The 144,179-nt window shown below is 39.4% G+C and overlaps 1 protein-coding gene across 1 annotated transcript; it reads right to left on the reverse strand.

The window, feature by feature from the left end:
- Nucleotides 1–15,057: 15,057 nt before the first annotated feature.
- LOC134527869 (probable peptidoglycan muropeptide transporter SLC46) lies at nucleotides 15,058–119,305 on the reverse strand. Its single transcript, XM_063360850.1, has 9 exons — nucleotides 119,224–119,305; nucleotides 60,731–61,283; nucleotides 59,691–59,894; nucleotides 57,141–57,597; nucleotides 38,454–38,555; nucleotides 37,850–37,987; nucleotides 35,197–35,280; nucleotides 22,080–22,236; nucleotides 15,058–18,154 (listed from the first exon to the last, which is right to left on the reverse strand). The coding sequence occupies exons 2-9, from the start codon at nucleotides 61,037–61,039 to the stop codon at nucleotides 18,007–18,009; spliced, it is 1,599 nt and encodes a 532-aa protein (XP_063216920.1). The 5' UTR covers nucleotides 61,040–61,283; nucleotides 119,224–119,305; the 3' UTR covers nucleotides 15,058–18,006.
- Nucleotides 119,306–144,179: the final 24,874 nt, after the last annotated feature.

Below are 144,179 nucleotides of genomic sequence, written 5' to 3' on the forward strand. Positions count from 1 at the left end.
ACGCACCTCACATTCATCTTCACTGCTGGGTCACTCCCTGGATGAATGGTCTCGAGGTTAGCACGGTTCCTGGCCGAGACACCTTGACACCCCGGACAGCATCACCTCGCCATGACACCACGAGAGCTGCAGTTTCAACCATTCGGGGTCGAGCACGAAGCACTGGTCATTAAGAACCTGCACGTTCCACACTACTATCTGTTTACCGGCAAGGGCTTGTTATAAGTCAGTCTTTACGATAAAATGTGTCGTTACTTATGGACACTCGTTTATTTTCGACAGTTTAGTATTTTATGATTTTTCGTGAAATCTCTTTGTTGAAAATCATAAAAGCTATTTTTTTTTCTGAATGAGTGGCATGAAGTTCAGAAATAAATAAAGTATTAAATGTTTATTTTCAAAGGTAGGAGGCAAATTGCATTTCTCGTACGAGATGTTTTCACTATGAAATTAAGCTGGTCCTAGAAACACGAGGGAGGATAAGAAATCGAATATGTAGTTTGAATTTCCCAAGCAACCCTGGGGTGCATATGAAGGACTTCTTACATGTTCATCCTTACAATAATATAGTCGTCTAGCAATCGAGTTCTATGGATGTCGTGATGGCTCTATGAATGTAATAATAAACTTAGAATAACCTCTCATACTGCGATATTATGACTAGAGGAAATATTATAGGGAGAATAGCGATAAAAGCGAAATAACAGCGAAATTGAAGTCAATACACTACCAAACACTGAAGTCCTTGTCAATACACCACATAAAAGCGAAATGCAAGGCAAAACAAAAAATAACGAAAAATTCGCCTCAATTACCTCATTTTTTCTAATAAAATATATAATTATTTTGATGTATCTTTAGTTTAAGCTTTTATTAAAAAAATTTAAAAATTATTTTCTAAGTACAAATATTAATTTACTTTTTGTTTATGGTTTTTTCAAAGCAAATAAAATCTGTCCTTAGTTGATACTATACAGACATGACTAAAGGCGTACAGAGAAACATCACAAGTGTAACATGTACAAGTGTAATGAGTTTGGGTTTTTGACATTGCATATTAAATTTTTGATTCATATTAACAGTAATACAAATTTGGCTTTAGACATTGCAGTTTAAAAACAAATGCTTATATGTAGGTACTTTTAATTTTAATATTTATAACTGTATCATAAATTACGGTAATTTTTGAATGTTTTAATTTCAGTTTTTTGTTGAACTTTCATCAATATATGTATAATTGTTTTTATGTATACATTTTAAGTATCCTACCATGAAATGTTGAAGCAATTGATCGGTGTAATTGGGTTTGATATTTACTTATTATTAGCCTACTTGTGTTTTAAAATTTAATGACGATGAAGACGAAGTCCACTATTGTTGACGACGAAATTTGCTTTTTTATAACACCATAAAATCTCGGCTCTACTTATAACTTCTATGGCTGGGTCACGGGCCCACTGCAGCAGGGGAAGAGGGGAACGACGCGGTGTGCAGGACAGAAGCACAGCACGGCAGCAGACAACCATCGAACGGCAATGCCCCAACTGTCCACAACACTCCTGGCTGCAGAGAGCAATGTGAATGTGGCTAGAGGCACCAGCGCCCAGATGCCAACCTCTGATTTATTGCATGGGAAAAAAATTCATTTCCGCTGTTTTGTTTTACCGCACAAATCCTTGATACAGATAGTCGACTGTTCATGCGTTTGTTTTAAAGGGGCCGTCGAGTGTTAGTTTGGTAAGGAGGGGGGGTTTGTCAAAACCCTGGGGCCCGACCAGCAGAGGGTCCGGTTACATTACAAGACTTTTTAATGTGTGGATTTTCCCTGATAGCATGACGAAAATGACAAGTGTGGAAACATTAAGTCATGCGATATGCTCATATCACGTTTACAGTCAAGGGCCATGGTAACTTAGTACAAGCAAATCTGCCTGGAAGAAAGTTACGATAACAGACTACGAGGACAGACAAAAAAAATCTTTAATAGGTATATTTTGTTTCATGTTATATACCGTCTCACTCTTAGATTGCAATAAATGGCTTATGGCGCGCGCTGTTGCCAAATTTAGTACACATTACAAATTTCAGGAGAAAGATTTTTTTTTTTTTAATTCTGATTGAACAAGAAGTATTTTGAGAACTCATTTCGTAATTTTTAATACTTTATGCTATAACGCATATCAAATTGTAATAAATATACACTTTTGTTTATTTTAACTTACAAAAAGAATCCGTTCATACACAAACATTGGTACGAATTCATACGATAACTGTAAAGTGAACTTGGTAAAGAAATCAATAATAACACATACCTTTTAATCACTATTGCTACCGCTGGCCAAAGTTGACCAAAGCTTCCTTAATTGCTTTGTTCACTCATGTTTTTCGGAAAATACTCAAAAACTTTTAACACAATCTTACGCTCTCTCCCTCGTAACCTATCCATATAGTTTGTTTTCGGTGTTCAACCTTCCATAGTTTACACTTTTGTAATCCACATAAAGGCAGAAAATACAAACAGATATATGTGAATAAATAAACCCGTCAAACTGGCAGGCTTGTCTTCAGAAATGTGCGAACCATTTAATATATATGGAACCATACTTCTACAAGCACACGGTCGTGTTTAATCTTATGACAGCAGTTTGGGAGTGAGACATTATTACAGCGCGCTCTTGCGCTGATATCACTCGTCTGCACAGCTATAGACACGAAAACTGTAGGAGAAATTGAGATGGCGTTGCTTTTAGAAACAAATTCCTTTCATTGTGAACATCTTTCATGCTTTCGACCTCCATCCAACTTTAATAGCAAATAACTTTGCCGCCGATAAACTTTCAGATGTGTTTGTTTCTGAGGAAATTCATTTTAGGATTTTAAAATATTATATATAACTGAAACATCGAGCCTGTTTTTCTTGAGATTTATCTGGTGGCGACCTAAAAGATAAATTCTTAACAAAAATAACCGATTTAAATACACCTGTAAGTTAACTTTTCTTGATGGGTTACATTTTGGAATATTTCAAAACAGTTCCCAGTGTGAAAGTTACTTTTTTAATTTTTTCGATCCCTTAAAATGCAATTAAGTATGCAAAATATATATCGCCTGATGCGTATTTCGATGATATACAATATGCAAAAACGCTTTGTCCAAAAAATACAATTTTAAATTCGTATGATGTGTGGCAACAGTGCATACAGGAACAAGGACAGCGCTATGGCAGTCGGCGTGCGAAGAAAGAGACAGAAAGCGCCCGTCTACTTCCACACTGCAATCTAAGTGGGATGCTCTATTAATGAGGAGAAGATTTTATCTCTTGGCGGCGGAATGTTAAAAACCTTATAAGGCAATGAGAGATGTCGGCCACGACAGGTGGATGTTGTGTGAGGGAGGATGTTATTTCAAGATAATGAGCGGGACAGCTTCTGTTTCAGCCAGTAACAAAGATTTATTTATGCTCCTTCATTTGTCTATCATGTTCATTCAGTTTTAGCAAAGTAATACGGCCACATGTCAAAAGTAGAAACTTTTAACACAATTAAACAAGAGGCTATATTATTGCAATAACATGGTTAAATTTCAGACTTGCGTCCATCGCAACATCGTGTTTTGAACGTTATTTTTCAAAATTCAGGTATTGCCTTATTACATTGGTAAGATTGGCAGATGTTGTTTCCATTGGCGATCTTAACTCAATTTCACATTTTTTGAGATATGGCTCTATTACTTTGACAGTGCGATATATATTTAATGGTTTTAGCGTGTTACAGTGGGCAAACGCACACATAGTTGACGAAGCACAATCGTGTTTTATATAAATATACACACACATATTCACACACACACATATATACACACACACTAGTGGACCCGACAGACGTTGTCCTGCCCGAATGTACTTTCCGTTAAATTGGTGGTAAGTACTTCTATGCTGTGGATCCACTGAACCATGTGTACCTACACCAAAGATGGACTGCGAGTAATAGAGGAATGTGATCATTGGGATCCATGGCAGGAGAACAACTTCACCTTGAATCTTGCCGTTCAAAATGGTAGCTTCAAGAACACTGATCATGATTTTCGCGTGCCATTGCATAGCTTAGGTACATTTAAATTCCGAAGCAAAATGATTGGTGAACCAATTTTTAATCGCAAGTTAAGTTGTGGCATCCCCGGTAAATCCAGCGAATTCAAGAATTCAACAGGATAGTTGACTGCTTCGTCAGAATCGACAACAGTATCGATCGAATTAAACAAAATATAATTGCCAGGCAATGACGTTATATTTTGAAATTAATAGCGCCAACATCGATATTTGTTGCGGCCCAAAATAACTCGTTCACGTAGCCATGCATGATTAACGTAATTATCCCGCAAATCTGGGAAAATGCTTTCAATCAAAGCATCTTTCTTGGCTATCATGTTGCAAAAATTTGTCTGGCAATTTGATGCATTGCATATTTCCATGCAACATGCCAATGTTGAGCAATTGTTCGGAGAATGACAGCGCCAATGGATCGTGTTGCAGTTGTACACGCTTATTTATGTTAAGGCGTTATGTATTGACATCTCGACATAGGTAAGATTGTTTCAAACATGCGTTAATTTCTTCCGCATGTGTAGCGCGTGGAATGACCGGCAATGTCTGTCTAAAATCACCGGACTGCAGCAGTGGAGCGCCACCGAAAAGTCTGGTATTATCGTTGAGATCTGTCATCGTTCTATATAGAGCTTCAAGTGAATGCTTGTGGGCCATAGTGCATTCATCCCAGATAATAATTTTGCAATTTTAGCAAAACTTTAGCTATGCCGAAATGCTTATTTATTTTTTGTTGCACATTGCATCTGGGTTTGTGTGAACGTCCAATGGCAACTTGAGTGTTGAATGTGCAGTTCGTCCATCATCAAGCAAAGTCACTGCAATGCCTGATGAAGCAATTTCCAACACAATATGATTTTATGGATCGAATGCGCGCAAGTATCAGTGAAATGAAGAATGTTTTGCGTCCAAAAAAAAATCCGCCTTGTTGTGCTGCAATTTACCTCTTAATTTGATCGTATGTGTTCTTTTGTTCAGCAGTGAGCAGTTGCTCACTATTTGCAACGAAGGTAGTCAAAGAGGCCGCATCGAACTGTTATTCGCGCTGAACATCGCTGTTACTGATTTCTGTTGCTGGGCGGTTAGGCGATGTCATACCGAAATGAATGAGTGGCATATTCGAAATGAGAATGCAAATATCCTCAATCTTTATTAACGCCTCGTTATATATTTCAGCAGAAAAATCGATATTGGGATCTTGATCAGCGGTCCGAATGCGATGAAGATTGTCGTCGCTCATGGAACCTTTATATTTGTCCCAGAGAACAGAAGCTTGCGACGGAAAACATGTCAACAATATGGCAAATAATTGGCGAATTTGATGAGGAGAGGAACTCAGTACTGCATCTGCAAGTGTGAGATCCCAATGGTTGTCATCTTTCAGCAAATGCAATTCGCGACACGCATCGTGGCATGTGTCGTGCAAAATACCATTGACTGTTCGCAAGTATTGGAAGGACGTCGGTCCAAGAACTTTAACAAACAACAACGCAAGAAGAAGCATTCGCGTTGATTTGGATGGACTGTGTATAATCGGCCTAATGTATTTCCCATAAATATGCCATCCCAACCTTGGACTGGAACGCCTCGCTTTCATGGGTGCCACTTATAGACTGTTTGTTTCACGTGAAAAATCGTAGCACATCAGTATGCATTAATGACTGCGAATTAACAGAAAATACCTGTTCGGTTGCATAGTTCGAAAAACTCAGTTAGTGTGGTTTTTGGGGCAGTTAATGCTCGTTGTGAAATAACCACGCTGTCCATTTTCAATGTGCACGGCCAAGTGAAAAACAGCTGGATCTCTTTCGTGTAGGGGAAAACTCAAAATACGCCAAACTGCTTCATGCTGCTATTGTATCAGCCCATTTGATAACGTATTATTTCGTCGATATCATTTACATTTTGAAGCAAATTTAGCCATACCGCTGCCCTTTTGAATGTATTTGCAAATGCATCTGATGGAATTCACTGAACTGCAGAACTCAATGTTTGTGTGTGCTTTGTAGATTTTGCACAGGCACAGCAGTAGCGAATACGGAACCACCCAGGGATTGTCAATGTCAACCGTTCCACCATTTTACGTGCGCAATTGATATGATTGGCCACCATTGTCTGTGTCTCTACAACGATGCAATTGATAAACATCGATATTAGTGATAGTATAGTTTATACACTCTTTTGGGAAACGTTTCGTACATTTTACATTGTCCATGCAAGGTGACATCATGTTTAGAGCACCGCGTGGACCATGGATTATGTTAGCAGTAACAATGTGAAACAACTCTTGATCGATATTCCGATCCGGAATTTCTGCTGAAATAATTAAATCAATTTCTTCTGCTCGTACTTTATCGATCGACCAAATCAAAATAGGTATATGCATGTGGAAAACCTCGTTTTTGCCATTCAACAGAATAAAGCCATAAACATGTTTCGCCGAAAACAGAGATGTGTAATAACGTTCATCAACGATTTTGATTTTTGTTTGAAGATACGTGCAGTGATATCATGATAATGCATTGCTGTTTGACCTGGCAATAATGAAATTATAATTTTATCCCAGTTTCGATTGCACGTAAATGTAATGAACAAATCTGGTCTGCCATACGCGCGCACGAAAGTCATGGCGTCTTGAGTGTATTCTTGCATATGATGTGAACTATCAAAATATGTTGATGGAAGAATAGATGCGGTATCGATGTCGTTGATATTAGTTGTTTCCTCTACGTTACCGACAATAGCATCACGCAAATAAATGTACTCCTCTGAACCAGCTTCGCTTGATTATACTACTTGATGTAACTTAATCGTTCGCTTTCAATTTTTGCATAAATATCAACGATGTATTGATGAAACAGCTGGCGGCATCAGAGAATGTTGTTGTCTTCATTGGCACGAATCATCAACCGATATGCGTAGAAGTTTATCGCACTCACTTTCTTGTCGGTTTCTGCAACTGCAAAGTAAACATATAAATAATAAGACAAAAAGAAAATATTTGTTCAGAATAAAAGTAAATAATGTGTAGATTGTAACTGTCGCTGGATCTATTTGTTTGATATTGAAATGATATCCATCTTATTCTTCCAAAAATATCAATGGATATTGCAAAGCTTTGTAAGAACGATGACTATCTTGAATTGTCTGCACCGTGTTGTCTCTGCGTTGGATACGTATATCTCGACGTTCATATGCGTCGTCAACCATAACAACTGCAACTTCATTAACGGTTGGTGTATTGTATCGGCCCGCGTGCTCTCCAGATGGTACTTTGTCTGCTTTGATGACGATCATTTAGTTGTCGTTTTGCAGTCTGTTTGAAACAGTCTTGAACAACTGGACCAACTGGTTATGATTTCGCCAAAATGGTTCCAATGTGTCACAATTTCTCGCTCCTTCATCTGCTCGATGTGGTTGTAGTGGCAGCGTGTGTTTATTTGTTGTTCCTCATCACCAATTAAGTAGATTTGCTAGAATTTTGGATCGGCATCAGGTATTGAGATTAAAGAACCAATTTGATGATACACTTGGCTCTGAATCTTAAACATTGATTCAAAATTGCGACCATCCTCATTCTAAACGATTTTTGTTGTTCCAAAAGATGTCATTTGGAAGCAAGAATTTAATTTACAAATTTTACGCAAAAAGATTTTGATTAAGGTGTGGCTCCAGCCGCAATGGTTCTGGCGGCCAATTCAATGGTGGCAGTACAACTTTTACAGACGCGCAGCAGAAACCGGCCGATTCACCTTTGTAATTGAATGCATGGCAGGTTTGGCATTCTTTGTCCAAAGTGCCGATGAAAAGTTGTGAATGTATCGAATAGTCGATGTTCGACTCTATGTTCTAACGCAAGGCGGAGAAGTGATGGAATGCGCGATGTACGGTACTTGCAGGCGCTGTCGTTCATGTGCTCTGTGTGCGTCGGTGGTTCGTTGACGCGCCTGTCTTTGTCTCAATGCATTAGCTCGAAGGCGTTCGTTGCGTTGCTCTTGACTTTCATTTGCACGTGTGTTTGCAACCTGGTCTCTTAAATTTGCATTGTCCGTCAATTGATCTTCTGCCGTTCTGTTTAACCGACGGAAGTGGACTATTTGTGAATTCCGTGAACTTCGACCAATATTTCCTCTTCGTCCATGAAGACGTGACATTGTTCTTTAATAGACACACAACACAAAAATATAAGTAATTTATATTTGTATTTTATGAATGTTATAAGTTGTTGAACAAACTTTCATGTTGTTTATTTTCGATGAGCGGTTTTATACTCCGTCAATTTAGTAAAATATTCGACACAAACAAGCACTAAAAATAAAAAGTTGACTGTCATTGAATGCACATGTATATAATTGAAATTCATGGAAGATCATTTAAGATATTCACTTCAAATTTGCACCTTACACATTTGCACAATGTATGTGTTTAAGTACACTTCATTTATGATTTAATACGTTATTTCAATATGTTTTGTCGAAGAATAATACACTCCACATGCACGCAATTGTGATACATGAAATATCAAAACACAGCAAACATAAATTGATATGTTAAAACAACAATGACAAATAACACATAATTCGACATCATCTCCACCTATGGTACACAAACATTACTATGAATTATGCTCAGATGGTCAATTATTCATGAAATTCTCAGAAGGGTTTAACGGTCAATTATTCATACAGAAGAATTATATATAAATATATTGCATATAAAATAATTAGTAAAATTTAAAAGTTTAAAACTTTTGAAAATTATTAAGTGTGCGAAAGTTTGCAAATTAGTGAATAAAAGTGTGCTTTAGTATGAAGGATAGTTTATGTTTTGCTGTAGAAATATTGTTTTGCAGGTCTTTAGTAGTGCTGTAGTATTAATGTGCTGGAGTAATTAAATTTAATGATAAAAGTAAACAATAAATCACAAAATTGGTTATGATTATTGTCCCAAACATGGCGACGAAAAACGGTTAAGAGCTTTAGTTTTTCTTACTCTATTTTATTCGTTACAATAGCTTCGCGGCTATTGCTTGGCGGACATAGAGAAATGACACTAACAGTTTGTACGTCTGTAATTTCGTATGTCTATGGCGAACCTCCCATTATATATAGATATACAAACACTTATGATTTTTTCATTTAAAAAAAATATTAGGTGGATATGGGGTAGGAGGGGTGGGTTGGAGGGGGGGGGGGGGGTTAAATTTTGGTGTTATATGCTCTGATGTGCTAAAAAAATTAATTTTTTTTTCTCGCAATAAATAAAAAAAAAATCCTATAACCCGATTGCAGCGCTACCTACTGGGTCTAAACCATCCAGGGATCCACTCAAACACACACAAATATTTTATCAAAATCGGTCTAGTCGTTTAGGAGTTTAGTGACATAAACACGTACAGAAGAATTATACATGTTTATATGTATGTTTTTTCGATCCAGTTGGAATATTGATTAAATGACCTGTAATTACAAAGATCCGAAATCTTACGCAAGAAACAGTGGTGTGTAACGGTGAACATGCAGCTAAAAAATAGGGTAGCTTAAAAAATATTTGTTACGCGACATATTAAATATACATGAGTTTAATTTTGTTCGAAGTTAAAAATATGAGAGCAGATTTGTTAAGCTAATCGATATTTGCCACTTTTTAATGTTATATATTTATTTTAAAATTCAAGTCACATAAATTGCATTGTGCTAAATTTTTCTTGGAAATAATGAAGTACCGACATAAATTAAGTGCGGAAAGAAAAGCATCAAAAAGAAGAAAAAAACTATCAAAGTTGTGACAGAAATCTATTTAATATTGCATTTGTATCATCTAATCGCCGATGAAAAACAAAATAAGGGTTTAAATAATTCGTTCGGAATTCCTCATTGTTCTCAAGATTCACAAGACAAACATTCTGCAGCCACTTGTTACCGGTACACCCGTGTCACCGGTAACACGAGTGTTTGCCCCTAACCGCGCGACGGCTATCACCCGACGCACTTGTGACGTAAGTGCCTGTGCTCGGCCTTTACCCCTGATACTGCCACCACCCGCGGTACTGCTGCCCACTGCGCTTCGAACTGCGCAGGGTGTTTTGACCGTTGGTCACAGAACTTCCGGCCACGTGGAAGCCACTACAGCGTGGAAGCTTCTATCCCCGGAAGTACGCCCTCCAACTGGGCGTGTAAACCCCGGCCTCGAGCTGGAAGAGAGAGAGAGAGAGAGAGAGAGAGAGGTGCTGCCTCGCTGCCCACCGCCGCGCCGTCGCCGCCGACCGCCACCCGCCTCCGTGACGTCACTCAGCCCGACCGCCCGCCGCCTTATGCCTCGCTAGTGTTGGTAAGCCCGCTTCGCCGCAGACAGTTTGGGAACTTAATTTTTTTTTTTTTTTCGGTATTGGACTTTGAATCTAAGTTGAAGTCATAGTTGATGGTTGGTGTGAAACACAGTTTGGACTTGCGTTTACGTCGAAGGAACAAGCTGGTTACTGATACGCGCTCGGCGTTTTACCTGGACGAATGAAGAATGGTAACTTTTTTTTTTTTTCGTTATTTACTGTCTGTTTGTCTTTGGGGCTGCTAAGAGGCAAGGCGCGTGCACAACGAATGTACTCGAACGTCCAAAAATATCCACACACTCGAAGTTGACTGTTATCATCTCCCTCTTCTACGTGACGGGCGTTGCTGACAGAAAACATTGCGCGCTGTGTTAAATTTCCGTTGGCTGCTGAATGAATGTAATGGAAGCTTGAACTTATCGCTGAACTGCAGTTTGTTACTTGGTCGCCGAGCTGTGAAACTGACTGCGGGGAGTAAAGACGTCTCGGCGTGGTGACTCGCGCCACGTGTTCACGGCCTGGTGTAGAGGCAGCGAGTCCCGAACTGATGTAAGAATTCGCCGTGCAGCGCCGCTCGCTTTCGCTGTTGCACCCGAGTAACTACACTCGCTGCAGCCATTACGCGAGGCGAGTAACTTTGTAATTTGTCGCTGCATATTTCGGCGGTGTTTCGTCGTTTACAACACCTTTTTATTAATATTTTTGTGAGTTGAGAACTTTATGAACATTAATATCCATTTAATATTTATGACGGTGATATTCTTTCAATTTGTATTAAGGTTCCCTTTAAAATTATTGTTGCTGAGAGGTTATTTTGAAATGTTAAATATTTTATGGGAGAGCTTAGATTTGTTACGACCTTTCGCGTTTGATGTTTTTACGTAATTTCTATTCAATAAATATCTCAGAACCAAAAATATTTAAATGTAATTTTATATGCTATTTGGAATAGTTTCTCTTTTGTGACTGGCCGCGATACAATAATTTTAAATAGCTGCCCCTGGTTTTGTCTTTTTGTGAAATAATTACATTTGCATGTGTTTTTATCAGTACATATTTTATGTTTTCTCAGATGACCAGCGTAGTGTCTTTATAAGATAATTACATAATTTCAGTATCGTAATTTCTTTGAATACTTATTCTCAAAGTTAAAATCATACCTTAGTGCCAAATAAACATGTAAGTTATTCTTTAAGGACTTGGTCACTCATCGTTTAACCGGAGTTTGTATCACTAAAATTGCTCAAAAAATTAACAGAACTCAATATTACTAATTTATTTCAGCATGTGTTTGTTTAACTTCGCATATTCTGCGAACTTCCTGTTTTTGATGCTCCAGCAGAAAGATCTTTCAGGGTGCTTAGCAGAATAAAAATTTGCCTGAGATCAACAAAGGGCCAACCAAGACTTACTGATCCAGGAACATTACACATCCTGTAGAATCAAGACTTGCACGGACATTTAATTTTGATTCTATCATTGAAAAGTTAGATGATATGCAAGCACAATTTTTTTAAGGAGTATTAATATTTAATTTGTTCGGTATTACTTAAATATTATATTTTAAGTTAAGTATTACGTAAATATTTAGGTTTAAAAAATTGATATATTTTTGAAAAAATGAATAAAGAAATGAAAATTATGTTAAATTAAGAGAAACATTAAAAAAAAACTTTTCTTAAAATGCTTAGTGTTGTCATACATCATTATCATCTCTGAGAGCTTTGCAATCTTTTGATTTTTTTTAATAGCATGTATTAAGTAATAGGGAGGGGCCCGACCTAATTGTTTGCCTCGGCCCCTTATTCCTCCCGTCAAATCTGAGTTTGTAGGCAGCGATGCTGGTCACAGTTGTTTGGCGCTGTCTTGCACGCATTCTACTCTTATATGTATTATCTCTGCGGGATTTATCAATGGAGGAAGTAGAGGTTGGTGTCACCTGTCAGACGTCTGTGCTCATATTTGTGAAGTCAAAGGGTCGCGGTGCTCATACAGGCCACGCGCCACCTCGTGCACCAGCCAAGGTCGCCCTTAAGGACCACAAACACTCTGGTGTAAACTACGTTTTGAGTCTGACTGTACACAAGGCAAACCACATTATCGTTGTCTGTTCTGAATTAGAAGTCAACTGGTTAGCAATTGGATAACAAAACAGATCGTAGCCGTATAAAGGCTAATATTCTAGAAGTTTGTTTAATAGCTTGACATGAATTCGCTAGAAAGAATCGCAAGAATACCATCATGTTGTGAGCAATGTTAAACAAGAATGACAGCAACACGTCTGCAAAAAAATAGCGGTAAACTTAATTATAACCACACATAGTTTTTCTATCTAGGTAGGAAAGGTGGTGGGGGAATATTTCTGATTTTTACTTCAAGTATTGTTATCATGCCAAAACCTTGACGCACCAACTCCCTTACTTATTACCTCCATAGGGTAAACACACACGTGTGAAGAATAAGAATGTATTTACTGCGTTTTAACAAGTTGTTGAAGATTTTTGCATCACTCAGGGCAGTAACCAGGATATTGTGAAGGAGTGGTTCCAGTATATCCATTATATTATTTTTATAAGTAATTTTTCTTAATAATTGAGTTTTAAAAGAAAATTTTCACACTAAAATGTCAAGGAACAATAAACTTTTAGAAGTCCAATGTTTACATATAGAAATTTTAAGTAATGATTTGGCTTGAAATAAAAATGAAAAATAATATATATTTTAGTTCTCATTAAGTAATTTCTTATACTTGTTTTTAAAAACAAATGCTTGATGATGCTGTTAAAATAAGTCGTAAACTCATATACATTAATCTTCATTAATACATGAAACAAAAATGTCAAGTGTGTATGAAATTCATGCTTACATGTAACGCGCGTGAAAAACGGCTTTAAATGTATAGACTTCTTGGACACACAATTCCTGCCGCTTCTGTGTATGAGGCATTGGGGAGGAAATGCATTCTTGTAGCCCAGTATTAGAATTACAATGGTATACTTCCAAATAAATCTCTGTGTAATCTTAGGTAGCTAAGTTAGTCTATTTTTCTTATTCTGTATTAACTAGTTTCCCCCTCCCCCAGATGCTGAAAGAGAGGGATCTGGACCCGGGGCTAGGTCCCTGCAACCCTCCGAGGTAATTCTTGTGAGTCAATATTCCAAGTATGTCGACTGAGAGTCCGGCTGATTCGCGCGACGGCAGCCGTCGAGAGTGCAGCCTTGAGGAGGCCGGCCACATCCCGCCGCGACCTAACAGCGCGGATCAGCGGGAATTGGAGTAGACACTGTGCAGCCATCAACTGCAAAGTGGCGTGCGCGGCGTCTCCTGGCCGGGGCGTGACCGGACTGCGCAAGGCCCGCGCGCCCCGCGAGACGCTCGCTGTCGCGCGGTCGGTTCACGAGCTCCACGGAACTGACAACCGTGAAAGTGTTTTCATCGTGCTTTTATAACACGATAAACTCAATTTTAAATCAATAAATTATATAGGTAAGCTAATAACAAAAATTATGTGTTTTTAGGTAGTCAACAAAAATATCAGAAAGTATGTGAAAACAGGATTTTCGTTAGCATTTGTAGTAAAAGCCTTAAACTATTATTTTAATTTTTTGGGCTTCATCACATTTAATTCAGCTAATATAGCGAACAAAGACTCATGAAAAGCAAATCAATGTCTTTTTAGTCATCTATTCTCGTGGAATTTCACGCAGCACATGACAAATCCACGCATATCTCTTAAAATATGACCACTGAATGAGACTATTTGCCGCCATCACCATACCACGTAGTGTTCTTCGTTTTGCCAATAATCAACATGTGAAACAGGTAATAAAAAGTAAAGCTAATACTTTTCTAATATTTGAAAGTAAAATAATTTTAAGTGCTTCATAAAATTGAAAATAATTAGAATAAAACCCTTTATGTAAAACTATAAATAACATACAGAGGCTTGCTAGGTTTAATTTATTTTTACAACGTTATATTTAGCGTAGAGCGACTAGAATAATTAGCACACTACGCTCTAATTGTGTCCAGTATAAATCGCTATAATGCTGAAAATTTGAGAATCGCCTGAGAACTTTTCCGCTGACAGCTGTCAGCTGTCAGCTGCTCCTCACTCACGGGAGGACTGATCCTTCAGTACATATGCAGTTACGACTGCACCGCCGATTATTTAGAGCTGCGCAGTTGCAAGACATTCTGCTCGACCTCGGGTTCTAACACAGGCTCGGCCAGTCCTCACTGCTGCCATTTGATGGCCTGCTGAGACCACTCTGGCGCTCTGATGGCCTCCTGAGAATACCCTAGTGCAATGCAGGGATGGGTCCTTGCAAAATGTAATGGTGAATCTTTCCCCCCGATGTTGTTAGTGATCCCGTCTCTGAAATTATGGCTGTCGACGAAACATCAAGATTAATAAAGGTATCCTGTGTCAATCTTATCCGACAAAGAGCCACCAGTAACAGGGGTACATTGTTGGAAGAGCACTGGAATTTTTTCCAGAATGTGTGCCTACATACTTGTTTGTATCTTTGCTCACTTACTTAATGTTTTTTATTTTATTTTAAATATAGCACTAATTTCGTCGTATTCATATTACCATAGAAAGGTTTGACATATAATACCATCACAAAATATTCTATGAAACATTTACTTTAATTTTCACCTCAGTTACATATATTTTGCAATTTACAAAACAACTACACTTATTTCAAGTGATTAAAACAGTTTATAAATAATAAGCAATCAACAAGTGAAATACAAGCATTGAATACAAATACTTAACAATAAGTATTTATATTTAACGATACAAGCTTAGGGAGTTTAAGAAATATATACAAAATTCATAAATTTTTTCCCTCTATGGAGACTATTGAAAAACACGTCCTTGTGTGTGAATTTTGTTCTGCGTGAAGCCAGCTCAGCAGGAAGTCAGGTCCGATACTGCGCACTCGCTCTCTCGTCTCTACTGAGCCAGCTCTGGATCATAAACAGTCGTTTAATATATATATATAAATACTTTCTCAGGAACTCATTACCTCTCCAACCACGGCTTGACACGCTACTTATAAATGTTTGTATGAACCACAGTGCCTTGGTGCGAAACACCGAATCGAACATGTCCCAGCAAGAAGAATGCACTTCTTTTTTTAGCGCCCCGGAAATGTCCACAGATGCTCGGTACATGAATCTATGTACATAAAGATGAGATTCTGTTCGTTTTTGTTTTGTTTTTATACTAATCTACAGTTTTATTCCGAGCTTGATGAAATTCTGCACACTCGACCTTCAAGACAAGAGGAAGGTTAACAATTTCGAGAAACCACCCATCATTCCCAATTCCCACCTCTTTTAGAAGAATTTCGGTACTTCTCGATAAAATTTTGTACACTTTACGATAAAAATATTAAAAAAAAAAAAAATACTATATCTCTGAAATTTCGAAAAACTAGCAAATAGAACCTATTTATTCTGTATAAAGCCTTGGCAATGCCTGGTACTTCAGCAAGTGTTATATGGTCAGGAATCGGGCAGTTGCACATAAAAAGGCATGTCAAGTACCAGTTTACAATTAGAGACAATTTACTAGTTTAGTTGGGAATCAAAAATAAATGAACACAAAATATATTTAGAAAATACACATAAACTATAGACCGAGCTCTTCGATAAATAGTTAAAAATCAGAATCTGTATAATGTTTTTTTTTGTTTCTAAATAAGAGCTAATACCATGCAACAGAAAAGTAAAATAAGTAATGGTTTTGGGTTTATACAAACTGTAAATTAACTACAGAAGAAGCCCGATATAACACAGTTCGCTATATCGTGGATTACCATGTATCACTAGACAAATTGCGCCCCTATCTGGCAAATACAAGAATTAATAACGTTTTCAGTAATTGCAACACAAATGGGTGCACGCAGCCAGACTTTGCTTTTCTTTTTCTTTGAGCGTAAACCTATGTCTCAAGTGTGAATCATGGTAGTCCTACATCAACATAGGATTCATGAGCGAGTCTCAGAGACGAATGAGCAACCGAGTGTGCAAGAACTTTTCCGAACTGGGCAGTTCCTCGCACGCACCGCACATCAGGAACACTCACTTCCACTCTTGTCAGTTCGTCACCCGTCTGCGCGACTCTCCGCAGTGATACTGTCCCGTCGGCAGGCTCTCGCAATAGGACGGTTTCTTCTTCATCAGGCGAGGGACCAGAGACCAAGAGTTGTCAGAGGAGGACTTGGGGATCAAGAGGAGTCAGGCGAGGGACCAGAGACCAAGATGGATGACGCAGTCTGCCGCAATGCCCTCTCCCAATGACAGGCTGAGGTGGATAGCTGTTACTAATCGTACTTAAAAGCGTTCACCGCTTTACTTTTAGCGCACATTTCCGATACTGACATTTTACGAATATGTGATATTTAATATTGAAATCAAATAGGCCTTAATTGGACCAGGTACGAAAGTTTAAAACTAGGTTTTCGTGAAGGAGTCCAAATAACGTAGTGCAAGTACTCTTCATTAGTGGAAAATGTTAATATGATTTATTTCTGCAAATCATTATTGGCCTTTTCTTCTAGTAAACTAGTAAACAATCACAGCGAAATGTTTATGCTAATATTGGTGATTTTTTACATAATAACTCTCCTGAATCAACATGTACTGTCAGATTGTACTATGTGTGGTATCATTATTATAGATGTATGTAGCTGTTACAACCTAATCATACACATTTGATGTAACTAGAGCTAACAAGTGTTCCATACTTATTGAGAATCAGCACAATAATGCAACAATTATTCTCTTGGTGTTTTGGACATAAACTGGATTAAAATGAGCTAAATGTGAGGCCACTAAAATAGAACCACGATCAAAATATACACACCCCCTTCATTGTGTAGTTGTCCCTCAAGTGTTACTGCGACAGTTGGTAGATTCCTAATAATGCTCTGTGTGTGCATAGGCGCAGTCGCTGAGATACGACCTGCCGTGTTACTAGAATTGTATTGACGCGTGTTGTGTTATAGAAGTTGGGCTTGACAATTTTGTTTATATCCCCAAGAGTTTATATTTGGTAGAACAACATTGCGAGTGTAATATGTTTAAAAGTGGCACATACATTCCTCCCTGGTATTAGCAGAAGAACACAGGATGCCTCAACACATGTGCCAGAATCAAGCAAGATGCAGATGTGTACATTGTTGTATGTGATGAATGGTATGAATTTTATCTGCTAGGCCACGCTGGCCTTTCTGCAGTGGTCGAGTACCCCGATGTGTATAAGACTTGAAGATTACATTAATTGACCAACCCTGCATTAACACGGACAATATCTAAGAGAATATACATCATTGATGTCAATTTTTTCCCCCAAGTAGAATTTACCTCGTGTTGACGTCCGCATGCGTTAGTATTTGAAATCGGCGCGTCTTTAATTTCGGCGAAGAAAGGGTTTTCGGCAAGTTTGGTGGAAACTAGCCTGCAGGCAAGTGGCCCTAACCCACTCTGGTGGCCCTCGCCGGGTGTCGGTCCCCGGGACCGTGTCTGCACCCGCGGTCTCCTCTCGGGGGCCAGCGCCGCCTCACTCGTCGCCGTCCTTGACGAAGCTGCGGTTCTCGACGCCGCCGTTCTGCTCGGGCGCGCGCTCCCTCATGGTGACGCCGTCCTCCAGCGTCTTGGCGCGCGCCTGCTCGGCCGCCTCCAGCTGGTTGTGCACCTTGTACATCCACCTGCACAGCCACCGCCGCACCGCCTCTACACGCGCCCCATCGCCGGCAGCTACCACTCGGCACCCGCGCTCCATCCTACAGTCGCGAGGCATTATTCACCCAAATATTTTAGCTCAACAACCCCCGTGTTCCCAACGTCTCGAAATTGGCACAAATTAAGTATGAATGACTCCTCGTCATAGAACAAGGAGGGAGTTATATAGAAGGGCGTCTCCTACAGTGGAAACTGAAATCATGTTTCGCGCGACTTTTGACGCTATCTGTTGGTTGGGCCCATAATTACTAGGAAATAAAAACACGGGCTGGAGGTAAAAAAACCAAGGTTTTAGGTTTATAAGGTTAATTTAATTATTTAACGACTAATTTCTTAGACAAAAATGGATTCAAACTGTGCGAAAAACACTTAGTGTTGTTTTGTAACTAAAAAGTATGTTCTAAATAAATGAGTAGGAGATGTAAAACTTTCTGGCATGCACACCACAAAATATGCGGCTGCCACAATATAGTGAATTAATTTTCGCTGGTTTATTTGCCTGATAATGGCTAATGCATTACTTCTCACACTCAGTGTAGCTATGCGAGCTACTATCTAGTGGGCGGGCCCAAAACTACTTCACTTAACTAAGTCCCAGTCTCGGTAATTAGAGTTTCTTCCCCACGCTCCTCGTTACTTCCGCAGAAAGTAAAACTGAGATTTGCAGATAAACGCAACATGTGCAAGCTCCTTCTCAAAGCGATGTTGCCACCGTGCCCAGCAATCACGCTAAGCTCTGAGCCGCGAGGCAAGGTCGGCTTGGAGGATGGCAATCAGGGGTGACCATTACTACATGGATACTGTGCGAAGCCGCATTTTGTGCAGCTGATGGTATGCGCCAATGGTGCCAAGTGTGTGGGTCACCCAGAACATCGGATTTTTAAGTGCAGTGTTTGCATTGCTGAAGCAGGTTCAAAGGACTGTATTTTGTTACAGTCGCTGTGTTTTACGATAGAAATTAGACTCCTTACTTTTTATCAATGAACAGGCATGGTCAAGCACCATTTCCTCAATGTTTTATGTGTTGCAACATGGCGATGGTGAGTTAAAAAAAAAAAAAAAAAACACCTGGCTAATCTAAACACTTGGACACTTGGAAACACGTCCACAGAATTCCCTCACTCAAGAATGCCAAGGGTTTTACCCGTTTTTATGGTAGGCACACCACACTATTTTGGTTAGAACTTTCTGTACAAGCATGTTTCACACTTTATTTAAATGATAAAGACACAGACTTTTTACTGCAACCTTAATTAAAACTGACATGCTTATCGCGACAGGTTGTCTCCAAGTTGATTATACTCTTAAAGAAGGTTAGGATTTCTAAAATTCATCCTAAACTGAGCCCTATTGTGACACAATAATTTACTTAAAATTACAGGCATGATTTTACTACATTTAACAACGTTTGTTCCCATTTTTATCTAATTTTTAGGAAAAACTATCACCCAAGACAACTGTTCGTACTTTATCATAGATTAGGCCCTACAATAATTTATAAAGTCAATTCACATTTCAGCATTTTATTAACTTAATTTTATGAAAATATATTCAGGAAAAGGAAAGGTAGGAAACACGTATTTTATTCTCACCTTAAAACCGATGCCACACGGAAAGCTACGCTATGTTCGCGATGTTCGGTATGTTCGCTATTTCGCTGCGCCAGGTGGCCAGACAGATCAGTCTAGTTCGCGATATGGGAGAGACGCATGCCGTGGGATTCGATTATGATTCTGACAGTGATAATATTCTGATGGCTCTCACAGTATGTAAACGTAAAAAGAAATGGGTTCATGAAGTTAATATAGAAACAAAAGAATGTGAACAATTTCATCATCTGATGAAGCAGTTGTTTGTGAGGACGAAACCAAGTTTATGGATCATTTCAGAATTAATACAACTCAGTTTGATATAATTCCTTGGAAATCAAATTCCAGGAATTGTACTGAATATCCTGCCTTATATATTATTTAATCGATTTATTCCATAAACATGGACATTTTCGTAATCTTTCAATGAAATTTGTCGTTGACATGACTACTTAAATCACAATACTGAGAAAATTTAAACTTCAATAAAAGCAACTGCAGAAGTATAGTCTAATTCGCGCAAAAACAGATGTTTTTGCTTATCTGCGCATGCGCGAAGTCAGTGACGTTTAGAAAAATAGCCGAGAACCAAACACCCGGTGACGTCGCCAGAATCGCCAACAAGCTAACATAGAGAACATAGCTTGTGTGGCCAGTGACACCTGAGATGCAGCTCGCTATATTTTGCTCACTTAGCGAACATCGCGAACATAGTGAGCTTAGCTCTCTGTGTGGCCGTAGCTTGAGTTTTTGACCAGCAACTAAGAGCAGAGTTTCCAGAGATAACATAAGACAATAATGAAGACAACTTGTTGAATGGAGAAAGTTGGGGTCGTGGTCATGCCATCTACAGTCGGTTTATTGTTTATCGAAGTTATTAAAAATTAAAATATTAATAGTAATTAATCAATAATGATTGATTAATAGTAATACTAATTATAATAATTAATACTATTGATTAATATTAATACTAGTAAGCGTTTTAAATTTCACATGGTAGAAGGAGAAGACAGCCGACTAACTGAAGTAATAAACACCGTGCTTAGCATCACCAGAAGTTGCTTACTGCATGTTGAAACGAAACATTGGTGAAATTCAACACCGAGATGCAACTTCACCTCCAAACCCAAGGCTGCCAATAAATTAGCCAGAAAAGACCGAGTTCATCTTAAACCAAAGTCATGCTTAATCAAGCTGTTCTACGATTACTCACTAGAAGGCGAGGACAGCAAAAGGGTGGATTATTCTCAGAACTATGAGGACAAAGTTTAGGTGGGAAGATAAGGACAGTACAGGTGGTATATTAACAGGAAGATAAAGACAGTGCAGTAGGAGTTCTCACGAGAAGGCGTGGACACGGACAGGTGAAGGGCTCAGAGGAGGGCGAGGAAAGCAAGCAGGTGGCGTATTCACAGGAAGATCATAACAGTGCAGTTGGTGTTCTCACAAGATGGTTAGGACAGCGAGCAAGTGAAGGACTCAGAGGAAGATGAAAGCAAACAGGTGGGATTCTCACAGGAAGATGAGGACAGCGAGCAAGTGAAGGACTCAGAGGAAGATGAAAGCAAACAGGTGAGATTCTCACAGGAAGATGAGGACAGCAAGCAAATGAAGGACTCAGAGCAAGGTGAGGAAAGCAAGAAGTAGGGCTACTCACAGGAAGATGAGGACAGCGGGCAAGTGAAGGACTCCGAGCAAGGTGAGGAAAGCAAGAAGTAGGACTACTCACAGGAAGATGAGGACAGCGGGCAAGTAAAGGACTCCGAGCAAGGTGAGGAAAGCAAGAAGTAGGACTACTCACAGGAAGATGAGGACAGCGGGCAAGTAAAGGACTCCGAGCAAGGTGAGGAAAGCAAGAAGTAAGACTACTCACAGGAAGATGAGGACAGCGGGCAAGTGAAGGACTCAGAGCAAGGTGAGGAAAGCAAGAAGTAGGGCTACTCACAGGAAGATGAGGACAGCGGGCAAGTGAAGGACTCAGAGCAAGGTGAGGAAAGCAAGAAGTAGGGCTACTCACAGGAAGATGAGGACAGCGGGCAAGTGAAGGACTCAGAGCAAGGTGAGGAAAGCAAGAAGTAGGGCTACTCACAGGAAGATGACAGCGGGCAAGTGAAGGACTCAGAGCAAGGTGAGGAAAACAAGAAGTAGGGCTACTCACAGGAAGATGAGGACAGCGGGTAAGTGAAGGACTCAGAGCAAGGTGAGGAAAACAAGAAGTAGGACTACTCACAGGAAGATGAGGACGGCGGGCAAGTGAAGGACTCAGAGCAAGGTGAGGATAGCAAGAAGTAGGGCTACTCACAGGAAGATGAGGACGGCGGGCGCCGTGAGAGCCCCACCCAGTAGGAAGAACGCGCCTGGCACGGTTTTCATGGTGGAAGCGTACACGAGGCTGTACATGGGCCCGTACGCCAGCGGCATGAGGGCCTCGCACACGCCGAACAGGGAGTTGATCTTCCCTGCAACGACAACACACCTCTCTGTGAGTACACCGCCAGTTATTGTGGACTGCTTGCATTGGGAAAAACAGTGTGGTGTACTACTAATGAATAGACAACACACTGGAAAATTAAATTTTTACATATTTATACCGACACTCACAATTTTATTAAACTGGAATAATATCATTTTACGATTGCTTGAAATCTCAAATGTCCAATTGAAGGTGGTTTATTTCAAACTGTTGCCACCTTTGTTTTACGTTTGTTTATTTATGTTGTTAATGTTTCATCACATTGCCGAATTCTTTGGTCCCTTTGTTTTGTTGTGTTTTTTTTAGGTTGATATTAAATTTCACTTTTACTAAAACTCTATTATTAATGTAACTGTTTTGGTTATTAGTTTATCTAAGAAAATTATTATTTTATTCTGTCTTCTGGGCAGGTGGCTGAATTAGGTCGTATTCTTTATTATTATTTTTAATTAATACTCTGTGTTGCTTTTTCGACCACTGGACTGTAGCGGAGGGGCAATCCTCCGCCTATCCCGCGGCAGTGGGACGCGACTAGACGCTGGCCGCTCGGGCGAGAGTGCGAGGCTGTCCAGGGAGCACCGGTGCTCCGCTCACTGTGGCAGCTGGTTCTACTCCAGCGACCGGCGAGCCTCATGTCGGCTCATGAGCACTGGGTCGGCACCCGGTTCGCAGTTCGATTCTAATGCAATCATTTTAGCCGATCAAGTTTAACCATATACCTATTTGACATACATTGTTTGTTTTTGTAAATAAATGTTTATGCATGCATTTGGTGATTACTCCACGGCAGCCTACCAGCATTCTGCAAGCATATATTTATTTTAAAATTTAAAATTGAGTTAGTTTTATTTAAACCTTTTAGTAAAAAAAATCCTTGATACATTTTGTTAGGGTATCGGTTTTTTTACACTTATCGCTAGGGACATTTTCCAGACGATTGGGATGATTAATTTTCAAAGCAATTTTATATATTTTATGTATAGTTTGATATTTACTTGACACTATGAAATATTAGTATAAACAAATTCCAAAGTTAAAACTCCCTCCGAAATTCAACCCAGTTCTGCTTTCATTGGTTGTTGCGACAAGCGTCCGTAGCGGAAATAAAATATATCTATTTACTTCCAATGCGCACGACTTCTCTCCCATGCACACGAACTTAGTAGACGTGGTTGCGAGTCAGTTGATCAGTTGGTTCGAATCCAACTGTGAATACGCCTTAAGAAGATCGAGGCTGAGTAGGTCATGACGAGGACTTTCCCCGCCCGAGGCCACCCCCCCCCCCCCTACTCTTCCTTGTCGGGCAATGTAGCGTGCGCCGCGGTTAGCGGCCGGCTGAGGATCACACCTCGGCACACTGGACCCGTGGTCGTGGCTGTGACTTCTGTTTTACGTTAACTGCACCGATTATTGGCATGACCGAGCACACATTTTATACAAGCTGTGGTGCCCTGCTTCGCACGGGCAGCATCTTTTCTTCTTCTTTGAAGTAAAGATCTGTTTAAAAGTATTATAGATGGACCTCTATGGATAACAAAAGTATCGGCAATTTAATTTTCACACTCACTTTTAATACAGAGCTAAGGAAGGATAAAGAATGGACCATTAGCTGTCAGACGTGAAGCCGTTCACAACCCCCCCTTTTTTTCCTGATTTTCACATACCAATATGAATTACGTGTGTTTATATTTGTATCAGCTGTTATAACCTGCTTTTATAAACGACTGTAGTTAAGCTGTTCGGAAGAAAATTAGAGAAAACTATTATTGGTTAATCTATACTAATACCTATAATAAAGCTGGAGAGTTCGTTTGTTTGAACGTGCTAATCTCTGGAACTACCGGTCGGATTAAAAAAAAAACCTTTTCGCATTTGATAGCGGCTATTAACATCACGCTACGACTCTTAGGAGCCAAACAAAAATAATGTCAGAAAGAACGCTAAGTGAAAACGACGTCATAGCGTGGTGCGGTGGGACGTGGGAAACAATACTGGTAGTTCCATAGATATATTAGTATAAATAATTTTCTTTACAAAAAGAAAGCTGATATTGCTATCATAATTTTTTCCTTCAAATTGTGTTGACAAACGTTAATATTCTTCTGCAAGAAAACAGTTCTTTAAGTAAAATAAATAGCTGATTTTTTTCTGTTTTAATTATATGGTTATTACATAAAAGAGTTTGAGACTTTAGCGTGAAAATGAAACGGAAGACGAGCGTATGAATAGGTTATCGAGTCTTGAACGTTCGTAGCGTTTGATTGTGTTGATAAATTTAATATTAATCTGCCAAGAAAACAGTTCAAGTGAAATATATAGTTGATTTTTTATATTTTTGGTTATTTTGTTTAATTCAAAATGCCTCCACGAAAATCTCAGCTTTCTCGGCAGTTTGCAACATCAAAGCATCTGAGACTTTTGCGTGATTATGAATAGGTTGGACAGTCAAAGTAACATTACCAAACAAAACCGGCTTAGGAAATCGAGTGCTGAACGTTCTCAGCATTTGACTGAACAGAATGTACGAACTTCCGCAAACTGTGTTCGAATCAAGCGTTAAACGTTCACAACGTTTAACCCAACGAGTGAGGTCAAATGTTATTAGAGCACGTATCGAAACAAATTACAAAACTTGGCCTTTGTTTATGACTCTAATGTAGATTATTCTGAGATAAACGACGTTGAAATTGGGAGAATGAATAATATTTGCAACAATTGCCAAGCATATAATTGGAAAAATGAAGCGCCCTGTTTATTTTGCAGCAGCGGTAAATTAAATTTCCCTAAAAATCCGGAACCAACACCAGTTTTGAAAGAATGATTATTAGTTATACATTCAGGCTCAAACCAGTTTTTAAGTCATACAAGACAATATAATACTCTATTTCAAATGACTTATTTGGTGCCAAAGAAACTCGCGTGGGGAATTTTATGCCAACATTAAAGATAAATGGACAAGTTTACCACTTGATAGGAAATTTACTTCCTGCTCAATGTGCGCAACCCGAATATTCGCACATATATTTTGTTTCTCAAACTGTATCAGTTATCTTTGCGTTCAAATTTAAATATTTGTTTAAAGCTGCATTTTAGTAATTCATTTTAAAATATTAAAATTTTTTAAAAATAAATTGTAGCCTGTTCATACCTGAAGCAATGTATATTTATAATTTATTTGAAAGAGGTGCTAAAAAAAGCCTCATACCAGTAGTATAGGATAGCCGGAGCTGCGCCAGGCTTCAGGCTGTGGTGACTGTGGTGACACCCGCCATCTTGGATTGTGACGTCACGGCGGCCATCTTGGACTCAAAAATTCCTCGAAATTCCTCAAAAATGACTCAAAATGACTCAAAAAATCCCTTTTTAAGAAAAAATTTCCTGTTTTCGAGGGGAAAAATTCCCGTTTCGAGGAAAAATTAGGATTTCGAAAAACCACAAAAGTCGTTTTACATTAAAAACCACGAAATTCCTGATAGAGGCTTAAGCATCCTTAACTCAAGCCTCAGTTAAGCCTCTATCAGGATGTGACCTTGACCTTGACCTTGACCCCGACGGCCATTTTGGATCCGCCATCTTGGATGACGTAATTTTGTTTTCTCGAACATTACGGCAATGTGTTTTCCGTCATATTGGATGATGACGTCACCGTTGCAATTTTCGTTACGTCCGCCATCTTGAAAATCCATAATATTTATGTTAGAAAATCGGGAAAAATTTTAAAAATCATTAAAAAATTTAAATAATCGAATTAAATAATAATCTTAAAAACCACTGTTGCAGTTATCGTTACGGTAGCCATCTTGGATTATATAAATGTTGCATATTTCGTTACACCCGCCATCTTGGTTGAGTACCATGTCATTCTTACACTTTATGTTACGACCGCCATATTGGATCCTATTAATGTTGCAATTATCGTTATGGTCGCCATCTTGAAATTTAGACGCCATCTTGGAAATCCGTAATTTTTATGTTAGAAAATCGGGAAAAATTCCAAAATTCATCAAAAAATTAACTTTATATAATTCTTATTGATTATATCGATTCCCGTCAGTGGCGTCTCGTCAGGGCAAGCAAGGCAAGCAGTGCTTGCCCAGGCAGTTTCCAGACATTGTATTTTTTAAATAAATATTTTATTCAGAATAGTATTTTACTTTGGATCGTGCAGTTAGGTGTATGTATTTTTTACACTATCTTCTTGGGACCCAATACTGTGCGCTGTGCGCTATAAAAAAAGAACTCGTTGACACAAAAACATGCTGTTTTAGAAGCGTTGCTAGGTTTAGAAGCGCTGGTAGGATCGCTTTCAGCAGGAAGGCTGCCGCAGTAGTTTCCTTTCGGAAGGAGGGTGGCATGGTACAAAGGTTCAGGGAGGGGATTGGCTGGAAAAATACGCGGTAGAAGCTACGAAGGTAACGCTTTCTTGCCGAACTGGAGCGAACATGGCCGAAGCAGACGGAATTTTTCCGCCGACTGCTTCGGCTATGTCCGGTACAGTTCGGCACGGCAGGTGGCGATGTCGCGTTTCAGTCGGCGGTCGTCTCTCGGGGCGCGCGCATCTCTCCCGCGGGCTGTTGGCTGGCAGTGCGTGGGGGATTTGTGGGCGTACGATGATACTACACTCCCACTTAGTATATAAGTAATGTAAAGTAGGTATTTTACTATCAGAATAATGTAAGTCAATCATTATTTTTCAAAAATAATGTATTTAAAAAAAATGTCAATTTTTCTACCTGTGGAATAGTCAATGTTCAGTTAAGAAAACTACTTAAATAGCACCACTTTTTACCTTGAAATCCATATTTTCCCGGCGGAGGGCCCCCAGACCCCCCCCCCCAACCTCATCATGTTTTGGTGTGAACGGAGTTATTGCTTCCCCTCATGTAAACCTCACGCCTCGCCACTGATTCCCGTCCTTGGTTCGAAACCGGTGAAGGCAAAAAAAAAATAACATCAGATCCTTCCTCCACAGAAGCCACCTACAGTCTGACCTACCACCACCAATAACAAGGTATTTACCATCAGCTGGTATGACGTCATGTCAGTCATCTTGTCTTTGTCCGCTGGAGGCCGTCATCTTGTTTTCGTCTGCTAGAGTGTGCTGACGACATGTTAGTATAATGTTCTGTTCACCATAACTTTGATCTCTTATATTGACATTGAACTTTGTCATTGACCTTGAACTTTGACCTTGACCTTGAAATTTGACCTTGACCTTGAACTTCGACCTTGACCTTGAACTTTGACCTTTACCTTGAAATTTGACCTTGACATTGATCTTTGACCTTGACCTTGATCTTTGACTTTGACCTTGACGCCCATCATGGATTCGTCATTTTATGTTCAGTACATGTTACCAGGAGCTACCACATGCTAGTGGTCATTGCCAACATCTTGTTTTCGTCTGCTGGAGGGGTAACCATATTGTGTGTACTCATCTTACCATCATGTTAGTTTTATTCTAACCTGTTACAGTGCAGTAATCATTTATTATTACCGTGGTGCCCGCCATCTTGAAATTTGGCCGCCATATTGAAATCATGTAATTATTTAGCTAGAAATGCGGGAAAAATTCCAAAATTCATCAAAAATATCACTCATTAATTTACATATTGAATCGATGGATCCCTGTCCACGGTTCGATTCTTGACCAGTGACAGTTGTAACTAAATATTAAATAAATTTTAGATTCTGTTTTCCATTATCTTTCACAGAGTTTATTAATCATTCGCTCTACGAAAATCAACTCAAGTCAATATTCTTCACCAACGAATTAATACAGTACCGCTATGCATTACATGAAAGTCTAATTTTTCAATAATCGGAATAACCTATAAGCCGTTCATGTACAAAGCCACACATATAGATCAATTGTCTTCAGTCCATGAGACCAAGTCATGTCATTATCAGACGTATAGGCTAGAAATTTCAGGACCGCATAACCTTCGTCGTTATCTAATTATATACAATTAATCCATCTTGACATTTTTTATACATACTAAGGGACTAAGTGACCTTGAAAAATATTTTAGTAACACCAAGAGGTTTTAAACTAGTAAATATTCAATCACTACATTTTGTACTACGCGCAATCAACAAAAGGGAAGCACCGACAACGTAAAGGCAGCACAAACAACGAAAAGACAGCAGCGACAACGAAAAGACAGAACATTTGGAACCACCGACAAGTAAAAGGCAGCACCGCCATCGAAAAGGCAACTCAATTGGAAGCACCGACAACGAAAAGGTAGCACCGCCAACGAAAAGGCAGCTCATTTATCATTGGCTCCAATATTCATCGGCTCCAATATTCATCGGCTCCAATATTCATCACCTCCAATATTCATTGGCTCCAATATTCATCGGCTCCAATATTCATCGAATCCAATATTCATTGGCTCCAATATTCATGGGCTCTAATTGCTCCAAATGCTCCAATATTCATTGGTTCCAATACTCATCGGCTCCAATATTCATTGGCTCCAATATTCATGGGCTCCAATATTCATTGGTTCCAATTGCTCCAAATGCTCCAATATTCAACGGCTCCAATATTCAACGGTTCCAATATTCATCGGCTCCAATATTCATTGGCTCCAATATTCATCGGCTCCAATATTCATCGGCTTCAATATTCATCGGCTCCAATATTCATCGGCTCCAATATTCATCGGCTCCAATATACATAGGCTCCAATATTCATCGACTCCAATATTCATTGGCTCCAATATTCATTGGCTCCAATATTCATTGGCTCCAATATTCATTGGCTCCAATATTCATTGTCTCCAATACTCATCGGCTCCAATATTCATTGGCTCCAATATTCATTGGCTCCAATATTCATGGGCTCCAATATCAATTGGCTCCAATTGCTCCAAATGCCCTAATATTCATTGACTCCAATATTCATTGGTTCCAATAATTATCGGCTCCAATATTCATTGGCTCCATTATTCATTGGCTCCAATATTCATTGGCTCCAATATTCATCGGCTCCAATATTCATCGGCTCCAATATTCATCGGCTCCAATATTCATCGGCTCCAATATTCATCGACTCCAATATTCATTGGCTCCAATATTCATGGGCTCCAATATCAATTGGCTCCAATTGCTCCAAATGCTTCAATATTTATTGGCTCCATTAATTTGCTCACTCCAATATTCATTGGCTGCAAAAGGCTCCACCAGTCTTTTGACTCCAACAGTCTTTTTGCTCCTATATTCATTGGCTTCATTATTAATTGTCTCCAATATTCGTTGGCTCCAATATTCATTGGATACAATATTCATTGTCTTCATCAGTCATTGACACTAACAGTCTTTTGGTTCCAAAAGTCTTTTGACTCCAAATATATTTGGCTAGAATTCTTCGAGTCTAAGAGACTATGAGGCCACATGGCTACGAGTCTAAAATGATCTAGCTGGTTACAAGTTATACATGGCTCGTGAGGCTACAGAGCTACGAAACCTCTAGAAACGAGTTTACGTGACTGTGTGGATACAGGAATACAAGTCTACATGACTACTTGACTACGAAGCTACGTAGCTTCAAGTCTACGAGGCTCCAATGCATCATGACTACGAGACTACGACTCATGAGGTTACGAGACTATGCGATTGCAAGTCTTCAAGGTTACATGATCGCGAGGCTATAGGACTACGAAGCTTCCAGAACGCATGGTTACGAGACTGCATGTCTAATTGGCCGCGCGGCTACGAAACTTCATGTCTCTAACTGTCTACAATAGCACTATTCAGTGGCGAGAGTTAATTTATCTCATGCAAAATATCCTGTTTAAAGTAGTGTCGATTATTATCATCTGATGACATCACGTGTTGCTTGCAGGTAAATAATATTTATTTCTTTTATGCGGGATGCGGGATGCTCACTATCGATCGCAATAGAACGATGGCTTCGATAGGCTCTATGGAAAAGGAATTTTGTTCTTCCAGTAAGTGTTTCACAGATTTCCCAAAGCATATTATTAATTTGACTGAGTAATGATATTTTTTTAAATTCCACCTGATAAAAATATTGCAAGTTTTGATTTAGTAGCAGAAAGTAACGAATTAAATGTAACTCCAAATAAAATGTCATGTCTCATTAGACAAAAAAAAAAAGCCATGCAGAGAGCGGTTTCTCAGAATAGTCAGAAGCACTTGAAGAAACCACAGGAATGATCGCAAAAACACGGGGAAAATTATCAAAATATTGACAAGAATAATCAGGAGCACACAGAGAAAACCATCATAATATTGGCAAGAAATATCAGGACCTCACGGAGATAACCACCATAATATTAACCAGATTAATCAGAAGCACTCAGAGAAAACCGCCACACGTTTTCTTTGTTATCATAAAATAAAAAAATTAAAAATTAAAAATAAAATAAATTAAAAATTTATAACAAAAAAAAATTACAAAAAAAACATAAATAGATTCTGCGAGCTTGTAAACTTATCATTGATGAGCAAAGATAGAGTTCTAGTACAAGCCAGAATTTTATGTATTTTTTGTAATTTTTTTTTGTTATAAATTTTTAATTTATTTTATTTTTAATTTTTAATTTTTTTATTTTATGATAACAAAGAAAACGTGTGGCGGTTTTCTCTGAGTGCTTCTGATTAATCTGGTTAATATTATGGTGGTTATCTCCGTGAGGTCCTGATATTTCTTGCCAATATTATGATGGTTTTCTCTGTGTGCTCCTGATTATTCTTGTCAATATTTTGATAATTTTCCCCGTGTTTTTGCGATCATTCCTGTGGTTTCTTCAAGTGCTTCTGACTATTCTGAGAAACCGCTCTCTGCATGGCTTTTTTTTTTTGTCTAATGAGACATGACATTTTATTTGGAGTTACATTTAATTCGTTACTTTCTGCTACTAAATCAAAACTTGCAATATTTTTATCAGGTGGAATTTAAAAAAATATCATTACTCAGTCAAATTAATAATATGCTTTGGGAAATCTGTGAAACACTTACTGGAAGAACAAAATTCCTTTTCCATAGAGCCTATCGAAGCCATCGTTCTATTGCGATCGATAGTGAGCATCCCGCATCCCGCATAAAAGAAATAAATATTATTTACCTGCAAGCAACACGTGATGTCATCAGATGATAATAATCGACACTACTTTAAACAGGATATTTTGCATGAGATAAATTAACTCTCGCCACTGAATAGTGCTATTGTAGACAGTTAGAGACATGAAGTTTCGTAGCCGCGCGGCCAATTAGACATGCAGTCTCGTAACCATGCGTTCTGGAAGCTTCGTAGTCCTATAGCCTCGCGATCATGTAACCTTGAAGACTTGCAATCGCATAGTCTCGTAACCTCATGAGTCGTAGTCTCGTAGTCATGATGCATTGGAGCCTCGTAGACTTGAAGCTACGTAGCTTCGTAGTCAAGTAGTCATGTAGACTTGTATTCCTGTATCCACACAGTCACGTAAACTCGTTTTCTAGAGGTTTCGTAGCTCTGTAGCCTCACGAGCCATGTATAACTTGTAACCAGCTAGATCATTTAAGACTCGTAGCCATGTGGCCTCATAGTCTCTTAGACTCGAAGAATTCTAGCCAAATATATTTGGAGTCAAAAGACTTTTGGAACCAAAATACTGTTAGTGTCAATGACTGATGAAGACAATGAATATTGTATCCAATGAATATTGGAGCCAACGAATATTGGAGACAATTAATAATGAAGCCAATGAATATAGGAGCAAAAAGACTGTTGGAGTCAAAAGACTGGTGGAGCCTTTTGGAGCCAATGAATATTGGAGTGAGCAAATTAATGGAGCCAATGAATATTGAAGCATTTGGAGCAATTGGAGCCAATTGATATTGGAGCCCATGAATATTGGAGCCAATGAATATTGGAGTCGATGAATATTGGAGCCGATGAATATTGGAGCCGATGAATATTGGAGCCGATGAATATTGGAGCCGATGAATATTGAAGCCGATGAATATTGGAGCCGATGAATATTGGAGCCGATGAATATTGGAGCCAATGAATATTGGAGCCAATGAATAATGGAGCCAATGAATATTGGAGCCGATTAATATTGGAACCAATGAATATTGGAGTCAATGAATATTAGGGCATTTGGAGCAATTGGAGCCAATTGATATTGGAGCCCATGAATATTGGAGCCAATGAATATTGGAGCCGATGAGTATTGGAGACAATGAATATTGGAGTCAATGAATATTGGAGCCAATGAATATTGGAGCCAATGAATATTGGAGTCGATGAATATTGGAGCCGATGTATATTGGAGCCGATGAATATTGGAGCCGATGAATATTGGAGCCGATGAATATTGAAGCCGATGAATATTGGAGCCGATGAATATTGGAGCCAATGAATATTGGAGCCGATGAATATTGGAACCGTTGAATATTGGAGCCGTTGAATATTGGAGCATTTGGAGCAATTGGAGCCAATGAATATTGGAGCCCATGAATATTGGAGCCAATGAATATTGGAGCCGATGAGTATTGGAAGCAATGAATATTGGAGCCAATGAATATTGGAGCATTTGGAGCAATTGGAGCCCATGAATATTGGAGCCAATGAATATTGGAGTCGATGAATATTGGAGCCGATGAATATTGGAGCCAATGAATATTGGAGGTGATGAATATTGGAGCCGATGAATATTGGAGCCAATGATAAATGAGCTGCCTTTTCGTTGGCGGTGCTACCTTTTCGTTGTCGGTGCTTCCAATTGAGTTGCCTTTTCGATGGCGGTGCTGCCTTTTACTTGTCGGTGGTTCCAAATGTTCTGTCTTTTCGTTGTCGCTGCTGTCTTTTCGTTGTTTGTGCTGCCTTTACGTTGTCGGTGCTTCCCTTTTGTTGATTGCGCGTAGTACAAAATGTAGTGATTGAATATTTACTAGTTTAAAACCTCTTGGTGTTACTAAAATATTTTTCAAGGTCACTTAGTCCCTTAGTATGTATAAAAAATGTCAAGATGGATTAATTGTATATAATTAGATAACGACGAAGGTTATGCGGTCCTGAAATTTCTAGCCTATACGTCTGATAATGACATGACTTGGTCTCATGGACTGAAGACAATTGATCTATATGTGTGGCTTTGTACATGAACGGCTTATAGGTTATTCCGATTATTGAAAAATTAGACTTTCATGTAATGCATAGCGGTACTGTATTAATTCGTTGGTGAGGAATATTGACTTGAGTTGATTTTCGTAGAGCGAATGATTAATAAACTCTGTGAAAGATAATGGAAAACAGAATCTAAAATTTATTTAATATTTAGTTACAACTGTCACTGGTCAAGAATCGAACCGTGGACAGGGATCCATCGATTCAATATGTAAATTAATGAGTGATATTTTTGATGAATTTTGGAATTTTTCCCGCATTTCTAGCTAAATAATTACATGATTTCAATATGGCGGCCAAATTTCAAGATGGCGGGCACCACGGTAATAATAAATGATTATTGCACTGTAACAGGTTAGAATAAAACTAACATGATGGTAAGACGAGTACACACAATATGGTTACCCCTCCAGCAGACGAAAACAAGATGTTGGCAATGACCACTAGCATGTGGTAGCTCCTGGTAACATGTACTGAACATAAAATGACGAATCCATGATGGGCGTCAAGGTCAAAGTCAAAGATCAAGGTCAAGGTCAAAGATCAAGGTCAAGGTCAAATTTCAAGGTAAAGATCAAAGTTCAAGGTCAAGGTCGAAGTTCAAGGTCAAGGTCGAAGTTCAAGGTCAATGTCAAAGTTCAAGGTCAATGACAAAGTTCAATGTCAATATAAGAGATCAAAGTTATGGTGAACAGAACATTATACTAACATGTCGTCAGCACACTCTAGCAGACGAAAACAAGATGACGGCCTCCAGCGGACAAAGACAAGATGACTGACATGACGTCATACCAGCTGATGGTAAATACCTTGTTATTGGTGGTGGTAGGTCAGACTGTAGGTGGCTTCTGTGGAGGAAGGATCTGATGTTTTTTTTTGCCTTTACCGGTTTCGAACCAAGGACGGGAATCGATATAATCAATAAGAATTATATAAAGTTAATTTTTTGATGAATTTTGGAATTTTTCCCGATTTTCTAACATAAAAATTACGGATTTCCAAGATGGCGTCTAAATTTCAAGATGGCGACCATAACGATAATTGCAACATTAATAGGATCCAATATGGCGGTCGTAACATAAAGTGTAAGAATGACATGGTACTCAACCAAGATGGCGGGTGTAACGAAATATGCAACATTTATATAATCCAAGATGGCTACCGTAACGATAACTGCAACAGTGGTTTTTAAGATTATTATTTAATTCGATTATTTAAATTTTTTAATGATTTTTAAAATTTTTCCCGATTTTCTAACATAAATATTATGGATTTTCAAGATGGCGGACGTAACGAAAATTGAAACGGTGACGTCATCATCCAATATGACGGAAAACACATTGCCGTAATGTTCGAGAAAACAAAATTACGTCATCCAAGATGGCGGATCCAAAATGGCCGTCGGGGTCAAGGTCAAGGTCAAGGTCACATCCTGATAGAGGCTTAACTGAGGCTTGAGTTAAGGATGCTTAAGCCTCTATCAGGAATTTCGTGGTTTTTAATGTAAAACGACTTTTGTGGTTTTTCGAAATCCTAATTTTTCCCCTCGAAAACGGGAAATTTTTTCTTAAAAAGGGATTTTTTGAGTCATTTTGAGTCATTTTTGAGGAATTTTGAGGAATTTTTGAGTCCAAGATGGCCGCCGTGACGTCACAATCCAAGATGGCGGGTGTCACCACAGTCACCACAGCCTGAAGCCTGGCGCAGCTCCGGCTATCCTATACTACTCATACCCCTCATACCCCTCACACCCCTCACACCCCTCACACCCCCCACATCCAGGGGACGACGCTACTCACCCAGTTCGTCAGCGGGCACCAGCTTCGTGGCGATGGATCTCATGGCGATGAAGGATGTTCCGTTCAGCATCTCGATTATAGGAGCTGCAACACACACATACACGTTGCAGTTCAGGGATCAGGGCTCATCTTGTGTCTCAAACATGGAGCTAGAGCTTGCAGTGTCGCGCTTCGTGGCACAGAAAATAGCTCTGGGCGCTCGCTGAGGTCAACATTAGTGGACTGATGACATGTGTATTTGCCCGGTTAGGGTAGATGCAGTGACTGTAAGTTTACTTAATCGGACAGTTGTCGTATAGAGTAATGCCTTCTTAGTAAGAATAGTGGATAATATGTGCTCGTCAAATGTAAAGAAAAAATGAAGTTGTAATACGTTTTTTAAAGCATTAATTATATTTAACACCGAGAAGAGATGAACCAATGACCACAATCGATAAAATCAATCAATACATTAGTATGTAATTAAAAACAAATTTAAAATCCGTCACGGTTTATTTAGGGGATATTTATGGATTTTCAATATGGTGGTCTAAGATGTCCCACAAGAAGGTGGGCTATATGAAGCTTGACTATGTAATGGTTGACACTAACGTGTTCTAGTGCACAAGAGAAACAATATAGCGATTAACACTAGCACACACTTTATTGCTAACTTACAAAGTTATTTGAAAATTTGGTTCATTAAAGCAAATAACTTGCAAATAATTTTTTTTTTGGATTGTGAATAGTCATTTACCCCATTAAAAATTGTTGCGCACAAGTCGGGAAAAGATTTTTCTCTCATCTTAAGCATGTTTGATTTTATATTATGAATAGTTATTAATAGTAGGGTTATTTATGATTGCGTAGAAAAATGTTTTTATTCTCGGTATCTAATAATTCGATGTAGATTATGGGATTAACGAAACTTTTTAAAATTCCTATATTTAAAAAATTACGACACTAAAATTTAAGGTTTTTGAATTCAGAACCGTTTTTTACTAGCCTATAAACTATTTTTATTTGTGATATCTAATAATTTGGTGCAAGGTGGTAATTTTTGATATTTTTTTCCCTTCAAAAAATCTCAATAACTCAAAAACTACGACAATTTTTATGTTGTGGTTTGTTTGATTCAGAACCGTAATTTACTGGCCTATAAACTGTTCTCGGCTTGATGTTGAATTATGGAACACTCTGTATGTATATTAATATCGGAAACCAATATGAAACATTGTATTGTCTGTCTGAGATGTTCGTTTAACGTTTAAGTTCCTCTGTACATCTGTGACTGTTTAGTAAACATGCACCACGCAACGCGAGTTAACTCATCTTCCAGCCAATAAAAATTGACACAGGTGTGACTTGAGTGCGACAAGTGCGGCAAAATTCGCGTGCACGAAAGATTTGTATTAAATTATTATTATTTTTTAAATTTATTTTTACTTCTTAAACTTTAATAACCCATTTAATTACACTATATGATACAGGAAATAATATTCACTAAACAAGGCTTGTGTGAGAGTGCTACTAATATACATAATTCATGTTTTTTTTTTGCAGTATTTGTAATATATAGAGCTACCATTTTATAAAAAAACTCATATAATTATTTAGTTGCCAACTATATCATAAATAGGATTAATGGTCATGCGAGCCAGAGCAAGGCATCGATCCAAAAATTAATGATGAAAGATATAATCACGATTTAAATTTAAAATTCCAAAAGAAAAGTCAACTTGAATAGGCCATCAGAAAAAATTCCAATTATTAATATTAAAGAATTCTTATCATTAGTTAAATTCACAGCCATAAAATATTTTTAATCATCAGTAGTTTTATTTATTAAAAAAATATATATATATTTCATTTCCATCGGCTTACGGGCGCGATTTTATTCAAATGAAAATCAGAATTTTTATTTTCGAAATATTATTACTCTGTTGCATTAGATATCGTATTATTATTCCTATATTTTTATCTTGTGAAATCTGTAAAAAATTGTAATGCACAATGATTCCCCGAAAGAATGTTAAAATTGATTTAAAACTATCTTTCTAAAACATTTAGTTTTAAAAAATGTGTTTGTAGAGTCCACGCGCGACAGATGTGAAATTTTTTGCTTTATATGTATATTAATTGGTATAGGAAACATAAGTATGCGAGCTCTAAATTATGCTATTGCGCAAGTATGCAAGTGTATAAGTATGAGAGTGTGCAAGTATGCAATTATGCAAGTATGCAAGTGTGTGCTAGTATATGAGTGTACAAGTATGCACGTGTGTGCTATTATACGAGTGTACAAGTATGCACGTGTGTGCTAGTATACGAGTGTACAAGTATGCAAGTGTGCAAGCATGTAAGTGTGCAAGTATCCAGCGTCATTTATACCTCTCCCCTGCCTTCTCCTTATCTACCGTTTCCCCCACCAATTAGCTAATGGGATCGGAATTTTCGTAACGCATACAAGTTTCACTTCGAAAATTTAAAACATTGGTGGCTTCCGTATTTGTGGTCATTAAATGACCAGAAACATATGATATGTAATTATTTGTTATAGTTTGTGGCGCAAGTTTAAGCTGCAGGTTGCGTCGCCCTGACTGCAGTATCAAGGTCCACGTCTCGCAGTCGTCCACACGGCCTGGAGATACAAAACTGGCGAGGAGCAGCTCACCCAGGTAGATCATCCAGTCCGTGGTGGCGAAGGCGTACATGAAGCAGGACAGGATCTTGCTGGTGCACGACATGACGCCAATCAGCGCGTCGTCTATCTTCAGCACGTGGCTGAACAGCCCCACCGAGATCATGGTGCCTGCAACACCCGGCACTCGTGTGCATCACGAGAACACATGCTGCTCTCGACCACAGCCATGCGCCCAGCAACAGTCACGACAAGCATGCGCCCATCTCAACAAACATGCATCGGTCAAAACAAACAACATATACCTGTCACAACAACCATATATTCAACATGCAGCAGTTACAACAACCGTAAACTAGTCACAATACGCATAATCAGTCACAACGAACACATCCATCACAACAAACATGCACCAGTCAAAACAAACAATGACAACAGTAAGTATACACAACATATTCTCTGAGTTTCATTGAAATAGAACATCCGAGCACCATAATATTAAGAAAATTAAGTGTGTTAGTTCTCTCTGAGTTATACATCATTCCACTGCCAGAAACGTGTTCTCAAAACAACAGCACACATGCCACTGCTAGTGTTGGTTGACTGACATGCGCACGGACGAGGAAGGCACTGTTACCTATGAGGTTGGTGACCATGCTGTAGGTGGAGAAGATGCTGAAGTCCACCTCATCCCAGTTGAAGCGGTACCTCGTGAACAGGTACATGACGGCCATCTCGCCTGAAACAACACGCGTGACTGAGACACATGACAGGTTCAGCCGCTTTCCGCGTACCTGTTCACTTCCAAGGCCCGAGTTAAAAGTAGCTGATATTATAGCTTGTAAGTTGTTAAAACTCAAAAGAATAAGGCCTGTGTATGCATGACTTTCGACATTCGACGCACGTTAGTGGGCTATGAAGTTCGATTAGACAAGCACAAGTCACTTTACAATATACGCTTGGAACTCAACCGATGAAGCGCTAGAGTGCCGTTTCCTGCAGACAATACAATCGCGCAGGTCACAGCAACCACTGTCATCTGTGCTGTGTGTCTCCAGCGAGGTATATGTGGACGTCAATGCAAGGGGAGTACAATCATTGTACCGTGAACATTTTCCAACAAGTCGCGTGCAAGATGCGAGAACCTTTCAGCGATCACAACATCTCTGCTTGCTGCAGGAGGAAAGCTGGGCGTGCAATAAGTGTGGGCTGTCATTCCCCCTCTCCTGCCTTGTTGCTCTCATGTCACGACACAGCACGCACCGCTCTCTAGCGCTTCACCTTGAGTTGTGTGGTGACTTGTGCTTGTGTAGTTGTGTTCTATCACCCCTGACGTGTGCACCACGAATTTTCAACCATTATTTATATGTATGTGTGGTTTAACTTCATCCTTAATTGGATGCACAAGAAATAATTTAATTTTTTAAAAATTTTTTTGTTTATATTTCGGACATAAATTTTATTTGAAATTGGTTACACTCAGGGGCGTCTACAAGAGGGTAAGATAGGGTGATGTATTCCCCCTCCCTGAAATCCTCAATCTATATTAACCACCAAAAAAATGTAAAATATTTGAAAGCAAACAGCGAGGGAAAAGGTTTTATTCCCATGCGCTCCTGGCCTCGCTGGGTAGAGAGAGCCAGGACCTGAGAGGCTGCAATACCCAATGTCTCGCAAAATGGTATTCGAAGGCTTTTAGAGTATTAAAAAAGATCATCGATGCTAACATTACAAAGATAAATCTAAGTCAATAATCACATACGACAAAGCATCTATAGTTGCATAATTTTTGCATTTTACAGCATTATGTTTTATAACAACTAGCGGCGGTCCCTGGCTTCGACGGGTAGATAAAGATTTTAACAGTGCAAGTTTTCTTTTAAGAATTTAGATAATAAAATACATCTAACTTAATATCAACTTCAAAATAATTTATTCGCATCTGACTTTCGGATTCATATTTATTCAACCAATACGGTATTGAAGAAACGTAGAAGATAATTGCAGATCAACTGGATTAAGATCCGAATTTTATGTTTTCTTGCGAGATATATAATATAGCACGTGATGTACGACGTGTTGGTTTGACATTAAAAGATTTGATGATTTTAAGCCAAGAAAGCAGGCAATTTTGCTGTTTTTTCCCGTTTTAGTTACAAATATTGCTACATCTTACGGTAGCATAAAAAAATAGCCCATGTCTTTTGGAACAGTGTAACTTTATAAGAGTGGAAGAATTTTTAAAATCCGTCCAGAAGTGTTAGCGTGTACTTCTTACAAATAATAGAACGCACGCTCTCTCTTTATAGGCTAATGCAAGCAAAGAATACTTCGGATATATTTTTGAGATATCAGAGAGTAAGATGATATAAATAATCTCAGTTAGTTAGGAGACCCCATAGAGCTAAGATACATCAGTTAGCTAGGAGATATAAGCTTCAGCTAGTTAGTAAACACCAGCTAACTAGGTGTTATAAGCTAGCTATAAGACCACAAATAACTACCTAGGTGATCTTAGGTAGCTAAACGACCTCAATTAACTTGGTAGATAGGAGAAATATACTATATAGATAATATCAGCCGGCTAAGAGATATCAGCTAGCGAGGATACATTATCGATCTAGGAATCATTAACTAGCTAGGAGACCTCAGCTAGCTGGGAGACGTCAGCTATCAACTAGCTAAAAAACATCCACTAGCTCGGATATGATAGATAGCTTGGAGACCTTAGTAAACACACCAGCTTGCTTCTGTGACTTTGGCAGTCGCGAGTCAGTAATTTAAGGCATAGTAGCTATAAAAATCTAAGCATGATTCTTTGTGACTTATTAAAAATAATCCTCAAATACCTTACATATACACACACACCTACACACACTACACACACACACATACACACATATACGCGCATATAATTGAGTTCCTAAGCCTGTTAAAGTAGTTTTTTTTTGCATTGGTTTAAATGTGTGATTTTCCTGCTAGAGTTTTTAATGCTTTGGTGTGATTTCATAATGGAAATGCTATTTTAATTCACTTCCTAATTTAGATAATTTGTGGATTGAACGTGTGTGTGTGTTTGCAGGATGAAACCCCAGTTACAGTCTTTAGTGGAAGAAGATAATGAATAAGCAGCCAATTGTGTTTTTTTCCCTTGGCAGTATTTATGAGGTTTCACTGTGTATTTTTTTAATCGTACTATTTTGCGTGAATTTCATGAAAGAATAAATTATTTATACATATATGTCAACATTTGTTTACAATTATTTCTCTTCTGTTGTATGAATTTTTTTTTGCGAGCTACATAAATTTAATTAATAGTCAATTTCTGCTATTTTTTAATTGTGCCAAAATGTTTCAAAACAACTTTAAGACTAAAACAGTGCTTATATTATAATTTATAAATCATGGACCACGTTTAAATAAGAAATGTCAAGTGTACACTTAGTTACAGGAAATATAAAGTGAATTTTGTGAGCAAAGTTCCATTCTAAAATTCTTAAATTATTTTGGGTTGTCTATCAAAAGTATGTTTTTTTTAAAATATTTCTTTTCTTGCGTTTCTTTATATTTTTTATACTTTTTAAAAACTTTTATCTAAAATTTTTCAAATTATTTAAAAATTTTTGCAATATTGATTTATTTGCTTTTTAAGGAGAGTTATACTTTTTATCAACAATATGTATGAAAAAACTTGAAGGCTCCAAAGCTTTATTCTGTTAAGCTAGTAGGAAATAAAAGTGAAGTATCGCAAGGTAAAGCAGCTGCAGCCTATTTTAAATTGTAAAGATACGTTATATGCACAAAAATTATTTTCTACACAAAGTGTAGACGTCTGAAAAATCTCTAAATTGATTTATTATCTCGCATGCTTAATGCATACTATTAGGTTTTACTGTAGTATGCTGTAGCCAATCTACATGAGCAAAATTACTAATTAGACAAAATTTGATCTCTTGTTCTTGATTGCACTATGCCTCTTAGATAACATGTACATGCTCTGTACACACATTTAACACACACGTCCAATACAGGCCATCCATTGGGCCATAGCAAAGGAAGTGGTCCATAACAGGAAAATAAGATTGGGTCCATCATCTGTCTGGTGCTCCCTAGAAAACAGCTGCTTTAAATCACTAGTGTTATTTAAAAATGCCAAAAATAGTGATATTAACCAGGATACTTTTTATTTTTCGGACATTTAATGGCAGCTACCTCCTTCCCTCATTTACACGTGTGGCTACATCCATGACACCCTAAGGACATTACGCAATTTCGCTCCTTGGACATCCCTCAAGGATGACCCATGAAAATTCTGCACCAATTTCCTGCGGACGTCCCATTTAAACAGCCGATGTATATCCCGGATGCGATAATTTGATGGTCCCTAGGATATCCCATGGACATCCTATGGTCGCCGTGAGATATCCCTATGGTAGGGGTCGGCAGGTTTTGAATGGATGAGCCAGATATTAAGTAAACAGATTTTCAATTTTTTTTAAAGAGTCGCAACATGTATTTTCTCTGTGTGCTGTTTGAATTTTGCACAAATATTCACTAGGATATACGCATGGGTGCCATCCTGACAGTTGAAGGATTAGGAAGATAGACTATGACCTGAAATAATCACCTGATATCGACTGTCGCATATGAAGTCAGTTTAATACCGACCGAATAACATTCTGGAAGATTTCAGTTGCACCTCGGATGTTGTGGTTTACCTAGGGCATATAGATTAACACACGGAAGAAACTGTGAGGCGGGAGGGGAGAGGTTGTTTTGTCATTGCATATGTACCCCGAGTTTAACGTTAGCGAGGCCACAATTTGGAGTTACAGTTGTGATATTTTTGGCAATAATGTTGATGTCTGTTCATGTGCAGTTTTCTTGCCCAAATAGATATTTCGTGGTGTTACATTTTGATAATTTCGTGCACTAAATACGTGTAGATTTTATGTTCCCTTATGAAATATTTCAAGCACTGTATATTTGTAGGTTTTGTGACCGATGGTTTTCCTTGCACAACAGTCATTATGATTATTTAAAATCATTTATTGGGGGGAGGAGGGTTTACTTCTTTTGTAACTTATAAATAAGACTTAATTATCATTGTAGCTATTATTAAAATGTTTTTGATACAATATAAATATGCTTTTTGTATCTTATTTTAATGTTAGTACTGATATTAAAAAAATAGAGAGAAGTATAAATTTCACCATGATACTTACATTTATTATCTAGTTCTATCTATAATATCCTGCTACTCTAGAAAAAAAAAACTTCGTGACGTAGGTTATTTTCATCCGTTTCCTTTTTATTAATTGTTTGGCTTTTTCAACTTTTAACATGCAGTTCGGCCCCCGTCTGGGCAAGCAAGTATAATACATATAAATATGCTTTAAGTAAGTACATACTTGAAGTATGTGCCTGGTTCGAGTGAGACTGGCTTCGTAGCTATTGGTGAGAGGAATGTTGATGATTTATGCCAGCCTCATTTTCTTTTCTCTTTATTCGGTGCGGTGATAATGCTGAGTCAGAGTCATTGAAGTCAGGCTAGGACCCAGCTCTTGTATGAGTGAGATGTGATTAATTCTGCCATCGGCAACTTCTAACCTCTCTCTTCGGCGCGATGAGAATGCTGAGTCAGGGAACTTAGAGTCAGGCTGGGAACTGGATCTTTGGTGAGTGTGGGTTGATGACTTCTGCCAACTGTTTTCTCGGAAAATTACCCACTGTACTTGCCTATACTCCGAGCTAAGCGCTATTTCGCGTTTATGGTGGATGTTGTGTTCGCGGCTGTTTCACTATGAATATTGTGTTCAAGGATTGTTTTGCCACGAGTACATTCTTTCGCCAGAACTGCGAATTGAGCTTGAGAGTGAACTGATTTTGAAAACAAAGATATTGGACATTTCTCCCCCCCAACCCTTTAAAAGTTGGCCAATGGGGGGCAATGTTTACAGGTCACAAGTCAAAAAGGAAATATAGATAAATATCATAATGACCATTCTGTCAATCTGGATATTATAAGAGTATTTCAATATGAATGTATATAATAATTTAATTGTATCAATTATAAAGAAGTAATAGAAAAAATATATTTGAATTGAAAAGTTAGAGGAACAAAACATCAGGAATATAAAGCATAAAGACAGAAGCTTCTAAAAAAACTATAATAAAGAAGACAAAAGAGAAGATTGATTTCAGATTTGTTTTTGTATATACACTATTGCTTGTTACATAGTTTGTCATAAGAGACCTCAATGGCACACAGAAAATATTAATATGCAAACAGATAGAAAATGAGCCAAAATCAACCAATATCAAAAATTAAAACATAGATAGCACAGAGAATTCCGTGGAAAAAATTATCCAGAAAAAATATTACAACACTAACAGACACGGTGGGCTAACAACGACGAGAAAGTTGCAACAATAACAAAAAGCGACAAAGAGACGAACCCAATAATGATACCTAGCTGATAATGTAGACGATAACACAGATATGCATAGAAGAACCCAGCGATGTGACAAAACAGATATTCTGGCCGGAGCCATTTCTGGCTGCTGTATTTGAGACAGAATATAGCAGACCCACGGAATGGGTGCAAAAACGTGAATTCATAGACTCTCAGCAGATTAATCCAATTCTTCGTAGTGGTATCAAAGGTGTTTACAGAAGTGAGCTCTGCCGAGAAATTCGTTTCTCGACATACTCAGATGTCGAAAAGAGAGATCTGGTGAAGTGGAAATTGCCCTCGCTTCCCAGAAAGATGGTCCGGAACCCTTGCCTGGGAGGCTGGGAGTTCCCAGTTTTCAAGTTATTGGGCCCCAGAGGTATTGGATCGCTGTGAAGAGCCAAAATGCATCATGGCAATGACTAGACTTGGCATGGCTTCTGCACTGCTAAGGGTCACGACTGGGGCATGGAAGCTGTACGCTGCAGGGAGACAAAGACAGAGGAATATCTCATGGTTTGCTCTTGCGGGTTCTGTCTCAGGGATGAACTTGTGTCGTGAATCGGTGCAGTTACCACGTTAGCTCATGGGCTAACAGGCCGTACAAGCCCGCAAGTGTCACGAAAAGTGTGGGGGTAGTGCGGGGCGACCATTGTTGACTCTAGGATTTCCCGCTGAGATTCCCTCCACCACACGTGGGTTGCATAAGGACAGGGTTAGCACTGCAGTTGGTGGGTCTGATCGCTTAGTGCTTGCCTTAAATCTCGCCCTCAAATAATGGTCGGATGCAGGGAACAGCGAAACAGCACTGGCACTACCCTGGATAGTTACATAAGAAAAGTAGGATGCACTTCGGTCTGATCATGGGTTCTCTGGGTTTTCTGAGGGGTGCCAGAAATGTTTTATACTTGGGTAGACACTTTGAGGTACCAATTGGCAGGGTTTTCCTTTGAGTCAATCTCAGGTTATCAGGTTTGCAGCGATGCCAGGATGTGTTGCCTCAACCTCTTGTTGTAGCTTTTCTCTCCAACCACCTCAAAGTCGTGATGAAATAGCACATGCATTTCCCGATGGCTTAGGAGGCCACACCAATCATTTCTGGCCCATGAGGGGAGCCTATGCTTGTCTCGACAGGTATAACAGGGAGAGTTACAAATCTGGCTCCTGTAGACAGAGAAACATTGAATATCCCGAACTCTCTCTCTGGCGCTTTAGAGAAGCTGAGTCAGAGACCTTGGTGTCAGGCTGGGACTCAGATCTTGGCCGAAGGAGGGGGGTAACTCTGGTAACTGCATTTTTTGAGCTCTCTCTTCTTTACGACGAGGTCACTTCGTTCGCTGTATTACCGGTTCACGAGGCCTGCCAGTCCATGACTTTATCGGAACCCACCATTCCTGATGCTGTCCTTCAAGAAGACTAGCCACACATTCACCGAGGAAACTCTTGTAGCACGTGTTTTTGATGGTGGCTACAATCTCAACTGGTTGCGTAAGTGCAACAGGAAACAATTATGATCCCTGTGTATAATACTTGCCCACAGTCTAGAATACTGTCGCTTTGACGATAAAATTGTTCCTTAGTTGCCTACGTGTTTGTTTGTTAGTGGTTCAAAAACAAGAACTTCTTTAGTTATCTCTAAATCTTTTTTGGGGAAAAATATTCATTATTATTTCTCTTAATTTTTAAAGGCGAGTATTTCTGGTTTCTTTGAACCCGAAGTCCACACCGAATTCGCTTTTTTTTTGCTCTCCTTGGAACTGTTGTTTGTCGGTTTTGGTATTGTGGTATTCTTTAGCTAAAGGTAAACTCAAGGAAGCTCTCACAACATAGAAACACATACTATAGACATTTCTAAGTAATACCAGTTCCATGTTATGAGGTACTAGCTTGTGGTAGTTATATGTTGTGTTGCTAAATTATGACATTTTTAAGCCAGGGTGTAGTGTGTTTATGAGTGGTCTTCATAAGCTGTGATTGTTATTAGCTGCGTTTTTAAGCTGTGAAAGTCCTAAGTTATGATTTTTTAAGTTAAATTGTAATTGTCTAAGTTATGGCCTGTGTGTTTATGAAAATTCTAAGTTAAGTGGATTTTTTTCGATAGTTTAAGTTATGGCTGTTCTAAGTTGTAACCTTTTAAGTTATGTGTGAATCACAGATTTTGACAGAGTATTGAAAATTCTCTCTCATATGATACGTTTAGTAAATGATCTTAGCAGTGCTATTTCTCTATCTTGAATGTTATTCACATTTTTCTCGCTTAGCTCTCATGAAGAACATGAGAGGTATAAATGTGGTTTCCTTTTGGATGCCCGTCTACTCAAGTTTTCTTTTTCATTTGCTATTGGAAGCGAAACCTTCTATAAACATTACATTCCTTTTATTTCTATCATATACTGAAGTTTATTTTTGTCAACTGTTACTAGTTTTCTAAGGGAACATAAAAGTTTGGGTACCACATATGTAATGTGTTGCCAAGTACATATATTCAGAACATGTTTAGCACCATTTATTAGTGAGTGTGTGAGAAATGTCCCCAATTTCTGTGCACTGACTTACGAATCTGGGAGAATTATTCCGCCACGAATGGGAATGCTAGTCTACTGGCATACTTTCCATGTTCCTTACAATCGTGAACTCACACGAACGTTACGGTAACACCAAGTATGGTCTCTCCAGGGTACAAATTCCATACATTCATTCTCTGTATTCGCTGTGGTTTATCTTACAGTTATACTTTTGTTGGTCCTGGAAAAGAGCAGAAGCTTGTCACAATTATAATTAAGACAGTTACTTTTTTCAAATTTATATTAAAATTGTATTTGAAATTGTCAAAATAACCATTTTAATAACTGTTGCAGTAAGTAATTACAAAATCTTAAACATCTCGACCTGCACGCGCTTTGCGGTTGAGCGAAAGGCTCTGTGCTCACCGTATGTCAGGATGGAGGTGCGTCCAAACAACGTCTATGTGTGTCGACCCTGTAGTTCTCGCCTGTACAAGGGCATGCCAGAATCCATGCCATGTTTGCAGTCCATGGAGGATATTAACTACTATATTCAAAATCCTTCTAAAATGTTATTTCGAAAGTTGTGAACGATTGCTTGCTGAGGTGTTTACAGTGGCCTTCAAGATCACAATGCACACAATGTTCAGGTTGATAGTTAAGTGCCTCGCCTGGCTGGTCATGCGACACGAACAGCATGGGTCCGTGTCTCTTTAGCGGGAGAACAGTCAGATGAATGATGCCCACAATGGAACGCTCTTATTTTAACAAGTGGTCGCAAGGTACAATCTGAATATATGCTTGCTTGTTGCGAAGGACACACACTTTCAAGAAGTTTATGAAGAAACTTTAAGGATCTATCAAAAACCACTGCAAAATAATTAACTATATCCATCTGCATAGTTTCAAGAAAAACGGAATAATCATACCGTACCAGTTTGCAGACCTTCTGAAGATAAAATACATTAAAAATAGTCAAAATGGGTTTTGCAATTGTACGATAATAGACACTGTTCCATCAGAAATTTTTATCCTCACAAAATCGGGAAATATAATCAACACAGAAATTTTTTGACCTTCTGTATGCTTTTGCGTACCTATTCATTAAATTTTTTAATTCGTAGAACCGTTGTTTATTTCCGATAATTTTATTTCTAGTCGCATTACACCTGATAAACAACCCAACACTCCTGGAAAACTGAGGTTTTCTTGAGGGTTTCTCTACACATGCTTCAGACTCAATAATGTCTGCTTGCAAACGGGCCTTCTTTCGTTTAAAGTAGTTTAGACTCAAACCCATCGCGTAAAATTAGGGACTGACAAAATTTTAAACTATTTAACAATACATCTCCCTGATGCGGCCGAAATTAGCATCGAAAATACCGAAAACATAGATTCCGCGATTACAGGACTGACTGCAAAAATCCAGGATGGTATCAGCCAGTGCATTCCAGAAAATGAGGTTAAATCGCACGACTCAACACTCAGGACGTTAGCACCTGGAGTATGACGAGACGATTTTTGAATAAATCTGAAACAATTCCGCCCCTCCAAACAAATACTGGATTAATTTTCCAATCCTGCGACGAGGCGCAAGTTTTCGCTGATGTCTTGGAAAAAGCCTTCCAGCCAAACATGCAGCCTTGTAACAGGCAATTCACAGCGTAAATTTACCGCGAACTTCGTTTAAAACTGCAACAACCCACAGTCTCCGAGCCCTTGCTAACACAAGCCCAGGAAGTCAAGCGAGCTATAAAAAAAGCCCCTTGGAATGACAGCATACATGCTGTTGTTCTCTAACATCTCCCGGACGAGGCCCTAGAATATCTAGCTGAATGCATAAACGCAATGCTAAGACTAAATATTTTCCCCTCTTAGTGGAAGGAAGCTAACGTTATAGTCTTCCACAAACCGGACAAGGAGAAAGCCCTGCCCCAGAACTACAGGCCAATAAACCTACTACGTACTGTGTCGAAAGTCGCTGAATGCATAATGCTACACCGACTCAATCGCCACACACATGACCACAACTTAATGCCTAATGAACAGTTAGGCTTTCGCAGTACTCATTCAACATACACCAATAAGTGCGCCTAACTGAAGAGTGACAGGTGCATTTAATATCCAAGAATATGTCGTTGCCACATTCCTAGATGTACATAAATCCTTGACAGAGTATTCCATGCGGGGCTAATCAACAAACTCTACCAGAGTTCCCGGACTGCTACATCAAGTTAGTCGTATCCTACCTAGCAGACAGAACCTTCAGAGTGTCAACTGAAGGGGTCACGTCTTATGTAAAATAAATAAGAGCAGGCGTGCCACAGTACAGCATCTTAGGCCCTATTCTCTTTAACATGTATGTTAGCGACATGCCGCGCACTGCGCATCGCTTAGTGAACACAGGCTGCTATGCAGACGACAAAGTACTGTATAGCAGGTCCCACAACATTCAGCTAGCCACCAACAAACTACATGCCACAGTGACTGCCTTTGAACAGTGGTGCACGACCTGGAGAATTAAAGTAAACACAACTAAGTCAGAAGCTATTGTGTTTACACGCAAAAAAACCTCCCGCCTGCCGATAACAGGCCACAAATACGTTTGTTTAACGAACACACCCAGCATAAAGACGTTGTAAAATACTTAGGTTTCTACATGGACAGAAAACTGCTCTGGCGTCATCATATTGATACCAAGCGAGGCCAGGCTCAGGGTAGAATAAGCACACTATACCCTGTAATGAGTAGACGATGTGGGGGCACAGTTAAAAATGGCTTACTCCTCTACAAAGCGCTCATACGCCCAATAATAACGTACGCAGCCCCTGTCTGGGCAACTGCAGCCAATACACATTTATTAATACTGCAGCTAATTCAGAATACATGTATTTGAATCGCTACAGACGCTTCAAGGTACTGCCCACTAGAAGCATTGCATCGCGAAACCGACTCAGACACATTGCAAGACTTCTATATCCGAACAACACAAGCTTTTTACGACAAATGTGTAAATAATTTAAACCCACATGTTTCCTCTCTCAGAATTATGACCCGGACGTGGATAAGAGGTTCAAACGCCCGAAATCCCTTCTGGCTCACAGCCCGCCGTAGTGCCGCGTGATTGGTCAAGCAGTCTGCCGGCCAATCACAGCGCTATGCGCTCGACCACACTTCAACAAAACTAGCTGCGCACGCCGAGCGTAGCTCAGTCGCCTGACGGCCCCGGCGGTGCCCATGCGGACTGGCGGAAAAAAACCTGCTCTATGCTTTAGCGCAGGAAATGGCACTGTGCGTCAAATTGTATTGCAATTGTACTACAACATACCAGCGCACTACACACATGTATGCTGGCAGTTCATGTAACTTAAACTAGATTTTAATTTAGTTAAACTTAGTTTTAGTGTTCCTCTCATACCACTACCGTAGCCGACTTATGCGTGGAAGTTAAGATTAGGGCCTCGCGATGGACTGGATAATTTCTCTAACCGAACTCGGTCAACCTGAAGCTCTAATCACTCCTGAGTGTAGCCCGACGCACCAACTCGCGACCTACATATTAATTAAATAACACGTAGCTTCTGAAGCGTAGAAGCTGTGGTTCGGGTCGAACAATGACAGACGGGATAATTTCGCAAAGAGCCGACAGCGACAGGCGACCTGATGCTCTATCTCCTCTAGAGTAAGACCCGACGCTTCAGCTCGCGATTTATTAATGTAACCAAACAATTTTTTTTTAAATTTTAATGTTTATTTATATAAATTAATTTATATGAGTCCACTAATGTATAGGCTGGCTGGCAGCCTGGTGGGAAACGACACAAAGTCGCCCCCAAAAAAACCAGCGCCACCCCAACACAATGCGGACTTAGCCCAACACCCGCATGGTAGACTCTTTCTACTCTGTCCAATTCTTCATCCTGAACTATCCCTTTGTTTCCGTAACCAACCTGCTTTAAATTAATGCATGTATAGAACCCAGGGTCCCTTTGTCTATGCAGGTTTTACCTGGGCGCAGCTTATCTAGTTTTTAGTTTAGATTTAAGAAGTGAGGGGAGTTAGTCATGGTGACAATTGCTGCCATGGCTGGCCAATCCCCCTCCTAACACATGATCCATGTTACCCTTCCTGCATGACTTAAACCTAGCATGAGTAGAGCGTATAGACTTCGGCCTGAGACGCACACAGTGTCTTCCCTACCTGGAACACACTTAGTTTTAAACTTAGGTTAGGAAATAAAATCAATACTGATTCCTGATGATGGCGACTGCAACGTCGACCGAAACATCGGTGATATTTTTGCCTTCGACGCGGTTACAACCCAGAAGCCAGGCAACATCAGAACATGGCCGCGAAAGCTTGCGATATTTATTAATGTGTAAGTGTACATTTTTTTTAGTGCCTCTGTATTCTAAACAATACAATATTTTTACATTTCAAAGCTTCAGAAATGCTTAAAAATAGTCTTTTAAGTAGCTATGGTTTTTTAAAGGTAGATTTCAAAGAAATACTATCTTTCGTAACTGTCACCATAGTGCGACTTCCGGAAAATTTTTATATAGTTTTTTTTTTCATGTCCATAGACCCCAAAACCATCGTCAACCCAACTGTTCATATAAATATATATTTTTATTTATATATCTATATACATATATATATCACAATTTTGGGGACACGATAACTGTCGCAATTTTTCTCAAATCACTTCCAAACTGATACATAAAATCTAATAGTGGAAAATCTTGGTCGAGTTCGTTAATGTGCAATATCCGACCAAAGGGGTAGAAATGGAGTAAGTAAAAAAAAAAAACCCCATAAAAATCGTTATAACTCCCGTAATATGGAAAATACCTATCACATACGTTTGAACGAATAATGCCAAAATCCTTTGTCTAAGTTTTTGATACGACCAACTGCAAGTGGTCAAAAAAAAGGGTTAGCGAACAAAAAAAAAGTCATAACTCTGTTCGTAGGAATAACATCAATTTTTTATAAATTATGTATTAATATTATAATTTTTATCTAAAACCTTTGCCTGAAACAAATTTGATTAGACGAACCATTGCTGCAAGGGGCTGAAAAGAAATAAGGGTACAAATTTAAAAAAAATCATACCTCCCTTAGTAGCTACACTATAAAATCCGTTGAAATTGTTTGTAAATCTTATAATTTTTACCTAAAACTTTTGTCTGGAACAATTTTTGATAAGACAAACCATTGCTACAGGAGGTTGAAAAAATAACGAATAGAATTAAAAAAAAATCATAATTTACGTTCCAAGCACACCATTAAATCCGTTCTATTTTACTGCAAAATCTTACATTATTAACTACAACGTTTGTCTGAATAATATTATATACGACCAACTATAAGTGCAAGGGGTAAAAAAACAAGGGTTGGCGGACCAAAAAATCACAACTCTCTTGGTAGGCAAAAAATCTAAATCGTATACATTGTGTATTAATCTTATCAGGGGGTTGAAAAATAAAGGGGTAGAATTAAATAAAAATCATAATTTTATACCATGACAACTGTTAAATCCATTCTATTTCACTGTATATTATTATCTACAACTTTCGTCAGAATAACGTTTTATACGACCAACCATTATTGCAAGGGGTAGAACAAACAAGGATTGGAGGACAAAAAAAAAAACATAATTCGCTTTGAAGGCACAACATCGAATTCATACTAATGTTGTATAAATATTATAATTTTAATTTAAAACTTTTGTGTGGAACAATTTTCGATTAGATGAACTGTTGCTGCAAGATGTTGAAAAAATGAAGGGCGAAATTTAAAAATAATAAATGACTCCCTTAGTAGCTTCACAATCAAAACATTTCCAATTTTTTGTAGATTTAATAATTTTTACATAAAACGTTTGTCTGAAACAATTTTTGATAATAAAAAAACCATTAATGCAAAGGGTAGAAATAACAAGGATAGAAAACCAATTATCATTATTTTTTTAATACATTTAGTTTCATTTACATTACAATTTATTGTAAAACGCATAAACTTTAACTAAAACCTTTGGCTGGAACAATATTTGATGAAAAGAACTATTACCGTAAAAAAAGGTTGAAATTAAAAAAAAATAGTGTTTAATTCGTCGGAATTTATTATTAACTATCTTTGTTTTACCTTTAACATTTGTCCAAAAAAATTATATGACCAAATATTAGTGCAAGGGATGAAAAATAGGGTTTGAAGATCAAAATTAATTACATGACTACCTTACTAGGCATGTTATGAAATTTGTTAAGACATTAAATTCTGGATGCATTAAGTTAACTACATTAAAAATATTTTCGCTGCTAGGAATATGAGAAAATGTTAAATCAATCTCATTTGAATATTGACGAACATATAGGATGATATGTCGGCTAAATTAAGTTCTTAAAATGATCCAGGAGTTTAGAAAAGATTTCAAAAATATAAAAAAAAGGTACTTCGAAATCTACTTACGCCTGTAGACTGTGCCGAACAGGGATTTTTTTTTTAATTTTTCAATTTGTACTTCCCATGTAACTGGGAGGTACTCTGCTGGGTCGCCACTGCTGGTTCAGAACCTTCGCTCAGTTGCTACAAGTCCCAGCTCACTACATTTGTGCAGGACGGGAAGTAGCTGCATGCGGGACTATCAATGGAAACAACACAGCGGTCCAGGGGATTGTTTTTAAATACACCACCGAGTAGTATATAATAGTATATCCTGGCCCTATGTCTGGGTCGTTTTGTTCTGTGGCGGCCACCATATTAGATTGTGGCATCGCAGCTGCCATATTGGATGATACTGACCTTTGAATTTGACATTTCACCATCTCTGATGACCTTGAACATGACATTTTCCTTGGTCTTCAAAATTCGCCAAGTTTGGGTGCACCCTTCAGCGCATCGATGCAACGCTGTTGTGCTGAAACCTTTACTTTGTTTCCGAGCACGGCCTTAGTCTGTCTTCAGGTGTATTTTCATGTTATCTTCTCTAGCAAACTGTCTGTGGTTTTTCACAAAGCCAAACATTTTTGCGAGGCGTATTATTCGCACATTATCTCTTCTCATTTCGACGAGTATTACCGCCGTTGAACAACATCGATGTTCGGAAGAAGTTGGTGCAACTCCCTAGGTAATCGGCGATTAATTTACCAATGTTGATGTCACATACATCACGGTTTCCTCTCTACGCTAAGCTCGTTTAAGTCATCTGTACTGTTAAAACCAAAGACTTTGTTGAAGCTGCCACCTGCGAGATATCTGACATTATTGGCATCGTTGACATCAGTATCTCCGATGAAGATGAATCTTAATCCATTGAAATTGAAAGGTAATGCTGTTTCCCTTAACACAAAATCTATTCTAAGATATGTAATAGGAAAAGTAAATTTTCACTCTGTCAAAGTGCCAGGCGTACTGCGAACCCAAAAGTCTAGTACTTTCTTAAATAGGTACTCACAGTGACTAGTATAATATGTAATTCAAAATATGGACCAATTTAATTAATTTTAGTATTATTATTTTTACTGTTATAGAATAATTGTACGAATTTTAGATAAAAAATATTCACAAATCATATTCGTTCGTTGCCTCAATTGCTCCAATTGGCTCCAATGACTCCAATAGTTGCCATGGCTCCAACTGCTTTAACTGCTTTAACTAAATGTTCCAATTGCTCCAACTGGTTTCGATGGCTTCAATTACTCCAACAGCTCCAACTGTCTACAATGGATTCAATGCTCCAACTGGCTTCAATAGCGCCAAATTATTAAATTGCTTCATGTGCTCCAAATGGCTCCAATGGCTCTAATGGCTTTAATGGCTCCAACTTTATTTGGCTATAATTGGCTTCAATAGTTCCAATTGTTCCAACTGATTCCAACCACATTTGGCTCCAACTGGCTTCAATGGCTCTAATGGATTTCTCATTACGATCCATTTTATAAGTTATTGATGGTAGTAATATATACAGCCTAAAGCTAGGAGTTAGGTTACGAGGAATAAAACACTTTTTAATTCAAAAATATAATTTATATATTTTTTAATTTTACACACATGCAGACATTGTAAGTAGCACGCATCTCTTATTTCATGGATGTAGTCAATGTTTCTTTGGTGATGGATAAATTTTCAGCATTTTGTGAATACAGCGGAACTCCTAAATCTTAAAGTAGAATTCAGAACAAATATGTTAGGATCTTCCCAAGATGTGTAATCAATAACTTCTACTGCTTTCACATTCCTTACATGTTTATTACTAATATTTATAAAATCTCTAGAATCTTCTATTTTAAGACTAGTCTCATTAAAATCGTATTCATCCCAGTGATCATCATTATCATAACTATGGTCAGGATTGTTAATATTTATTTTAACACGTCGTTTCCATCGTTTTAGTTGCAAAGCTTCGTCACAGTCTTCGATTTTGTCAGCTTCAAATGCTTTTATATCGTTCTCAATTTCGCGGAGGCGACTAGAATTTGGTGTGATTGTTTTTCATTTCCCATTAAGATGCTACTTTATTTTATAGTGGCAAGCAAACTCTAGCAGATGAAAACAAAATTGTAAATGCAAGATGATCGACAATACGTCATACTGGTTAGCGTAATATATCCTTTGTGAGTTCGTCAGGAATTTAACCGTGGACTCCAAAGTCTTGTTTATAAAATTGTATTAAATAGTTATTTTTAATTTTTTATTGGTTTTATTTTTTTTATTTTGGGGATAATAATTGTGGATTTTCAATATGGCAAACGGAATGCCATAATTAAAAATGGCAAAAGTTACAGAAAACTAGATGGCGGATTGTTCTATAATCCAAGATGACAAATTTGATAATGAAGGAACATTCCAGAATCCAAATTAGCGGAATCCAATTTCGTGGGTTGGTTCAAGGCTAAGGTCAAAGATCAAGGAAATAAATCATCGCCTCAAAGGTTTTAATTTAAATATTAAGGTTACTTAAGCCTCTTTTAGGCTATGTAGTTATTTTTATGGAAAAATACTATGTGGAATTTAATATTTTGAGATTTTAATTTTTTGATGGAAAATTATTATTTTTTTAATTTTCAGAATTTTTTTTTGAGATTTTTGGTGAAATAGGTTTCTAAAAACGTGAAATGTAAACTAGTTTTTGCGGATTTTGAAGGTCAGGATTAAACGTCAAGGTCATCCGAGAATACCGGCGTGATGTCTATATGCCAAGATCAAAGTTCAAAGTCATTCAAGATGGCGGTCGTGACACTACAATCTAAGATGGCGGTCGTGACACTACAATCTAAGATGGCGGTCGTCACCTAACACCTCAACCCAGACCCGGGGCCAGGAAATAATATTGTATACTACTTACCTGCAGTGATCAGGGATGGGGAACGGGGAATGTAAGATTTCTGCAGCTATCTGTACAGGTTAAATGTTTATGTATTTCGTTAATTCAAATGGATCCTCCAGCTCTCCCACTGTGCACATTAGGCACTCTGGTACAGGCCAGGCTGAAAGAATCACGACGTAAGTGAAGCACATGACTATAAAGAGCTGGAAATGTACCGTTAATCTGTAAAGTTTAAGTAACATTACCAAGCCATTCGTTACTGATTATATTATAAGTTTTCGTTCCATCGTATTTAACAATATGAGACACAGTATAGTTGTTTAAATTTTGGAGACGCAATATACAGGCTGGAGTTTGAGATGGACATCATGGAGGGCTTTTTCACTATAACACCTTCCAGCGTGTGATCAAATAGCGAGCCTCCTCCGAATACTGAGGAAGCTGTTGCAATTAGCGCGGAAGTACAACAACCTAGATCCTGGATTCCACTTCACAAAGGCAGGTGTTTGCCGCACTACCTTAATGGAGCAGTGTTTGGCAATGACGATCTGGAAACGGTAACTCACAAATTACCTTTATGTAATGTTGCATACCAATACTATGTGGCTTCAGTTTAGGCAACACTGTAAGATAAATTCTGTAACTAAACACAGAAATTATGTGGCATCAGTGTCTCCACCGATGTTAGTGTAATATTACACCTACAATTTTAACTGTTGCTGCTTAATGTTGATGATATGTTAATCCACTATCGATAAAGGAACGGAGGCTATGCCAAGATAAAATTTGTATAGTTGTTGGCTGTATGAAGCCAATTTTTAAATGTTTATATATTTCTGGAATGCACTGTTCAAGCTGACCCCATGATGTATTGTGTTGAACTCCGACCTCAGGTGGAATACTGCACATTGTAGTATAAGAAAGAGTATGTGCCATGCGATAATGGACAGCATGCATTCCCGGGTTGCAGGCCTCTTGACGTGACCTCTACAGACCTCATGCACAGCTAGTTGAGGATGTTAAGGTGGTGTACTCACCGTGCAGAGGGCCGATGATGACCATGCAGGCCACCATGAGCATTATGACGCGCATGCGCCGCTGGTCCTTGCCGCTCTTGAAGGCGACCCGGAACGTCTCGGCCACGTGGCCTATGTCGAAGAAGTCCCGCAAAAAGCCACAGGCCTTGCCGTCGACCTCCTTGGGTGGCCGTGGCTTGGCCTCCTCCTTGATTCCCAGCAGACCGTACCAGAAGCTCATCACATACAGCACGGCCGAGATGGAGAATATGCCGTAGAAGCCGATCTTCCGGTACAGTACGCCGCTGAGCGCCATGCCGACTGGCACTCCGAGCGACACGAACACATTCACCACACCGATGCGGAGGGTACGCATCTCCTTGGAGGTGACATCGCCGATGTAGCTGAAGGTGGCCATGAACATGGTGAACCAGCCACCCGTGATAGCGGGGAAGAGCGCCTCCACCACGCCCGCCACCTGCGCACATCCCCAGGGCGTCACATGCTGCTTTGCGTGTGGAGCTTTATGTTAACACCAGGTTTTTATTAACAAAAATTTAGAAAATATGACTTCTGGAGAGTACTGAGATCCAGTTCGGCACCCACTGTATCTACCGGGGGGGGGGGGGGGGGGCAAAGCTTAAATAGTAAGGATCAGTTACTAAAATGTAAAAATATAATGGCTAATTGATTTTCGCTGCATGGAAAAATTTGATCGTTGGTATTTTCTCGGGTTCTCACATTCATTCACTTAACACAACAACTTGGGGCTACGTTCCACATCCTTTGCAGGTGTAATGTAAAGTTTTCCTCTAGTTAGACAATTGCTACCCTTGTTTCATCCATGTACACAGTGATGCACTATTATCATGCTGTCATTGAAGAAGGTATGTTAATGTTGTAGTGCGCAATTTAATTGATTAATATAATGTACAGATACACCTGTCTTTCGTGGGAAAAATTTGACTTATATTTCGACAAACCATGTCAGTGTTTTACACATTTTAATTAATATTTTTAGCAGTTGGAGAGAGGTGTTTTCTCACTGTGGAATGGGCCAATGCGAACTCAGATACTGTGATACTGCAAGTCCATTATTCTCCGTAAATTAAGGAGCTACAGTATTTCGAGAACTGTCGGTGTGGGCTTGGTAGGGTCTAAACACAATCTAACTTGTTTTAGGCCTTCTCTGTGCTGTGTTGGTTCTTGGTGTGCTCTGAGCTGTCGGGTATCACAGCGCTTTTATGGTGTTGGATGAGCTTCAATCAGCACATACTAGCGTGATAAAACCAGCCTACGGGCTTACAAACGTAAATACACGCCCTTGCCTTATAGCTAGGTCTCACACACCTTTTTACATCCATGATATTACACTAAGTGAATATCTGTTGAAATTATTTTTGGCAGAACAACAAATGTAAGGGAGGTATCGAGTTAAAATTTTAGGAAAAGCCATTAAATAAAATTAATGATGAAAAAACGAGAAAAATTATCAATGTGGTGCATGAGTCAGAGCCATAAGGTCACTTTCCGTATGATATTTTTATTTTAGTACTTCTTTTTTGGGTCACACATGTTGTAATGCTCAAGAAATGCGATGCCTCAGCATCCAGTTGCCCTCACTATGGGCACAACCCTGCACTATTATTAGGCCATACTCGTGGACTGTAGTTATCTTGCATCTATCACGCATCATGCATGGCTGCCACTTTCTTGCGATCCTGAGTATGTGGTTTATCCTATCTGAAAATTTTATGTTCTACTCTGTTGTCATGCCTGATTACCTGAAGACTCACATAATGTGCTTATAAACTAACAAGTAATGGTACCAATTACAGTTTATTGTCGGTGAAAAGTATAAAAATGTAATGGCACAACGATTATGTAAGAAATCATTAAATTAATAAATAACTCACACAATAGGTAGTGTTTTCACTGGGTTCTACTTTTCTAGGAGGATATTAAAACTTTTATATCAAGTCACTTTCATAACTCAGCTAAGTAAACTTGATATTAAACATACAGTTTATGGTATGAAAGAGAGAGCCAAGAGTCGGGCTGTGTATAATTGTCTAGAATCATAAGTGCAAATCAGACAAATAGAGTAAGTAAGATTACTGACTGTCCTTAAGTTTGCAAACAAAGCTATCTAAATTCCACCTGTATAAGCTGAATTATATAATCTATAACAAAGATGCATAATTGTCTTACTGGACATTACTGCAAATCGAAATTTTGGCCGTCATGGTTTTGAGGGTTAAATAACAGACTTAAAATGATGGAATCAGCGTTTATAATCTTCGCACGAACAGCTTGCTAGAAGATTAATAAGACAAGCTTTAATAAAGATTCCCATTCCACCATGTATAAAGACAAATTAATAAAATATTTACAGTCAGACAACTGTCTGCAAAAGTCATATTTGGTTAGATCTATTTAAATAAATAGTGCTTTCTCTCAGTGTTTTTAAAGGTCACAGTTGGTTTGCTGATTGCAAGTGTGTTCCACATTCATCAAGCTTGACCGAGCTACAAGTGGCGGGGCTTGCTAGGCCATGACTGACAAGCCTACCTCCATGGGCAGCTCGAAGAAGAAGAAGGTGCAGAGGATGAGGCCTATGGAGGTGAGGAACTCGCCCAGGATGGGCAGCAGCATGCAGGGCTTGCGGCGACCACGGCGGTCCGTCCACGCGCCCATGAACAGCATCAGCAGCGAGGGGATGGCGCTCTGCAGGATCGTCTTCCACACCGTCATGCCTGCCACCAGCTGTTGTACCTGCATCCACACACAACTCATAACATCCCAGCACCCAGCACAAGTGCCGATAATTCTTACAGGGGTTGCTCATAGGATGTTGGATACCATGCATAAAATGTGGATATGCTAATGATTGGGAGCTTGAAGGTTATCAGTCCGTGGAGTGGGTGTCTGTTATAAAGTTTAGCAAAACAAACTGTAGCTGCATAAAGACTAATGCAAGAAATTTGTTTAATAGTTTGCTATGAACTAAGTGAGAATTGTTAAACAACATTTTAACAACATATCAGCAAAGAATCAGCAATAAAATAAATAAGAACAAAAATGTTTTGCTATCCAGATGATGAAGGGAGTTGGGTTATTAAAATTTTGACTTCAATTATTATCACAGCAAACATTGCATACACAAACTCCCTGGCTTTTTTGTTACCTCCATGACACTGAATTAATCTATAGCAAATCAGTGTCATAAGTAAGTAGATACCTTTATAGCTGAAAAATCACAAATCTATGCTCCAAAAGTGGTAATGAGGGTTAAAGCATTTGACTCTCATTCGGGATGACCCAGGTTCGAATCCTGTCGTGATTTTCATTGTAGGCAAATATTGTAATGGTTCACTACTATCAGCCATCGTAAATGTTTTACCCAACATTCCTTAATTGTGTCATTGAATGATACATGGTTGTCGACAAGACATGAAAACCAACTTGATAAACAAATCCACATGTGATATTTATTTCATTGACAGTCTATAATAATTGTAAATAGCTTCTGGGAAACTGGGCCACATGCTAGACTGCATTACTAACAGTGATAACTCACTGTGGTAGAGATGGCAGGCTGCATAACTCACCTCTGTCTCCTGCTTTGTGTAATTGGCTGTTTCCCGGACCGACAGGGCATCGCACACCTCCTCGCTGTACTGCAGGTTGACGCGACACGCCTTCTCCAAGTTGAGGTTCTGTGTTGCAAGGCTGGCCAGCACACTGGGCATGATGTAGCATGCCAGCATGGGCTCCACTGTAATGTTTCCTACCAGGTACCGGCAGCGTTCACGCCAACTCATCCCCTTCCATGCCTGCATCTCGCCGCCCTCTGCCTCTTTGGCCTTCTCTCCTTCCATCTCCGCTCCCGAAGCCTTCTTTTCCGCCGTCTCGCACATTGCAGTGGAGTATAACTTGTTACCTGCGACCACACTCTGCTACCACTTGTTCAAGCTATATTCTGATACATCCACTAGTGATTCGTGTGGCCATCTACTATGTAGCTGTGTGCTCGTAGATTCCAGGAACTGCGCCCCTTTTTTGTTCTACAGCAAATTTCACTGTTTGGCAGCACATTAATTTATACTGGGTTTGAATTTGTGTGTGAAGTTTTGTATTGTGAGGGATGTGTAAAGAGGCGACCTGTAACATAAATGGAAACACAATATTTTAATATTATGAGTTTGGTAAGTCAGTGACTTAAAAGCACATAACAAATTCAAAAATGTGTTTATAAATTGCATTACTTTTAACTAAAAATAACTTGCAAAATTGAAGAAAAATTAAGATTTATGGAGATTATGGAATTTTTATGTAACATGTAAACATTGTGCAAAGTAAAAAACCGAGAAAGGTTTATTTTACACTCTTTAATCAATATTTTCATTAATAAAATAAAATGGTCATGAATGCAAGTTGATACATGTATCTAGTTTGGTGATTTTGGGATACTTACATAACCATAATCGCATACTCAGTGTTCATAGCGTACATAAACATAGGATTTAGGCTCGCAAACCCCATTTGATAAAATTATTTGTTGCATTAATTAGTCAGGTAAAAAAACTTCTTTACCGGACAAGAATTTCATAATCATGGTTTTCTATCTCTATTTAGAGTCATAATAATGTTTCAAATTGCTAAACACAGCCTGTACGAGGGTCGCAGGCCAGTGATGCCGATCATAGGCTGGCTCTTGGCCAGATGGGATTGTGGAGGGATGGAAGGGGCTAGGGCAGGTACATGGGAGTCAGAAGCACGGCACAGATGTCGCAAGCTGGGCAGCTCAGTATCTGTGACTAATTTTTGGCCACAGTGCAAGGCAGTACAGGCCACACACGCCCCGTGTCCCACTTGTGGACCTGACACAGAAAATCTGTCACACGCGTTCAAAATCCTCTCGACTCAGGTGGAAATCCAGGAAACTGTTCATTGGATGTTACATGCCAGTTCCTTCTTGCATCCGAATCTGACTCAAAGATCAAATGTAGGTACATAGTCAGCCAACATGCTGACAATGGTGTCGAGTAAGATGGTTCCTCGATTTTGATTCAACACAGCCCGAGTAGGGTTTTCTTTAAATACCTCTATTCAATATATATGATGCTCTGCCCTGCACTGGCCTGCAATGGAATTTTCTGTCCTGCTCTGCCCTGCCATCCTCTTCCATGCTCTGCCATGCTGTTCACTGCCTTGTCTTACTCTGTCCTCCGCTTGCCCTGCTTGCACTGCCCTCGCTCTGGCGTGCTCTGCCCACCCAGTACCACAAAGCGCATGCATGCCTGGTACAACCAGGGTCTCGCGGGATGCAGTGGACCACACCACAGGCTCGAGGCTACCTCTAGAACGACCACGGCCCGCCTCCCGCTGGGCGCAGGGCAGGACTCAGACAGGGCGGTAGCCGGGACTTTGTGAAGGAGGGAGTCCAGTATAACCATTATATCATTATTTTTTACAAGTAAGTATTCTTTATAATGGAATTTATAGATTTGTAAAAATAAAATTGTCTGTCACACTAAAAGTTCAGGGAATAGTAAACTTTTATTACTCAATGTTTACACATTTATTTTTTAAGTTATGTTTTTGCTTGAAAAAAACAGATACATTATATTTTGCTTATTAAAAAAATTATTTTCATTGTTTGTTCTTACGTCAATTCTTTGATTTCGATAAGACAGGTCACAAATTATATATTAATGTTAATAATACATGAAACAAACATGTCAAGTTTGTATGAAAGACATACTTACACATGTGCAAACTGGCGTGAAATATAAACTCTACTTGAAAACCAAAATTCCTGTCGTTTGTGTATGAGGGTTATGATATGAGGTAAATACACTAATGTTGCCCACTAAGGATTACAAAAATATTTCCAAAATGATATATTTGTAACCTTATGTAATTAAATTGCTGTTATTTTCTCACTATCTTCATTAGTTTTTTTTTTAAATTTGGATCCTATAAGAGAAGGGTCCGGACCCCAGGACTTCCCCCCTAGCTACTTCCCTGACTCAGGCACTACCTTCTCCACGACTACACACCCTGTCATCCCGCGGTGTATTTGAGCATCCATATAGAATTGACGCCGCATGGTTATGCACAGGGATTAAGGGCGACGGAACCACCTAGATCGCCGTGGGTTCAGAACCACCCGGCTAATGTCTCGTTGCTCATTAGCATTATTCCGCTAAGATAGCTTTGTATGTTCAAGTTATCGCGTGTGTGCTGCAGGAAGTGTGTCGGCCCAGCACTGTGCTAGCGCCTGAACACAGACCTACATGCAACGTCCCGGCGAGGCAGAGTCGGCAAGAATGCAGCCGGTCAAGCTAGAGGCTATTACATTGTGCGGTTTGTTATTGTTACTAAAGTGAATCCAAACAGTATCTTTAGATGTTATTGAAGTTATACTTCTTTAGGCACATTTAGGGTGAAATTTTGGTATGTGTCAGAAATGCAAGAACTGCGCACGCACCAATCCCGCGGAAGTTTAACAAGTTGAACTGTAACGCGCATGCGTGTTTCTGATATACCTGCCCACGAGCCGAAGCGTCCACACAGCAGACCGCGTGTGGCGGCATTAACCTGTATACATTTGCTTTCATGAACATCGATGGACGTGGCAAACCCACCGGTGTGCTAAATAAATCTTTGTGATAGAAAATCTATCCTGGGATACTTTTAAAAACTTTAATAGTCACAAAAATTAATTGTCGAAAAATTTATAATACTTAATAATCCTGGGATTACTTAATTTATAAACGTTTATTCTTCGCAAGGTAAAAATATACCTGCTTAGCTCAGCTGTTAAATGCATGATTTCTAACTCCAGGTCACCACGTTATCACGCTATCAATACGTTATTTTACTGGTTTTCGTACAATTTATTATTGCATATTTAACACGTGAACTTTTGAAAATGATCAAATAATCAGTTTTATTCCAAGCTGGATTAAATTATGCACACTTTAATTTCAAAACAAGAGGAATGTCACTCACTGTCTTCATAATATTTCGAAGGAACCATTCCCATCTCCCTTTCCTACTCATTAAAGTTGAATGTTGGCACTTCTTGATGAATTTGGACACATGACCAAAATAACTGGTTTCGAAAAACAAGGAAAATCACTTTTTACATTATTTTCAGAAAAAAAAACTTTCCCTTCACCTTTCCGACCCTTAAATAAGTACTCGGCACTTCTTGATGAAGTCTGGTACACCTAACAAAACTTAGTGCCAAAATTTAATTTTGATAAAAGAGTAACAAAGATCACTGTCTGCATAATATTTCGAAAAACTCCGTCTCATTTCACATTCCCACTTCTAAAGATTATTTGGGTACTTCTTGATGAAATTTTTTCACACTTGAACATTCAAAATAAGATTAAAATTACGGCCACGTTTGATTAAATAAAAAACTACTCCCATCCCTCAGCCACCAGTCATTTAAATTTCTGAAATAAAACATTACGTTTTTGTATTCTAATTACTCTAAAAAATAACTCTCTTTACACTGTGTAAAGCCCGAGTAATATGGGACTTTAACTTATATGTAAATTTATACATGCATATAATTAAATACCAATGTGTTGTAAAATATTGTTATGAGTATATAGTGGGGAGAAAACTGGGTTCGTAAGGTATAGCCCAATTAATTGGTTGGTTATATTTATTACTAATGTCTACACCATAAATTTAATTAATGCACTCAAGATCTCTGTCCACAACAATTAGTCTTACACTGGCTTGGCTCGACAGTGGCTCGCTCTTTTGTCCGCCTCTGTCCGCTTCCTTCGCACACTCACCCACACCGCGCCGCAGTCCAGTCCCCAACTATCGCTCGTCGCACCCGACTGGCTCGCCAGGCCTTCACTCGCAGGTATCACCTCCTGATAGATCCGGTTCACTCAGCAAGGACTACTTGCACTCTTCACCTCTCGCTGATCGCACGGGTATCGCCAGTATCACTCCCCGAGGGGGAGACTCTTTCCACTGCTCCGCTCTTCGCTCGGAACTCTCACGGAGGCCGGCGTCGCTGCTTTTATACTCTTGGAAGACTTTCTGGAACCGGCTGGGGGTTCAAAGTGTCGCGTCACCTTGGGCCGACCTGGCGCCCGAAAAGTCCAGAAAGGCGGTGTTAATTCGCGCCACTCCGTGCGGCGGCCTCGGGAAGCCCACATAATTCTCAGGCCGCTAAATAGGGTCAATGTAAATGGCCTGAGGCGCGACGGTGTGAGGGGAGCGGAAGGGAGTAGGGGGTAGCGACGACCCTTGTAATCCGGCCAGGCACTGTGGCATGCCTTACGTCAGTAGACGGCGCGTGACGTCAGTGGCCGTGCGGGGCCGCCAGCCAGCTCCAAGCCTGGGGCGTGTCGTGGTCCTGTCTGCGTTCGTAACACTATGTATTTTGTGAAACATTCGCAAAACTGTTCAAAGAATTTTCTACTTTTAACCAACGCATATCGATTGCAGGATAGGAACGAGAAAAATAGGCCACGTTTGATACGGGTCTGCGAATTAGTTCTTACGAATTCACATTAAGAATTTAAGCACAAGCTCATAATATATACGAGTGTAATGGTTTGTGATTGTCGTTTGTCGTGTGCAAATGAGCTGATCACCTAAGGATTTACGGAAATGGTTATACATATAATTGTTTTCCTTAAGAGTTATGGGAAAGCACCAATCACATCACAGGGACGTAGCAAGGGGGGAGGTCTGTGGTGTTCTAACCCTTCCAGGATTTAAAAAGGAAGGGGAGGGGGAAGATGACAGAAAAATAAAATTACAGCTACTTAGCTACATATGGTAACAGAGAGATTTTTTAGACAGATTATTGTAATCGTTAGTGGGATATAATATGTACATATTTCCTCCCAACTATAGCCCGCCATGCCTAAAAAAATGACATAAGTGTTTCATGTATTAAATAACATATATAGATTACTTGTTTGAATGAAATAATCAAACAGTTTACTCAAAACGAAATATTAAAAGCCTCAGAATAATCATAAAGAAACAGAAATATAAAATGTTCAGTTTTCTTTTCTCAAGCAAACTCATTTATATGTATAAACGTTGTAGTTCTAAAAATTTACTATTCTCTGAGATTTCAGTGTGGCATTAAATTTTCTTTCGAAATTCAAATATAAAGAAAACAAAATTATAAATAATATACAGGTTATACATGCTGAATTCCCTATCACAAAATTATAGCCACAGCGTTATACAGTAGCACGTGTAGTTGGCGTGGAATACTGTTTGTTTGGAGAACTATGGTTGTAATGTTGTACTAAAGGAGTAGGAAAGTGGGAAGTGAGGAATTAATTGAAGCGTGTCAAGAAACGATAAAATACCTAGGAAGTTAATCACACAAAATATTTTAAGTAATTTCTATAAATATTAATTATTTGTTTACTGATACTTGTAATTAATTATTCTTATGTGTTTCTGGTTACATTTTTTATCTTAAAAGAGGTTTTAAAATGTGTTCATTATTCGAGAATATTTTAACTTTTACCCATATAGCAATTTTATGTTGCACCTATTATCTCGGCAAAGAGGATATTAGCATTTAATGGAATTGAATTAAATTATAAATTTAAATACGTATTTGTCACTTTTTTAACGTCAAAAAAAATCTAGGTTACTAGCAAAAATGCTGCAATTCCAACATGTTGCCGCCAATGGACGTATCGCTGCGATCAGTAACGACGACGTGATCGAGGTGCGAACAGGCGGTGCCGACAGTTGCACAACGCGAGCCGGCGACTGGAGAATGCGACTGGAGAATGCGACTGTCGCCGTGACTGACAGCTGGTAGCTCGCGGGTCGTCACTCTCGCCGCCAGCTCGGGCTCGCTGCGACACAAGGTCGGAGTGTCGCAACCTCAGCTGCCACACCCGCTCTCTCCAGATATACCGCCGAGACTTGCCGCGGGATTCCCCGTGTTTATAATACTGTTGCGAACGCGAGAGACCAGACCGCGATGCCAGGCTCGCAGCTGGCTGGCGACCTTGCACGGCCACTGGCGTCACGCGCCGTGTCACGTGTTATACACTGATGTAAGGCATGCACACGCGCCTGATCAGATTACAAGGGTAGTCACTACGCCCCTCCCCCTCCAATTACTGCCGCATCGTCCCGCCTCGGACTAGTATCACCTTTAGCGTTCTGGGAATTCCGGGCTTACAGAGGCCGCTGCGTGGAGTGGCGTGAACAAGCGTCGACATTCTCGATGTTTCGGGCTTTGGGTCGGCCCGTGTTGACGTGACACGCCACAGCCGTTCTCGTCGGTTCGAGAAGGGTGTCACAGGTACCTAAGCAGCGACGCTGGCCTTGCGGGAGTCCCGCGACGAGTTCCGCAACAGTTCCAAAAGTTCAGAGAGTTCTGTGAGTGAAGGGAAGTGTAACATCGGTGAAGAGGGTGAGAGACCCTCTCGAGAGTGGTGTGACGCGCAGCGACGGGATCGAGAGAGTGCGACTGAGTGGCGCGAGACTGTGTGTGTGGACAGGCGCGAGGTAAGGTGCGAACCACTGTTGAGCCTAGCTCCAATGAGAAATGCAAACTGTGGAACTTGACAGACATTGAGTGACTTGCGAATAAACATTTTTAAATGCTAATGATTGGTAGTCGGACATTATTTAAGTACAATTATTAATTAGTAATTTAAATACTAGCAATTAATAAAACTGCAGTAAAACGTAATTAGGCTACCCTTTACTAACCCAGTTCTCCCCACATAAATCGTAAAAATACATTGCGAACACGGCAAATACAAGCATTTAGGAACTGTCGGGTTTCCCCCCTTCCCCCCGGAATTAATAAGCCACTCACTGAGGGGGCCGACCTGCACTTGCAAAATCGTGATTGTAAAACGGGTTTCATATTAAAACTATGTCTTATGAAAAACTTCCTGTCAATTTTAAAGTTTTCTGCTTATTGCATGCAAAATGTGGGCCAAAATATGGGCAGTATACATTTAACAAATACCCTATCCAGAGGTGACGTGTTGGTTAACCCCACGTGCAGAACTATCCCCCCAACCCCCGTTTCCCTCCCTGGAAATAACTCGGACTCGCCTTGCGTATTCTGCAGATTTGCACCCCTGGGAGTATTTATTTTTCACGAGAAAAATTCAAGCCTAGCTGTGTGTTGAGTCTGTTTTTCATGATTGGGTTTCTTTTAGGTACTCGCCCATTGTCGGCACACCAATTACAGCCATTCAGTGCAGAAGTAAACGGGTCATGAATTGCCTGGCCAAATAAGGTAATAGTTTCTCTTTCAGACGGCCGCCATTTGAAAGGAAGAACACACCGGCGCGGTTGCAGTGTAAGGAGCGTTACTGTTGGTCTTACATGCCAGGTTGGTTATTATATTTTCTTTCCATTGCTCCTATTCGAGGGCTTTCCCCGTAAATTCATCACAACAATCTGTTGCTTTTTATGTTTCGTCTCAAATTTATCTCATTAGATATTTACTAAATTAAATAGTTTCTATCAGCGGTAAGAAGTCACACAATTGTAAATAATCATGATCACTTGCCTGACCATTTACATTTCAAAAATAACATTTTATAAAGGTTTGTTGACAACATTTGTGAGCTGACAACAAATGCAAGAGCACCATTGGAATAAATGACTGCGTGATCCATCAATCACCAACAGCAAGAACATGAACATGAATGACAGCAGGCGGGTGGTCCCGAACCTAGCAGCTCCACCTACTTGCAGACACTCCGCCGCGCCAAGGACTCGCTGCAGTGCAGTCTGGACCTCGAGGTCTTGCCCCGCGGCTGTGGAAACACCCCACCAGGTGAGCGACCCACTTGCTTGCGTAACAGCTCTTAACCAATCACATGTCCCACTTGCAGCCGCCTCGCTGCAGCCCACACACTGTCCGCCAGCAGCGCTAGTGTCCCCGCGGGAGAGGCCTGTGCTCGCTGATCATTTTGCGGCTCCTCTTTACAAACTAGCACCAGTTTGCATCCCACACTTGCACAACAATGTGCTGCTTCGGTGGCTGCACTCTTACAGACTACGGCGAATGTATGGACTTTTACAACACGTGCCGTTTATGTAGACTTAAAAAGTTTTTGGTTGTTTAGTTAGTATATTAATATTATATTCATGGTTCATATTCAAAGTAAATGAACTAAGAACCCGTCCGGAGATACCCGTATGATTTGCAACTAGCGTTATTCGTAAATCTAAGTTGAAAATTTCAGCCTTGCGCCACATTTTACCTTCTGTTCGGATTGCATGTGATTTGACCATTTGCACTTGTAAATGTTATTCGTTCCTTCGCGGTGTGTCGAAATTACTGGTGGACCAATGAGAATAGAAGGCAGTTAAAATGATTTGCGGTATGCATTCTACTCTCGCTTCCAATTACGACGCTAATATTTACACTTAGTTGAAGTTACTCGTAGGTTAGGCGAAACAATCGCGTGCCTTGAGTGACTCCACCCACCACCTTAGATGTAAGTCTGACTTATCAAGAGCTTTATGAACAAATACTTATGTAGTAGGACCCTAGAAGTAGTGTTTTTGGTTTACCACAAGAGGGAACACAGAACACTAGCTTATAGTGAGGGAACATGACATATTACACAGAAAAAAACAACATATTTTCTAAACTTTTACAAAAGATTCATTGGAAAACAGTTGCCAAGAAATAGTTTGTAATGCTACAAGTAAGATATTGTAAATTTGTACAACACGTGGCTATGGTTATTTTTGCATAAATGAAATAAGTTTTTCGAGATAATATTAGGTATTTCTTACGAAAATTGGCGCATAATTTTATATTTAAATTGGCGTTCCATTCAAGCATAATTTTCTTAAACCATGGAAAAGCTAATAGAATAGTCAATAATTTGACTTTATTATGTTTTATTATGCTAATAAATTAACGTGCGCAGTTAAAACTAGAAAGCTATTCAGTGAACGGTTTACAAATAACTTTAACTATTGGAGGTTCTGGGACAGCACAATGCATAAATGCGTGGGTAAGAATCTAAGAATCCGAACAGAGTATTACGGCGAACATTTTTTTTATAGTGATACAGTTGTTTTCATGTAAATGTACAAATTTAAAAATATATTTAATTGTAGATAAATATAGACCTTTCTGTTCCATTTACAAAAAAAAAATTACAGTGTAGTTATGCACTAGCTGTTAGGTGTTAGGTACCTGCGAATATTTTACTGACCTTAAGAAAAAATATTATAACACTTGAAATACATTTGTTGCAAAGCATAATGACGTTAAGTAGTACGCATATGCTTGCAGAATGAAACATTCGTAGCAGTTGCAACGAAACAGATAACGCGAGAAGGCTATGGCGAGTGGAGCAAAGATGAAGGCAGTTGTAGTGCTTTGAAGTTACGGCAATGGACAAGCTACATGGATGAGCCTGTACGTCAGGCTTCTATAAACAGCATTCACAGTTCCAACGTATATCTTATCTGCTTGTTCCGCACTCAACTCGACCAATGAGGAGACACATACTGCAGTGCAGAATATCCGTGATCCGTGAAATAAGTACGCAATTCAAAATATTTTTCTTCAATACTTCAACAGTAATAATAATTATATTGCAGATTATTTTGACGCTAAATACTTTCACTTTAAATCACAATTTTTTAACATAGTTATTTCTGTGTTGATTTTTTGAGAATAACACTTCGAAGATGACGAGGCAAATGCTATTTCACGTGTGTCGCAATAAGCTTAAAACGACCGTATTAATTTTAACGCAGGCTGGACTGTAAAACATTACAGCTATTGCAAAACGCCCTTCCACGACTGTAAACCATTAGTATCAGTTTATGAGTGAAGACCGCTGGACACGTACAGCCACTAAAATACAATTACGTTTCTCACAAAATAGTGTCTTATATCATGTATTCCTGAAGTGTATACTTGATTGCTAATATGCTAATTACTGGATATCATTACCACTGCGCAACCGGTTTGTTCTAATTATTTTCTACTTGCCATTTTATTTAACGAACTGTGCATCTTTAAATCAAACTACGTGTTTTTTGAGTTATATAGTTTCTCATTTAATTGAGTTATGAACTCTTGAACACAATTTGTTCGAAAAGGCCCCCAATTTATTGTATTCGGATAGGGTTTGCATTATGTATTGAAATCAATAACTATTCAAATTAATGATATTATTATTTACTTTTAAAATAATATCATATGTTTTTTCCCCAAAAACTTTAAATGTGTTTTTCGAAATTTATTGAACCCAAAATAAAATTTAAATGAAATTTATTCATCAAAATGTGGATATGAAATGAGCCCTGAGTCAAAAGGAATACTTGAAAATGCAGTTTGTCTTAATTTTTTTCTTAAAATAATAGCAAACATCCATCATAATTTTTTATTCAAGTCAGTAAAATATATATTTTCTTCCTTAAAATACAAAGAGAATTATCTGCATTTACAATTACATGGAAACCCATGTACTATGTTACTTGCATTTAAATATTCATAGTTGTGGGAGGATATAATAAAAGCTTAGATATTAGTATATCTTTATAATCTGCCTTAAGCCATGTGTGTTGTATCTTCCTGACTTAACCTACTATTTACATCACTGATTGTACTCTCTCTCTCTCTCTCTCTCTCTCTCACTTTCTGTCCAATTTACTGGGTGAGCGAGTGAAAAAAGATGGAGTAACAATGTGTATTACACTTTTTGGTACCCACGGGTGATTTTGATGAAACATTTACTTTTTTAAAATTTACATTGTTTGACTTCAATGGTTATCTAAAAATAAATTAAAATTGCAGCCAAACAAGTAATAGTTGGTGATATTGATATGGCAAGAAATAAGGGTTGGTGTTGTAACTTTAATGTGAGTTTTTGAATGAATACAGTATTTTCATATCTAAATGTGCCAAGGGTGGATGTTCCAAACCAGGGCCAGTGTGTGTAAGAAAGTACACGCTTTCTTTAAAAATAAATCATGTACTAAAAATTTTTAATAAATAATATTGCCAATTTTTGCAATCTTTAAAGAAAGTAACACAAACAATTACTGAAGTTTCAATTATTAATTCATGAATAAAAATACCCTATAACTTAGTCTCTTAAAGCCAAGAGTAATTTTCTAAGGGACGGGTGCATCCAAAATATATCATTACCCGAGAGATAGGTCTTTGTGGCTATTGATGTTTTGGTGTTCAGGGATTTTATTGTACAACTTTTTTCCATTTAAATTCTTTGGAATAGCCTGATACAGACGCAAATCGAAATCGAACTGATTATGGTTGATTTGAAAATAATCTGCAAGGAAAACAAAGTAATGACTGTCGGCTATCACTCCAAACCAGCCAGTCTCTTGGTACAGTTTCATTGTTTGGCAGTTTGCACTTAAGCTGAGACAAAGGAAATGCACGTGAAGTAGCATCGGAGGTAATGAGTTTGGATGCAACTAGGGTCCTCTTAAAACAGCTTGCTCTATTTCTTTATTGGTCTTTGTCACAGATGTAAGAAATCCCATATCAAACTTGCCAATTTCCACCCCTTCAACCTGATTAAGACTATTATGAGGGTTTACGCTTAGACAGAGACGCAACAACAGGGGGGGGGGGCAAGGGTATTTTGCCCCCCCTCTGAAATCTTGAAGTGGGGGCAAACGGGGGCAAAGAAAGTGCTGTGTAATCAAGTTTTAGATAATAAAACTGCTTAAATAGCACCATTTTCCACCTTGAAATACAAATTTTCCCGGGAGAGAACCCCCGGACCCCCGGCTTCAATAGGGGGGATCGATGATTCTTTATAAAAAGGTATATTGCCCCCCCTTTGGAAATTTAGTTGTTGCGCCCCTGGCTTAGATTATGTATTTTTTGTTTCACTGATAGAGAAAACTTATATGACAAGTCTATATAACAGTCGTGCTAACTTGGCACTTGACGTAGTTTGAACATCAGTACACAATGATGAGTTCAATCTTGAAAACAATGGGGAAATTCGAGCGAATTATCTGCTTCCTTGCTTCGTTTTTCATCTGCGATAGATGATAAAACACAAAATGAAATAAATTTGTCTGACCTTTGTTAGCATTTTATTATTTTTGTTGCTTTTCTTTCTGCTTTTGAGCACCTGATTGATGTCGGTATTCCATAATTTTCTGGAAAACATTTAGCACATTGTATTTTACGTGACTTGCATTTTGAATAAAATTATAAATTAAAAAAAGTATCGTGTATCGATGAGCTTAACAAATCTACTTTCATATTTATAGCTCCGAACAAAATTAGACTCGATGTAAATTTAATATGTCACAAAAAAATATTTTTTAAGACACCCTATTTAGGATCTGCATGTTCGGCGATACACACCACCGTTTCTTGCGTAAGATTTCGGATCTTCGTACTTACATGTCATTCAATTCACATTCCAAGCAAACTGGAGAAAACTGAGTCGAAAATAAAACACACACACACACACACACACACACCTACACACACACACATATATATACACACACACACATATATATACATACATAACACAATTATTCTTTTCCAGCTGTATGTGTGTGTTGTGCCCACTTTAACACGCTAAGAAAGAATGAATGGGTAGACAAATCAAGGACCGTAAATCAGTCTGAGTTACTGGCTGCAACCGAAGCTGTCCCGCTCATTATCTTGAAATAAAATCTTCCTCACACAACATCCGCCTGCCGTGGCCGACAGATATTTCATTGCCTTATCATGTTTTTAACATTCCACCCCTAAGCGATAACCAAGCTTCCTCTTCATCTAAAATGAAACAATACATATATATGTATATATATGCATGTATATACATTCTTTCTTCTTGTAGTCTGTTATCATTAGGGGCAGGAAATTTTAGCGAAAAAATCTGAACGCCTACTAGAGTGCAACAAGGTATACCCACACCAGCGGTTTCTTCCTTGTGATTGGCGGCCGTCTGCGAGAGAAGTCGTTGCCTTGTTTGCACGAGCCACTAAGGACGAGTTTGCTTCCACACTGAATTAGTGTGATTGGTTGTTGTAACAATCGACATGCACCTCAAAGTAACTCACCCAATCACGAAACACAGACGATGCTACAGTGTTTTAACTTCCAGCTACTCTCGGGATCTTTTCGCGAAATTTTCATGGCCCTAGTTATCATAACTTTCTTCCAAGCAATTATGCTTGTACAAAGTTACCGCGGCCATGACTGTGAACGTGATATCTCAAAGTTTACAATTTGTAATTTTCGTCCTTCTATCAGGGTGGGTTCACGCATAAAAAAAAGTTTAGAAATGTAACCGGCCCCTCCGCCTTCCCCCCCCCCCCCCCCATTACCAACTTGCTCACCCTCTCGACGGCCCTGTGGATGACTGCCGCTGGCTCGAGGTCTGCTGGCGACGCGACGGGAAGGCAGGGGTGTTTGCAGGGCAGGCTTGCAACTTGTTGACCGCTGGTTGGTGGAGACGGAAGCGAGGCGTCGCGGGCGTGGGCAGCTGGCCGCGGGCCACGGCACTGGCTAACAGGCGCCCAATGAGCGCTCCGCCCTCACGCCCGCCGCCTTGGCAGTGGTCAGCGCCGACCCTCTGGCACGGCGCGCGGCGTCCCGGGTTCGTGTTCGCCGTGCTTTGCGGCAACACTCGCTTCACGGGACTATTCCTACACGTGTTACACTGCACGAGCTCGACACGTCATCTAGGTTCTTGATAGTTTTTCATGCCAGATATGTTGAGACCCGGAAATGTCGCGAATATCTTTCGTTTACCAGTTAGACTGCAATATATCTATACCTCAGCATTGCTTATATAACTGGCTCGCAATTGTCTGGTCCCACCTGCAGACTGTGGGCCAGTCAACTAACAGCTATAAGAAGTGTTACCCAATCACATTGACCCTATCCAAAGTAAGGGAGGTTCTACAGTAAGCCAATAGGAAATAATATTTAGGTATAGTATATGTAGGGTTGTGAATTTTAGCCGGATGAGAAATGAATCCGCGAAATTTCCAGACGTATGCTACTACAGGCTTGTTATTATCAATTTCAGGCCAGGATGCATAACTAGCAGTTTATGATAAATTAACTATCTTGAAACTTGGGGCACAGCCGCATCGCTGTGGTAGACCGTGCAGATCTGTCGCTCTACATTGCAACAGTCATATTCAAGGGTGAGGATTAACTGATAAACTGGTGGCTGCAGGTCTTTACATTGAGCTCTAGAAAAGCTTGCAGTCAACTCCAATTGTTGTTTGATTACCAGCGACGGTTATCAACTAGAAGTCTATTATCTGTTTCTCCGATGAGTGTAGTTAAACTTATTAACTTTTCCTTTATAATAAATTTCGTATAACTTTTCAATTAAGGCTGGAAATATTGAGGATGGTGGTTGAGCTGCACTGATGTGCAGTGGGAAAGGGGAGCAGTTTTAAGGGCGACACTCGCAGCTGTGTCTAGTGTGGTGTCGACTCTACCCACCAACTCCAAACCTCAGTTATTAGAACCAAGTTTATTTTTTTAAATTTATGATGACAAACTGATGCTCGGAGGTTGATCTTTAAACTTACTGGAAATATTTCCTTAAATGGATATTTTTCTAAATTATTATGCTTCTATAAATTTTGTGTTTATGGCTATGATTAAAAAAACTGTTGTTAATTCTTGATATGAATTTTTTTAATATTTATTAAATCTTTATTTGTGTATTTGAGAAACTCAAACACCAATTTAAAAATTTAGTTCTAGCGTAACAAAATATCATGTAAGCGTGTGGTAAACAGTTTTGAATTAAATGTTTGTTCGTAGGTATGTGGGCTATGTTGAAAATTGCTATTATAAGAATCTCATACGTAAAGTAATAAAAAAATCTGTTTTCCAAGTAGCATTAAAACACAATATTTTCAGGGTTTTGGTAAAAAATGATTTTATTTTATTTACGTGCGATATTCTAAAATAAAGAGTTTTAGAACAAAAGGAAACATACGAGTAGTTTATTCAAATTTTTATAACACACAATTTAACTATCTCAATTTCAATCATTCATGATAGTATATATATATATATATATATATATATATATATATATATATATATATATATATAGATAATTGGTTATTCGCTGGGAATTTAAATTAAATCAAATATATAACCATAATTGAACGTTTGTATCTCTCTTAATAAAGACATACAAACGTTCAATCATGGTTATATATTTGATTTAATTTAAATTCCCAGCGAAAAACCAATATTAAATATGCCAAATAATTGAGGGACCCCTCCCCCCCCCCCTAAAGTAGCGGAGATTCACTGGAAACATAATTCAGTGTATGTTACTTGTGAACTAGTGAACCTCGGTCTCTGAAAGAAACTACAGGAGCTCGCAGATCCGAGTGAAGCAGTTTTGACTTAACTCGCACTCAAACTATTAGAGTGGAGGCTCCGAACTGGCAGGCGTCTTTGTGGTTTTTCAGAGGCTGCCCAATGGGGCTTCTATATTCGAGGTTTATCGTTACATCCATCAACGAGTCGCTTCGCAGTCGAGTTGCATCGATGTCCATCGATGCACATTGATGTTGCATCGTGCAGTTCTCTTCACAGGATGCGTGCGCTTGAGAGGCTTCAAGCTTGTTTCTGTGCCACAGCGTTGTTCCCATCTGTGAGCTTGTAAACTGTATAGTGAATCCTGCTTTACTAGTTCCGTTAAATCATACCTTAACACACACACACACATATAAATAATTTTGAAACAGCTTGTATATTTGAGGACATTTGGTGCAGAAAATCTTTTCAGAATATTTGTAGCACGATTTTTCTTTTTGCTTTCGCCTCAGAATAAAGCACAAGCACTCTAAGCACAACTGCGTATGAAATATTAGAAATGCTTTAAAATCCGAAACACTACTGTTGTGTGAACGACACAAACAAAAGTTTGTAAAATGACTTGTGATTTTTCACCCTTTCATTCCGCGTAGAGTTTATATCCAGGCTACCCTTGTGATTGAACCATCGTTTATTTGGCTCGTCCTGACAGCCAATGAACAACCTTTTCTCGAGTATGACTAGGATTTTGGAGTCCAGCCTGGAGAGCAAACATACCGTAAAATGGTAGTGTCTTTGTTTATATATATACCGTGGACAACGAAATACCTTTTAAGCAATTTTTAAACAAAATACACTAGAAACCAATCCAGGATAACTTCATGGTTTTTGTACAACAAATCTGTCATTGCTGTCACCCAAGGCCGGGCAGTGTTAACTATTTTTTTCTTTTCAAATTACGATATCAAAAATGTGATAGAAAAATAATTTGTCTTTATAATCGGTGGACAAATTTATTTTAAAGTAAATTTCCCAATAAAAGTAAAAACGTTCTAGCATCAGTTAATAAATAAACTAAATAACAATTGAAAAAACAGTTATATTAGTGATGACCCGTGTCACTGGGATATTCGTAGCTTGTATCTGTACTGATGGTGGTATTGTTTTCCCAGTGTATTTGGTCAGACTGGGTGTCAGTGATATCCTACGAACTTGCCGTCGGTGTGTGGTGTGCGCACACCAGCTTTCAGGCCCGGGAGACTTGCTTCAGGAACAGCCAGTGTCGCGTGTCGCCGCGAGGATGGAACTTTGCGAACGACGGCTGTTGGAAAACCAGAGCTGTGTTACTGAGAAACGGAACGTATCTACTGACAAAAGCGTGGGCAGTGAATAGAAAGCTGCGACATCGACATGAACAGAATGTAGGGCTCGACAGTCAACCGTGCTGGCGATGTTCATTGTCCATTGTGTTGTTACGAGGAATGAAACATTATCCGTACGCAGGACAAAATACAACATGCCACAGCTGATACCTCGATAAGAATGGAATTCTTGGTCAATGCATGCAAATTCTTCTTTGCTCGTGAGTTTAGGCCACGCTGGTTTGCCCGGCGTTTGGGGTCGCCTTGAGGCCGCCATCTTCAAGGGTGTGTAACAACTGTTCAGGCACAGTACTCTCCTCTGAACACACCCATCCACAGGGGCTAATCGCCCTTGAAGATGGCTGGAACAAGACAACGTGGTCTCTGCCCGATGCCAAGAAGTAGCCAGTGCCAGGCCGCGGAGGACTACGACCTAGATGCACGAGTTGACATGATTCACTGTGGTTATGTTTGCACTACATAAAGAAGTAAGACATACACATCGTTGATGCTGACTGGCCACGCGAGCTTGTCAAGTGATGATAGGCCCAGGAGAAGCCCACGGTGACCAGCCGCGCCCTGCTGGGCTGATAGTGTGTCCCGATGCACCAACTCGCGGGTCAGGCATTTGTTAAATTATAAACTCGTGGCTTCTGAAACGTATATGCTGGGGCTAGGGTTTTGCAATGACATAATGGATAAAAGTTTCGACAGCCTTTTACCGGTGACAGGCGACCTGACTCATTCCTTCTGGAGTAAGATCCGACGCACCAGCTCGTTATTAATTAACGTAATGAACGCAATAAAATTGTCTTATATGCGTTCAACACCAACATATTCCTTAAGTTGAAGTACACGAGCTGACTGGCAGCCTGGAGTACTGCTGCTCGCCGCCAGGGGCGCATGCGCCGCTAGTCCCGATCCACACGCGCTCAAACTCGGTGCGGAAAGAATTGTCCAAGTTCCCGAACTTGTTTGGTAGTTATTTCTACCCCGACCAATTATTCTTCCTGAAGCATCCTTCTGTTTCCTGCAACCAACCTGCCTGCTTAATGCATGATTTTTTCACACGTATGAAACAGCCTAGGGTTTTATCTGGGCCCAACTTATCAAGTTTTAGTCTAGAGTTAAGAGTATGAGGGGAGTTAGTCATGGCGCCAATCGCTGCCATGGATGGCCAATCCCCCTCCTAGCACACGATTCATGCTACCCCTCCTGCATGGCTTAAACCCATCATGATTAGGCGTATAAGCTGCGGGCTGAAATGCACTTTGTCTTCCCTACCTAGACCCCTCCCAAATACACTTAGTTTAAGTTAGGTTAGGAAAGAAAATCGCTTCGCGCGGCTGTGAGAGGGGCTCGGGTGAACCTGCAAGGCGCTAGTGTCCACATGGACACGCTCAGTCATGACGACTGTGAGCGATGTCCGAGTCATGGGGCGGAAGTCACGTGGGCAAGACGGCACACAAGGCCTAGGGTCTTTAGAGGTACATGACGTGGTCGTGACGTGGATAGCTGGAGGACGCTGGGAGCCTCTGAGCGTCTGAAGCCGGACGAGCGATAAGGCGACGCGCACGGAGAGAAGGACGCGATGCCACAGCGTATCGCGCGTTTGCACCCACGCGAAAAAAATCATAACATACAATTTCATTTTACACATAATAAATAAAATTATAAAACTGTAGTTTCTCTGCCTGTTTGCTCGAGTTGACGAAAAAAAAAATATACTGGACCGAATTTGATGAACGTTTAGTGTTTAAAAGGTTATGATCTAACTTAAAAACTGGTGTATATTTTATCTCGTTACGATGACGGAAGCACGAGTTATAACAATATAACCTCAGAAGTATATCTGTCTGTTCGAGAATCAAGCAAAAACTACTGTACCGAATGTAAAAAAATAAAAGAAAAAAACTCAAATACCCCACAGTTAAGTTTACTAAACGTCACGTTAGGAACACGCGACTTCAAAAGCACGGGTTCAACAATGTTTCGGAAGTCGAGCCCCGACGCGCGCTGCAGTATCGGTGGGAGCGGAAGGCCAGTCCGCGTGTCGGGCGGGGCCCAGCGAGGCCCAGCGAGGCCCAGCGAGGCCCAGCGAGGCCCAGCGGCTCCCGGGTCACGTGTCCTGGCCCGCCAGGAGAGCGGCATCGCTGCAGGGGCAGGCCGAGCACCCCCCGCATTCGTCTAGCGGTGCTGCGGACATGCGCCATTGGCGTGTCGTAGAGGGATGAATACACACAACACTAGGGGGGGGGGGGAAATAAAAATCAGACGATGTTAAATGTTACACGCATAGACGACACAGATAATTTCGATCAGTCGATTCTCTGTCACTGTGTTGTCCTGTGTGGTTGTTTGTATTTACTGTTATTGTTGCAAGACCACTGTCTTCGTCTGTGCTGCGATATTGTTCTAATTCTATCTACGAGGCATTCTGTGTTGTCTATGCATTTAACATTTGGGCTGATGTTGGCCTGTGTTCTGTGTGTTTGTGCATTTACAATTATTATTATTACTTTCATTCTTAAGGTTACTATGACATACAGTGAGAACCAGCAACGGCGTATGTCCATAAAATTGTTTTAAATCAATCTTCTCATTTGCATGAATCATTAAGAGAACACCCAAAACTTTGGCTGAAGTAGGCTATAGTGTTTGCGTTGCGGTAACAGTTGAAACGACGGTATTGTTTTGGAGTGACTGTGTTTAACGACAGGATGCCTTAATTATACTAATTAACAATCATAAATTTTCCGCGTGTTACAATATGGCGTTGGTGGAATATAACTTGACTTCAACCACATCCAGCATGCCGTAATCTGACAATTCCTAAGCTCCGTGGTTCAAAGGTGTGAACTGATTAAAAGTTCAGGATTGTGCAGTGCTATACTAAGTCCAGACGTGCCGAATAACGCCAGTTGGCCGGAGTCTCTCGCGAAACTCGCCAATATTTGATGTGTTCGTTTTGTTTATATAACTATGGCATAATATTGTATGATTAATTTTCAAGTAGCTATTTTTGATTCACTTGCATAGACCGCTGTCTCTGTTGGCCAAATACTAAACAGTTTTTTTTTGTTTTGTTTTTAGCGTCGCTGTTATATAAATAAAAATACAGTCCAAAGAACATTAGCCGTTACTTATTCCAAATAAAAAAGAGGCGTGTGTCCGTCATACACGTTTCAAGTGAAACTGCACAGATAGAGGGATAGGAAACTTGTGGGGTTCACATATATTTGAAACACGTGTACAAGCGTACAGGCACGTGCGCAGGTATGCGAGTGTATGAGAATGGTTGCAAGTACTCTCGGGTTCGGAAGTAAATACATGCGAGTGAGCAATTACGCAAGTCCGCGGGTAAACAATAGTGCTATAATGCAATCAGGTTAGAGAGCGCTGCTGCCATCTGTGTTCTCGGTTAGGAATTTGATAGCTGATAGAGTACTCAGTAGAGGTTTACAATCATAACAAACATTGTGTCCGACTCTCTACTTTATTCGCTGTTAGCGTTGCCCTTTTATTCGTCACGCCTTATCATCGTGCACTGATGACGTCAAAGAGGTTTCATTACAAGAGTGGTTTCATCACTATGTCTACACCAGAGAACGAGGTTTGACAAGATGTCTCGTGCAGCGAGGGCTCTGGTGCTGCCCCTTGGCTGACGGCTCGTGCGGCCAGCACATATGCATATATATACACACATACATTTACAAATATATACATTAATACACATATTTACATATATATGCATATATAGGACATACAAGTGCTCTCAGATCCTCGCCGAGGGCAGCGTTCACAGGCGGGAGTAGTGAGGTCTGTCCGTGAGACCACTGAACAAATATATTCAATGGTGAGACTATCACAACTTTGGCGTTACTCCGCCCCCCCCCCTCCCCCGGAGGCCCGTGGAATCACACAGCATTCCGCTACTGTTCGTATCCATCCAAAAACTAACCGTTACATCTCCAGGCTCTCGAAATCAGCACTTTGGTTGTGTAAAAAAATCGACCGTCAACAATAAATACACAACAGTGCAATGACAAGTAAAACAAGTTGTAACTAAGCTGCTATGTGGCAGGAAAAAAAATACTCTCGAGTGGTAGGTGTTTAAATAAAGTCTGATATCACGTAGCAGACGTGATTAGGGGCTCATCTCCGAAAAAAAAAATAAACAGCGCTCGATTGGTGCCGGATTTCAGAATATCAAATCGAAGAAAGCCGGATTACGAGCCACCGACTGTAAATACTTGAATTTTAAGTCGGCATATAATGGCATGTTGGAAATCTAGGGGCAACATTTACAGGCGCAAGCCTTCAGAATGAATGTCGCCTCGCGCTAGGCGCTTGTGCGAAATTTTTTCCAAACCTGTCTTCGCGCTCACGGCAGGCTAGAAGTTCCGGTTGAGACCCGAGATACAAGGTTGGCAATCATCTGACACAGTAGCTCGTGAAAAAACACGCTTTGTCATTTAACAACACGCTGTCGTGGGAAAACCCTTTAATAGTGACCAAGCATACTCTCACGAGATGGCTAACAAAACCACGCCATGATTAAGCTTCTTCGACGTAGCCACACGCAGCAAGTCATGGCCAAACAATGGAGACAAGTGATAGCTACACTCTTAACACTTCTGCTGAGATTCCTTGGAGGCCACTGAGCTAATGCCAACACTCGACCAAACAAGTGCCGAACCACAGGCTATCCAGCTGAGACGGCTTACAGTCGGCAGGCAATGAGCAGGTGACATTTGCTCCAGAATACCGAGGCTATTCTAGAAGTCGTTTCACCTTGAATACTTCATTATCCGCACACCTAGCTACAGCTAGCATCTGCTCGGCGAGATGCCTGGACATGTCTGCCCCAAGCCCGGAGGCAACTAGTCGGTGTCATGTGACCTAACGGTGTGGTGTGGCAGCTAGATGGTGTTGTGTGGCAGCTAGACGGCAGCTAGTCTGTGTGGTGAGGCGGCTATGACAGCTAGACGGTGTGGTGTGGCAGCTAGATGGTGTGGTGTAGCAGCTTGATAGTGTGGTGTTGCAACTGGACGGCGTGGTGTTGTATTTGAATGGTATGGTGTTGTAGCTAAGCAGTGTAGTGTGGCAGCTAGATGGTGTTGTGTTGCAACTGTTTGGTGTGGATTGCACCTGAACGGTGTGGTGTGGCAGCTAGACAGTGTGTTGTGGCAACTAGATGTTTTGTGTGGTAGCTAAACGGCAGCTAGACTGTGTGATGGGGCAGCTATGGCAGCTAGACAGTGTAGTATGGCAGCTATATGGTGTGTGGCAGCTAGACGGCAGCTAGACTGTGTGGTGTGGCAGCTATGGCAGCTAGACGGCGTGATATGGTAGCTGTACATTGAGGTGTGGTAGCTAGACAGTGTGTTGTTGCACGTAGACGGTGTGGTTGGCAGCCAGACAGTGTGTTTTTTTTTTACCTAGACAGTGTGTTGTGGCTGCTGGAGGCTTGGCTCGGCTTCAAGACAACACGGAGTCTGCAGCCTCTCTCTCGTAGTGAAAGGTCGGGATACAAGTCAGGGCGAGCGAGTGTTCAGTGAGTTCAAGGCTGCACCTGTTCGGACGACAGCTGTGTTTGTAAATAAAGAGACAGCTAGTGGGCCTAATGCTTCTAGTAGATGTAACAAGTGATGGACGGGCATATAGCGACCATGGCCAAGTATTAACTCCATGTTTGTATACTTTGTTTCCTTTAAAATGGATGCTTGTACATACATTTATGTGAATATGAGAATATAGTACGAACTATTATGTTTACAAGAAGTTTTATGTACAGGTAGAATTGTCCTGCTATGGTGGTGTTTACATTAATATGAAATTCTATGAAACTCTGTGTATTTCGATGGAGGTCTGTAGAGGTATTAATGTTAATATTTGGGTCAGATGAAGTCTAATGAGGTCTGTGGAGATCTTAAAGTTATGTAGAGGTTTGCGTAGGATTTAATGTTTGAGAGTGTCCGCGGTGGTGTCTGTAGGTCAATTAAGGTCTAAAGAGGTAAGAGCTGGTAAGATGAGGTATGCTGAGGCCTGAGTACATCTGTAGAAAGGCCTGTGGAGTTACAGAGAGGTATATATAGGTTTTTTGAGGTCTCTGCAAGTCAGGCAAGATCTGAGGAAATCTGAGGTTGTTCGTTGTGTGAGGACGTATGAAAGAGGTCTTTGGAGGTACATGAACATCTTTAGAAGTCTGAGAATGACTGAAGTTATCTCAGTTATTCTGAAGAGCTTTGTTGAGGTCTAAGATTATCTGTTGAGATTTGCAGACGTCCAAGGAGATAAATGAAGTAATCTGTTGAGGTCTAAGTATGTCTGTATAAGTCTGTTGAGTTATACGGAGTTCTAGAGAGTTATAAGGAACTCCGAGGAGATCTGCGGAGTTCTGTGAAGGATTGTGGAGTTTGCAGTTTTCTAGGGAGTTATGAGGAACTCTTTTGATGTTTGTGGAGCTCTATAGAGGTCCGAGGAGTTCTGAGGTATACTGTGGAGGTCTCCAGATATCTGGGAAAGTTGTAGAGGTCTTAGCGTGTTACAAAGTTCTGTGGAGGCCTGTGTAGGTCTGATTTTGTCTATGGAAATCTGGCGACATTTGCGGAACTCTAGGAAGCTGGGTATTTCTGTGGAGGAGTGTAGAGATCTGGAGGACACGCTCACCAGTGCTAACAACCTGACAGACGAGAGAAGCTAGGACTGCAGAGCCGCTGGAGATACAACACGACGCTATTGCACCAGCCGCAGTGATTTGTGGCCCGCCAAACTGACTGCCAGCACGCTTGAATCTGCCTGTTTACTCCTGCGAGCACGCACTTCTTGTTTCCGAAGGCTAGTCGGTACACCCGCCGCCCTGTGACATCAACATATAGTGCTTTCATATTATTCCTCCTACATTTGTGTAAGAAAAAAGATAAAGCATAGGAAATATATACAATATATGTATGTTGAACATCCCATGTAATGAATAGTTTTCTAAATTGGTTTGTTTCTAGTATAGTGATTCTGATTACGAATCCAAATTAGTTCATAACATAAATATTATTCATTGTCTACAGTTGTTTATTGGTTAATTTTTTTATCAGTGCAGTAGGTGTTAGTTTAGTGGTTTAGAGAAACGAAACGACATTATTTTATTTTAATCATATCATAAACTCTGAGTATGTAATCATGTGCTATTCAGTTTATAATTACCCGTTCGTATATAATATTTCTCTTTTAACTCTTTTTTTTAGAACATGGTTCATAAATTTAATAAAAAAGTTAGGCTTTTACCAAAATCCTAGAATTAGATTTAAAGGTTTTCGTAAATGCAACACTTTTATTTATTAATAAATAATACATTAAAACTAAAATTTTTTATTACAAACATATTACATACAAAAGGTTAATCATCATTATTTTAACACACGATTTCAGGCTTTTTGTTCATGCCACGATTGAAAAATATGTTGTTTTTAAATTTTTTTCCAAATCATTAAATCAACGCAATTTATAAAACCATTTATAAATAATTTAATCACACTCATGCTTTGAATTTATTTAAATAATTAACAAAAAATAAATAAATAAATCATAATTATTTATGATACTACCCCGTAACAGCTTCTAGTATCTACCTATTTAGGAACATTTACAAATACTATAGTTCAGATTACGTTGTGATATTATTTGTATTTATAATTTCTTACGAATGCATGTTTTCAAACAGAGCAGAGACTGTAGAGCTCTAATGTCCGCATCACCCAGCTGCAAACACATAATAAGAAGATTTATTTTATCTCAATGAGAGGTTCGCCACTTTGCTAAGACAACTTTCTGTGCCAGTACGAATTTTCGTTAAAATTAACAAAAGTATTTCAAAATATAAGAGGCACTCAAATAATTATGTTCCTTGTAACCAATTATTTTATTTTACACGTATACTGACAGTAAAAGCAAGCCAGAATAATTTAAACAGTTAGGCGCGAACACATTGCTCAGGTAAGGGCATGCTCTTCAGGTGAAAACAAATTGTTCAGGTGACATGTTGTTTAGATGTGAACACGTTGTATAAATGAGAACACTTTCAGTTCCTCGCTCGGCGAGGACACGTTTTTTGGTTAGGAAATGTTGCTAAGGTGAATGTTAGGACATGTTTAGGTGCTGAAATGTTGCTCAAGATAAGAAACATTAAATATATGAGGGCATGTTGCTCAGATGAGACCATGTTCAGGTGAGGACACATGTTTCAGGTGAGGACATATTGTTTAGATGAGAACACACTGTTCAGATAAGATCACGTTATTCAGGCTAGAACACATTGCATATGTTGTTTAGGTGGGGACACTTTGTTCAGGTGAGCATATGTAGTTCATGAGAGAACATGAGGACGCGTTTTTCAGGTGAGGATGCTTTTTTACGGGTGAGGACATGTTTCTCAGAGGAAGACAAGTTGCTCAGGTGAGAGGATGTTAGTCTGGTGAAGACACGTTGCTCAGGTAAGTACACATGGCTAAAGTGTGGACATGTTGTTCAGGTGAGGATGATCGAGGAAAACGCAGAGCGCAATATCATTCTAGCGGATAATGTTGTAGTCATAAAATTCGTGGGTGCGGCAGACTTTCCAATTAGAAATATTTTATATTTCCATTGCGTTGGGGGTGCGACATTACTACAATACGTGTCAAAATTTTGTTTTTTAATATGCTTAATTTTCTGGATAAATGATATTGTAAGGATGGTTTTGAATAAATTTATTACTAAATTAATTTGTAGGCCATCCTTATTTCTGTTTTCCGCGGTTTCCCTAAATCACTCTAATAATTACTGAAATGCCTACCTGTGGAAGTCACTCCTGGACAAATGAGTGGCTTAAAGCAATCCACTCTTACACTAATTTATCTTATAAACTGAATTTGGAGAGCGCACTCGGTCAGCTGACCTCGGAGAAGGCGGTAGTGCGCGGGAGAGGTCAACCTTGACCTCTGACCCGCCACTGGGACAAGGCCTCCGGCACAGGCCTGCAGCCAGGCTGCGCACGAGTGCGGTCTGCGGGTGGACACACCTGTACTGCGCGCAGCACTGTGGCTCTTTGCAACCTGCAGCAGCACGGTGGACGTGTTCTCGTCGACCAGCCAAGTGCGGACCATGGCCAATAAGATAACGCAGCGAATGAAACATTAACACAGAGAGTCTGAGTCAAATAAACAATCAAATCATCCAGTGAAACACAGTGTTTGTTTATCTACAGACATGTGACTTATCGCAGGTGAATTTCGCTGTTTGTTGGACCGCAACATGCTTTGCTGGTGTTTACAAAGTTTAACATCTCACTGCTTGGTTCGAAGAACATATATAGAATTTCTCTTGAACTTGGCAAACACATAAAATAGCACGAATGTGAATGAAATACAACAGTATCGTTCCTAGCAATGTACTTCTTATGTTCTTGATAGTGGTACATTAATCCACCAGTTACCATGGTCCATTTCTGCAACATTTGGCGATGTCATAAATCAACTCGAAACATATGTCAGCAGAAGGTAAAGGAAAAGTGAAAATAGTATTTCATGGGTATGAAAATACAAATATAAAAAATATGGAGCTCGTACTACGCATTAGACAGTCGTCTGTTGTAGTCTTTGATGAAAATTCGCCCATCAGAAAAAATTTCTTTCTAACTCCACAAACGAACAACGCTTTATCAACGTACTGGGGAGTGCTGATGATGGTAATGAGTAGTATAGGATAGGGGCTCCGAGGACTGGGTTCTGGGTGTGGTGCCGGTGCCGGTGTCCGCCATCTTGGATTGTGACGTCACGGCGGCCATCTAGGATGGTTGTGACCTTGACCTTTGACGGTGCCGGTGTCCGCCATCTTGGATTGTGACGTCACGGCGGCAAAAATTCCTCAAAATTCCTCAAAAATGACTCAAAATGACTCAAAAATTCCCGTTTTAAGAAAAAATTTCCCGTTTTCGAGGGAAAAATTCACGTTTCGAGGGAAAATTTCCCGTTTTATTCCTCAAAAATCCCAACGGCTAGAAATGTCCTGATAGAGGCTTAAGCATCCTTAACTCAAGCCTCAGTTAAGCCTCTATCAGGATGTGACCTTGACCTTTGACCTTGACCTTGACCTCGGCGGCCATTTTGGATCCGACATTTTGGATGACGTCATTGTGTTCTAGAAAATTCCGGTGATGTGTTTTCCGCCATATTGGATGATGACGTCATCGTTGCATTTTCCGTTACGGCCGCCATCTTTAACTTTTTTATTTATTATCCGATTTTAAAGAAATTTTTTTTTTAAAAAATATTAAAAAAATTCAAATAATAAAATTTTAATAAAATACTTATAAAAAATATACTTTTACGACACGGAGGTCAGAGTCCTCGGTTCGAACCCGGTGAGGGCAAAAAATTAAAAATGGCGACCGATCCATCCCCCGCGGTGGCTGCAGGCATACTGACTCCCACCACTTTTTTTCAAAGCATATATATCGTCAGGTAGTATGATGTCATGTCCGCCATCTTGTCCTCGTATGCTGAAAGCCATCAGCAGTGCATCGTCGGCGAGAGTGCGCTGACGCCATGTTAGTTTAATTCTTATCCGCTAGAGTGCAGTAATCATTTATTATTGCTGTGACACCCGACATCTTGTCATTTGGCCGCCATCTTGAAAATCCGTAATTATTTAGCTAGAAATTCGGGAAAAATTCCAAAATTCATTAAATCAATCAATCATTAATTTACCTATCGAATAGTTACTTGGTTCGATCTAGAATGATGCAAAAAATTAAATATAACATCAATTTAACATAATAGTAACAGGTTCGAGGAATTAAACACCACAAGTTCTTTTACAAACATAATATTTATTACATAATTTCTATTCTACTACAGGATCACTTGCGAAAGTCATCAATCTTTTAAATATTTAGCCCTGCAGCGGTGTGAAATGACTAATTCTTAGCTCCAATCGGTTTATACTAGACAGAGTCCAGCCAGAACCTTTACAGACATAGTCCTCCTCTTCTTGACAGAGTTTCTGGATACCGTTTTTAACAGTTTGCTTCACATCGTTAGAACTGTAAATTACTGCAGCCGATGTCTTGAATGCACACTTCTTCACTTTGTCATCTAACGGACATGGCTTTCCATATAGACAGTCCAACCACAAGTTATATTTTAATGGACCTTTTGTTGCTACGTCATCAGTAAGCTGATTGATTATGTCCTGTCTGATATCATGAAGAAAAGTACAAATGTCCTTCGACTCACCGAACGTATTTAGATAATAGTAGTCCTTCAATGTTCCACGAAATGCAGACTGCGCCAAGTAGAAGCCATTATCATTCACTTGTAATGCTCCGAACACAGTCTTAGGTTTATTTTCCTGTTCACACGCCATACCAATCGGTTGCTGCACATCGGTTTTCTTGCTTGTACGCTCACGAGCCTTCAACCTAAACCGAGGAGTCGAAATTTCTGCAGGTAGTTCAGCAGTAGGCACACGGACTTCACCTTTACAGTTTTTCACATGTCGTCGCAAATTATCAATTCGAGTAAACCATTCATGACACTCATCACAGCGAAACTTCATGCGAGAAGGATTCTTCGTGCATTTGCTCCGCTCATGTCTTCGTGCATCATGGGAAAATGCGAACGTCGTATCACAGTAGCTGCAAGGATACCGTGGTGATGAAGACGAGCCTGTCAGACCTGATCCAGATACAGGCGTTGCAACAGTAGTACCATTTCAAGGCATACTCTTATGCGCATCGATGCAGCGTTGTTGCGACGAAACCTTTACTTTCTGCCGCACAGCAGGACCTTTGCATGCCTTCATGTGCGTTTTCATATTATCTTTTCTTCTAAATTGCTTGCGACACTTAATACAGCCAAACATTTTACGATATAGGTTCTTGGCACATTCGCTCCTCTCGTGTCGTCGAGCATTGCTGACGTTTGAGAAAGTCTTGTCAGAGTAACGACATCGATGTTCGTTAGTTGTTGACGATTCGCCATCCATTGAAGTCTCCATCGAGGGTGAAACAGCGTTCGTCGAGGTTTCCTGTACAGTCAGCACTACCGGCATTAAAGTCTCTTCTTTTGGTGGTATCACATCTGTTGAAATCTCCTCCAGTGTTGACGTCGTCGTTGCTAACGGGATCTGCTCCTTCTCCATCGTAGCTGTCGTCAAGGTTCCCGTAGTCGACGGTACAACCTCCATCGAGTTCGGCGTTAAAGACGGTAAAGATGCCATCGAGGTCTCAAGAACAGCTAATTGACACGACTTATGCACCAGAAGAAACAAACTAGGTGATCCTTACACCGCCGTCGTCAGAAACAAACTGAGCGTCCTGCTGTCTAGGACTCGCTTATATACATGCACCGGATGGAATAATACGCTAGTCAAATCAAGAACAATTTATTATAATACGAGAGTCAAAACAACATTAAAAAAATAGAAGCACCATCAAAAAAAAAAGGAAGCACACTTGGAAGCACCGACAACGAAAAGGCAGCACATTTGGAAGCACCGACAACGAAAAAGGCAGCACCATCATCGAAAAGGCCGCACATTTGTCATTGGCTCTAATATTCATTGGCTCCAATATTCATTGGTTCCATCAGTCTATTGATTCTATCAGTCTAGTGACTCCAACAGTCATTGACACCAACGGCCTTTTTCTTCATCAGCTCCAATGATATTTGGCTAGAATGCTACGAGTCTAAGAGACCATGAGGCTACAATTCTACGAGTGTACAAGACTCCTCCAACTACCTTCAAGTGTATAAAGCTCCAAATGCTCCAACAGCTCCAACACGCAATGTACGCGCAATACATGCAATTTACACGCAATAAATGTAATGATTACACAGTACACACACAGGAAACGGAACGTACACACAGTACACACAGGAAACGGAACGTACACACAGTACACACAGGAAACGGAACGTACACACAGTACACACAGGAAACGGAACGTACACACAGTACACACAGGGAACGGAACGTACACACAGTACACACAGGAAACGGAACATACACACAGTACACACAGGAAACGGAACGTACACACAGTACACACAGGAAACGGAACGAACACGTAATATTCACGCAATTGACACACAGTACACGCAGAGTACACGCAATTTACACAAAGTACACCCAATGTACGCAATGTACGCAATATATATGTAATGTACACACAATGACTACGCCTCGTTCGCGCAGGACAAGCATTTAATGAAAACGAAGCACGTTTGGACGGAAATTCTATAAAACGAAAGCTCATTTAACGAAAAGGAGGCGCATTCTCTCGTTCATTCAACTTGGTAGGATACGATCTTCAATGATAAGTTAGGATATAATCTCTCCAACAGTCTATGAATCCAACAGTTTATATTTCCATTAGCCATCGACTCCAACAGTCATTGACTCCAACAGTCATTGGCTCCAACAGTCATTGCCTCCAACAGTCATCGTCTCCAACGGCCTTTTGGTTCATCAGCTCCAATGATATTTGGTTAGAATGCTACGACTCTAAGAGACTATGAGACTACAATTCTACGAGTGTACAAGACTCCTCCAACTACCTTCAAGCGTACAAAGCTCCAACTACTTCGGCAGCATTATGTTATAATAGTACAAGGCTACTTGACTACGAAGCTACAAGTCTACATGGCTCCAATTGCGGCATCTGTCTTCGTCTGAATTTTCTCTTTGACTCCAACTCCGCCCGTCAGCATCTCTTCGATCTGCACCTCGATTATGTTATAATAGTACAAGGCTACTTGACTATGAAGCTACAAGTCTACATGGCTCCAATTACGGCATCTGTCTTCGGCTGAATTTTCTCTTTGGCTCCAACTGCTACAGCAGCATTATGTTATAATAGTACAAGGCTACTTGACTACGAAGCTACACATCTACAAGGCTCCAATTATCACATCTGTCTTCGTCAGCATTTTCTCTTTTGCTCCCACTGCTCCAACAGCATTATGTTATATGATTCCATGGATACTTTGTTACGTAGCTACAGGTCTACGAGGTTCCAATGCATCATGTTTACGAAGCTTCCAGAACACAGGGTTACGAGACTGCGAGGCTACAGGACTACGAAGCTTCCAGGACACGAGGCTACATGGCTACGAGACTACATGACTCTAACTGATTACAATAGCACCACTCAGTGGTGAGAGTTAGGTTATCTCATGCAAAAGTACTTTATGCATGTAGTTCTGCTTTTCAACAACAGATGTCGCCACATGTTGCTTGCAGGTAAATAATATTTAGTTCTTTTATGCGGGATGCGGGATGCTCACTAACGATCGCAAAAGAAGGATGGCTTCGCTAGACTCCAAGGAAAAGGAAGTTGGTCTTGCATGTTGGTGCTCCACAGATGTCTCATGGCGTAATATTAATTTGACTGAGTAATGATATTTGTCAATTCCACCTGATAAAAATATTGCAAGTTTTGATTTAGTAGCAGAAATTATCGAATTAAATGTAACTCCAATTAAAATGACATGTCTCAATAGACAAAAAAAAATCCATGCAGAGAGTGGTTCCTCAGAATAGTCAGAAACACTTGAAGAAACCACAGGAATGATTGCAAGAACACTTGAAAAACCATCAAATTATTGACATTAATAATCAGGAGCACACGGAGAAAAAACCATCATAATATTGGCAAGAATAATCAGGAGCACACGGAGAAAACCATCATAATATTGACCAGATTAATCAGAAGTACTCGGAGAAAACCACCACATGTTTTCCTTGATATCATAAAATTACAGGAAAAAAATATTTAAAAATAAAAATAAATTAATAAAAAAATAAAAAAAATAAAAAATTGCATAAATTTCTGGCTTGTACAAGAACTCTATCTTTGCTCAACAATGATAAGTTTACAAGCTAGCAGAAACTGTTTATGCAATTTTTTATTTTTTTTATTTTTTTATTAATATTTTTATTTTTAAATATTTTTTTCCTGTAATTTTATGATATCAAGGAAAACATGTGGTGGTTTTCTCCGAGTACTTCTGATTAATCTGGTCAATATTATGATGGTTTTCTCCGTGTGCTCCTGATTATTCTTGCCAATATTATGATGGTTTTTTCTCCGTGTGCTCCTGATTATTAATGTCAATAATTTGATGGTTTTTCAAGTGTTCTTGCAATCATTCCTGTGGTTTCTTCAAGTGTTTCTGACTATTCTGAGGAACCACTCTCTGCATGGATTTTTTTTTTGTCTATTGAGACATGTCATTTTAATTGGAGTTACATTTAATTCGATAATTTCTGCTACTAAATCAAAACTTGCAATATTTTTATCAGGTGGAATTGACAAATATCATTACTCAGTCAAATTAATATTACGCCATGAGACATCTGTGGAGCACCAACATGCAAGACCAACTTCCTTTTCCTTGGAGTCTAGCGAAGCCATCCTTCTTTTGCGATCGTTAGTGAGCATCCCGCATCCCGCATAAAAGAACTAAATATTATTTACCTGCAAGCAACATGTGGCGACATCTGTTGTTGAAAAGCAGAACTACATGCATAAAGTACTTTTGCATGAGATAACCTAACTCTCACCACTGAGTGGTGCTATTGTAATCAGTTAGAGTCATGTAGTCTCGTAGCCATGTAGCCTCGTGTCCTGGAAGCTTCGTAGTCCTGTAGCCTCGCAGTCTCGTAACCCTGTGTTCTGGAAGCTTCGTAAACATGATGCATTGGAACCTCGTAGACCTGTAGCTACGTAACAAAGTATGCATGGAATCATATAACATAATGCTGTTGGAGCAGTGGGAGCAAAAGAGAAAATGCTGACGAAGACAGATGTGATAATTGGAGCCTTGTAGATGTGTAGCTTCGTAGTCAAGTAGCCTTGTACTATTATAACATAATGCTGCTGTAGCAGTTGGAGCCAAAGAGAAAATTCAGCCGAAGACAGATGCCGTAATTGGAGCCATGTAGACTTGTAGCTTCATAGTCAAGTAGCCTTGTACTATTATAACATAATCGAGGTGCAGATCGAAGAGATGCTGACGGGCGGAGTTGGAGTCAAAGAGAAAATTCAGACGAAGACAGATGCCGCAATTGGAGCCATGTAGACTTGTAGCTTCGTAGTCAAGTAGCCTTGTACTATTATAACATAATGCTGCCGAAGTAGTTGGAGCTTTGTACGCTTGAAGGTAGTTGGAGGAGTCTTGTACACTCGTAGAATTGTAGTCTCATAGTCTCTTAGAGTCGTAGCATTCTAACCAAATATCATTGGAGCTGATGAACCAAAAGGCCGTTGGAGACGATGACTGTTGGAGGCAATGACTGTTGGAGCCAATGACTGTTGGAGTCAATGACTGTTGGAGTCGATGGCTAATGGAAATATAAACTGTTGGATTCATAGACTGTTGGAGAGATTATATCCTAACTTATCATTGAAGATCGTATCCTACCAAGTTGAATGAACGAGAGAATGCGCCTCCTTTTCGTTAAATGAGCTTTCGTTTTATAGAATTTCCGTCCAAACGTGCTTCGTTTTCATTAAATGCTTGTCCTGCGCGAACGAGGCGTAGTCATTGTGTGTACATTACATATATATTGCGTACATTGCGTACATTGGGTGTACTTTGTGTAAATTGCGTGTACTCTGCGTGTACTGTGTGTCAATTGCGTGAATATTACGTGTTCGTTCCGTTTCCTGTGTGTACTGTGTGTACGTTCCGTTTCCTGTGTGTACTGTGTGTACGTTCCGTTTCCTGTGTGTACTGTGTGTACGTTCCGTTCCCTGTGTGTACTGTGTGTACGTTCCGTTTCCTGTGTGTACTGTGTGTACGTTCCGTTTCCTGTGTGTACTGTGTGTACGTTCCGTTTCCTGTGTGTACTGTGTGTACGTTCCGTTTCCTGTGTGTGTACTGTGTAATCATTACATTTATTGCGTGTAAATTGCATGTATTGCGCGTACATTGCGTGTTGGAGCTGTTGGAGCATTTGGAGCTTTATACACTTGAAGGTAGTTGGAGGAGTCTTGTACACTCGTAGAATTGTAGCCTCATGGTCTCTTAGACTCGTAGCATTCTAGCCAAATATCATTGGAGCTGATGAAGAAAAAGGCCGTTGGTGTCAATGACTGTTGGAGTCACTAGACTGATAGAATCAATAGACTGATGGAACCAATGAATATTGGAGCCAATGAATATTAGAGCCAATGACAAATGTGCGGCCTTTTCGATGATGGTGCTGCCTTTTTCGTTGTCGGTGCTTCCAAATGTGCTGCCTTTTCGTTGTCGGTGCTTCCAAGTGTGCTTCCTTTTTTTTTTGATGGTGCTTCTATTTTTTTAATGTTGTTTTGACTCTCGTATTATAATAAATTGTTCTTGATTTGACTAGCGTATTATTCCATCCGGTGCATGTATATAAGCGAGTCCTAGACAGCAGGACGCTCAGTTTGTTTCTGACGACGGCGGTGTAAGGATCACCTAGTTTGTTTCTTCTGGTGCATAAGTCGTGTCAATTAGCTGTTCTTGAGACCTCGATGGCATCTTTACCGTCTTTAACGCCGAACTCGATGGAGGTTGTACCGTCGACTACGGGAACCTTGACGACAGCTACGATGGAGAAGGAGCAGATCCCGTTGGCAACGACGACGTCAACACTGGAGGAGATTTCAACAGATGTGATACCACCAAAAGAAGAGACTTTAATGCCGGTAGTGCTGACTGTACAGGAAACCTCGACGAACGCTGTTTCACCCTCGATGGAGACTTCAATGGATGGCGAATCGTCAACAACTAACGAACATCGATGTCGTTACTGTGACAAGATTTTCTCAAACGTCAGCAATGCTCGACGACACGAGAGGAGCGAATGTGCCAAGAACCTATATCGTAAAATGTTTGGCTGTATTAAGTGTCGCAAGCAATTTAGAAGAAAAGATAATATGAAAACGTACATGAAGGCATGCAAAGGTCCTGCTGTGCGGCAGAAAGTAAAGGTTTCGTCGCAACAACGCTGCATCGATGCGCATAAGAGTATGCCTGGAAATGGTACTACTGTTGCAACGCCTGTATCTGGATCAGGTCTGACAGGCTCGTCTTCATCACCACGGTATCCTTGCAGCTACTGTGATACGACGTTCGCATTTTCCCATGATGCACGAAGACATGAGCGGAGCAAATGCACGAAGAATCCTTCTCGCATGAAGTTTCGCTGTGATGAGTGTCATGAATGGTTTACTCGAATTGATAATTTGCGACGACATGTGAAAAACTGTAAAGGTGAAGTCCGTGTGCCTACTGCTGAACTACCTGCAGAAATTTCGACTCCTCGGTTTAGGTTGAAGGCTCGTGAGCGTACAAGCAAGAAAACCGATGTGCAGCAACCGATTGGTATGGCGTGTGAACAGGAAAATAAACCTAAGACTGTGTTCGGAGCATTACAAGTGAATGATAATGGCTTCTACTTGACGCAGTCTGCATTTCGTGGAACATTGAAGGACTACTATTATCTAAATACGTTCGGTGAGTCGAAGGACATTTGTACTTTTCTTCATGATATCAGACAGGACATAATCAATCAGCTTACTGATGACGTAGCAACAAAAGGTCCATTAAAATATAACTTGTGGTTGGACTGTCTATATGGAAAGCCATGTCCGTTAGATGACAAAGTGAAGAAGTGTGCATTCAAGACATCGGCTGCAGTAATTTACAGTTCTAACGATGTGAAGCAAACTGTTAAAAACGGTATCCAGAAACTCTGTCAAGAAGAGGAGGACTATGTCTGTAAAGGTTCTGGCTGGACTCTGTCTAGTATAAACCGATTGGAGCTAAGAATTAGTCATTTCACACCGCTGCAGGGCTAAATATTTAAAAGATTGATGACTTTCGCAAGTGATCCTGTAGTAGAATAGAAATTATGTAATAAATATTATGTTTGTAAAAGAACTTGTGGTGTTTAATTCCTCGAACCTGTTACTATTATGTTAAATTGATGTTATATTTAATTTTTTGCATCATTCTAGATCGAACCAAGTAACTATTCGATAGGTAAATTAATGATTGATTGATTTAATGAATTTTGGAATTTTTCCCGAATTTCTAGCTAAATAATTACGGATTTTCAAGATGGCGGCCAAATGACAAGATGTCGGGTGTCACAGCAATAATAAATGATTACTGCACTCTAGCGGATAAGAATTAAACTAACATGGCGTCAGCGCACTCTCGCCGACGATGCACTGCTGATGGCTTTCAGCATACGAGGACAAGATGGCGGACATGACGTCATACTACCTGACGATATATATGCTTTGAAAAAAAGTGGTGGGAGTCAGTATGCCTGCAGCCACCGCGGGGGATGGATCGGTCGCCATTTTTAATTTTTTGCCCTCACCGGGTTCGAACCGAGGACTCTGACCTCCGTGTCGTAAAAGTATATTTTTTATAAGTATTTTATTAAAATTTTATTATTTGAATTTTTTTAATATTTTTTAAAAAAAAATTTCTTTAAAATCGGATAATAAATAAAAAAGTTAAAGATGGCGGCCGTAACGGAAAATGCAACGATGACGTCATCATCCAATATGGCGGAAAACACATCACCGGAATTTTCTAGAACACAATGACGTCATCCAAAATGTCGGATCCAAAATGGCCGCCGAGGTCAAGGTCAAGGTCAAAGGTCAAGGTCACATCCTGATAGAGGCTTAACTGAGGCTTGAGTTAAGGATGCTTAAGCCTCTATCAGGACATTTCTAGCCGTTGGGATTTTTGAGGAATAAAACGGGAAATTTTCCCTCGAAACGTGAATTTTTCCCTCGAAAACGGAAAATCTTTTCTTAAAACGGGAATTTTTGAGTCATTTTGAGTCATTTTTGAGGAATTTTGAGGAATTTTTGCCGCCGTGACGTCACAATCCAAGATGGCGGACACCGGCACCGTCAAAGGTCAAGGTCACAACCATCCAAGATGGCCGCCGTGACGTCACAATCCAAGATGGCGGACACCGGCACCGGCACCACACCCAGAACCCAGTCCTCGGAGCCCCTATCCTATACTACTGTAATGTTTTAATGTATTTTTATATATTATTTTACTACATATAGTTTAATAATATTACTATATGATACTTATAAAACATTTTGTATGCAGTTTGCCACACAATATGATAAATTTTATGACATTAAAGCCATGCAGAGATCTATTGGAGAGGATGCTTGCAAAGCCTCACTTTTTTATCGCGAATTAACAGGGTGTTACACCATCAGTGCGTTACTTGGCAAAAATAAATATTCTTCTTTCACGAATATTATAAAATCCAAAATTTAATGCGAATGGGCTTCCCATTTTGGATCGTCCGAAGGTGTAACTGGTCGTAAATGGCTGTAAAGATACCGTGTCACTATTATTGTGAGTCAACTTTAGTGTGATTATTATTGTGTGGCTGCTCCACTGACCTGGCTATCTGAATACATTGTGGGTTAGAGGGACAGCCAATAGGTTCTGGGCTTAGTAGGCTTAGCTCAGCAGACTACGGGCCATCGATTAATAGTAATAGGTTCTATCCTATCCCCTAAGCAGGAGGCAAAGGTAGAGTGGACCAGGTGCTCCACGTCAAAAGGTCCCTGGGCGGCACTCATCACGAGTGACTCGAGAAAACTCATGGTAGTGTCACCAACTGCTAGAGGAGCGCTGGTGTCGCGTGTGCTCCGCTGCCACGCCAAGAAACGCGCGGAATGCGAGGCCGCAACCCGACACCACAGGTCGTCCCGCGCGGCTATTGTCCCCGAACTGCGCGGTGATTGGTTCGAGGCCAGGATGACTCGCGGACCCGCGACAGTTAGGTCCTCGAGGAGAAACAGGCCGTGTACTGGACACGAAACCACTGCGTGCAGTTCATACTTTAATGGAAAATTGTAATTTTTTTCACGAAAAAAAAAATACATTTTTTAATAGTTCTGAAAGATTTCATTTGTTTTGTTATATATTGAAATATGAGTGTGTGGAATTATTGCACAGAATATTCACGTGGAGTATGTGAAGAACCGGTTTAACAGAAGAAGCAAGTAGGTACTGCTGTCTTCAAAATTATGATGAACATGGATTTCAGTCGCAGCATGTACTTTTTAAGTCCCACATACATGTGCTAGAAAGTGAAGCACTCCCGTAAAAATTTTTGACGGCTAAGTTTCCAAACATTTTTCTTACAAAAATTCAAGGAATGTCCATAGTATAGCTATTTTCCATAAATTTTATTAATAAAATATGGATATCATATTGCCAATTATATGTCTACTTACACACGACATACAGATGTTGTTGCTAATTGCTAGTTGGGGTGCTATAAAAATCATTTGCATCTAAAAGACGATATGATTGATGTACACCGTAGAAAAAATTTCTTTAAATTAATTTAGGCTATAATAATTCCACTAAACAACTGGGCTAGGATATCCATCCGGAAAAAATATATTTTATTTTCTGCCTACTAAAATGGCAGTTTATAAAAAAAATCGCATTTCCATCACGTTCATGAGTACATTTCAAATAGATATGGCAAACGACTGGTTTAGGTATTTGTTGTTTAGGATATGTGAATTTGTACGCCATGTATTAATGCTTCATGGGGCGAGGTTGGTAACTTATGAAACCTAAGATGCACATATCTTTAGTTACACGACTGACTTTTGCAATTTCGGATTTTTCTTTTCTTTTCGCTGATCATAACTTAAGTGGAGAGTTCGTTGATTTCGGCCAGCCGCATTAATACTGTTACAACCTATGTGAGCGTGAGGATAATTGGGTTCGTAAGGGATAGTCCAATTATTACAGTTTTATTAATTACTATTATTTACATTACTAATAAATATTTGTACTTAAAAATTTCCGATCTCCAATCACTGGCACTTAAAAATGTTTATTCGTAAGTCACTCATGTTTGTCAACTTTCACAGTTTGCACTCCTCATTGGAGCTAGGCTCAGCAGTGGTTCGTCTCCTTACCTCGCACCTGTCCACACACACAGCCTCGCGCCACTCAGTCGCACTCTCTCGATCCCGTCGTTCCGCGTCGCACCACTCTCTAGAGGGTCTCTCACCCTCTTCGCTGATGTCGCACTTCCATTCACTCTCGAAATTCGCGCGGAGGCAAGCGTCGCCTTTTCATACTAGTGGGTCGTCTTTCCAGAACCGAAGAGAGCGGCAGTGACGAGCCGCATCATTCCGGGCCGACCCGATGCCCGAAAAGTCCAGAAAGGCGGCGCTAATCCGTGGCACTCCGAGCGGCAGCCCGCGGAATTCTCAAGGCCGCCCAGCGACAGATAAAAGCGCCGAGGAAGGACGATGAGCGGGGTGTGGACCGGGAGGGTGCAGTGATAATCCCTACAGTTAGGCCAGGCACGCGTGGACGGCGCGTGAAGCCAGTGGCCGTACTGGGCCACCGGCCAGTCCCGAACCTGGTGCGTGTAGCGGTCCTGTCTGCGTTCGTAACAATACCTTAAAGTAATGTATATGATTCTCAGAAGCAAATTATGAAGTTGTTCTCATGTGTAACTGATCGAGAAATGCATTCAGACTTCCCTGAGAGCTCAGGCCAGCCTAATTCGATGTTGTTAGGTTATTCCAGCAAATAAGATAATCATAGATTTTTTTTACCCATAAATGTAACAACATGCATGAACTTTATTATTATAACTGGTAATATCCCATCATAGAGGCAAACTTTAAGAAAAGAGGACACCACTACCAGATAAGAGTAAGAAGCTACTTATGTAACTTACAGGCTCTTCCAGATACGTAAACGTAATGATTTAAGTCCTTAAATATTATAAAACCGTTTAAGTTCTTAAAAAGTAAATGATGCGGAATGCAAAACATGAGCAAATTGTTTACTTTAAATAAAAAATTGGCAAACAAATTTTTCATTTTACTATTAAAGGTGTTACTAGCTGTATTGTATGTTATTAGATTACTGCAATTTCATGTAAATTTTGATTCACATTATAAGCATTGTATTTTATGTTTTATTGTAAATTTCTTTACCTGAATATGTAAAGTTTACATACAAGCATATTTACAATTTTAAATATTTAAACCATAGACTGATGATGAACAAGGATGACTATACAAGTGCCAGAAATGCGATTGAAAAGAGAAATGCTATAAGAATCGAAAACAATACAAGCCAATGTAAAAATAAATACAGTGAATTTCATGCAAGACTACAGAACCTTTTTGTTTAATAGTTGCTGACAGAAAAATCTTGGCTGGTTTGGAAAATGGTTTTGGAGTCTAGCCAGACTTCTAACTAATCTGTGAATGTATTCCTAAGTTATACTGCAATTCCAAAAATTAGTTTTTTAAGCACCACAGTAAACTTTGAAAACTTGAAAATTTTCATCACTTTGTCAGCCTGCGTGCTGCTGTCTGGAAGAGTGAATCAAAGGCTAAACAAGACTGAATACCACTTAACCCCCTTCCCCCCACCACGGGGAAAATTTTTTGTTAATGCCGCTGTTAAACAGTGATTGGGTCACTCTATCTCTCTGTTGGTTACTGGCTTAAAATGGCCCAGGAAGCTACAGACATGCTGTTGCCCAATTAAAAAATTAACACAAATTTGTACTTGTCTGAATTTTGGTGTTGCCAATTCAAAAGTTTTGTACTGGATATGGATATGGAGAATTTACTTCCAATAAATTAGCAGTTCTTTGGATTTGCAGGTTACTGGATCTTTGTCGGAACTATGCTGGATTCTGGTTTCGAAGTATGTGTTCAGATTTTAACATCCACATGGGAGAAGATTCAAAGAAAGAAAATGCAATACCCACAAATCAACGAAATTATCCATAAAGTTATGTAGAATCCAAAATAATTTGCAACCAGTGATCTTCGTAGTATCTTTAAGCGTATACCTACCTGCATAGTCCTGGGTTTTCCTTGAATTTTGCTGGGACCTGGGCATATATCAAGAAACGTCTCTCCACTGAGTCCTCGGAAATCAACAATAGAACGCACAGGTCTTCTGGCTCTGGCGGTGGACTTCTAAATGGCAACTCTGCTGTGAAACACGTCGCCTGCAGAGAGATAGCCAGTGGCAGCTCTATCCGTATTCGACGTGGTGATTTGCGCGCACCGTGTTTCACTGCCAGTTTTCCGCGCATATCAAAAACGTTACGTCAGCAAGCACTTCGCTGGCAGAGGCAGGCATTACATCTCATGGTTAAGGGGAAAACCGAGACAAGGAATGCTGATAATCTTGAATGCTATAATTTTTAGATAAAAACAATCGTGTATAATTTATTAATGAAAATTTTCCTTTGTTAAAAGAGATAAAGGTAACTTAATGTGGGAGGGGGGAGGGAGTCTATTGATAATATTTTCAAAGTTCTTGTCGTTCTTCGAAATTAATTAAGCCCTGACTCCTAATGATTTTGCAAGGAAATCTAGTTGTAAATGATAGTAATTGTAGGCATTCGTAGGATTTTACACTAAGCCATAACAAGTACAATTGTTCAATTATTAAAGACTACAATCATTGGGCGATTTTGGCTTGAAAGCTTTCAGGTTCTTTCAGAAATGGTGGTGTTTCTTGCGATACAGTGTAAAGTAAACAATGGTGGAGTACGTGTGTTTGGGTAAAATCACTGTGTGTGTTTAGGTAGAATTTTTTTATTTTAAGTTTTCTGGTGTCCAGAGTATTAAAACACTAATAGGAGGGAACGGGAACGACTGTAAAAAGTAACCATCTCGAGATGCAGAAAAGAACAACCCTGACAGCCTCTGGCTCGACTCTCACGCGGCCAGAACTCTTCAAGCGCGAAGTCCTTCAGGCGCCGTTCGGCCAGAACCACCAGGCAACGACTTGGGCTCGCAACGCCTGCTGCGTTCACTTCCGTGGCAAGGAACAGTTTCCCACAACATTGCTGGCATTTGTTTGTCCTTTGAAGGGGGGGGGGGGGGGGGGGTTAACTTATTTTTTGACTACAAAACGGTCAAATATTATTAACAATTTAATAAAACTAATTTAAAACTTCATGTGTTAAAAACCAAGAAACGCATATAAAGATAGCACCAACATTATTTTTGGCTTACCTTGCTCAGTATTAGTCTGTTCTGTCTTCACAAAGTCTAGTTCAACTTGTCAATACAGTCCTCGTTGATCGTTTGGTTTTTTTTTTTTTTTTAAATTAATGATCTTAGGCATTCTTTTTGTCATTCCATTAACAGGTTTGTTCCATTTCTGTTCTTCCAGAATTAACTAAATATTTTGCAAGTATTTAATTATTTAATTTATTGGACAACTATTCCCTTATGTTCTTTTGTACTCTACCGTTAAACACCACGGTAAATCAGCAGCTCAACTGTACTTTACAGGCTAGCGGCAAGAGACCCGTCACAAGTCCCTAAGGCATCATCGTCTTAAACCTGTGGTTCAAGTTTTTCATAATTTAGATCATGCTACTGTATGTGTTTTAGACTGTAATTGGTTTGATTGTACGTTTTATTATTTATTTACGGCAGCTCAGATAGGTAGGTAAATGTAAGCTATTATTTGTTTGCGGCAGTCTCATAAGTTTGTAATTTTTTAAAATTATTTGGTTTGTTACTTCTGCTGGTCAGTAATTAGACATTTAAGATAACTGGTGTGGTGAGCGCATGTAAAACAATTCAGTGTGAGCTTGGGACAGCGCCGATATAGCCGTGCTAGTTTCGGACTGTCGTGCAGTAGTGCAGCAGAGGCCCCGCAGATGGCGACAGTGTGGCCGAGGAATGAACATGGATCGGCGTGTGACGTGGACGAGGTGGGCCGGGGAGCTGTGGACACGGACCAGGCCTGCGCGCGAGTATCGCTGGTCCGGGAGAGTGCGGTGACGTCTCCAGCCATCGCCACGACGTGCACGGTTATGGTGTCCGGTGCCTTTCAACAGCTTGGCGGTTACATTTTAGAAGAGAAACTGTATGTTTTAATATTTGAATTTTATTTTGCTCGTCTCAACTTTAGCCTGGACCCGACCAGGGCATCAGAAGAGCAACAAGACGGACGTCGAACTTCGCCCGATTGAAACTCATGGTGAAGTTGGAGATACGCCATGATGAAAGTAACGCAGCATTTCGATTTAAAATAGCAGTGCAATTTGGACTGCCCGCACGAGTCCCTGTAGATTGGAAAACTTTTAGCAGCCATTTTCTGTGTGTTAACAATTTTAGAAATACGTTTCGCTCACCGAAGATGTATATTTTATATAATGAAAAAGAAACGTTGGTACAAAAGGCTATGCAACATGGAACTTTAATCGGACTTAATTGGTTTGTTAGGCAGGCAATATAGACTATAAAATAATATCATTTATTTTAGAAGATGTCACGTTTATGTGAACGAAACAATTTTATATAAGTATAATTTTATATTTATTAATATTAATTTATTGTTTGATCTGCCGCCCTTTTTCTTCCTTATAGTTTGAAGAAAATCTCGTATTAATTTATATGATATCGTGAGTTATTTTTAATAAACCAGTGCGTGATACAACATAAATTAAAATTGGTGTCGTAATTGGTAAAAGTTTAGTCAATAATTTCTCCTAGTTCCAAGTAGTTCTTTTTAGTTGTAACTCTGCTAATCTTCGTTTGTATTTAAGACCGTCGTTCAGGGGACTTGCGGTGTTTGGGATCGCACTTAATTATAGAGTTTTGCAATAGTTGTTTTATTTGCGCACAACTCCTGATAAGAGCGACGAGGTTGTGCTCCTATGCAGGTTAAATGGCGACTTGAACAGCAGGGGAGACCACAAACCTGTGGTCAAAGTGGCTGGTTAAGAGGGTGTCCAATTTTTAGGTTCGTTTTCTGTGTATACTAACGCAAAGTAATGGCGTTAGTACAATATTCTTTTTCAAGTCATTATAGTACTTTCCACGTACGCATCTAGCCACGAATAACTGAGATAGTAGTAAGCTCTCTCAGTTTCTTTATAGTCTCAGAGGCTAACTCGCACACGATCTCCTGGATATAGAAGAACTGGTCCGTCGTACCACAGAGTTAGAGTAGACATTCAAACTAGCGACTAGTCGTCAGAACACACGCATGCTCAGAGCCCAAGAGAGAAAGCTCGAAGACCAGACTTTCTGAGGCTCATGCCTGTGTCCCTGTGGGAGATCCTACCGTTCGGCCCTCAGTATAGTCTCCACTCGAGGGTTGGCTGTCGCTCGTGTTAGACATCTCCGTCTCTCGCTGATACACACGGGGTTAGTACCTACCGCCGATTGCTGGATGACTGCAATTGGCTCGAAGACTGCTAGGGCAAGTTAGGTAAACGATGGTACAATCGCACAAGACGTGTCTGACGGCAAACCTGGTAGTGAAACATACCGTGTAATGACAGGGTTACTTGTATATTCGCATAATCATGTGATGCTTGAATGAGATGATAGAATGTGTGGTTCTTTGATTCGTGTGGTTGTCTGTCGCCGTCGAAGCGCGATGCCGCTTGGCGGGGGATGACCATGTCGCCGGGTCGCGATCTAGGAAGTTCAGGGGGGCTGCAAATTTGCAGTCCCCATGGTGACACAGGCAGTTACAATCCAATCAGTCAAAAGGGTCACAAAGTGCAGTCGCAATGGTGAAACAGGAGATCGCAATCCAAGTCAGTGAGCCACCAAATGCGTTCGCCAATGTGACATAGGAATTCGCAGTCCAAACTTTCAGTTGGGCCGCAAAGTACAGTCGTCAAAGTGACACAATGACTAGCGATCCAGGGAGTAAAAAAGCTGCAAAGTGCAGTCACCAATTTTACACAGGAAAATTCATTCCTAGCAGTCAAGTGGGCCGCAAAGTGCAGTTGCCATGGTGACACAGGGAGTCGCAGTCCAAGCAGTCAGTGGACAGCAACGTGCAGGTGCCATTGTGACACAGGGAGTCGCAGTCCTAGCAGTCAAATGAGTCGCAAAGTGCTGTCACTGTGATGGCACGCGGAGTCGCGAGGCGTGACAAGGCCAGTTCCGCCCACCGGATGTCGGGCACAGGATGTGCGCTCTGACAGAAGCCATTCTGTGGAAGATTCCTGCCATAGCGAGCGAACTAACGAGAGAAAGCTACTGGACTCCACATATCTGTGGCGACCTACCACCTCTCATTACCATCGCTCTATAATAAACTGCTAGAACTGTTTTATCAGGTTTTTTTTTTTGTTCAGTCTCAACAATTGTGTTGTGAGATCATACATACATGAATGATTTTGAACAGTTCTAGATTCCGAGTGTTTGAAAACACGGCAGTTTCATGATACTTAAAAGCTGCTGCCACGTGCCCCATTCTGTTGGTATTTGTGCTCTTAAAACTGCGTGGCTGACTTTAACAACTTTGGAGCTTTTAATTTATTTTTTATACACGCACTAAATACAGCACTAGGCTAATGTTTTAAAAGATTACAAAAATCATAACTTTATTTAAAACTGAAAATATCGCAACGTAATGCAGAACCTATAAAAATTATAAATAATGGACAAAACATGTTTTGAAATCATTATTCATTAGTATACAGATATATGATATTTTATTTAATATATTTCAGTCCTCGCTTGCTTAACTATTCCCGATGCAATGGACGATAAAAGCTGAAATGTCTACCCTACGTACAGGATCGTGAGGTGTAGCCAGATGGTGAAATACGCCGCTAAATGGAAGGTTCCCCACACATCTGCCTGTGTGGTGCTGCTTGTTCGCCAGCGCTCCAGGCGACACCATGGTGCGTGCTCGTGTTGTGCACTACGACAAGGCCCTGAGGTGGCGTGGCAAGGCTGTCCAGCGCCGACACCACGTGTTTGTTTCCCCGCCGGAACGTGCGGGCCGCTCGGCTCCGATAAACACAACAGCAATGCGCGCGGCTTTCCGCGCATGTTTGGTCTCGGCGTGAATCGTATTACATCCACAGAAACCATAGAACACCGCAGCTTGTTTGACCACGAGGCTCCCGTGCAAACACCTGTGTTATGTGTGTTTTTTTACATCTCGTGCGGTTGAGCCATAGCTGTCCTGACCCGCGCCAGCTGACCTCTAGCCAGCGGCAGTCGTGCCAGTCCCGAGATGTCCGACACATGCCCTGGGGTGTGTACAGGACCGTGAAGTCCAGCCTGAAGGTGGTTTAGCTGTGCGAGGTGTTGCACGAAGGCTCGAGGCGACGTGACCCAGTTACAGCGCGCCCTTGACCACGGTGGCCCGACTGGCCGCTCATAACAGACCCATGCAGGGTGTTTGGATCGAAGCCACGACCCTCGCCTCATAAGTAGGGGCATGCATATTTCGCAAAAAAAGATTAGGAGACTAGCTGAAAGTTAAAATACTGTATCATCGTCTGTGTTTCGTGATTGGGTGAGTTTCTTTCACGTAAATGTCGAGTGTTTTACAACACCAATCACGGTAATTCAGGGAGGAAGCAAACGCGTCCTTAGTGGCTCGATAAAATAAGGCAACCAATTTTCTCGTAGATGGTAGCGGGTATACCTACTTTGTTGCAGTCTAATAGGCGCTCAGATTTTTATTTTTCGCGAAAAATGCTGGTCCCTATCCATAAGCAATCACGGGCACAGTAAAATGAATGTCTAGCAACAAGGTCACAGGTTCTGCACGCGTCCAGATTTTCGTAAAGAAATTTGTTCAAGATTCAAAATTTCATAGACAAAACTAAAGTATGTCTAAAAAAAAAAAAGCTGCTAGTTAGCGCGCCACAGCTGTCCCAAATGCAAAAAAAAAAAAAAAAAAAAAATCTGGCCATAACAAAAAAAAATGTTGTGACCTTCAGCTGTTGGAAAATAAGCTGTACATCTAGTGAGTGGGCATTGAGACCGTGAAGACAGGGCGGTGGTTACAAATCCTCATCAGTCTCTCATTGTTAGTTCATGATACAAAAAAAATAATTCTTCTGTCTTGAACGTACATAGCATAGTGAAAAGTCGACAGGTTCGGATTACGTAAAACGCATTCTACGCCAGAAAGTTATTATTATTTTTTAATTTAAACGTGTTATTTGAATTAAATACAAACAAAATATAAAGAAAATTATATTAATAATGCATTTAGTCGTATTTTTGTAGGCCAGGTTATGAAAAGTCGTGAAGAATGTGTTGTTGGATGGTGTTATGAAACCCAACATAAGTGCTGCAGAGAACTCCTGTCCTGCCTCTGCAGCAACGTGAGCGAGGATTTGCGACTGCGCTTCGATTCCGCATACTCGACTTTCAAGTTCTGTGTAATACTCGCGTATTCACTGTTATTTATTATTTATGATTTAATAACGGAATTAATGGAAAATTGATGAAGCAATTTCATTTTACAGTGCAGGTTACTTGTTGTCGTTATGAAAAAAAAAGTACGTATATTTGAAAAAAAAATATACTGAAGATACTGCACGAACACCGCTCACCGCGTTGTTTCAGACATAGCGTTCTTATCGGCTGTTATAAAACTGAATATTTTGAGTTACTTCATATCCTGTCTGAAAAGCCCAGGAATCATTACACAAGTATATAATATTATTTTTCAATAGATATTTTTTTTTGTGAAAATATGACCGTATAAAAAACATGGATGTCGAGTTTTGAATGCTTGGTAACGTCAGATCTGCTGTAAGCCGGTTTACGAAACTTCTTCCAAATAATTACACCTTTAGTCACAGAATAAAATCGTCGTGTTTCTTCTCATATAAGCTATGATAGTGATGACGATGAAAATGATTGTTCACGAGTGTCTCCAGATAGCGATTAAATATTATACAACTATCCTTGCAGCAGTAATACATTACTTTATTCCAGTCCATTTTCCCCCCAAAATTAAAAAGTAAAATATCAATGATTTCATTTAATATATCTATAGTGATAATTTTTAAATACATCTCATTAAATTTAACTTCGTCGCTGTCATTTTTTCAGCAAACTTAAAAACTCCTAAAGCTTTTTTTGCAAAGAAATCTTTATTAAGTTTGCCATCTTGTTTCTGGGAACAAAAAAATCTTGATTAGGAATCAGCGGTCTCAGAAATCTACATGAAGAAAATTTCGAAAAAATTAAATAATTATTCACCTTGTTTGAACGATTTTTGCGCCGTATTAGAGCCATGATTTTCTCTCCTTATATTTTAACCCGTATTCGCAATGAGTGACCTCGACACTCCCCTGTAAGGAGTTGCCATGGAAGTTAATAAACGCATTCAGTTTGGCCATGTGCTCATGATGTGAGACCGCCGCCAATGTGGTGTAGCCCAGTTGGCCGAGCCAGCCTTCAGCCAGCCTTCAGCCGGCCTTCAGGCAGATATACACAGCCACTGCCCCCCTTCCGGCACCCTCACCCCACACACACAAACCAATCACCGCAGCAAGGACTCGCTTCAACTTGCAACACCGTGTTAACAGTGTGATGATATTTGCATTTTTGTGACAGCTTTAACCGTTTTTCACTCACAGTGTAATGATAACTAGTGTTTAGTTTCGAATGTAAAGGACTGTTTTTTTATGGAGTAAGTTCATCTATACTAATATTATAAAGCCGGAGAGTTTGTTTGTTTGAACGCGCTTATCTCAGTAACCACTGGTCCGATTGGAAAAATTCTTTCAGTGTTGGATAGTACATTTATAGAGGAAGGCTATAGGCTATATTATATTATCAATAACATTAGGGATCCTTACTAAAAGTCCAATTTAGAATCAAATGCGTTTGAGGGGGTTAGATACAACATGCAGTACACGTACGAAGTGTGTGTTGACAATGCCGCAGGCGCTAGAAGTTTATTTCCTATTGCCTATTAACATTGTTGCCACGCACTAGATGCCTTATCATTCTTAATTTTCCCATACAAGTAAAAAACACCCGTGTGATATTAAAAACGAAGCAATCAGTACCCTCATATAGAATACATAGAGATAGTGGGAGGTATATATGTAGATATAAAGAGATAAATACAGATAGAGAGATACATAGATATATAGGACTATAGATGTAGATAGAGATAAATATATATTTAGAGACATGGATAGATTATTTGTATATGTGTAACTACTTCAAACATATTACAAAACAAAACTGAATGAGGCATTGCAATGCATGCCGAGCATTAGCTAGATAATGGAATCTTTTCAATATTAGTAATCCCTTATTTTTCAGTTTTTTTTCTATATTGCTTTATAGAGTCTAGATTACATACAGACCACGTAAATAACTATTAACTGGAAGAACAACGTCTGTCCGGATCTGAAAGTGATATAAATTATTTTGCACACTTGACATTCAAATTAAGACAATTACTAACTACATCTGATCTCTAAACAGTTCCCCTTCACCCTGTGTTCAGCCCGGGCAACGCTGGGTACTGCAGCTAGTAAGTCATAATTCTCTTATATTTTATATTTTCATTAACTCTGAGCGTTTTCGAGTAATATATATATATATATATATATATATATATATATATATATATATATCGGCATTTGTGTTCTGCATTGAAAAACTGGTTTTATTTTTGTTTTTAATTTATGTTAAAGTTTTTGTTATTTTAACACGAGATTTTATTTTATTATTTTTCATTGAAGTGCATTTTCAAAGTCATAACTAACACAAGGAGATCAGCGCCAGATTAGCCACATGCAACATAGTACAATCATTACTGATATTATAAATACAAAAGCTTGTTTGTTGGTTTCTCCTTTCACGCAACAACGGAGCAACGGATTGACATTAGTTTTAAAGTGAAACTTCTTTACTGAAGGGGCAAAAATTTTCGAGCGTTACGAAAATTCCGATCGCACGAGGAATGGTTAAGTACGTGGTGGGGGAACCGGTGGAGGAGGAGAGTGTGTCAGCGGCGACGCCACTCCAACGCATGCGCTAGCGGTCGAATGGGAAGACGAAAAAAAGGGGGGATAGGTACGTAATGGAACATGCTATAGGCCAATGCTATTTGTAATGGCCGGAAGGGAAGACGATAGGGGAGAGGTAGAAATGACGCAGCAGTGATGCTACGGAATTCTCGCAACGTTGCTTGTGTTTGTCAACTCCTCAGTTTTCGTAACGACTGAAGATTGACGTTGCCATTGTGTTATTATTTTATTTAAAGAATAGACAAATTATTAATTAGTATGGAAAAGAGTTATTAATTTGTGCAATTGATTTTATAATTATCATTAATTTTTATGTGTATAGTTTGATCGAAAATGAAAATAATTTATCTGTATCATTTATATATAGGTATCTATATAATTTATTTATCTATTAAATTTATAATAATTTATCTCTACCTAAAAAGCGATTAAGTTTCACTTCTGTCGTGCGTGGACTCCACGCGCACATGTTTTTTTTAGCATAGAAATAGTTATACGCCGGAGAGTGACATATAGACTGATTTTCATCCCGGAAAAATGCACTTTTCCTGTGGGATGGATCTGGATGCCAAAATAGCTGAACGGATTTTGCTATTGCGCTGATGAAACTTTTTTTGTCGGGTCTCCATGGCAACGGCTACTGCATCGGTTGCTTGCAGTTCGGGTTGGATTTGTCGCAAAGTTTAATATTTCTACTCGATTATGACTTTTTTTTTGTTTTGTTACGATGTTTGTTAAGTGTGGAGCCTATGCGATTATGTAACGGGACGGGACATCGAACCACACAACTTGGGGAGAACATAATGCTTGGACAACGTATCTCGTGTGTTACGAGGGTGTCGTCCCAAGCACAAACAAAGAGACTTGTTCGATCGCTAGAGTGTGTGGAAGGTACTGAACTGAGAAGACAAGGTCAAGCCCAGCGTCAAATTGTTGGCACTCAGCGAAAGCGAGGCACGTGAAGAAGGGCGTATCGCCGCTAAGAGAGCCGCTGAATTGCCCGCTCAGACGCGGGAAAGGCTTGACGAACAAGCAGAGCAGAATGTTGTTATTCTTGATGAAATTTCGCCATTGCATTGTTGACGCTTCCTTCGTCTCCATACAAGCGGACTTTTGCATTGTTGTTGCCTTCTGAGTGTCCATGGCAATGGCTTTTTCAACGACAGTGGCGCACCCACGAGGAGGGGCGTGTTTGAGCAGTGCGAGTGTTCTGCCTGCAGCCTGCCGTAGCGAGGCTCGGGTACTCCGGCTAGTAGTGATTAAATATAATTTCACATTTACATCATATATTGTGAAAAATGTCTTGCTGGAAAATATTTAATAGCAAATATGAAGCTAACTACACCCATATACAACAATTGTAAATACCATCAGCGTATTTCTCAGCAAACAAAACGCTCTGGTTGTAGCTGTGTCGGTGTTAAAGTTATGATTATTTTAGATGATAATACCAAGTAAAACCGTGGAAAAAAATACACAAATGAACCATGTAAATATTTTAAAATAATAGTAAGTACTCACTACTAGCTAAAGACATAAAGAAATTTAATTTTTGTGTAAGATACAAGATCAAAATTTCAGTTGAATGTATATAAATAATTATAAATATTTAGTTATATATGAACTGAGTTGGTTAACGTAGCGACTGAGGGAAAGTAGAGAAAGAAGTACTGGATAGCGAGTCAGCGGATTACAGCTTTTGTCGAATGTGTTGCTGGTTGGAAGGTGAACACATTACAACAGCAGAGAGAGGCATTGGTAGTGCACGTCAAACCGGTCTGTTGAGTAACGTCTCGTTTGTTCGGTACCTGTCAGGTTCTTATTATTATATAACGTGATAGTTCGCAGTCATGATTTATAATTAATTTTTGCATTTCGACCGAGCCAAGGCACGAGTCCAAGAAATAATTGGAGAACTTTACAGAATAGTAGACAAACAACTGATCTTTCAATGATACCGTGTTTCAGTCTACCCCCATAGCCGATTCAGAAGAAACTTACGATTGGTCTTTCCAACAGCCACAGGAACATACCGTTCTGACTGCACTCCCGATTTGGAGTTGAGCTATTTAAACTCTCACTAAATAATTTAGAACCCTTTTTTGAGGAGTAACGATGTTATGGTTTGTTATAAAACGAACATTTATAACAAACTTTGCAATAAAAGTGCAGTTAGTCTCGTCTGGCTCCCGTGCACAGACATAAACGATCAGTACTTTTTCGACGCCCAACAGACTGCCTGCCGCCGGAATGAGTGGCCGGGAGTGCAGCGACCACTCACTCCACTCACTCGCGAGCTGGAGGTTGCGTGGTTACGGCTGGTTGTTCCTGGGTGTTGGACTCCAACCACGACCCTTGTCCCGCGAGCCTCGAGTGAAATGAGGCCGCGAAATAATCGTGGATCTTTAGATACACAAACATCTCGCGGTGTGTTCTGCTGCCTGGCTAGGTTCCACAGCACTGTACACACTCGAGGGACGGCACACTTTTCATGGACTGTTCCGAGCCATGTTCGTTCCGACACAACTCACACTTTCCTCCGGAAGTGAAAGCAGATGTAAATAAACAAAACCATTTACCGTTGGTGGCTTTATTTTTAGCGAGTTTCTAAACGTCTCCTCGCCAACATCTTGTTGCGATTCTTTCTCTTTGAGCCTCGCAGTCAGGCGCCATACCAGAGGTATATCTTGTTCGCAGAGTAACCCACAGTATCGTCGTTAACGTGTGAGAACATTTTAAACATTTAAAACATTTAAAACTTCTTGCAGGTCTGCCAAATTAAAATGAAATACAAATTAAATGTGGAATTAAACTTTAAACTTACATGATTCCTTCTATATTATTTAAATATAACTGGTGAATATCATACCATTTTCTATAATATTTTCCTCCTTATAATTGGAATATTTTTGGTTTGTATGGTTGTAATATAACTTACAGTAATTCATCGCCTCGTAGTTCAAAATCTCCTCCTATATGCTAGCATTTGGCACACTAGTAGTAATAAGTCCTCCGTTGCAGGCGCAATGACAGTGAGTGGCATATTTACCCAGTAGGGTAAGTATAAAGTTCTTGTTTGAATTGAGGGTTATCAGTATAATCGTTTAAAACAATATGAAAATATATGCGAAAAAATTGCATATGTTTTCCCACATTGTGATGGCCCTAGCACCCTGACTTTATTTTTATGAACTGATTTTTAGTTTAATATATTTTAATAGTTTATTTTAAAGCCTTAATTATTGTGTACACTTACCGAAGATCAAAACCAATGATTGTAATCAATCAATAATAAATATATTAATAAGTAATATGAAAAATTAAAATTAAAAAATTATGTTTATTTTAAAGATTTTCAATATATTGCCCTAGATAGTCGTCAAGATGGCGGGCTCTCTGATGCCTGACAGTCTGGAATTGTTACGAATGCGCTCTAGCGGAAAACAAGTGTAGCGCGATGAAGAGACACTGACACACTTTAGCAGAAGAAAAGGCAATCCAACATGGCAGCACTCAATCTGACTGCCATTACGTCCCGCTGGCGTAAGTGCACAAGTAATATGTTCCCTGGTATAGGTCGTGTGTCAGTCTGCTGGTAAATACTGTGGAGCCAGAATGTGAAATATTTTATTAAAATTGCTCTGGCAGGTTTGAAATAGGGACTTTGAGGTCAGTGATGTATTTTAATTATTATAAATATTTTTAGGTGAAAACTTAATAGGGATTTCAAATTTCAGGGAGTCGGTAAATGTAAACTTTTATTAGCTACTTACTAAAGCAATTAACTTCATTTGTAGCTTATAACTTTATATAAACACACTGTATTTTAATTCCATCGCCATTAATAATCAAATCTTAAAACCTTGTTAGTTAATTATGTGGTTTTGATAAAGTGCATGTATGTTTACATATAAATATATTTTTCCAGTCACTTGGTCGTAGTAAATTTACTCTGAAAATTTTCAAGCACTTATACAATGATGCATGTTTACATAAATTTACATATGCAGTGATCTGATAAAAAAAATTGGACATTTATTAATTGAACACTTGCATGTTCAATGTAACATGTCAATTATTGACACAACATATCGCCGCCTATGTCCACTTTTTAGGTTTTTTATGCTATGGACACGAAATTAATATTAGTATTCATTTGTACTATATCCACACACGTCTACGCACATAAAAATGTTTGTTCTTAATTTAAGACCAATATTATTTTGTTCTATGTCATGCTATTCATAGTTATTTGAACTTTCAAATGCTTATATCTCTGTTCCGACTTCAATGGACATAGAACACTCCAATTCTCTGGCGACGATATGTAGCCTACATCCATATATTTCAACCGAAGTCAGATATCAACTGGCTTTTCTCGAAACAACTGTGTAAAATTACATAAACTTTACTTCTTTAAAAAAATATAATGACAAACATGAAAAAAATCATTCATTTTAATAATTCAATGTAACGATTTCTCAGAGTGTGCGGAGAACAGTTGAAACATGTTTGCGTGGCGTAATTCCACTGCGATATACAACCCACCAGACCTGTCCCAGGCCGCTCATTATGCGTTGCTCTAGTGATAACACCGTTGCCAGTGAGCTCCGTATTAATGGTGTTGTTAAACACAGTCGACCCAGCACAAGTGCCGCTACAATTTTCATTTTTTCTCGCGTGCCTATGGTTTATTAATATGGATTATTTTAGGTACCAGAAAGCTTATAAATAGGCGTGAAAAAATTTCTGTTTTCGTCTAGCCTTGCGCACGACTTATGCTGGAACCACAGTAGCTCCCAGACAAGTATCGTGTTGTTATGAACATGCTGTTAGCATTCGCACAGCACCAACAAAAATAATATATACATAATATTTGTGGCCATTGCATACGCACTACACATACGAAGACCATCATTGTTTCCTATTTTTTTTCCAATGACATGATTTAGTGAAAAATGTTTATCCAAAAAGTACAGTTCAAAAAAAAAAAAAAGACTTGGCGTGAATACAATCAAAGGAATTCAGGGGAAATTATGGCAACCAAAAATTTTCAAAAAATTAAGATATATTACCAATAGTAATACCCCCGCACTAGTTTAACGATTATCTGAAAACGAAATTCCCTCGCGCATTCGAGCAGCGTCCCGGCCGCGACGCGATGGAACAGGAACTCGTTCGCCGGGAAGTCCGCGGCGCTGACGGCGCACAGGCGCGGGGCTCGGCCGCACCTTTGAATATATATACTGTATAGAAGTCGCCAGCCCAGGTTAAAATTTCTAATACGGTTTGAGGTAGTTGGTTAATTCACCGTCGCAATCGCCACCATCTCTAGGGCATCGACTTGTGGTGGTCCCTAGCGGACAAGTGCCGAACTCTTCAAACACACCTTCCCCACCCTCCCTCAAACATGCGTTGTCCTCCACCCACCCTCTACCCCACCTCTCATCCCTACAGTTTTGTGAGGCACAAACTCTAGTTGAACGACCTTGAGCTGCAGTGAATGTTGGGTTGGTGGTGCGGGGGAATGACAGCGGGCGACAGTGCTGCGCTCTAACGTGTAAATAACAACCTAAGACGATACAGGGCGTTACGGCAGCGCCGTGCAGCGGTGAAGTTCCCAAACTGCTCATCATACGCTCCTGAAAAACGTAGAGTAAATCCTATCCACTCGCGACTTCTATACAGTATATATATTCAAAGGCCGCACCGAGGCCGCGCTGGTGCGCTGCGCTTCCGTCCACAGCCGAGCGTGCAGGCCGCTGCCGCGGGAGCGCGCAGACGAGGTTCCGCCATGGCCGCCGACAAAAACTACTCGGAACTCGCAAGTTTGTCGTAGCGATCCACAGCGCGTGTCACCGGCACGTGACTGCGCACGGCAAGTCACCAGATGTCGCAGAATGGACGAAACCAGAGTGTAAGAACTGCCTCTCTTGAGACAGACTGCGCGCAGTCACATGTTTCACTCCCTCCGGCAAACAGGCTTATGGAAAAACCCATCACCGTCATCAAAATTTTATGTTGCGTTAATTTTAGGATAATTAATATCGTATTTATTTATTTTTAATTATAAACCTGGAAAATATAATCAACGCATTTTTTCGCAACAAAGTATTTTAGACCTACATAGTCAGAAGAAGAGACTGGAAAAATTCGCGTTTTCAATACCTCTAGGTTAGACTTCATGATCCTATGAGTACTTGTCCAAATAGCATCTGCTCATTGGGTACTAACTCATGACACTTGTTGACAGGGAAACTTGTGGTTCGATACTTCTTTATTTTTTTTTTTTTTCATTGGCTCAAGGTTCTTCGGGTAAATTTTGGTCCACTACCTAAAACTGCACGAATGTGAACGAGTTTTGGATTCTAGCCTATCGCGAAATGAATCCGCGAATTATTCCGGTGTCTAGTCAGACGTATTTAGAAGAAATATTTTTGGCACACAACTTGGCAATATTTACGAAGCCCCTTCCACAAAAAACGATGGCACGCACGGACGTTTCAGCACGCCTTGCTGCTGCCATCTTCAAGGGCGACTACTTGTTAGCCATCCTTGAAGATGGCTTCAGCAAGGCGGCACACTATCATCCCCAAGGACGCTGCCTTGACCAGGATGCCTGGAAGCGGTGGCCCGCGAGCCGGACAGGAGGCTGTCCTGGGCCAGGACACGTGGCCTCACGCAGGACTGCTGTGTCCTGCCGCACGGCGCCGCACTGTTAAACGTCTTCACCTTAAATTTACGAAGAACGCTGCCTACAACTCATCCAAGCATCTTCGTATTGTTACGGCAATGATTTAACGTACTATTACATGGACAAAACATTCAGAATCTTATTTTTATTTCCTACCACGCTTGTGTATACCCTGCTTACAACGAAACACCCAACTCTATGTCGGAATCAGGCGTAGTTTCTAAGAAGGTCCAGTAATCTGAACTTTTACGAAGAACACTTCGTTTATTTCAGGTTAGTTGTTCGTTTAAACATTCGTAAATTCACTGTAATTTCCCACAGTGTGCGTCGTCCCTGAACACAGCTCACCCGAGCGCCACGGTCTCTCTCTCCCAACGAACACCACGTAACAACCTGTTCCCGGGGCCACGCACTGTTCAGTACCAGCTGTGTGTTAAAACACAGTGACATCGTCTGTGTGACGCGAGTGATGGAGTTTCTTTCAGGCACATGCCCTCTGTCGGCACTGACAGCCACCCGGTGCAGAAGCGAACGCTTCCTCAGGGGCCCGTTCAGACAGGGCTCTGGGTTCTGTCGCGGGCGTACCATATTGCAGTCTGTGAGAGGTAACAGTTTCTTTCGCGAAAATTTACTTCCCCACATACATGTCACATGTATATCTTTTAGTTAAAATCAATATGATCAGTATAGCTTTAGGGACCCGTCTAGTCGGGATGTATGTGTTCGTGAGTCGGGATTATAAAAGCGCGACGCTCGCTGATGACTATCGCTGGTATCGCCTTTGGACTGGCGCGCAGTCGTCTCGTCGTCACAGGACACCTGTGAAATCTGAGCCGTAACCGTAACATTATATGGCGGAGAAATGAATAAAAAGGTGTAATGCAAGTCCCTTAAGTGCTTTAAAGAATCTGCACCAGTTGTTTTATGCCTGAAAATTACTTTGATAATCCATTTTTACTCTTCTAAAATAAATACAGTTTAAATCTTAATTACGGGATCACAACAACTTTTCGGCCCTCAGCGAATTCTTAATGATTTTCATATATAAAAAAAGACCCCATACGGATATCCTGAGCAGTTTTAAAATCGCGTTGTTTTTTTGACGTGATAACGTCTTATAAATCAATAAACGCCAGCTGCACGCACGTTCCGCCTGAGCCAAGCGTGCAAGAACCGGCCAACCACCGTGCTAGAAAAACTTCTATACCTAATATCAAACAGGTTGAGGCGGGCTTTTTAAAAGCTGAAATTTAAAAAAATTGATTTATTTGTCCAATTTTGTCATTTCAAATTAAAAATTTATTGACATTGATTTGATTTCAGTTTATTTCTATAACTAATTGTTCGTGATTATATTTAAACAAATTAAATTAAATTTGCAAAAACTTAAAATAATATTTGAAAATTAAAAAGTATGCAATTTTTCATCAATGTTTTCTAATGACGTTTTCACGTAAAATTATCGTCCGTAAATCGACTTTACAGACAACCCCATTTTTTTCCCTGAAGCTGAACGCACCGCATGTGTGCCCGGGAAATCACCAATTTTCGTGACTTGGAATACATCATTTGTATGTCTGTGAGAGAAGTAAATTGAGCTTTAGGCTCGTCGACATCGGGGCCATTAGAGACTACGTCTCTATGTCAGTGTTTTTTTTTTTTTTAACTCCTGCACACCACAGTGGCCACACATCCACACTGATGCTCGCTGCCTTTCGCCTCGTTAGAATGAGCCACTCACGCCAACATTTGCCGTTTGTGACTGCTGATGTCTTCTTGAAATGGCGGTGTACGCTCGACGTGTTTCGGAACGAGCTCGCAGTGGGAGGGTAAGAGGGTACTCACCTCGGGGCGCAGCTGACTGGTCGCCGTGCCGCGCAGAGCGACTGACTGGCTCTCTCCAGCTCGGGCCTTGAGTCCCACCGCCCTCCCCCCTCCCCCAAAACAAGCACTCAGTGGTGTCGTCCCTGTGGAGGGGGGGAACTGCGGCACCTCGTCCCGAGTTGAGGCTCGTCCCGCACGGCATTACGGCGCTGCATCTGTGTTCAACACGCGCCTACACGTCAGTGTCCGAGGACTAGTCCAAGCGAGCTATTGGCTCATTTACAGGAATGGGTCTTAGATATTGGCAATTTTTTTTGTATCGCTGGATACTCTGATATCTCGAGCAGGTTTCAAACCACGTGTTTCTCCTGAAGCTCTGCACAATGACGACCACTGTTGCCTGATTGATACTACCGAGCTTTAATGTTGATAACTTTATTTTGTATAGGTTATCATCTGTAATTATAATTTAATTTTTTATTGTTGTTATTCTAAGACCATAAATTAATGTTCATTGAAGGCATTATTCCACTTGTAGTCATTGGCAAAATAATTCGGTGCTAACCACAAATTATTATTTTACAGGAGAAACTGTTTGTACCAGTTGGATCACTATCAATAACAATATCAATAACAAGGCATTCCATAAAATAATGTTTTAAAACAAAAAAATTGTGTGTGGAGTGTTTTCTAAACACACCATTTTAATATTACAAAAAAAAATAACGATCGTGGGTTCAAACCCGCCCAACTCGCAAATATTTTTATTAGCCTAGATATTTTGAATATCTCCGAAAAAGGTCTACTAAAAAAATTTTAACGGTACTATTAGACAATAGCAATAAAAATAAGTACAATTTGGCTGCCTGCGAAAAGCACTCGCTGGCTCAAAGCTAAGGAAATAGCGAACAAGATCGCGGAATTTTTTTCCTAACCTAACTAAAACTAAGTGTATTTTGGAGGGGTCCGGGTTAGGGAGGGACCTAGGTGCGTCTCAGTCCAAAGCCTATACGCCTAGTCATGCTGGGATTAGCCATGCAGGGAGAGGGTCGCAGACATGGGATTTTGAATTGGGTAACAAATTCATAATAATAAGATCGCGGTTTGCCTCAGAAGGCAGTCGAACACGACCGAACACGACCGAATACAACCGAACATTGCTCAGCATTGCCGGATTTGGCCGAAACCAAATGAAATGCAAGCTTTATCGTTTAATGGGGATTAGCAAACTTGCTAAAATAAATACATTGTGTACGCAGTAAAGTTTCAACTCAATTATTGTACGATCGTTTACTTTTATCACTTTACAACAATGGCCAATCTACGCCGTGTAGGTGTTTCTAGAAGAAACAGGCTTGCATTGCAGGCGATACCGTGGGATGGAAAATGCCCTCTTAGTTTTTAGTTACATGATCCACTCGTCTACTCACTCACTCTCCCCCCTTATATATATATATATATATATATATATATATATATATAGAGAGAGAGAGAGAGAGAGAAGACATATAACTTTATTGTAGCTACAATAACAGCCGTATTGGTCATAAATTACGTCCAAAATGTACACAAAATGTAAATCTATTAGAACTTCGTCCAGTACGTTAATGAACGAAATCAGACTAAGGGTGGAGTTCAGATTCGTCATATAAACATTTTTTGAAACAAGTGTAGGTAATAATCGTTCTTTAGTACTATTATCAATCCATAGTCGCTGAAACAAATATTACTTAGTTGCAAAAGTTAGGGTACTGCTTCTTTAAGATCTTTTCTCAAGTTTTTCTTATAATAAAATCATATAGTTACAAAAAAATGGGTACGTGTACTTTGTACGTGTGTAAGAAGTGTTACTTACTTGGCGTAATAGAAAACTAACTTTAATTTTGCTTGAAAATAATATAAATAAAATAATAATTGACTGGAGTGATACCATAAATGAAATCAGAAAAATATAAATTCAATAAACTTAAAAAAAATTAAATTAATACTAAGGTTTCAACATTAATAGAAACACGCGTATAAAATTAATTATTTAATTTATTTTAAAAAATCGAATTAATTTTAATAAATAATAAAAATCAATTAATATGACGAATGTTTATTCTAATTATTTATTTAATAATAGTGTTTTTATGCAAATTAACTATACATACGGGTACATAATCTCACTTAAAAACACACGAGTTATCGCTATCGCGCGCCATCATGACCGCGTGCCTCGCTCCACGAGGGGAGAGGCAGAACAGGCAATAGTTCCGTGTGAAGTGGGAACTACCGAACCCGACAGGCTTATGTAGGCACTGAGAAACTTACAGAAACTAGAATAAAAATCAAATACGCTGGAAATATTGCGTCGCATGCGGCAGGATTATCAACAGCTTTCAGTACACTTACTCATATTGTTACTTCATCAAGTACGAAATGGGACATAAGTAGTGCTTATTCAAACATTATTTAATCAAGAAGACCTGTTTCAACATTATAAGTAAGGCTTGTGTGATAAGAACTACTTCACGAAGTATTGCGTGTTTGCCAAGTAAGTCCCCGAATATGAGTTTCACGCTAAAAAATATGAACTGGGAAAGGTAAATTTTAGTAAAAAATTGTAACAATTCCACAACGACACAGTCATTTTATGCCAGGGATCTTCACTGCTTCCTAACTGTGTGCCTTATTGTTATTTCCCGTGGTTTTCTGATAGCTAGTTTTCCCTGTTCGCTGGTTGTCCTCGCAGACTCGCGCTCCAAGCTGATTGCAGTGGTCGTCTCTGCCGTCAGAGTGACTGGCTGTCTCTTCTGACTTCACAATTATAACGGTCATATTGGCCGTCAGAGTATAGGCTTTGCAATCTGTTATCAGAGTGGCGACTGTCACCTCTGCCATAATATTAAAGAATTTCTGATGTCCCAGTAATGGTTGTTTCTTTTGTCATCACAGAGTAGATTTTGGCTTCTACCGTCAGAGTAGAGGCTGACGCCTCTGAAGTCAGAATGGAAGAATTCGCATTTGCCATTAAGGTCGAGTCTTTGGCCTCTGTCTACAGAGTTAATGCTTTGGTTTCTGCTTTTGGAGTGGCCTCGGGCGTCAGATAAGAGGCTGTCACCTCTGCCTTTGCCCCTGCTGTTTAAATGCAGGTCGTCTCCTCTGCAGTCAGAGTTAAGGCCCTATCCTCTACCTTCACAATGAAGGCCTTTCGCCTGGGAGTGTGCCAAATTAATATGCTGCAGATATAACAACAATTATTACGTAGACCTTACACACGTTAATAAATACGGGGAATTATCTACATAAAAGCAGCTGAACCATTACGTCATTTAGGCATTACTGGCAACTTAAAAATATAGAAATATAAATTACGTTCTAGATGACATTTGAAGTTCAAATTGGTTGAAGTCTTGATTATAAGTTAACATACAACAAATTCATTGCCCCGAGGCGTCCATTGAAAACAGCGTCGTTATCAAAGTTGCAACTCGCCATGTGAATTGTGGTTACTGGAACGAGTTGTCCGAAGGCGGCTGCTCGCCACCACTTAGTGTTGTAAAAAAAAAACGGTTTTTTTCAAAGCATGTTTTTTTTTTAAAAAAAAAAACCTGTTTTATTTCACAAAAAAAAATTTTTTTTTTCCATAGACACAATAAAGATTAACTGTAAAGTATGAGCTACAGTTAAAGTAAGAAATAACCTTAAAAACTAATGTTTGTTGAACATACCTACCATAGGTTATTATAATTTATTAATATATTTTTTTTTAAACTGCCAACTACCCATCTTACAGGTTTAACAGCACTTAACCTCACTTTTTGGCAAATTACCGTGCAAAAAGTGAATTTTTCAGCAAAACTTTCCTTTGAGAATCAGTTTCCAAAATAACGCCAATAGCTTGGTGGAAAGGATTTTGCAACAACAGAGAAGTTTCAAAGTTGGCAGTAAGGTTTTTGGAACTTCCTGCAACTTCAGCTGCCCGTGAAAGGAGCTTCAGTAAGTATGGTGGAATTCTCAAAAAAAATAAAGAAATAGGCTCACCAATGAAAGGGCAGCAAAAATTGTGTTTATAGCACACAACTTAAAACTTCGGAAAGAAGATGTAGACACAAGCGTGGCGCTGGCAGCTCGTGAAGCCAGCCCCTCATTTAGGGAAAGTCCTCGACCTCAAGCGCTATCCGTCCCGAATGTAGCCAACATGGATGAAGATGAATCGGATGATTATTCGGTTTGGTCGGTTCCGGTTGACAGTTAATCTGATACTCGGGAGGATGCGTCTGAATCAGAAGAGATGGACTTTTAAATGTGTGTTGCGGAGACGGAGTGGACTTGTATGTCTTATTGTCTTGTGTTGTGGACTGTGGTTTTTTTATTTATAGTTTTGGAAAAATTATTTTGTGTATGTTTTCTGACCTTTGGCTATGAAGACTATTGGCGGATAGATTTTTTTTGCCAATTATATAACATTTAATTATAGTGTTTGAACTTACTCTTATTCTATTTGCTTTGTTTTCTGTGCTGTGAAACAGTGAAACTATACTAAACAATGCATTAGTGTGTTTCTCGAGAGTTACAATTTTATTTTTTATAGTTTTTTTAAATAAAACAAACATGTGCCTACTTAGTCTAAACTTTATATCACACATAAACTTATGTTTAAATATTTAATTAATGTCTCGTTGAATATTAGAAAGGTTGTAAAGGAACTTATTTTTAAAATGAAAAAAAACCTGAAAAGTGATAAAAACTAGGGCCAAAGTTTTTTTCTAAAAATAACATGTATTTTTGAAAAAAAAAAAAACTTGCTTTTTTTTTTCATTTGCAACACTATCACCACTAGTTACTCTCTTACCGGCCACTCGCCCTCGGCCCCACTCGCTCCCTCAACTCTTCGAAGCTGACAGGACTGGAGTGGTCCAGGCGAGTCCGGAACTCGTGCGGCGAGCGAGTGCTCTGCACCGCGTGTCGGCGGCACAATCTACTCGTTTAGGCTCCACTCGCTCTAAAAGCAAACTCGTTCAGTCCCCTGTAGCAAGATGGCGGAGCAACACGACACTCGCCACTTCTCTTGAACAGTTGGACAAGTCAAGTTCAGGTTGTATCTGCGGAGTTCATCACGCGGTCGTGATAAGTAACACTTGCGATCTTATTGTGGTATTACTACAATTACAAGTCGGTCAGTCGTCGTTGGGATAGCTTCGTCGTAACCTTGATGACAAGCCCCGACTACAATGCCACGCCTTCGCCGTCATCCCAGCGCGTACATCCGAGTGCCGTAACGCTAAGTTCTACTCGTTGACTCGCTATCGAATCACGACAGTTAATACCCTTACAGCGAGTACTCCTTCCGAGACGTCAAACTACTAGACTGTCTTGTAAATCGACTATCTTCTAAACTTGAGGGCGATGCGGCAGGAAGTGTGCCAACCCCTTTCCTCAACGGCCGTGGCCGCCGAGAACATTCTATCAAAACCACGCCACGAGCTCCGGGCTTCCGCCCAACATGGCCGTCAAAATGGTCTGTAGAGTTCTGAGCGAGGCTGGTTGGAGCTAGGCGGGCGGGTATATCTCCCAGGATGAGCGGAGGGGCAATGGTGTACTGCTGGTGGCGGAGCTCCCAGGGATAAGAAAATCTTGCGAAAGAAAATTGTCACGTCTCTGCAAAAGACTGTTACGGATGATTGCCTCCTTAACAACCAATTAAAGTAATCGTGTTTTTAAACGTTTGAAAACTTTTCCTCAGTTTATTCAGAATTCGATCTATTATTTGTATTATCAACAAACTGAATGCATAGCTTTATCTTCTCCCTTTTCATGAAACATATGCTTCTTCTTCCTTCCCCATGCTTCTTTAAAACGAGGATCTACGTTATTTTTTTCGCTTCTCTGACTGCATTAGTGGAATTATTTTAACTTTATAATTCTAATTCCTATATCAGATGGTTAATATGTTTTGCTGAACTATCGATAATGGTATCTTATCTTAGGATTAGTATTCTGACAATGTCAATGAGGCTTAATTCCATAAACCAAAATTAAGAGAGGACAGTTGATTCAAACATTTTGAAAATAAATTGCTTCCGTTTTTGATCATATGTTGTTATTGGGCTGGTCATGGGAACATTTAGAGCAACTATTATTTTCCCTAGTGCTTATGTATCGCAGTGACAGATTCGCTCTTAGTCGACCATTTATTATTGCTTTGCAGTTTGAGAGATGGAATATGATTTTACTACGCGTAGAACCTCCTATCTATTGGTGGATGAAGCAAATAAACTGTACATGCAATTAAGGACTCTGCCTCCGGTGATCAGTTAGCACCATTCACACCAACTATTTGGTAGTTCTGTGTTTTAATAGTAAACCTTGCTCGCTCAGAATAAAGTCTGCTAATTGAATAAAAATACAGGCAGCAACGATTAAAGTACCGCTTACCAAAGATGTTATTAGGAAATACTCACAAACCGATAATACGATAATAGTGCAATAATTGTATACACAAAAATTTCAAGTTTCATCCTATTTGCACAAAACAGAGTTTGAATTAAACATTTTGTTACCGACAGACAGACAGTCAGACACGCGCAACAAACTATAAGTGTGTCTTGTTTTCCTTCGGACGTAAAAATGTCGTATGAAATTAAGAATTATTTCTAAACGTGGCTCTAGTTATGTTCTAGTACAATGTTTTTTATAACAATAAATAAAATAAGACAGAAACATTTAAACATCATTGTTACAAGAGGTATTAAAAAAAGTTAATAACTTAGCTTCTTTCTCCACGTCTTTGGCATTAAGCCAAGGATAATACGGATTAAGACTGGTGAGCTTCTTTTTATCGTTCTTTAGCTGTTTGGAATTATGTACCAAAGTTTTTTTTTTGTTTTACATACTTATGATTAAAGACGAATATCAAACACAATTGAAACAGCTGACGAGATTGTATAATCACAAACAGCAAAACTAACATAACTGGCAGGACAGAACTGCTGCAGACTTGAGGAGATATTCCCGGGCAGTGACCCTGCTGGGTTGTGGTTGTGATCAGCTGAAGAGTTCAGCCCCAGGCGCCCGGCAGGCGACAGTCGCGACTCCCCGAGTTCGGGCGGGGGTTCCCTCCATGGTTTCCACGGCAGTGCGGCCAGACGTGCCATCTAGAAGGTGTTTGTACCATAATTTAGTGGTACGTACCACCGTGGTACGCGAAAAATACCTTGTTTTAAATATTTGACGATGTAGATGTAAGTAACTTCCAAAACAAATAATTCTGCTCATCTGCCCCCCCCCCCCTCTCTCTCTCTCTCTCTCTCTCTCTATCTCTCTCTCTCTCTATATATATAGTGTTGTAACACAAAAAAAATATATATATATATTGTGTTGAAACACTACGATATTCAAGTAAACATCGATGGTAAAAATTACTCTGTCATTTAGCGCCCCCTCTCCCCTAGAGTAAGGTCCCTGGACGTCTCTCTACTATCAGAGTGGAGGCTTGCATCTCTGCCATCTGAGTAGAGGCTGTCGCTTCTGACGTTAAAGTGGAGTCTGTCACTTCTGCTGTCAACGTAGAAGCTTTGGCCTTTGGCAACAGATATGAGGCTATCATCTCTGCCGTCAGAGTGGAGGCTGTCAGAAGTGGCGAGTGCTGGCTCATGCCACAGTTCTTGCGCACTTTTAATTCTTCACGTCTAGTTTACCATGAGTGCAGTTAGCAAACCATCCAGACGTATTTGTGAATTTACGAATACTGACTTCACTTTTCCTGTACATGAACTCACTCGTATTTTCTTGGTACATCAGGGTGTTTACAAATACCGGGTCAACAAATATCAATAAATCTTCTTACAAAGTTTTATTTATGTTAATTTGTCGTTTTATATAATAACGTTATAATATGAAATATATTATTTTTACAGGAAATCTCATAAAAGCTAATGTTTTATTAGAGATAATTCTAACATGATATAAGTGGACAGTCTCCAACAATTTATTGTGCGACTGTAAATTGAAACGTGACAACAAGAAACAAAAAAATATATACTTATATTAAACTAGCTGCAGTACCCGGCTTCGCCCGGGCTGAACACCGGGTGATATATTATCCGCGAGCTACAGCAAAATGGATAGCGATATGTCCAGTGTGGTGGACATTAAGAAATGACACACAATTACTGTTTGTGTATCTGTAACCTATGATTTTCTGTTTACCCATGGCGATCGGTTGAAAGGTTTAGAAGTTGTTGCGCTACAGTGCCATCTAGCGGCGAGTTACGAAAAAAAATGGATAGCATAAAAACCTTCTCGCTGTGCCAACTTTCATGGCGATCGGTCAAACAGTGTAAGAGTTTATCAACGTCATACATGCCAACATCCAATTATATATATTCTTATATTTCGAAATTTTGGGGCTTTCATTTTTGAGAAGGGGGGGGGGGGGGGGGAGGCGGATATGGTTGTTCAGGACCTGGAATGTTTCGGAACACTCCATTTCGAAAGAATAGATATTTGAAATTCCTGAAATTGTCGAAATTTTGGGGCTTTGTTCCCAGAGGGGGGCGGGGGGTTCGAAGACCCTGAATGGCTCGAAAACACTTAAAATTGAAAGAGAAAGATTAAAAAAAAAATTTTAAACTTTCGAAATTTTGGGGCTTTGACCATCTGGGGGGGGGGGGGGGTGATGTGGACCCCGAATGGCTCGGAAACACTCCAAATCGAAAGAGATATAAAGGAATATAAGAATGTAGGCATTTACTGTACTCCTATCTACCATAATAACAATATTGACAAATAGAAAAACTTATTACCTACCTATGAATAATTTTCTAAATAAATTAATAAATAACTCTATGTTTAAGAATTTACGTACATACATAATACAAAACTTCAAACTATACACACCAAAAAAATCTAAGGATGTTTGTGAAACTATTTTTTTATTAAGTCATAATGTTTAAAACATTTGTAAGATTTGTTTATATGTAAAACTGTGGTGGCCATATTCCACTTATCCAAAGTAGTATAGAAATTAATACAGATATCACTCCCTGTACACACCACAAATCTTTGAATTAAGTAAAAAAAAAAAAAAAACATAATCCAAAATGAAACAAAAAGTATAAATAACAACTAATTTGACAAAAAAATGTATACAACTGGAATGACAATGTTAACATCCACCTGAAATTTAATAGAAGTAGGTAGGTAAGAATATATATATAAGAAATTAAATGAAATTAAAACATACATAAATAAAAGAAAAAGTATCTCACACTCAACCAAACATATTCCAAAATGAAACAAAGTATAAATAATGACCAATTTGACAAAAAAAAATTGTACAACTCGAATGATATTGAAAACATACACGTGAAATTTAAAAGAATTGTGAGTGCCCTAGGTAGGGAGATAAAATATATATAGAAGAAATTAAATAAAAAAAATGGGTGCGTGTACTTAGGTACACGCATGAGAAGTTATAGCCTACTTCTTTGGCATCATTAAAAAATAGTTTTTAATTGCATGCAAAAATATTGCGTGGAGTCCCTCCGCGTGGAAGAAGTGAAACTTCGTAATGTGGAAATGAAAATAGGAAGGGGTAGAAATTGATTTTTAGTGAAATCATACTGTATCAAATTAAACTAAAAAAAATAAAGGAAATAAATTTGTAACGATTCATAGATTGATCTTCAGAGAGAGAGAGAGAGACCCATTGAATGTCTATAAAACTTTTTTATGAGAGCAGATTTTCATTAAATAAATCATGAAATCATTCAACGATAAAAGCTGTTTATTTAATCAAGCGGACGGGTTCGCCCCAAGGAGAAAATTGACGCGGTGAGACCTCGTGGACATAGAGAAATGACACACACTCACTATTTATGTGTCTATGAAACATGATTTTTTTCTGCAATTTAAATTGTAATATACAAAAACGGTATTGAAAATTGAAACAAATATGGTGACACTACAAACTGTCAAGATCTTTATTTTTTTCTTACTCTCTACTTAGTTCCTTACAATAGCAAAACGTAACGTAATGGCTTGAAAGCTATTGCTCGGCAGACATAGAGGAATGACACTAACAGTTTGTGTATCTATGACACACATTACATAAAATTAAGATGTATTTTTTTTAACCCGTTTAAAATTTATTTTTTTTTTTAGACAAAAGATAGCCTATGTCCATCCCCAGTATATAGTCTATCTCCTTACCAAATTTCATTACGATCCGTTCAGCCGTTCAGCCGGGAAAAGGTAACAAACAAACAGACAAACAGACAGACAGACAGAGTTACTTTCGCATTTATAATATTAGTAAGGATAGCTGTTGTAAATTAATATTTCGTGACTTTCAGCACCAGTGCTTCTTATTTTGGATTATTGTTTGTTATTTTAATGACAATATCTCCAGTTTGGTTAGTTTTTATGAACTTGAAGACAAACTTGAAGACTTTGCCTCGCTACCATGCTCGATTTTGGGTGTTTCTAATTCCAGATCTTTGTCAGAAATTACGTTGTCAGTTGGACTACATCAGGAAAGTTTTACGCATCACCCAGGTGTAATAACACAGGGAGTAAACTTCTAGTAAGTTACATGACGCAATTACGGACAGTTTTTTCATCACATTACTCGTTTGATTTGAGGTACCATGAGGCGGCATAAAAATTCGTGCAAAGGTGTGCTGAATATTACTCTGTCGTGTTTGAAACAATGGCACGCCTGAAGACGATCACGTAAGCACCTGGTTGACCTATTTTCTCTCTCTGTCTCTCTCTCTCTCTGAAAAACACGATTTTGAGACTGGAGCGTTTGTGGTGAGCTAACTGAAGACTTGCAGTTCTGGCTAGAGGCGAACTAGTTCCCGATGTAGCGTCTGCTTCGCTGAGTCTGTGCGGGCTTCGGTTCTCTTTCGCAGCGACAAACAGGAAAAAATCTCGCCTCTAAGGTTGGTAATCCGACCTTCACAATTGTAATCAAGTTTAACTCCAACATTAAACAGGTTTAGTTGCCACAAGGTTGATAGCGAATTCAAAAACAACTTCCATACCTTCATTCTTGGTCACACTCGCCGGGTTGGTCAGTACATATAATATTTTTTGCAGATTTTCCTGTTAATTTATTCCAATAACTCTATTAGGTAGATTTTGAAGAAAGATTATCTATTGTAGCCGTTACCATGGTGCAACTTCCTGAAAATTTTCACTTAGTTTTTCGTTCTTAAAACGATTCTTGCAATAATACATTTTTTATAATCCATTTCTTTGGCTATACATACGCCAATATAGTTTTACACTGTTTGTCATGTTAAACTGCAAGAACGCAAAACAAATTAAAACATAAATCTGTAGAGAACAAGTCTTAATCAGCTGATGCCCAACTTTGAATATCAGACAGCACAAAATACTCCATGAAAGGAATAAAGTCACGAACACAGAAGAACACAGTGGGATAACATCGACGAAACATTTTCAACAATGCAGACAGGCAAAAAAGCTTGGACAATACAATGATAAGATAAACCCAACGATGATACAAAACAGGTATTGTGAACAACCCAAAGACGACAGCACAGAGGAACACAGAAGATAATTCAGTTTACATTACTGTGAGCGAAAAACTATTCCAACATCCTAGCAGCGAGTAAGAGTGCTCAAATTGGCATATTAACAACTTTTTCGTGTAATTGTTGGTTTTGAGGTAAGAAAGTATTTGTTACGTTATTATATTTTGAGTCTTTCTACGGGCAACAATGAGGCACCATCCATTAACACTAGGCTTTTATAAATAAATAAAGTTTCAGTCTTCAGTGCTTGTGTTATCTTCTATGGTGTGCCAGCGGCCCCTAGCCAGGCTTCCTTCGTAGACATCACTTTAGGTGGCAGTTCGTGCAGGTCCTTCACTCAAGACCCATTCACCACACTGCAAGTTCCCACTCCCTGAGCTCTGCCGTGAGCTACTACACTGCGTAATCCTTCTCATCTCCACCAGCTGGAGCTCAACACATTCCTACATACTTCCACGCTATTGGGACCTTGACTTCATCCAACCATATGGTCGCGGTGCTAAAATGTATTAAAATGTCCAGTGAGTGTTTGAATCGAGAATATTAGTATGTTATACACGTTAAACTTTAAAGTATGTCAATACTTTAAAATGTTTTTCCCCCTCTAATTATAAATAATTATATTTAATAACAGCTCTGAATTATACATGAAGATTAAAATTATAGTACCATCCTTTAGTATAATGATAGTGAATGTAAACAAAATAACTGTTGCTTACTCACATTAAATAGACTTAATAAATTATAAAATTTTAATTTCATGAACTTTAATTGCTTGAAAATTAAAATGTATACCATGTGAATATTCGTAATTAAAATATGCACTCAATTTTTAATAGATATGTTCTTATGGGAAACATCTAATAGTTTGGGTTCCACATTCTCACCACTTGAAATTTAATTGACAAATGATGGAAAATTACAAGTGGTTTTTATGTATGAAACACCTACGGACAGCGGTGAACGCAGGGGAAGGAGAGGTGGGTAGGTGGGTTATCCTCTCCCCCCCAGGAGTGATTTACAAATTTGCAAACTTTATGTGAAGGCAGTATGTTTCTGTGTGAGAAACCACGTTCCCTAAGGCTACTAATATTGGTCCATATGTCAGTGTATTGGTGTCAATAGTAATGTAATTTTTTTAAAAATAAACGTGTGCATTTTTAAATATTTTCTATTTTTTAATTATCCCCCACCCCTTCTCACGAAAATGTTTTTTCTGTATCTGCCACTGCCTACGAAGTTTTAAATAAAAGAACAATCGATATCATTAAATGCAATTTTAAACCCAAAATTGAATTACAAATAATATTAATTTATAGACAAAGTGCCCATAAAACACAATGTTAAATCTGATTGTGTCAACCACTAGCGCAGGCCACAGCAAGCCTCACTCGTGGGCATCATTCCTACCAACAAATGGAAATAATTTGAAAGCAAACATTAGACAAAGTGGTTCTATTATCCCCGCTCATCCACGAAAGGAAATTCTGGATATGCTCATGTAGGTCGATTTTGGATATCATCCCCCCACCCCGGTTAAAACTATAAGGCATAATAGTTAAGAAGTCGTACAGCGAAATGCGATAACCCATCTCTTATATGACGCCGTCATAACTTAAGACAACCAAATTCGGCCGTCGTAAGTTGATACTACGCGTCATAAGACTTATGATTTGTCGCCTTCTGCCTATTGTATTTGTTGATATTGATTTTGTTGATGTTGTTGTTGATGATGTTGATGAGGGCGTCTGGAAGGGCGGATCTTACGAGATAGTCTGCAGGTACGGCTGTGACTAGGTACTCTGATAATTGGACTATGGTCGATGACACGTTGCAATGAATGTTACTGATACGGAGCATGAAACACGAGGCCGCGTGGGTGGCGACTATGATTCACGACTTAATTGACATACAATAAGAAATAAAAATTTAAAAAAAACTATAACGTGGCGGCTACCTCTTATAGCCATACCATGCTTACACGAACATGCCCTAATTGACACATTCTTTTGAACTATAAAAGCTTCTCTTATTTTTCGTTGGATTAATTACTTAGGGAACAGAAGTTGTACTAGTTGGCTCTGAGCCGGAAATCATACAATTTTTGGTGGTCTACAACTTCCGGCCCCGAAAGCCCTCGGGCTATATAAAAAAAAATTACCTTAAGGGCGCACTGATCACCTATCACGATGACCCTTTGCGGGCGAAGCAGTAAACGTCTTTAGACAAGAGTCCAATATATGAGGCCTGGTCAGCATCCAGCGACCAGCCAATATCGAAAATTACGTATAAAATATAAAACGTCCGTCGGACGGACACAGATATGTAAGTAACGTAGCTGGTGGACATCAAGCCAGCAGTGGGGGCTAGAGCGAAGCCGACGAATGAGAAGCTGATAAAACCTACCCTATTGTTGAAATGTGGTCAGTGATGAAACTGTTGAGGGGGTCCGGGGGGAGGGCGACACACGCGCCTGCCCCAATGTGGTGATGGACGGCAAACTGGCCGAGCCTCTAGAAGCAGTGCGCCACTAGGAGCTGGTTCCACGAAAATGTGCAGTGAACTGCGCAGTAAGTCAGGCCATGTTTGAGCGCAAAGTCAAAAATGACTTGAGTAGTATAGTTTGGCCGGTCCGGGCGCAGGGTTCAGGGTGTGGATTGTGATTGTCGGTCCGCCATCTTGGATTTGTGACGTCACGGCGGCAAAAATTCCTCAAAATTCGTCAAAAATGACTCAAAATGACTAAAAAATTCCCGTTTTAAGAAAAAATTTCCCGTTTTCGAGGGAAAAATTCCCGTTTCGAGGGAACATTTCCTGTTTTAGTCCGTAAAAATCCCAGAGGCTAGAAATGTCCTTAAAGAGGCTTAAGCATCCTTAACTCAAGCCTCAGTTAAGCCTCTATCAGGATGTGACCTTGACCTTTGACCTTGACCTTGACCCCGACGGCCATCTTGGATCCGCCATTTTGGATGACGTCATTGTGTTCTCGAAAATTCCGGCAATGTGTTTTCCGCCATATTGGATGATGACGTCACCGTTGCAGTTTCCGTTACGGCCGCCATCTTTAAATTCTTTATTTATTATCCGATTTTAATGAAATTTGTTTTAAAAATTATAAAAAAACTCAAATAATAAAATTTTAATAAAAAATATTTAAAAATTGTACTTTTACGACACAGAGCTCGGAGTCCTCGGTTCGAACCCGGTGAGGACAAAAAAAAATAAAAATGGCGACCGATCCTTCCTTCACAGTGGACACAGGCATACTGACTCCCACCACTTTTTTTCAAAGCATATATATCGTCAGCTGGTATGACGTCATGTCCGCCATCTTTTCTTCGATGCTGGAAGCCATCATCATCAATGTATCGTCGGCGAGAGTGCGCTGACGTCATGTTAGTTTAATTCTTACCCACTAGAGTGCAGTAATCATTTATTATGGAGGTGCCCCCGCCATCTTGAAATTCGGCCACCATCTTGAAATCATGTAATAATGTAGCTAGAAAAGTGGGAAAAAATCCAAAATTCATTAAATAAATCACTCATTAACTTACATATTGATTCGATCGATTCCTGTCCTCGGTTCGATACCCGATCGATGCAATAATGTTCAATTTTATGTAAAAAAAATAATTTCAATAAACCATGTTCAACATTCGTAAAGAGACTTTAAATCATCTACTACCATCATCCTATCAGACATCAAGGCCACCATCTTGAAATCATGTAATAATGTAGCTAGAAAAGCGGGAAAAAATCCAAAATTCATTAAATAAATTTGTAATCCATATAATGATTGATTGGATCGACTAAGGTCCTCGGTTCGATCCCTGGCCGATACAAAACAATTTTAATTAAAAATATACTAAAAAGTGTTAGGTTTGAGAAAATAAAAACACCACAAGTTCTTTTAAAAAAATTTTATTACATAAATTCAATACACTACTACAAGTACAAAAAAAACACTGACAAATTACCAAAGCCTTTTGGATTCCTCGATTCAAACAGTCTTCTTATTGTACAGACTAAGCCTTTTACATGACTTTAAATGTCTATCCAATCCGGTCATCACCACAGCCAGAGACGGACTGAAGTTCATAGCACTTATATAGTCTCATTAGCCGGTAGAACACATGAGTCAAATCAATAACCATGTTCATTATACGTCTCGTAGCATTTTTTATAATGACGATGTAAGCTATCGAGACGTGAAATTAGTTTATTGCACTTATTGCACTGAAATTGTATTCTTTGAACATTATTAGAACAACCGCTTCTTTCATGTCTGCGAGCATTTGAGGTGATAGTAAATGATGCACCACAGTATTTGCACTGATGCGAAGTACGCTCTTCATTAATTGAAGTATTCAATGCTGATGAAACTTCAGCTGATGGTGGAACAGCACATATAGAAGTCTCCTCCAGTGTTGTCAGAGGCGTTGCCAACGGGATCTGCTCCAACATCGTCGGCGCCGACGTCATGGTTCCCGTAGTCGATGGTACATCCTCTATCGAGGACGACGTTAAAGTCAGTAAAGATACCATCGAAGTCTCAAGAACAGGCAATTACACGACTTATGCACCAGAAGAAACAAACTAGGTGATCCGTACACCATCGACGGCAGTAACAAACTGAGCGTCCTGCTGTCTAGGACTCGCTTATATACATGCACCGTATGGAATAATACGCTAGTCAAATCAAGAACCATGTACAATAATACTAGAGTCAAATCTACAAATTAATAAAGAGGATCATTTGATCGAAAAAAAATCGATCTCTCCAATATACGCCAGGCTCCAAGAGCTACAATTCACGTGATCATATCCATCTACATTTTGCTCCTATGCTTCAATTGACCATTAGCTGCAAGTGCTCCAACAGCTCCATCAGCTCCAACACGTAATGTACGCAATGTACGCGCAATACATGCAATTTACACGCAATAAATGTAATGATTACACAGTACACACAGGAAATGGAACGTACACACAGTACACACACAGGAAACTGAACGTACACACAGTACACACAGGAAACTGAACGTACACACAGTACACACAGGAAACTAAACGTACACACAGTACACACAGGAAACTAAACGTACACACAGTACACACAGGAAACGGAACGTACACACAGTACACACAGGAAACTGAACGTACACACAGTACACACAGGAAACGGAACGTACACACAGTACACACAGGAAACGGAACGTACACACAGTACACACAGAAAACGGAACGTACACACAGTACACACAGAAAACGGAATGTACACACAGTACACACAGAAAACGGAACGTACACACAGTACACACAGGAAACGGAACGTACACACAGTACACACAGGAAACGTAATGATCACACATACAGTAGCGGAAACACACACAAGCTTAGTTGGAAATCAGAATACAAGAAATAAAAACATTAAATTTTTACTTTCAATATTTTATTACTTCTCAAAATTACACAAATAAAAGTAAAAGAAGCCATTATTGTATGTAGCCAGCTTTCCTCAGTTCTTTGAGTATGAAGGATATTTTTTTGATGCACGGATAGTTTCCTGCACAAAGTGAGCCATGTAGAAGTCTTAGCCGGTCAACCAATATGTTTGGATCTTTCCATGTTGTGTAATCAATCTCTTCTACCACCATCTTACTTGCTTGTTTATTATAAATACTTCTAATATCACAATCGTCCCAGTGATCATAATAAGCATTATCAGATTTATTTATTATAACACGACGTTTCCATCGTTTCGGTCTCAGGACATCGCCACATTCTTCGATCTTGTCAGCTCTAGGTGCTTCATCACAGTCTATGCCTTTGTCAACAGCCTCAGAGTCACTGTAACAATCACTGTAGAAGACATCCTCTTCACCCAGATTACCGTATGAATTCGCTATCGATGATGTCGAAGTGTCTTCATCGTCTTCATGCTTCCTTTTTAGGAGTCCATAATTTTTACAAAGAAAGGAGGATCTACTGAATATAGGCTTGAATGTATTCTCACTTTTCACGGTGTTGATACTTCCATTAGTTTCAGTCTTCCCGAAGCCATTAGCATTCTTCAATTTATGTTCTTCCTCACGATCGGGTGAGCTAATACCATCACGCTCAGGACAAGGAAAATTATTGTCATAATGCAGATCACTCTTCTTTAGTCTAGTGGATCCATCGGTTAAGGATGCTTAAGCCTCTTTAAGGACATTTCTAGCCTCTGGGATTTTTACGGACTAAAACGGGAAATTTTCCCTCGAAAACGGGAATTGTTTTCTTAAAACGGGAAATTTTGAGTCATTTTGAGTCATTTTTGACGAATTTTGAGGAATTTTTGCCGCCGTGACGTCACAAATCCAAGATGGCGGACCAACAATCACAATCCACACCCTGAACCCTGCGCCCGGACCGGCCAAACTATACTACTGACTTGCATTCTAAAAAGCGGCCATGATGCCGGAAAAAGCAATGTTTTATAATTACTGAGCTTTTTTATACTAAACGTTTAATATAAAGAAATAGCCCTAGTCGATTGCCGCATTTTGACGAATATCGATACTTAGGCGGTGCCGTCCGTTCGCAGAGTCGCAACTGCGTTGCACTGTGTAGCACTCAGGGTGCGTTTTAGTCGCGCGCACTCGTGCACACACCTTGTAGAGGTGGCGATATGACATAGTGGCCTGTGCAGATCGAAAGAGTACCGACAGATGTCAAGACAGATACGAGGTTTTTCTGCGGGAGTTTATATTTACATTTGAACTTACTTCCTGCAAAAAAATGTTTTATAAAATCTACTTAATACAATATTTTAAACATAAAAGTTTTAATATTTAGTGGTTTGGATGTTTGTTTGCTACTCTATAATGCTCCACACGCTAAATGGATATGAACATAATTTGGCAAACAGCTATTTCATACCCTTAATTAATATCAGGCTAGATATAATAATCAAATTGCATCGCTAAGGTTGTGAAAAAGGTGTAAATTTAGTTTCATAATAGAAAATCACAGGAGGTAAGTCATAGATGTACATTCAGTGAGTGTGTGTCATGTGTCATTTATATATGTCCACCACGAGGTTTTAGAGTAAGGGGTGGCATATTCCTATCCTTCTCATTGGCGGGACTCATCCACTTAGTGAAATTCGCGGTGGCTAGCAAACTGATTGAATTAATAACTGTTTAGTTTTGAACTTCTTCAATTGATGGCATTGCTTTGATTTAAATCACGCTATCGTCTGTTGCGTTGGTCTCGTCTTGCCTAGGGGGTACCTGCCTTCCCACGAACTGGATATGATGGTTGGCGTCCAGGTCTTGCTGATGCAAAACTTTGATGCACCGAGATTACGGAACGGTACCAGGCTGCGCGTCACAAGAGCTGGGTAGAAACATTATAAATGCGACTATTCTCACTGTAGCAGCTAAAAGAGACAGCGTGTTGATTCCCCGCAACCCAATAATACCCAATCATTTTATATTGCATTTTAAGAGGCTGCAATTATTGTTGTTGTTGAAGCTAGCATTTAAAACGAAAACTATAATAAGTACCAGGTACAAACATTGAAAGTGGCAGGAATTCATTTGGGCACTCAATACTTCTCGTATGGTCAGCTCTATGTTAGTTGTTCAAGAGTTTCGAGTGCCCTAAACTTATAGGGGAAGTCCGGGCAAAGCAAATAACTTAATTTTAAACTAATATCCGCATGTCACTAAATAACTCAGGTGACTGAAATTTGTTGCGTTGATTCGTTGTTTTATGTACTATTAAGTTTTGCCAAAATTAAATTTTATTTGAAATTATACATTGTTTAAATTATTTATTTTATAGTATCATACACATTATTCGCTTTGCCCTTGTATAGGTCCAAAGCGAATAAGAGCAAAGGGCAAAGTGAATAACAATGATATCAAAAACAATATTAAGCAAGTACAATTTAGCTACGACTTGGCAGTTAAAACTTAAGTAGCAAGTTATTTCTCTTGTAAATAATAAGCTTTAATTTGTCATATTTCATTTTTTTTCATAAACAATTTAGGTTGCAAAGTAACTTTCTTAATGTTAATGTAGGCCCTATTATTTATATTGCAATATAAAAGCATAAAAGTCCCAACTAAAGCATATTCTGACATTCTGTTACACTTTAAAACATCATGCTTGAGATGTTGCAGCGTTATATTAAATTCTGTCACCTCACTCACACTCACGACACAAATATTGTCCAGTTCCACAATATATAGTGCAGGACTCATGACTCCAGAGTTTGCACAGAGCACACTGAATCCAGTCTTCTGTTGGGGGATCCTCATATGGTGCTTCACATATTTGACAACTGTATTCTGATTCTGTGCTTTCAACGTGTTTTTCACTCTTCTTCAGTATCAACCATTTTTTCTTTGCTGAAACGTGAAGAGTAGTGCATTTTTTAGCATTTTGTTTCAGTTTCAACTTTTGGTAGACCTTAACTGGAGTGCTAGTCAGTACTTCAGCTTGCTGGTATTTTCTTTTTCTTGTGTTTTGCTTGCGAGATGCAGTTGGCAGGGGTCTAATGTCTCTTGGACTAGTCCTGGAAGCACCTGATGGTCCTGCTTCACCTTCTAAAACATTTGAAGTGCCAGGGACAATGCTGGAACAATAATTGATATGCACTACTGATTCTCCACTACCATTTTCATTTGCATTTCTGTCTGGCACTAAAGCAGGAGCATAATCTTCATCACCAAAGATATTTGGGTTGTAGGGCCACAAGCCAGCAGACTTGAATCCGCTTACAGCATTCTGTGTTGAAGCAGCTTTCAAGTATGCTGGGGAAAGCAATTTAGAAATATCGTATTGGTTGATAACTCTACCAACATGGTTCTTCTGAAACGAATTTACTTCTTGTTCAAAGTATTTCTTCAAAGGCCCGTAAACAGCTCGGTCAAGAGGCTGCATTTTGTGAGTGGTGTGTGGAGCAAAAGACACAAAAACCACATTATTTTCAGTGGCAAACTGAAGAGCAGGGCAAAATTTGTGTGATTCGTGGTTGTCAAGCAAAAGCTGAATTTTTTTTTCTGGTTTAGGGCGGACTTGTTCAACAAAGAATTGCAGCCACTGCAAGAATGCTTCACCATTACTCCATCCATTGTCTGTGCACGTTGCTTGTGTTCCTGGTGGCGCATCATCCAGCAGTCTCTCTTGCATGCGCTTTCTAGCAAAAATTAAGAAGGGTGGAATGAAACCTCCAGCAGCATTACAACAACAAATCACTGTAGTAAGTGTTCCTCTTTCTGCACTTGAGATTATTCCTACCTGTTTCTTTCCACAAACTGAGAGAATTTTAGGGGGTTTATTTGTTGTCGTCTGAATGCCTGTTTCGTCCATGTTGAACAATGTGCTTGCACTCACATTATATTTCTCCATCTGGTCCCATAAAATCTTGTAAAACCTATCAACTTGCGGCCGATTCCCTTGCTCTAGCGATTGTTGTCGGTTCCGGCTGTCTGAGCGAAATTTCAGGATGCCTTTGTTGAAATCCCATAAGCCACTCATTACCAGCACTACGATTCTTATCCCAGTTTAATGGATGAGCTATGTTGTTCTTCTGGGTGAAGTCATATGCTAGTCCCATGAATTCACGTCTTGTCAAACTGTAAAATATGCTGTCCATTTCTTGTATATATTCTAAAAGTTCAATTTCTTGTTCATCTGTGAATACAGTTCTTAACCTACCAAGCCGCTCTTTGCTTGAACCTGACTTACAATGTCTATAAAGAGTTGCAAAGGGTATTCCATATTTTGTAGCAACATAATTTATTGAATTAACTTCACATTCTTCCATCGCTCGTTTCATGGTTTCCTCCGACCAGTTTCCTTGGTTGGTTGTTCTTTTGTATTTATACACCATCTGTGGACAGAGTTCATTTTGATATAAAATGTCGTATACTGATTGTATGGTGTAATATTTATGAGCATTACGGAAACTATGAAAAATTATTAACTTATTATGAAAACACATAGGCCTAAACTTAGAATTTTTTAATTTATTCATTAAGTGCGAGTTCCTACCACAACTGTATGCTTGCAGTTATAACATTATGCCAGTAAACTAAAAGTTTAAGAACAACAAATATGTGGTAGGATTAAAAGCACTGGAAGATGAGTGTTTAAAATCTTAGTATAAAATAAGTTTTGTATAGAGTAAAAAGTTCCTGCTTCGTAATTATAATACTTACATTTTATAACTCGGTTTTTATACAGTTCAATATTTACATGTTAAAGAAATTTAACCGTTTTTTTACATACAGAGAATAATATATAATATACAAAAATAAAATTAATTCTAACATTGTCAACATTACACGAACAGTAGTTTATTTTCCACTGTAATTTTCGGTGTTATTCTGCTTAATGATACGACATGCACACTCGGGACACTTTAAATATCACTGTGAATCATGTTTGTATAACAAAATTGTTGTCAGGGCAAAGTGAATAGCTAATAATATTAATCCGGGCAAAGTGAATAGCTATTCACTTTGCCCTATTCACTTTGCCCGCTTTGCAGCCATTACAGAACAACGAGAGTAAATAAAATTTACTGACACGTTACTATTTACGTTATATGCTATACATGTAGGCCATTGTATGGGTATCATATGATACAGTAATAATTATTCTGTCGTTAAAACTTCTTGAGTAGTTTTAAACAACTCACCTTTATAAAATCTTAACAAATCTTGCAAAACCTTTTGTAATTATCTGTATGCGCCGTTCCTGTCGATGTCCATCTCGTACCGAGTTCCTTCGAGGGCCGATAGCTAGCTCCACCTCCTGGGCGAGTAGGCTAGAGCCATCTGTTGTCATTCAGTTAATACTGCCTTTATTCGTTTTACCCGGCCTATTCTCTTTGCCCTACATACTAGCGGAAAATAATAAGTAATATAATGATGTCTACAATACTATATTGCATTAGATTATGAGTGTCAATAAGCAATATAAATTCTGCAACTCTACCATGTCAATGAAGCACAAAACTGCACTGTAAATCAGACTTGTCTATTCTTTTTTACCACGATTTTATTAGCTTGACCTGTATGAATGAATGAATGAATGAATGAATGAATGGACTATGTAATAAAATCTTTCCATTCAATTTTCACCCACTTTTCGACTATAGAATGTGTTGAAATTTTGCATATATATAAAGAACCTCTGACTATACAAATTTTTATAACTTAAAACCATAATATTAAGTGGTAGTGTAAAGGGGGGGGGGGTAGATCAGAGGGTAAAATAAACCTAATTTCGAGTTATGGGTAATAAACATGCTTTTTTGCGTAACCATTGAGGTCGGGGCAGGGTGGGAATTTTCCCCGGAGTCAACATTACCCCCAGGGGGGAGGGGGTTAAACACCCTCAATTTAGAAAATTTAAAAAATATATTCTTTTTGATTTAGAGTGTTTCCGAGGTCGGGTTTTGGTGGGAAATGTACCCGGGGTTCGACTTTCTTCTCCGCGGAAGGGGCAGTGGTTATTGACTTTAACATTCGAAAATTAAAAAAAAAAAAGTATTCTTTTGTGGTTTGGAGTGTTTCCGATCCAATAGGTCGGGTTATGGTGGAAAATGTTACGGGGGAGGAGTTAAAATCTTTAACGCTCCCAGAACCCATCTTAGAGGCTGATTTCAGGAAAACTTCGTGCTTTGTTAATGTGTTTGTAATATAAAGAATATCCCTGCCAACTTTTAAGCCTGTAGACATATACTTGAAATACGGTCAAGAGCTTTCATTTTACCTAGAACTCACGAATTTTAATCAGTCTTCCTTTAAATTAGTTTTTCAAAACCATAAACGTTTGTTATTTGATTTCATAATAATTTTTAACTGGCAAGCTAAAACCATTGTCTTAACTTTAATTAATTAAATAATGTCTGCAGTTCTGTGGTAGTGCTGTAGTGCTAATGTGCGGTAGAAAACAATCAAGTATAAAAAAAGGTAATGACAAAAAGGTAATGGCGACATTTTATTTTGTGACTAAAAATAATAAAATAAACCTATAGTTTAAAAAGCTATAAAAACGCTATTATAGTTGAATAAAATAAAAACTAAAACATAAAATTTAAAATTAAGTTTTTGTCTAAAACCGAATAATGCACCACAACTCTGTTTAACTAAAAACGTGGAGTGCTTGATATTATTTGTGTTCAATTTTCTATCACTATTTTTAGAATGAAGTCATTACGAAAATGAATATATGCAATTAATTAGAATATAAACTTAAAAAATAGTAATGGGGTGCTTGATATCATTTTCCTTCAATTTTTATCAGTAATAACAAAATGACTGTAATAGATTTTCTATCACTAATTTTAGGATATAGGCTAGTCAATACAACAATTTTAGGATATAGTCATTTTGAAAATTTTAGTATAAATAAGTCATTACAAAAAAATTATATAAACTTAATAACAATAATGAACTTAAAATTAGTAATGGGACGCTGGATATAATTTGTCTTAAATTGTTATTAATTATTTTAGGATATAGTTATTATGAACATTTGAGGATGTATTTATTGCTAAAATGAAAGAAGAGAGCATCCCACGCTTTTAGCTATACAGAGTAGTAGTGCATTATTCGGCTGTTGGACAAAAAACTTAATTACAAATTTATTTTTTAATTTTTAGTTCATTCAAAGATAAAAGCTTTTTTTAAGTTTTTTAAAATAAAAGTTTTTATAGTTCATTTTTCATACTTATTCATTCCCCTCCGGATCCAATTCTCAAGTCTGTGCAGATGAAGTCGTGAGGAAAAAGCGTGATATAAAATCAGATACTTAATCCTTTTTAAAAAAGTAAGACTTTAAAAAATATAATTCTTAAATTTTTTTTTATGAATTAAATATTTTATACACGTGATAATATAGTGTACCCTTTATTTAGTAAAAATTTTTGGAATAAATTGCATATTTTTCTTAAAATGGTAAAGTATCAGCAATGGCCTGAAATTGTGCGAGTGAAGACGTAATTATTAGCAAGTAGAATTATAAGATATTCCAAACTCTTCACTCATTATTAGATTTCCTATGCTCTAGGATTAATGTGTTTTTCCACAAGGTGATTTTAGTGTTTATTGCATAAACACCTTAAATTATGATATTATTTAAACTTTAATTTCATAATTTTTTTTAAATAAATCAATAACACATGTTTATCAACGAATTATATGTTGAAAGTGAAAAATCGGGCATTGATATGTTTATATCTCATGAACTGACATCGTAAGGTGCTTTTATCCTAATAATTTAGTCACTGTAGATCTACAAAGTGGGCTAGTACATCATACAAAATAACTAAATGATTAAAATTGGTTTTCATGATTAAATATCTTTTTTATTTCCTCTCCCTACAACCAATTCTAAAAATTTTGTTCTGGGTTCAAAATCATA

The sequence above is a fragment of the Bacillus rossius genome, chromosome 1 (genome assembly GCF_032445375.1).
Source record: "Bacillus rossius redtenbacheri isolate Brsri chromosome 1, Brsri_v3, whole genome shotgun sequence".
NCBI classification, from domain to species: Eukaryota; Metazoa; Arthropoda; class Insecta; order Phasmatodea; family Bacillidae; genus Bacillus; species Bacillus rossius.

Coding starts and splice junctions, on each gene's coding strand:
- LOC134527869 (XM_063360850.1), bottom strand. CDS start 61,039: ATGTGCGAGACGGCGGAAAAGAAGGCTTCGGGAGCGGAGATGGAAGGA. Junction 37,988..38,453: donor CATGGTCACCAACCTCATAG/GTAACAGTGCCT, acceptor CGGGTGTTGCAG/GCACCATGATCTCGGTGGGG. Junction 22,237..35,196: donor GGTGCCCGCTGACGAACTGG/GTGAGTAGCGTC, acceptor TTGTCGTTGCAG/GGAAGATCAACTCCCTGTTC.